At 43.2% G+C, this 144,179-nt stretch overlaps 2 protein-coding genes and 2 long non-coding RNA genes across 14 annotated transcripts; 2 read left to right on the top strand and 2 right to left on the bottom strand.

Annotated features, from left to right (window-relative positions):
* Positions 1-12,748: 12,748 nt before the first annotated feature.
* On the bottom strand, positions 12,749-16,132 carry LOC307213588. 2 transcript variants are annotated; one of them, XR_013837593.1, is made up of 3 exons: positions 16,058-16,132; positions 13,254-13,296; positions 12,749-12,871 (listed from the first exon to the last, which is right to left on the bottom strand). It is a non-coding gene; the product is annotated as an uncharacterized lncRNA (long non-coding RNA). The 2 variants fall into 2 exon arrangements; XR_013837594.1 differs by having other exon boundaries at positions 12,795-12,856.
* A 23,690-nt stretch (positions 16,133-39,822) lies between these two features.
* Positions 39,823-63,948, top strand: OPRM1 (opioid receptor mu 1). 3 transcript variants are annotated; one of them, XM_079971566.1, is made up of 5 exons: positions 39,824-40,674; positions 51,094-51,446; positions 55,542-55,651; positions 55,923-56,062; positions 62,322-63,948. In XM_079971566.1, the coding sequence occupies exons 1-5, from the start codon at positions 40,460-40,462 to the stop codon at positions 62,416-62,418; spliced, it is 915 nt and encodes a 304-aa protein (XP_079827692.1). In that variant the 5' UTR covers positions 39,824-40,459; the 3' UTR covers positions 62,419-63,948. The 3 variants fall into 3 exon arrangements, with proteins under 3 accessions (XP_079827693.1, XP_079827692.1, XP_079827691.1); XM_079971567.1 differs by lacking the exon at positions 55,542-55,651 and having other exon boundaries at positions 39,823-40,674; XM_079971565.1 differs by having other exon boundaries at positions 39,825-40,674; positions 55,542-56,062.
* Positions 63,949-65,291: 1,343 nt separating this feature from the next.
* On the top strand, positions 65,292-67,560 carry LOC307213578. Its single transcript, XR_013837579.1, has 2 exons — positions 65,292-66,610; positions 66,988-67,560. It is a non-coding gene; the product is annotated as an uncharacterized lncRNA (long non-coding RNA).
* A 7,355-nt stretch (positions 67,561-74,915) lies between these two features.
* On the bottom strand, positions 74,916-131,346 carry IPCEF1 (interaction protein for cytohesin exchange factors 1). 8 transcript variants are annotated; one of them, XM_079971547.1, is made up of 11 exons: positions 131,325-131,346; positions 99,042-99,091; positions 95,362-95,398; positions 94,643-94,812; positions 89,220-89,293; positions 87,315-87,386; positions 86,365-86,426; positions 85,136-85,227; positions 79,021-79,408; positions 76,327-76,514; positions 74,916-75,999 (listed from the first exon to the last, which is right to left on the bottom strand). In XM_079971547.1, the coding sequence occupies exons 2-11, from the start codon at positions 99,063-99,065 to the stop codon at positions 75,796-75,798; spliced, it is 1,311 nt and encodes a 436-aa protein (XP_079827673.1). In that variant the 5' UTR covers positions 99,066-99,091; positions 131,325-131,346; the 3' UTR covers positions 74,916-75,795. The 8 variants fall into 8 exon arrangements, with proteins under 8 accessions (XP_079827673.1, XP_079827671.1, XP_079827672.1 ...); XM_079971545.1 differs by lacking the exon at positions 131,325-131,346 and adding an exon at positions 112,054-112,159; XM_079971546.1 differs by lacking the exon at positions 131,325-131,346 and adding an exon at positions 111,788-111,808.
* Between the last annotated feature and the right edge of the window lie 12,833 nt (positions 131,347-144,179).

Here is a 144,179-nt window from a genome sequence, read left to right as displayed (position 1 = left end):
TTTAATCTGTATTGCATATTAAAGGGGGGAACTCGCGGAAGGGAATAGGTCGATTTTAGGGGATGGGAAAATATTTTTAAAATTGGGTCAATGATAATAAGCTTAAATTTGGGATAAGAATTTGTTGAATTTATTTGTTTATTTGTAAGAATTGGAATACAAGAGGGGGAGGGGAGGGGAAGTCCCGGAAAGATGTTACTGGGAAAAAGATTTTAAAATTGGATGTTTTTTTATTTTTTTATTTTGTTGTAATTGGAGAACCTTAATAAATATCATTTTAAAAAAAAAAGGAAGGGCACAACAGAAGTCAAATTAGGCATCTTGACCCTTGTCATGCACAATAGACTACCCAAATGGATTGCCAGCTGCTGCCACCTCCTGAATTTATTTTATTTTTATGCCATTTTATATCCTGCCTTTCTGGTGCCTATGCTGACAGCAATTAAAACCAGCCATAAACTATTGTGCAATTACAAAAAGGCAATATAATAAAAAAGCAAGGACAGTGCAGCCTAATAAAACAAAAGCATCAGATAAAAAACTATCTAACCCATAAAATACAGTGGTACCTTGGGTTACGAACTTAATTCATTCCAGAGGTCTGTTCTTAACCTGAAACCATTCTTAACCCGAGGCGCACTTTCGCTAATGGGGCCGTGCTGCCGTGCTGCCGTGCTGCCGGCGAGCAATTTTCGTTCTCATCCTAGTGCAAAGTTCTCAACCCGGGTACTACTTCTTGTTTAGCGAAGTTTGTTAACCTAAAGTGTTTGTAAGCTGAAGCGTTTGTAACCCGAGGTACCACTGTAAATGTCTGGGTACAGAGAACATTTTCACCTCACAGCAAAACACCATAAGAGAGAGGGGCACCTTAGCATAGCATGGTGTAAAGGTAAAGGGACCCCTGACCATTAGGTCCAGTCGCGGACAACTCTGGGGTTGCGGTGATCATCTCGCTTTATTGGCTGAGGGATCCGGCGTACAGCTTCCAGGTTGTGTGGCCAGCATGACTAAGCTGCTTCTGGCAAACCAGAGCAATGCATGGAAACGCCATTTACCTTCCCGCCAGCGCAGTACCTATTTATCTACTTGCACTTCATGCTTTCAAACTGCTAGGTTGGCAGGAGCAGGGACCGAGCAACGGGAGCTCACCCTGTTGCGGGGATTCGAACCGCTGACCTTCTGATTGGCAAGCCCTAGGCTCTGTGGTTTAACCCACAGCACCACCCATGTCCCCATCCCATGGTGTAGAGTCCTACAAATTAGGGACAGCCAGAGAAGGCCCTTTCTTCAGCGTTTATCAGTCAAACCATAGATGGAACATAAAGAAGGGTCCTTCAGTTCTTAGGGTATGCCTAAGAACTGTATGCTATAGCTAACATGGTATCCTGACCCTTGTTTTAATAGGAAAAACCCTTGAATTAGGTAATACCCATGGTATTGAGAAGAAAAAGACACTAAAGGGTTAGTAGGGCAGGGAGCGGGGCCTGGTGGCTTTCCTGGGTTGCAACTTTGTAACATGCAATGGTTGATAGTCTTGAGTCAAGAAGCCTGTTAAAACCTTACAGCTGTGTCTGACCCACTACCACCTTAGAATAAGGCAAGTACCCGCTCTGCAACAGGCTATGGTCCCAGGCACCCCAGGATTCTCCAGGAGATCCCAGAATAACCTTGTAAGGACTTGTAGCTGCCTGATAGGAGGAAAGATTATGACGAAATATCCAGAAAGCCCTGCTGACTGAGAGGAGATATGATGACAATCTTAAAATACCTCAAGAGTTGTCACATGGAAGAGGGAACAAGCTTGTTTTCTTCTGCTCCTGAGGGTAGGCCTTGAACCAATAGCTTCAAGTTACAAGAAAGGAGATACCGACTAAACATCAGGAGAAAACCTTCTGGCAATAAGAGCTGTTCAGCAGTAGAATGGTCTTCCTTGGGAGGCTGTGGACTCTCCTTCCTTGGAGGCTTGGAAGCAGAGGTTGGATGGCCATCTGTCATGGATGCTCTAGCTGAGATTCCTGCATTACAGGGGGTTGGACTAGATGGCCCTTGAGATCTCTTCCAACTCTACAATTCTATGGTTCTATGACTGCAATTAAGCTAAACCAGAATTCCCAAAGTCTTTCTCAAAAGAGAACAGAGTGAAGAAGGAGGAGAAGGAGAAAGCATGACCAGCAGCTCACAAATCAAGATTTTAGTGGGCAAGATGAATAATGTGAATTTTCAATTGTGGAAATTTAAAGTTGAAATACTGTTTTTTCCAAAGATCCCTACAAATGGGACAAGAAAGATAGACAAGCAAAGGCAACAGTAAGCTTACTATTGGAAGGTAGACAACTATTCCACATAAGAAATAAGGCCACATATCTGGGAAAGAGGCCTGAGGGCTTTCTTCATTTCCCCTTTGCCTTCCTTGCTTGCTTCTGTCTGTAACATCTAATGGCTGATCCTCTTGAGTAAAGCAACCTTGTTAAACCTTACAGCTGTGTCTGCCTTCCTTGGACTAAGGTGGAGAACCTGCTTTGCAACACACCTTAGCTTTAAAGTAAATAGGACTATACTATTCTCTTGGGTAATAGGTTCAAAGCAGTGATGTAGGGTGAAATAAATCAGGCTGCTCATACTGTTCTTGGATCACACCTGCTGTACTTTCGCCAAACAATTATTAATAAAATATACAGAACGTACCACCACGATAAACGAGAAAAGTTTGTTCTGACTTCTGAACTTGTTCTTGCTGCTAGATAGACAGGAGAAGTCTTCTGTGTGATCTACTTTTGGCAGCAATCGCTGAGTTTGGAATTGGCCTCTCTCTCTGGCCTCCTGGCAGATGAACAGCATGACCCCTGCACAGGACTTGGAGAAGTATTTATGGAATGTTACTTGTGAAATTGTTGCAGTGTGATCTGCTTCAGGGTGTTGGCAGGGGTGAAAGGAAGGTCAACCCTGATTGCCCACTCAAGTTGGCACAAAGGCAGGCAGGAACATGGGGTGGAGTGAGGGAGCTTGGGGTGAAACAAAAGGTCAAACTTGCACATTTTCTGTCAATTAACCCGTAACTTCCCAACTTCCCATATCAAGAATCTTGACTATTACCAGATGAAGATTTAGGGCAACGCTACCAGTTCATACCAGTATGGAAGTGAGAGCTGGACCATAAAGAAGGCTGATCACTGAAGAATTGATGCTTTTGAATTATGGTGCTGGAGGAGACTCTTGAGAGTCCCATGGACTGCAAGAAGATCAAACCTATAAACCTATCCATTCTGAAGGAAATCAGCCCTGAGTGCTCACTGGAAGGACAGATCGTGAAGCTGAGGCTCCAATACCTCATGAGAAAAGAAGACTCCCTGGAAAAGACCCTGATGTTGGGAAAGATTGAGGGCACAATCTTGAGGGCTCATTTCAGGAGGGGATGAGTCCGCCTATCGGGACGAGGTGGAGCGGCTTTGTGTTTGGTGTGGAGAGAACAATCTGGCTCTTAATACGGCTAAGACCAAGGAATTGGTGGTGGATTACAGGAAAAAAAAGGCGGACATTCAGCCCTTGTATATCAAAGGGGAACGGGTGGAGAGGGTGGCGGAATTCAGGTTTTTGGGAGTGACTATCGATCAGGGCATGACTTGGAGCGCAAATACCACTGCTTTGGTGAAGAAGGCCCAGCAGAGAATTTATTTCCTCAGACTTTTAAAGAAGAACAATCTGAGTGAGAGACTGCTGGTGTCCTTCTACCGAGGCTCCATAGAGAGCATTCTCACATACTGTATTTGTGCCTGGTTCTCCAGTTGTACAGCTAGGAAGAGGAAGGTGCTCCAGAAGGTCATAACCACAGCCCAAAGGATTACTGGTCATCCTCTCCCATCTTTGGAAGAACTGTACGGTTCCCGTTGTCTTAGGAAAGCAAACAACATCCTGCAGGATGTATCTCACCCGGGATACAGTCTGTTTGCACTACTGCCTTCTGGCAGGAGATATAGAAACATCAAGTCAAGGACAAATAGACTGAAAAATAGTTTCTATCCAAGAGCTGTGGCCTTTTTAAATGCTGTAACTCGATAGTGTGACCTGGGAGTTTGATGGGTGTGGGTGTGGGTGTGGCTGGAATGTGGTTTGTTTGGTTGTTGTTGTTGTTTTGCTTTTGTTGTTTTTAAGGGATGGCATCCAATTTTGTTGCACTTGTGCAATGTTGCACTTGTGTAATGACAATAAAGAATCTATCTATCTATCTATCTATCTATCTACAAGGAGAAGGGGACGACAGAGGACGAGATGGTTGGATAGTGTTCTTGAAGCTGCCAGCATGAATTTGACCAAACTGCGGGAGGCAGTGGAAGACAGAAGTGCCTGGCGTGCTCTGGTCCATGGGGTCATGAAGAGTCAGACACGACTAAATGACTAAACAATACAGTGGTGCCCCGCAAGACGAATGCCTCGCAAGACGAAAAACTCGCTAGACGAAAGAGTTTTCCGTCTTTTGAGGTGCTTCGCAAGACGAATTTCCCTATGGGCTTGCTTCACAAGACGGTTCGTCTTGCGAGTTCTTGCAAGTTTTTTCCCTTCCCCCCTTTTTCTAAGCCGCTAAGCCGCTAATAGCCGCTAAGCCACTAATAGCTGCTAAGCCGCTAAACCGCTAATAGCGCTAAGCCGCTAAGCTGCTAATAGCCGTGCTTCGCAAGACGAAAAAACCGCAAGACGAAGAGACTCGCGGAACAGATTTATTTCGTCTTGCGAGGCACCTCTGTAACCAGTTCATCACACTGGGCTATGGTTACCAGATGTCCCTGTTTCCCGGGGACAGTCCCCGGATTTACAAATCTGTCCCCAGACAAAATCTGTCCCCAGATTTCATTTAATGTCCCCGGATTTATATTTTAAGTGTTGTAGATTTATTAGTAGGGAATGAATGTTGTGTGATTGGTTCAATAGCACAAGACACATCATATGGGGACTTCTGGCGAGGCAAAAAGGCAGGCGCCATGGCAGCGTGCAGCTCTTGAAGCCAGCCAGAGCCAACTGCACTACCAGGCTGCTGAGACTGCCACTGCCACTGCCACTGCCACTGCCACTGCCACTGCCACTGCCACTGCCACTGCCACTGCCAAGGGGGAACCGGGGACGCCCGGCACATCAACTGGGGGAACTGCTGACCCCCAAACCCAAATCAAGCCAGAAACAAGAGTGCCTGGCCACCTGCCGACTGCCCAGTGGTGCTCCGGGGTCAGGAAAACCCCAGAGCTGATGCAGGGATAAGGAGGAGAGGAGAAGGAGAAGGAAGAGAAAGAAAGAGGAAAGATAAAAAAGACGGGAGCCCTGATCTTGCCGTGCTGCCACCACAGCCGCTGAGGAGGAGAGGTAGGAGAGCACTGAGAGGGTAAGGACACATGGCCAAGCCCAGGCCTGACCTGAGCCTACTCCACGGCAGCTAGCACTCCAAGAGAGCAGGCCAGGGCCCAGAGGAAGGCCACACGATAGAGGAGACCACAGAAGAGACGATATTACTTCTTTTTTTAAAAAAAACAACCCCGGATTCTTTGAAAAAAATATGGTAGCCTTACACTGGGCGCCAAGCCTAGGGGGTGCCACATGGTGTCACAACTATGATATAGTGCATGTGCAGAGCAGAAGGCTGAAATTAGAAAGACCCAAGTCCGCCCCTGACAGTTAGGCACAAAAAAATTGGCAAGGACCTTCAGACTATATATGCTACTCAATGGGGGGGGGGCAAAGCAGCTCAAATTTGGCTAGGATTATATAATGACATTGCCAGCTTTGAGTATCAATACATCAAAGCAACCAACTCTTAATTCATGTCTTGGGAAGGGAAACTTAAGTTTCTCAGGTGAAGGAACTAGCATGAAAAGAGCAAACATTTGTTTTCTCTCTACACCCACAGCCAATGTTTCTGTTGTTCATGTAGTATTACTAGTTTTCTGCATCGTGCTGTGTTGAAATCTGTCTTCCAATTTCCTGAAAGTTTTCTTAATCTGAAAAAGAGGCTTCTTTTTTCTATCTCATTCTTGGTGCAATGAATAATTTCTTTAGAAGTTCTGAAGGTGCAGAGCTTTGAGCTTACCTTGTCATTGCAAGGCGGCTGAGGGTGGTGTGTGTTTTTTTTCTAGCCACTGAACATTTATCTGGCACTCTGCAACCTCTTGGCTGGGCTGGCAGCTGGTCATGCTTCCTGGTGGGAAAGTGCCCCATGGGAGGTAAGGATGGGCTTTAAGTGAAGTGTGGGCACCCAGGAAGGCTGCAGAATACAGGCCAGTGGTGAGATGATTTGTAGAATGAAAGGAAGGGCACCCACAAATAGCCCATGACCACTTCAGAAGTAAGATAAATGTAACCCCATATCTCCTCTTTTTCCTGTCCGCCTTTCACCTGCAATTTCTTTTCTCATTAATTGTTGGAGAATGGCAGAAAAAATGCAGCAACCTTAGCCATAACACAACTAATCTCTGGCTAGTCATTTGTCACAAAGCTAGCATCAGTTCTACCAAAACAACAACAACAACAACAACAACAACAACAACAACAACAACAACAACCCTGACAGCATTAACCATAATTTACCCAGTTCGTCCGTCCACCTCCATCTATGTGCTCTGCAAATAATGTCTTCCTTTCTCACGTTTCATTGGATGACCCATATTCTAGTGGCTTGGTCTCCCAAAGCCTTTCTGCCATTGTACAAGTCTCTAAGATCTGACCATCTTAACCAATGGCAGTCAAGTATCCCTGGCTTACCATACTCCTCTGTGACTGTAATGCAGTTTATCTAGTCACTGCCAGATGTTTAATCACCACAAACTCTCCTAGTGCATTGCTATGTATCTATTTATAGATTTGTCATGGCTACAGACACACACATACATACACACCTACAGCTATACACAAATGCAGGTTTGCATTATTAACATGGCAGCTGAAGGCAGATTCATACGTGACATTTCTGAATTTGAAAACTCTCCCCGCTCCACACACTCCACACACTGTCAACATACCTCAGCATGCCACATTCCCAGATTACTATGTGGAGGTGATTTTACAAGAGCCTGGTTGCTTAATAAAAAATGGCAGTGTAGACTCCAATCAGCTTTACCATGATACAAATATTCCATTTATTTACATCTACAGTATACAATTCTCAATTGCCAGTAATAGTTAGTGCTTGAGGATTTCTCCAGATGGACTATTTCTTGGTAATCCATCCTTAGAGTACCCAAAATGAGGTGAGCATTTTAAATATAATCTGAGCTCCAGATGCATGTCGAGTATCTTCTTCCATAGAAGAGACATCTGAAAGAAATGATGATCCCTTTATTGTCCTAGGATTTGCTCACATAACATGACGGATTTTCACATGGAATAAAAAGGGAGGGGGGGATTCAGACTGAGGTATCTTATTTCAGTTCCCAAGAAAACAGCACAGCCAGCTATGGGCTGACTGACACAATGTAGCTCATTATAATCAGAGTTATATCTAAATCAGTATAACTAATTATGAAAATTATCTCCATGGATTTTTCCCCTGATTAAACCCACACAGTGTTTCTCCTTCTCTGAACATATTTTGCCACATGCCTTCACTTCAAATCTGCTGTGGTAATGTCACAGTCTGATTTTTTAAAATGCAAAACAGAACTCCCAAACAGGACCTCTGAGCATATGCACAGTGTGATTTTCCACCACCAACAAGAATAATCACAGTCAGTAGTCATCATTGTAAGAAGTCAGAAACTATGTGTGATATCCAGTGTTAATCAATCATAGAGTAGACCCACTGAAAGTAGACATTATTTCAGTGGGTCTTGTTTGGGTATGAATTAGTTGGATATCACTCTACTTTTGACATCAAGATACTCTTGAGCCACATCTTGATACCACATCCGAATCCTGAAAGGGTGTCTGGGTTTTTGAGGGGAGGTGGGGGGGTGGAGAATGATAGAAGAAAACACCAAAAAGAACATGATCATTCTAATGCAATCAGGTCTCTATCCCTCTGTTCAAGCTGCTGTCTTTGTTTTAATACCATTGAAGCTGTGAAACATGGTGTTGTGCATGTTTATTCAAAAGTCTTCACACATTCAGTGAGGCTTTTCCCCAAGTTAGGTGATGTCAGGTGTGAATAATTCTTTCCCTCCCCTGATGGCACCAAGAAGCAGGGAGAAAACAAGAAAGTTCTTACTTATGATTTATTTCAGTATCACGGTGAAAGACAAATAATCCTGTCATTCCTCATTGATGGTGTTGCTCTCACTGAGCTCCTCCCCCTTCACTCTTAGCAACAACACCTTCCTCTACGGCTTCTGTCCATGGTCAACTGCCTCTGTGCCCTTTGTTCTTGCACACATAATGAACACCACATTTTGGGAGAAGGAGGGTCAGTTATGCTGTCCAGTGATGTGTCAGCTAGCTGCTCTGCCTCCCCTCCTCCTCCTAACCAGTGGCGTAGCGTGGGTTGTCAGCACCCGGGGCAAGGCAAGTAATTTGCGCCCCCTAACCCGTGGATTTGCGTCCCTAACCCTAACCCCCAGATGTTGCACCCGGTGCGGCCGGGCCCCCCTGCACCCCCCACACTACGCCACTGCTCCTAACACCTCATAACTCTGCTGTTCACCTGCCTCTGAGCTATTACCTTCCTCAAAGCTCTGCTGTAATTCGGGACTGCCTCCCTTTTCTCTGAGAGTTACCAGAGGAGGGGGGGTGACCTCCACCATTCCTCCTCCTCTTCAGTCCAGTCCCTGACAGGTGAATAGTTAATAATATCCTACTTTTCTATTACCTGGATAACTTTAAAAGAGGTTTAGACAAATTCAAAAAAGTACATTAATTCTGAGGCTGAATAAAAATTAAGGGTCAAACTATATCTATCTATCTATCTATCATCTATCTATCTATCTATCTATCTATCTATCTATCTATCATCTATCTATCATCTATATCTATCTATATCTATCTATCCATCTATCTATCTATCTATCTATATCTATCAGGTTTAGACAAATTCATGGAAGATAAGGCAAGTAATGGGTACTAGTCATGTCAGCTGTACTGGAATCTCTACAAGGCAACATGATTCAAAGTGCAGAACCCTGAATCACTTAGTGGCACTTTAGTCATCCAGATATTTTGAAAAATGCTGCAGTCATTTTTGAAAGCAAAAGCAATGTCTCTAAGCTTTCCAAAACAACAGGGTGAGATAACGGAGAGAAGAGGAGAGCAAATACAGAGTGGGGTGAGGAGAAAGAGGAATAAGGCTGTCGTCTGCCTTGTAATCAGAGGGATCGGCCAGTGTTCTACAATCCCAGTAGTTATTGCAGGGAGTAGCACTGCAAGGTTAAGTTTTATGTCTCTAAGCGGAGGTCAGATGTTAGAATGGGGAAAGGTGAAGAAGCACTTGTGCACAACTGACTGATCTCACTTTTAAAGAGCAGGAATTATTACTCAGAAAGTGAAGGAGTCCTTCTCAAATTTGGCAGCATTTATGCCCTCAGAGGGATGGCCTTGCATGCAAATTTCACCCAGTTCTGGGGGGGGGAGGAGTTAGAGATGGTTCCCTTCTGCAGGGGAAGAGTGGTGATCACATTTTAGAGTTGTTCAGAACAAAAGTCCCTAGAATTATTTACTTGTAATTTGCACAAATCTGGAGGTGCTACCATGCTTGCAAATTTTATCCACTTCTGTCAAATAAAAAAAGTTATAAGCATTTTAAAACTTCCCAATAGTGAATGTGGATGGGGAAAACAAAGTGGATTTGAACCATCAAGTCCAACTGTGTTGTTTTTTGAAGCTCTGAGTTGAAACTGAATCTTGTGGTTGGTGCACATTCCTACTAGATAGGCCTTTGGTCTGATCAGGCAATATAATGTTCTTATATACAGTAATAATTTAAAGCAGATGCGGGGGATGCAGCAAGATAAAAGAAGAATTCAAACAATGCAATAAAAGGAAATACTAAGAAAATAAGAATTTAAAATAGCACTCCCCAGATGAGTGCACACAGAATATCAGCCTTTGTCTTAGAAACTCATCAGTGCTTATTAAACATACTGTACTGGTTTGCATTTCCATTTTTAAAAGTGTTTTCCCTCCTCTTCCTTACCCCTTGTAGGGTGCAATGATCACTAAAGAGAGACTGAAGATTCTTCTTCCTGTTCTTGACCATTTTAAACAATGTAGTACCTGAGCACTCAGCACCACCTCTGGACAATAGCAGAAAATGCAAGGGAGAACCAAGCTGAAAACATGCTTTAAATGCAAAGCACATAGGAGAGATTAATCTACCAAACAGATTCATAAGCAACAGAACAAAGGCACCACATCCTTTGTAGAATATGACAGAACTGATAGGTGACAAGGAGAAGAGCAGGCTTCTATCTAATGTGAAAATCTAATCAACAACCCAAAGTGCTTTCTCTCACAGTTAGAATAATTGCATGTTACGCATTGCAAAGTGGGCTTCTTCTTTGCTTCCAACATCAAAGAAATATTAAGAATCAGATCAATGTTTTTGTCCTTTTGCAAGGCATTAATTTTGGTCAGGACTTCTTCACACTACCAAGGCTCAGAAGTTGTGTTCTTTGAATGGTTACCCCTGATGACACCTACCTAGAATGGTTTAGAGGTTGCATTCACACACCATTTCTGAAATGTTTCCTAACTTAATACCTGCATTATATTTGAGCTTTCACACAACGTAAAAACCAATTCCAGAAAGCTAGTGGAATCTAGTGGAAATTTAGTACTCATTTCTGTGTTTATTGCTTCCAGCACAAAACATCAATTTGCAGCCCCATTAACCCAGGAAATCACTGGAGTAAAGTGACAAAATGTGGAGTGGTATATACCAGCCTACAGTTCTTTCCTGCCATTTTCATGGGTGAATCATGGAGGAACAGAGAAGCACACATGTCCGGCAAGGTGGCGGAGTAGCAACACTGTCCAATGGCATTTGTTGTGTCACACCATGTGTGAATGCAATGTAGTGCAACATGCTGGTTTATCTGTCAAAAAGCCACAGTTCCATAACACAGTAGTTACTGCATTGCGAAAGGAACGTTAGAAAATGTGACAGAAGCCCTACCATCATAATCAAGATTTTGAAACCTGGAGATAAAACAATTCGGGGGGGGGGGGGAACCTACAGTAAAATTAATGCAGTGAGCTCACCTTCAGCCCTCACAAAGTTTACAAAAGAGATACAAAAGTGGTCTCTACTTAATCATAGGCCTGTTTTAAAGGGAAGGTGGAGGCCAAGTGTGAAAATCTGAGTGTTCTTGAGTGTTCTATTGTCCGTTATAGAAACAGATACACATGAATGGACGATGGAAGTAACTTGGGAGAAAACAGCCTATTGACTTTAATGACGCCAAAGCTAGTGCCTCCTTTGTGCCTTGTATGCAAAAACTTGCATGCCTCCAGCAAAAGTAATGGAACATTAATTGGAAATGCGTCAGCAAAAAACTAAAACTAAAAATACCGTGTCTTGGACATTATTTGAATCTGGTTACATCCCCTTGGGTAATCTGCAACTGTTTATTGTAAAAATTCTAATGTAGTCACTAAGCATGCAGTCGGTATCTCATCTGGCAGATCCCATAAAACTTCCTTATAAAGATGAACTTGAATTAAAAGCTCATAATGCTTCTACACATCCAGATAAGTGACAAATAATGTAATCCTGCAGTCTGCTATGCCTGGTTAAGCCTACTGAGTTCATTGGGACTAAGTGAGTAACTGAGTCCGGGGCTGCAGCCAAATCCTTTATCAAAGGGGAAACTGACACAGCTTCTGTAAGCCAGTAAGGCCTTTTAAAGTAGAGTTTGCCAAATGCAAAATTCCAAGAAAACAGCTGTCCCAGAGCTGCAGTCTCTGGAAAAAGAAGAGAAGCTACTATGTCCAATCAGGAGCCATAATATTTTGAAATAAAGAACAGTCCTACAAAAATAGAGGCTGTGATGGGTCCGTAAATTCCTTTTGGAATGTGTGGGTATCATTCACACGTGCATGCAATAACATATTCTTGCACAACATAAGGTCAGCAGGCAGCTGATGATACTCTGGAGCGATGAGAGGCAGTTCTGCAGTAGGCCACAGCCAGCATTGTCAATGACAGGGAAGGATATTCTGTGTGGATAAGACTGAGAGGTTTCCAATTCATGCTTCTTTTCCCATTACATCCACTGCTGCAACAGGAATAATTAGAAAAGGGATAAGTAGAACACTGACCCTGCTCTAACCCAGAAGAGACAGACTTCTTGAGCCAGTCTCTCCAAACCTGTTGCCCTCCAGATGCTGTTGGACTACAACTCCCATAATTCCCTGACCATTGGCCAAGATGAAAGGAGGTGATGGGAGAGTCTAAAACATCTAAAGGACACCCAGCTGGTCTAAATGCACAGCTTGGTGTTGACCTCCACATGGAGTTATTTCTGGACCCTGCTACTTCAGACTTAACAGGTGGAGAAGCCCCATGCTCTCTACAAACATCCCTGCATGGAGAAAACAAGAATATTAGAAATAGGATTTTTGAAAGTAGCTCTCAACCCTGCTTCTGTTTCATACAAAGGGGGTCCAAGAAGACCTAAACCACACAGTAGAATTGTTCCTTAAAATGAGTGTGCCTTTTTTTTACCAGAATGAAGCAGCTCCAAGTGTTAAGCAACAGAAAGCTAAAATGTCTTCGGTATTGCTAAAGTATAACTCTTAAAAGTTATCTCCTTAAAAATAGAATTTTAATGACTTCATTCAACCTCTTTCATTTCCCAAGCTGTTTAATTAAAGTGACTCGGGTGGTAAGCCCTCCAGGTACAGAAATGAAGATTTTGAAACAATGATTGCCGCAGCCTGTTTTGAACCCCTGCAAAAGAGAAGCCTACAAATAGAAACAAACAAATAAATCACACAACAGCGTTACCGGGTATCCAGAGGAGGGAGGGCAGGCGAAAACTGCATTTATTCAATGAACATGTCACCCACAGCCTAAAAATAATTGTGTGGAACAGGCTCCAGGAAGCCTGCAGGTTGTGTGGCACTGGAGAGGAGATAAACTCTAAATAGAAAGACAGGGGTAACAGTCTAGGAGAGGTTTTCTTTTCTTCAGAAAGGAAAATTAAGGGTGATAAAAATCTTCCATTCCCCCCCCCCCGGCATATTGCTGCAAAAATGTGGAGAACTGAATTTAAGGCTGGACAAATGAGAAACTGGGAGAAAGGAAGTTGGCAAATCCTTTGATTCCTAGGTGGGTGAGAACTTACCAGACCAAAGTTCTTTCTTGGAGATCAATGGGTTTCCACAGCTCTGGAAAAATAATAATAATATAATAATAATAATAATATCTTTATTGTCATTGCCCCCTCTCAGGGACAACGAAATGAAATGTTTCGTTTTGCCCCTTGTTCCATAGGAACAAGCATAGGTGCATAGTCTTATACTAGGTCAGGCAATTGGTCCACATAGCTCAGAATTGTTTCCCCTGATGGACAGTGGCTCTCCAGGGTTTCAAAGAGGTTTCTTTCCCATATCTACCTGGAGATGCTGGGCATTGACCCTGGGACCTTCTGCATGCAAAGCAGATGTTGTGTCATGAGTTACTGCCGTTCCTCCAGTAGCAACACCAAGTGTTAAACAGCTCTCTTTTTGAGGCTCTGGAGTTCCTCCCTGGGCAAGAAGGTATCAAACTCCCTTCTGTTGCAGTATTCAACTTTTCCACTTTGACACTGAAGGGAGCCCTTTCCCCTCCCCCACTTCAATTTGCTATTCCAGTTTTGGCTCGCAACAAAAAGTTGAGTTCTAGCTGTCTGGCCACACTGAAAGAGACACAGCATGTTCCCTCAAGTGCTGCAGATCTGTCCACTGGGTAGAGAGTTAAGTCAAGAAATAGTGGTATAATTTTAGTGAATCTGGTTAAGTTTTAATTTTGTTCCACAGGGGGAGATGAGTTATCCGTTTAGTGATGAATGTTGCTCAATGAAATTACAAAGTGGGGTAGAGGGAGAAAGACTGTGGCAGCTGCAACCATTCCAGAAGGTAGCCATTACTATTGCCAACATCTATAAAGTGTGAATGCCTATCACCAGAGTTTCAAGGTAGAAGTCCATATTGGTTACCAGTGCAACATAATGAGGATGTCTCAGCTTGCGTTAAAAAGCACAGAAGAACTATTTGCTAGAGGTCTGCAGGGTTCTAAATCTCATAAGGAGCCTTCAGAAGTAGAGGAGTTTTCCTGCTTCAGACTTTTACACTCCAACTCTGGGGGAGAGAATGGCAATAATGGTGCAGGCAGGGGTATGGAGCTCAGCTTGTTAAACCATACTTGGGTATTGCTTTTACATGCAACATCATTTTGCGCTCTCTCGGCTCTCAGCTGGAAGAACATCACCTTCACCAAGCTTTGACAGGATCTCTTCCTTCAAACCTGAGAGAGAACCCCAGCTACCAAGAAATCATCTCCTGTCAATAGCTCCCATTACTGAATCATCAATCAATTACCCTTGGACTCTTAATGAGTCATCAGCCTGAAAGAAGAAACCAATTTAGGCACAATCCACTGTGAAATTTTCCTGCTCTTTGGAGTGAATGGGAATATCTTTTTTATATATATGTGGTATATTGTGCCCTTTCACACCAATTAAAAATTGTGTCATTTTTTTTGTCACTTTGATCTGGCTTATGTGGAAATATTGTGTTACTAAATGTGGGAACTGTCAAGAGGGAAAGTAATAAAGAAAGTTGGAAATTTTCTTATGTTCTTCTTAGTTTCTATATAGAGATTTCAGTCTACGCTTTACCCAGAAAAATAACACATGCAAGAAAATGTGACATATTATGATTTTCTTCCTCTGTTATGCAAGTCAGGCACAAACAAGACGAGGATCAGGCACTATTATGATTTGGTGTGGTGTTGACTGAAAGTTTCCATCTGGATCATGCACTCACATTATAGAGGATTTGTGTTCCGTGGTGAAGAAACCTGCAACCCTCCAAATGTTGGTGGACTATAGTTTGCACCATCTCTGATCATTGGCCACACTGGTTGAGGCTCCTTGGAGGTGAAGGGCAGCAACATCTGGAGGACCAGAGGTTAGCCACCCCGACATGCAAGTATGTCATCTCACTCTACATTTCAGGGATAATGCCAAGGTGGCCACCTACACATCACTCAAGAACAGCAAATGCATCCTCACATGAGAGGACAAAACAGTGCACAGATCTGCATGCAATTTGCATGTGCTTATTTTCAGCTATAGATGCACATTCAGAAATTGTTACAATAATTTAAACAGAAATCAAGACAACTCACCCTCTGGGAAAAGGCCCAAGGGTCCTGCTGGCCTACTTAGGGTTCTGTCCAACTGTTAACAGTTGGTGGGTGACTTCAGGGCCCCTGCTCTCCCTTCTTATAGTTATTTATGTTTAATTTGGAACTGGACTGGACCAGGAGGGGCTGGTAAGGATTGGTGGCACCACAGCCCTGACCTCCCAGCAGCGGAGTCACTACCATATACTAGAGGGTGTGAGGCAGCAGGCAGATTCAGCGGCATGGGTGCTTTGGCAGAGGCAATCCAATACTCCTGCTGATACGCCCACACAGCACCAGCTTCACTGCTGCCTCACCTTCTCCCTCCCAGTAAGTTGCAGTGACTCCACTGCCCGAAGGTCATGTGTACAGCTCCTCACTTACTACTCCTGGACTTGACTGGACTGCCCTTCAAATAAAAGAAAATTTGAAACAGAGGACTGGCTTTTGTCTGTAAAGGAGACACACCTTCCCTCAGGATATAAGAATAAACAAAAGAGAGGCAACATTAATTAAGGATGCTGTCTGTTGTGACAAGTATTTGCAGTGGACATAACAGAGGTAAGAATAAGTCTTATCTATTGTCCAGCATATGGACAAGAAGTTCTTTGTAATATATAACTAAAAGAAGGAGACGTGTTTGTTGCTGTCCATGCTGGCATTCACAGTAAGACAGCATCTGTAAATGGCTAAGCACTTCTTTTTATTCATCTAGCTCCTCAACCATCTCAGCCTATGGAAACAGATTCTTGGTTAGATTACCAGTAATACTGTCAGGACTGGTGGTCTCATCCTGAAGGAATTAGAACTAAAAAATGGATCTTGGCTTGTGCATGGCTTTATCTATTAGGGAAAGAAAAGCACTCTGTAAGTCAAAACCTCATTTAGTAAATATGATTGGCTATGTTTATCAATAATTACAGACAGGTTGATAAGGACTGGGACTTCAATGTATACGCTGGGCCTCACCTTGAGTGCTTTACTTTCTGAGTTTCTTATAAAGGACTGTGTGCTACTAAAAGATTCTATCTTCAGTCTTAAAATCACTCAGACATTTCTTATCCACTGAGAAAAACAACAATGGTTATGTCCTCTATGTGGCCTTGATAGAACATAGAAAGTATTCACATCTTGTTTTGAACTGCCACTTCTCCCCCCCCCTTAGTGTCACTTCCCATTCACTCTGCCATTGTTAAAAATTACCACTCCCCTCCCCCTCTTACTTTTCCTCCATCCCTGGTCTACTCAAACGTCTGCTGTTGTTAAAAACTGCCACTGTGGTGAAGCACTACAAATACTCCAATGGGGACTGTGTAATGATAGCCGTCTTCTGATCTGAAAAGTATATTAGGCTTTGATCCTATACACTCTTACTTTGAGAGTAATAACCATTCAGTTCAGATGAGCTGCTGCTTACTTCTGAGTAGACATGTATAGGATTGTGCTGTTATCAAATTCCCAAGCCTTTTAATATTTCTATTCACAGAATTTTTGCCCAGAAATTTCAAATCACTACAGAAAAACATCCCCTGCTCTCAGGTTTACAAACTAAAACTACATGACAGAAATGGAAAGTGGTTTAGAAGGAATGAGGAAATAAGCAAACTTGAGTTCAGGTTCTTCTTTACAATTTGTAGTTATTATGCACCTACTTTACTAGTGACTTGAGATGGTATCTTATTAGACTTCTTAGGCTTTTGTTCTGGCTCCCAAATTCTATATTCTGGCCACAAGGCTTCTCATTGCACCACAGATCTGTCTTCAAATATCTTCCCCGCACTGCCGAGACTTTATAAAGTCTTTATTGTTGTTTCAGAACATGCTTTTACTGAATTTAAATTAAACTATGGTGTTTTATTTCTCCAATATATATGATACAATTTGGATTTGAACCACCTGAAACATGTGGTGAGTCATAGAATAGTTTGAGCTGTTACCTTTGGTCAAGTTTTGACTACTTCAAATAATTTTTATTTATTTATTTAAAACAAACTTTATGAATTAGTATTTATTTGCTACACAAATTAAGCTAAGAATGGAATGGTAAAAGCAGTGGTTTAAAATATCTCGTTTGTTTTCCAGGAAATAGTAAAGATTTAAAGACAAGCACTGGCTGACTGTTGCCTACACCTCTATAATCCAGTTGTATATTTGAAAATAAAAAAGATATTTAAAAAAATGCAAAATGTGTGCAGCACTCTCTGCTTCAAAGGAAGTAACCACAAATGTGCTCTCTATGGAGCACCCTACTGCTCAAGGAAGTGGTAAGGCATTAAACACTGTACAAATATGATGTAACAGGTCCATTGGATAAAGCATATCCAAGTAAATATGGATGCACCTAAGAACAAGTGAAAGTCATAAAAACATGGAATATCAATGTTGGTATTGATATAAATGGTTGATGCAAAGTGCTGTAAGCAGGCTGCCATGCATCTTCACACCTAAAATTGCCCTATACTTTTGGTTGTCAATATCACTATTATTTCATTATTTGCTCATCTATTGATTATAATCCTCTGTGCAGCTGCACACTTTTAAAACCAAGTGTTTTTGGCTGATGGATACAGTGTACTGAACAGATACAAATACGTAGTTACTATGATCTGTCAGAAGGTACGAGTCAATTATTTGCAATAATATTGAAACTGCTTGCTGTTCTCAATTTCTGTGCCAATATTATATCATTGCATACCAAGCTTGCAACAGAGTGCATATTATAGCAATGACCACTTGCAAAGGTACACCTTTCCCCTTCTTCTTTTTTGCTACAGGATGCCTAAAGTATACAGTGTCAAGGCATTTTTTAAAAAATAGCCACTAGTGGTTTCAGTATCAACAGGATTAGTTCCATAAATGAGTGCAGCAGCTGGGGAAGGAAGGCTATCAGATTGAAAGGGTGTTTTTGTTCTGATCTAGAAAAATAGACTCCCAATATCTAAGCATTCTAAAATTAATTTAATTTTTAATATGCTCTTGAAACCTCTGCTAATGAATCATGATTGCTATGTGAGTGAATCAAATTATTATAAGTGATGATTCACTCCAGGTGTTCAAAAGTGACACAAACCCAGCTCCCATTTCTTCTCATTATTATGCCATTTGATTTGGAGAGGAGGGTGTTAAGGAGCCTTGGGCACATCTTTTAACAAACCATAACGTTTCTGAAAAAGATGGAGATACCCAAATCACTTGCCTCTTCCTTTTCTTTGGCAGCATCAGCTCATCATTCCATGTCAGCTTGGTACCAACAAGCTGTTGCTAGGATGTGGATGTTTCCATGGCAATAAGCAAACCACTTAGCAGAGCTAACAAATAGAACTCTCTCTTTTGCTCTCAACTCCCTCCTGCACCTCTCCACGCTTGCTCAAGGCATAGTATAGGTGTATTCACTATTATTAAGCCCAAACAAAGCTGAGAGCACAGCATGGCTGATTGCATCTTTTCTTGTGTAGAACGCATCTGCAAATTTCAGTGGAAGTTTTTGATTAGTGGGGAGGGTTTAATTTACCCCTTTGGAGTTATGTGTGGCTGTCTGATATGGAGCCTGACTTCCAATGGATAACCCAAAGTTATCTCAATAGTCAGAAGGAACATCCAGTTTCTCTTAAATGAATGTGGATTGCAGGATGACCCAGGTGCTCTCTTGTTCTTTCTAGATGACTTAAGGATGCCTGATAGCTTCCTGTAGCACACTCTGCAAGCATGAAGAGACTGTGTGTGATTGCCACCTGTTGGGTTTGAAACTGTAACTACAGTGTTGTGAGCTGCGATGGGCAAATAATATGACTTGATGGAGTGGTTGTCCATATCGTTATAATACATATTTCCAGCTTCAGAGGTTCTGTGCACACATTCAGATAATAATAATAATAATAATAATAATAATAATAATAATAATAATAATAATAATTTATTTATACCCCGCCCTTCCCAGTTCAAAAACCAGGCTCAGCAACAAATTTAAAACATTTAATCATAAAAGCAGCATAAAATACAGTATAAAAACATGAATAACAATAAAATTCAAAAATCAATTAGATAATCCCCAGGGCTAGCTGGCTGAATTGGTCCTACTTGGGCCAGTGAGGAGGCCAGGGGAGAATTAGCTGTGGGGTCTCAGAGTGGATGATCTTCATAAAAGGGGAGGGGGAGAGAAGGGAAGGGAAATAAAAGATCAGGCTGAATTCAAATTAAAGGCCAGATGGAATAGCTCTGTCTTACAGGCCCGACTGAAGGAGGTTAAATCCTGAAGGGCCCTAGTGTCATGGGAAAGAGCATTCCACCAGGTCGGAGCCATCACTGAAAAGGCCCTGGCCCTGGTGGAGGATAGTCTGACTTCCTTAGGGCCCGGGACCTCTAAACTATGGTTATTCATTGACCTTAGGTCCTCTGCGGGGCATACCAGGAGAGGCGGTCCTGTAGCTACAAGGGCCCTAAGCCCTAAAATTCTGCTGTTTTTATGGAAAATACTACCACTTTCAGCTTTTCCTACATTCTTCAAGATGTCTATGTTTTAGATGAGTCATCTGATGGCATGTCTTCAGTGTAAACAAGTGGCTTGGGAACCTTTGTTGCCATTCATTGCTACTCTGTTTCCGTAGAAGAGAGGTAGGTGCTAAGTGGTGTTATTGTCAGTTTGCATTTCTTAGTATTGACCTGATGTGTAGAGATCTTTCCTGTTCTGCTTAGTTCAAGAGGGTTCTGGATGCTTGTCTGTAAGAAAGAAGGTTACTGATGTTTGGGTTATTCCTTCAGGGAAGCTGAGTACAGCTGGTTTAAACTGGTTCTGTTATCCTTTCTGTCAAGGTCATTCTGACTATAATAGTCAGGCCAGGAGAAGCCTGGCTTTCACACTTGCTCTTTCTATCTCTTTGTTCTGGTGTGGTGTTCTATATGCAGTGTTCAGGTTTAGTCTTACTGTAAGTTCTTGTTAGTTTAAGTTAAGTCTGCTGCAACTGGATTTCTTATGGACTGTGCCAATCCTGAATGTATTGGATTTGTGACCATTATGCTTATTTGCCTTCAGTAGCAGTAAAAAGCAGAGACATCACCTTGCCAACAAAGGTCCGTATAGTTAAAGCTATGGTTTTCCCAGTAGTGATGTATGGAAGTGAGAGCTGGACCATAAAGAAGGCTGATTGCTGAAGAATTGATGCTTTGAATTGTGGTGCTGGAGGAGACTCTTGAGAGTCCCATGGACTGCAAGAAGATCAAACCTCTCCATTCTTAAGGAAATCAGCCCTGAGTGCTCACTGGAAGGACAGATTGTGAAGCTGAGGCTCCAATACTTTGGCCACCTCATGAGAAGAGAAGACTCCCTGGAAAAGACCCTGATGTTGGGGAAGATGGAGGGCACAAGGAGAAGGGGACGACAGAGGATGAGATGGTTGGACAGTGTTCTCGAAGCTACCAGCATGAGTTTGACCAAACTGCAGGAGGCAGTGGAGGACAGGAGTGCCTCTGGTCCATGGGGTCACGAAGAGTTGGACACAACTAAACGACTAAACAAAAACAACAGCAGTAAAGCTCTGCTGGATGAAGTACAATTGCCTGTGGTCTATTTTTTAGGAACTCTGCTGCAATATGTTTAAGTTTTGCTCCACACACGACAGTTATGCCAGGTCAGGCCATTTGTCCCTCTAGAGTAGTGTCCACTCTGACTGGCTGCAGATCTCAAACAGAGCTCTTTCCCCATCACTTGCTACCTCATCCATGCATCTCTAGAGACTTAAATCTGGAACCTTCTTGTCATGGACTGGCTAGAAGCAGAGGAGTGGTGAGAGGCACCAACTGGGCAACCCCCAAGGGAACCCCCAGGAGAAGATGGCTCAGAGCCAGGGGATTGGTGGTGGGACAAGGATGCGAGGTCAGGGGAGGGGAGAGGGGGCAGACTGAGAGGAGGTGGTGTCGGAAGCTGAAGCAGGAAGAGTCTGGGGCAGTCCAGACTCAGAGGCTGGAGAGGAGAGGTGCCAAGAGACAGCAATGAGGCAGGCTATTTAAGAATGCATGAAGTCTCCCCCTCCTGCTGCAACCAGCTCCCCTCTGCCCCCCCCCCCCCCCGTCTCCTAGAACATGCAGAACATTTCATAAATGAAAAGGGCAGAGGAGAGATTGGTTGCATGCAAAAGCAGTCTAAGACTGCTTGGAAAAAACCCTGGAGAGGAGGGGACATAGGCAGCTGTGGAAAGGGGGGGGGACATTCAGTCCTCACAACTGCTTCATTGAGGCAAGACCCATGGGGTAGAGTTGCTGTAATCACTAGACCTGCTTTGTTCTGAATAAAGATTTGATTTCACTGACACCGTGCTTTTCATTGCTGACCTACACCTGACTCCAGCTCCTGCATGGAAAGCATTTGCTCTCCTCCCAGTGGTGGCTGATGCCCATTGGCACTGGTGGGGCAGAAGGCAGAGAGCCCAGCAATAGGCAGATCCAGAGCAAATGATAGATGGAACCAACTAATTCTAGTTTGACCGTCCTCCTGCCTGCTGAGTTTTACCAGGCCAATACTGAGACTAAGGAGGAAGGACAGGCATGGCAACCCTGCCCTAGACTGGTTGTAGGTATGACAGCGGAGGAATGCAGACTGGGTTTAGTGGAGCAGTGCCCCAATGGACCAGCTTCCACTACTGAACTATACTTCTGCCACAGAACGGTGTGCAACTTTCCCCAATAATAAATTGTCCATCTTAAATTGGTTGTTTTCCCTCATGAAAGGCTGAGTCGTAGAATGGAAAGAGCAAAAAGCCAACCAAGTTTCTTTTGTTGCACAAAGTATTTTAAGAGTTAATGCTCTGAGTCTTCCACCTTAATTTCTGGCAAGTCCCTTAACAGCCAGGCAGAAATTCAACAGGAGCATGGATGGGTGCAGCAATGAAGAAATCTTCACCTGCAAAGTTTCTGCCTGACACACAAACAAAAGGGTGGCAATTTTTTTGGCCCCATCCAAATATAATGTAAATCATAGAATGCTTCCATATGTCACAAGATGCTGCCTCACTTAGCTAATAAACAGAAAATGCTATAGATAGGGTTGTCAACTGACCAGAAGAAAAGAGGGTGATCTGTTCCTGTGCCTTTCGCAGCAACACAACCTACCGAAAACAGCAGGTGAAACATTTTGCAGCATGGATATAAGCCCGCTGTTCTTTGAAGAACAAGATTTGTTAAAGGCATTGGAGTAGGAGGCAGTTTTAAAAAACAACAACTTGGCAATGGGAAATAGCTCATTAAACAAGTTACTACCTATTTAGATCTCTCATTGCTATTTTGGTGCAGAGGTAATTTGTCTCTGGTGCCAATCTTGCCAATTTTTCTGAACTAGCAGTAAAAAGAACTTGTACTGTCCTTTGGGCCTACGTGAATCATCTGCGGATGATGAACATCAGCATGATTAAGAGTATCAATTCTCCACAAACCCATTCACATGGAAACTATTTAGCGACAGACAGAGAGCATGGAGAGATCAAGTCCCAATGTTCATGAGATGCTTCAGTGGCTAAAGAAAAACAGGATGAGCAGAAATTCTAATATGTAGGTAGAGGGGAGAGGGAAATGGTTCATTTCACATTTAAAAGTAAACCTACGTAATTCACATTTTCCAAAACTATACACAAACTGAAAGACAGCAATCCTTCAGAAACTGCACTTCTCCAAATTTTGCAATGCAGTTCCCCAGCCAAGTGCATATATTAGTGAGTATAGAATACAAAAATGCATTGTATTAGGTGAAATTGTTTTTTAAAAATGTGTATATTACACAAAATTACATACAAACCTGTATATAATTATTGTTTTTATTTTGATTGTGTATTTTGTGGTTGTATATTTTGATTTTATTCTATGAACTGCCTGAGACCTCTGGGTATAGGGTGATCGAGATTATATATATATATATATATATATATATGGTAAAGGAACCCCTGACCATTAGGTCCAGTCGTGACCGACTCTGGGGTTGCGGCGCTCCTCTCGCTTTATTGGCCGAGGGTGCCAGCATACAGCTTCCAGGTCATGTGGCCAGCATGACTAAGCCGCTTCTGGCGAACCAGAGCAGTGCACGGAAACGCCGTTTACCTTCCCGCCGGAGCGCGATTTATCTACTTGCACTTTGACATGCTTTCAAACTGCTAGGTGGGCACGAGCTGGGACCAAGCAACGGGAGCTCACCCCATCATGGGGATTCAAACCACCAACCTTCTGATCGGCAAGTCCTAGGCTCTGTGGTTTAACCCACAGCGTCACCCACATCCCATATATATATATATATATATATATATATATATATATATGTTAAAATGCTAATTAGTTTTCTGTAGGACTTTTTTTTAAAAAAAATCATCATCATCATAAACTGATGTGGGATTCTAGAGGATTAAATAGCAGCTTAAGAAACAGAGAAACAAAAAATGACAGATCCAGCCATCCCTAGGAAAAGGGATTATTAATCCTTCATTGAATGGTAAGGAGAGGATGGTGATTCCCTTCTGGGTGTACCACAATTGTTTCTTCTGAAAGACAAAACCTGGTTTTTTTTGTGCCTTGCTTTCCTAAAACAAGACCATAAGAAAAGCCCTGCTGGTTCAGACCAGTGGGCCATCTCGTCTAGCATCCTGTTCTCACAGTGGCCAGTCAGGTGCCTGTGGGAAACCTGCAGGCAGGATTTGAGCACAAGAGCATTCTCCCCACCTGTGGTTTTCAGCAACTGGAATGATGATGCACGAAGGGCTGTGGGGTGGGTGTATTTCCCTGGGCTAATGATATGCACAACATATTTTTAGGAGCTGTGTCTAAATATTTCCAGCATGCTGTGCACAATATGGTTGTTTGTGCCTTCCTTCAATATGTGATAACATTTGTTTAATGATTTCTCAGGCACCGACCCAAGCTTGACGGTATCTGCTGTTAAGTTCTAATGAAACCGGGGGAGGAAGTTGCTTACTAAAACTGGAGCAATATATTCAGCAGAACCCCCTCCAACTTTCCTTTGAAACCCAACTGCAACATCTTGCCTTGGGAGAAAATAGCATTCATTGCAAGAGAACGTCATTCCTTCTTCATATGCATGCTTATTGTTTCATCCTTAAGTTTTCCTCTTTGATATTTTTTCTTCTAGTCTTAGGATCACTTGCACTCCTAAGATTTTAAACTGCAAACCAGTTCTGTGTTAGGAGAAAGCATAATACACATTGCCAATAATGAGGAAGAAATGCACTGGCACTCTAATAATGTAGGATAAGTTTAAATTTCCATTTTATTTAAGGAATGATTGACAGCTGCCCCACAAATGATTCAATGGCGTACAATAGAAATATAAAGAAACAATATAAAGGAACAATTAGAGGGAAATAGGTATCTACATAACAATTTTGCAAAAGATCTGAAAAGCATTTAATTACACAAGTTCTGTAAAGTATACAATATAAAATAGGCAAGTCACCTTTCAGGGAAAGCCCTCTCTGAAAGATAAACTTCCAACAGCAAAAAACTAAAAGCAAAAAGACTGAGTTTGATTGGAAGCTGATCCCACAGAGCTGGAGATGCCACACTAACAGCTGATGGCTGGGGCACCCCCCCCCATTACAGGAACATATGGGCAAGGTGGTACGTCAGATAAACTGGTCTCAAATTGTACAGAGCTTTAGATGCTAAAAGCAAAACCTTGAACTGAAATAAAGTGCTATCCCACTATATAAGCAGCCTTGTGTCTGATTGTTTATGCACATATGTATGTATGGAAGTTATGTATTTCAAGCAGGGCTGTATTATTTTAAAATCCCTAGATTGCAAATTTCAGGTGAAAGTTATTGCAACACACTCGTTTTTATCTTGTTAAGAAAATTTCTGCCTTTTCTTTCAGGCCCAAAAAGAGTCCACAAGAAACTATTCAGATTTATTTATTTTTTAAAGACATGGATCAAAAACCCATTGAAAAAATTGTGGCAGATCCACACTATACATTCAGAGCACTTCCAATACACATTTAAAGCAAATGTGCTTCATGAAAGAATCCTGGGAACCGTAGTTTGTTGAGGGTGCTGGGAACTGTAGCTCTGTGAAGGGGAAACTACAGTTCCCATGATTCTTTGGGGAAGTCATGTGCTTTAAATCTATGCTGGATGTACTTTAAATATGGTCTGGATCTAAAGGCTGGGTGCAATGGATTAATTTGGATTAGATGACGTTCTATGGATGAGGGTTGAATTATATTTAGGCATTTTCTTCCCCTCTAGTACTATCAGTCCATCACAGCTAGCATCATGGAAGGTTTTTAGATGTCATGGCTAGTTAAAGGGATGGAAGTATGGAATCTCAGAGGCAGCATAAAGAGTATTCTGAACTGCTCGCTATCTACTCAGACAGGTGTAGCTTATCTTAAGGGGCCACTCCAGAGCCCATTGAAGTTAATAAGATTCCCCCCCATTGACTTCAGTGAGCTGAAATGTGGAAGGCAAAATGAGTGAAGCGAGCAGTAGGCATCAACAAGGGAGAAGCACATTGGAATTCAATCATGGTAGCTGGAAGCTTTCTATTAAGAACTTGCCTTCACGATGAGTCAAACCCATTCTTCATGGTTTCAGCTGTCAGGGGGACAAATGTATTCAAGACAGATATGCAGAACAAAGGCCTGAAATAAGTTCTGAAAGCAATGTTGTCCACTGATGCTTGCTATGCTTGCCCAGAAAACCTCCTTGCCTTCCCTCCTTTGCTTACCAGCTGCACATCAAAGGTAAGGTTACCAGATTTTTTTCTATGCATCCGGGGACACTTTTCAACTTCAATAGGAATGATAGGATTTTGTTAGGGGACTAATTTGTAAATCCAGGGACTGTCCCCAGGAAATGGGGACGTCTGGTAACCTTAAAAGGGGCCTCAGGATGAAGCACTACTTGTCCCACTGGCCTAGACCTTCTGGCCTAGCTGGGGGCTTAAGCCAACCTTCCCCAACCTAGAGCTCTTTTGGACTACAATTCCCATCGGCCCCAGCCAGCATAGTTGGTATGAAAGCTGCTTTAGGCTTCTTACAGGATAAGTGTGACATGTCTTTTCTGTGCTTTGTTCCTCCCCAGGACAAAGAGAGAGCACTTATTGATGCAACTGGCTTCTCCTCCTTAGAGGATAGCACTGACATTGACCATGAAACCATTTCCCTCCATGAAACCATTTCTCCTCCTTCTTGCAGTAGACATACCTCTGGGAGCTAACTGATTAGGGAGGGGACCCATTGCCCCAAGAGTTGCTTCAAGTCTGCAGCTGGCTGGGAGTGATGGGAGTTGTAGTCCAAAACAGCTGGAGAGCAGCAGATTAGAGAAGGGTGACTTATGTCATCTTGAATCCCAAGAGCCATCTTGGACCCCAACTTGGGAGAGAGAAGGGATAGGAAAACATTAAATGGATGGATGGATGGATGGATGAATATTCTTCAGATTGGGATGTTAACGTCTCCTTGGATCACAACTTTCACAGCAGATTATTGTCTCATCCAGGTTTCTCTCCCAAATGTCCATATCCAAAGGCTACTGAATGGAATACTGAATGGTTTAGGTCAGCTACCCATCTGAATGCATCACGTGTTCTTTCAAAATTGCCTTTTTCCATAGCTAATTTTATACAGCATAGCAGCTTGACAATCACTAGCTCACCAGAGCGAAGTCCCAACTAAAGAAGAATGGCAATTTAAGCTGACAGAATATGCACAGATTGCAGACTTAACATGTAGAATAAGAGAACAAGAAGAACATACATTTAGAGAAGATTGGAAAACATTTGTTGAATATATGGGGGGAAATTGTGTACACTTGAAAACGTTGGCAGCATTAAGATGAATTCAACAGTGTAAATAAGTTTTGATGGATGTAATAATGGAATACTGAATGGTTTAGGTATTGTAAAATATGCAGGGATTTATGATATGCAAAATGAACCATGGAAAGAGAAGAACAGAAGTCATTGGTGTTTTAAGGATGTATTAATGAGTACAGTATTATAAAATGTAAAGCAGAAAAATTAATAAAAATTAACAAAAAAAACCCCACTCTCACCCAAACTGACTTGAAATGTAATGGTGGCAAAATGACATTTGTGCATTTTAAGATGTTAATATGCCCAAAGCTAAAGAGAGAAAAAGATGCCAATTTTAAAGCAGATTTTAAAAAGGCACATGGATACTATTATGATTTAAAAACAAAACAAAACTGTGAAGTTTCAATGTTTGCTCTCTTTTGTGTCTCCTCCTGAAAAAAGGGGAGGTGGAGTTCCTAAAATGATTTACAGATTCAGCAGCAGGCAGCAGCAATGAAGACAATTCCTGGTTTTACTTTTTTTTTTCTTAAAGCATTTTAATAGGGGGAACTTCAGGCCTCTTCTCCTCATTGCCCCTCCTTCCACACCCTCCTGCATCTGCTCTGGCACTGCAATTAGCACAGTGGGAGCCAAAAGTTCTTGTTTCATTGTTTTGCTTCCCCTTTAGGCTGTGATGAGATTGCAGGAAGCAAGAAAGATTCTGTCCTAGATGTATGCGAGTGCAATTTAATAGTGGATATATTCAAGGAAAGGCCTTTACACGTTGCAAAGTATCACCTTGTGAAATCTCCAGCAAATATTTCGGTTTACTATTCAGAAGAATAAACATCTTTCTATTGCAGTGGTCCAGATCCAGCGTGGGTACCCACAATTCTCAAATTCCCTGCCTCAGCGATGGAACTGCTGACACTGAACATTCAAATTTCCAGAGAGCCAGGCATGTTTCTCCTCCTTCTTGCAGTAGACATACCTCTGGGAGCTAATAGTTAAGACCTGTAGAAATGTGCAGTGACTAGCTCACTGATATAAAGTGGCTGATGGAACGCAAATTGTTATAAATGTTTTGTGGCATGCACATGAATTTCCTGTTTGCAAAGTGTATGGTTGGAAAGGGCCTAATAGGATAGGATTCCAAAGGATATGATTCCTAGGTAAGTGTTACAGGCTTAAGAATTAGATTGAGCTAGTTTAGAACCTGCATAGGTGCCAACTCCTGAGGCCCTGGGTGCCCAAGCACCCACAAAATTCCCCATGAAAGGGCCGGGCATCCACAAATTTTGGTGCCAGGGCCATGTACTCTGCATGGCACCCATGGCCCCGGACACCCATGGTCGCTGAGCCAAGTTGGCACTACTCCTGAGAACCTGGTTTCCAGTAGACATCAAAATTGTCCTTGCAATATTACTGGTCATTTCTGTTTAAATCATTTGCAAATGAGAATGCTAACTTCATCTTTTCCACTCCGCAATTGATTATGAAACTAGTGGATACTTGAGCAAATATTTCTTTAGTAATTAAAGAAATATGCCACATACTCTAGATTATGGATTCCTTTAATGCTTTTTTAATAGTTTGTAAATGGTGTGCCTGTGGTATTAGCTTGAGAAAGGGGATCTAAGAAAAATAGCCCTGCAAAATGTAGAAAATAGATTGTAAGCTTTCCAGCATTTTTATATCATAGAATCATAGAATCATAGAGTAGGAAGAGACCACAAGGGCCATCGAGTCCAACCCCTGCCAAGCAGAGATGTCTGTTTAAAAAATCCATCTCATCTAACTATCTGGATTTATGAATAAGATTCCCAGGAATTGTGAACTCATATATACCAAGTGTCATTTCACGACTGAAGAGGTGATAAAGTGCCACAGTAGAGTGAAATGAGGCACATCTCTGGGGAACTTTCATATTTCAAAATCATATGAATAGCATTTTTCTTTTTTATGCAAAGGTTTTTCCAGGAATCCTTATGTACTGTAGAAGCTAGTCATACTACTGGGAACAGTAAGGCACTACTTGACCTATTGATTTCAGTTGCCGTAACCCAGTCCTAAACAGCGGCCAAAACATTTTCCAATGCAATAAAGTTATTCAGAATGGTAATGCACAACAAATGTGGGTGTGGGTGGGTGTAAGGCTGTGCACACACCCACCCCAATCTGATTCAGGGTCTGATATGGTTATTTAGATTGACCCTGACCTGGGATGATCCGGATTGCAATGCCCCCCCCCCCCCCCCGCAAAAAAGATCAGAAATCCAATTGATTTGCATTGGGAATCCAAAATGGCCATAATTTTCTTATTTTTCCATATAGGTACATAATATTTGAAGGCATGGTAGCCTCCAGAAGGGTGGTTCCCGAACACCTCCATTGTTGTACATTTTGGTTCTCGAATGCTGAAAACCTGGAAATAAATGTTTCAATTTCTGAATGTTTTTCAGAACCCAAATGTGTAACACCGCTTCCACTGAGTGCCTCGGTTTTTGAACATTTCAGGAGCCAAACGGGTTTCCAGAACGGATTTCGAGAACCAATGTAAAATTATACTGTATGAGTACTGATTGTGCACTGACTGTATATAATATATTGGACAATATAAAATGTACTTACAAGGCTTACACGTCGCAAAATACTGAAAACACTGAAAACAGAACACAGCTGTAAATAAAACGCGAAGCTAATCTAAAAACTAGGGCCCAGATGGGGGCCAGGGGATGGGAAGAAGGCCCTGCCTAAGTAATGAAGACTAAAACATAGACAACAAACTTTTTGGCATGAGATTCTAGCAAGAGCTCTCAGTGAGCAAAGTCCATCTACCATCCCTTTGTCTGTTCTCCCCTTCACCCCATCCTGGCATTCTCCGTATCTGGTGCTGTAATTAATAATTGCAGAACTTGGAAGACTGTCTGTCTGTATTTAAAGAGACTGATTTTTAGTTCCAGATTAGCACAAATCACTATAAATCCCAATCCCTCCCTGTAGCAATTCATAGCTGCCTCGACCTGATCCAACACCTAACTATGTTTTATTCCAGTGGAGGGAAATTTACATCTCCTCAGACCTCCACTTACTATGATGCTAATATAGGAGTTGCAAGAGTTTGGGGTGGGGGGACTCCTAGGCAGGAGAACCATCAATTAACATTGGATATTGAAACCTTCCAAGCATTGAAGTAGCCTCACCTCCAAGCCTTGCTGCCCTCCTAGTCAGGGCCTTTGTTCTGGCACTCCTTTTCTTCTGTTGGAACAACCAGTGCTTGCCTCTGCCGGTATCTATGTGTAGGACTTTCCCCCCTCCCCACCCCATAAACCACCTGATTTCAAGAAACTGAATTGTGCTTAGTTAATGAAAAAATATAAAATACCTACAGTTAGAAAGTGTTGCTGCTGAACAAATCAAGGGCTCTTGGAGAAATCTTCCCTATCCAGTGGCAATTTCCAGCTGCCTAAGTCTGAGAGCTGCTTTCCCACATTTTGGACTTCCTCAGCCATCCTGGTCTGGGCTTCTGTATTGGAAGCTGTCAATCAAACAATTTTCACTTCTCTGTATATGCAGTGTTCTCCTGGACTCACTTTAAAAGTCCTAAAAACTTCCCTTTCCACATTAAATGAATGCTCCTTTTTCTGATTGGCTTGCTGTTGGGCTGCTTTGGTTGCTTTCAACATTTGCTCCATCTGGGCTTACGCATTTATCTCATAGAAAAAAATCCCAACACTGACACCAGTCTGTCAGGGGCTCCTCGTTTCCCTGAGCAATGAAAAGTCAAGGGGCTGCACCTGTTTGGATGCATAAGCACTGGATATTTTTGTTTTTGTTGTTGTTGTTGTTGTTGTTGTTGTTGTTGTTGTATTTGCTTTATGTCCAAATAAACAGGTAGATCATAGTGGGGGCCAATGAATTCCCTCAACAGAAAGCATAGATGTGAATCCTGCATCATATTCTTCAAAGAAAGGCCCTTGGACTCCAAGGTGCTTCCCTTTCAGCTAACTCACAGCTCTGACAATCTCTGACAATCGCCGGGACCACATAACACCGGTTCTGAGAGATCTGCACTGGCTCCCAGTACGTTTCCGAGCACGATTCAAAGTGTTGGTGCTGACCTTTAAAGCCCTAAACGGCCTCGGTCCTGTATACCTGAAGGAGCATCTCCACCCCCATCGTTCAGCCCGGACACTGAGATCCAGCGCCGAGGGCCTTCTGGCGGTTCCCTCATTGTGAGAAGTGAGGCTACAGGGAACCAGACAGAGGGCCTTCTCGGTAGTGGAGCCCGCCCTGTGGAACGCCCTCCCATCAGATGTCAAAGAGATAAAGAATTACCTGACATTCAGAAGACATCTTAAGGCAGCCCTGTTCAGGGAAGTTTTTAATATGTAATGCTGTACTGTTTTTAACACTGATTGGGAGCCGCCCAGTGTGGCTGGGGAAACTCAGCCAGATGGGCGGGGTATAAATAATAAATTATTATTATTATTATTATTATTATTATTATTATTATTATTATTATTCCTCTGTCCTTCAATACAATAAAATTTGTTTTTAACTGTCTCTCAGCCCCTTCTCCAAATGGGTGTCTGATGGACGTCATATGCTAGGGCTTTTAAGGTACATTTACTGTTCACTTCAGCACCCTGAGCAAAACCTTCCTGATAAACCCATTTAGAGTAAGCCAAACTTATAACAGCCACAATCATATTGAGGAAAACACATCTGCTTTCCCAAACCAAAATGGTGACTGTGCATTTGACACCGTGCCCTCCAGGCCTAATTAAACAACTTCCTTGCAAAAATGTCGCACTGAAAGAGAACTAGATGCCGACATTTGAAAATGTATGAAAGACAAGAAGAATCGGTGTCCGTTGAACAACTGCCATAACACTAATTCTGTACAATTTCTGTTTGATATTTTTGATTATGAGTTGCATTAACAAATAATGGAAGGCAGTGGTAACTGTTCATTTCACAGAATCACAGAAGCATAGAGTTGGGAGGGACCCCAAGGATCATTCAGTCCAACCCCCTGCAATGAAGGAATCTCAAGTAGATCATACACAACAGGTGGCCATGCAACCTCTGATTATAAACCTCCAAGGAAGGAAAGTCCACCACCTTCGGAGCGAGTCCATTCCACTGCCAAACAGCTCTTACTGTCAGAGAGTTCTTCCTGATATTTAGTTGGAATCCCTTTTCCTGTAACTTGAATCCATTGGTTTGGGTCCTAGCCCCCCCCCCCCCCGCCCCGGCCGTTCCCCTCTGTTGGAGGACAGAACTGTACCTACAACATGTCATGTCCAGGTCCCCCTAAACTGTCCCACTGCCAGTCTAGTTGATCTCTCAGTGTGAAAATGTTGTCTAGTCCTTCACCTCAGGCACGTAAATATATCGGATTGCCTCTGGCTTTTTTCTTATGAAAAAAATTATAGACCAGGTACCAATTGTTGATTTCCTTGATGGCCTAGTCATTTATTGCTGCCAGATCAGATTTGGGTTTTTTGTTTTGCTTTATTTTGCATTTTAAAGCAATGGCACTTGCTCACATTTTCAGTTTTATTCTCAGTGCAACATTTTAACCCACATCACAGATTGCCCAAAGTTCACAAAATGGATGTCTGGCTTTGGCATCTGCACATAAAAGGATTATAAAAATAAACCATGGCATGTTTTGCATACCAAAATACAGCATTTTGTCACCCAAATGATACTACTTTGCAGCAGTGCCTGGTATTTAGACAACTATGCAGTCTTTTTATGAAAGCATGAAGTTACAAGGGGTCTGTGTTTGTCTTTTGCTCTGAAGTGAATCGATGCTACTTCACATGCCATTGATTTTGATGCAAGAGGTACGTTATATGCTGAAAATTACAATCCTGAATCCACTTACCTTGGAATAAGCATAACTGAACTCAATGAATTTACTTTTGAGTAGACATACATAGGATTGCACTATAAATCTCTCCCAATAAAGCCACTTAGTTGGACATTATCATGCTGAACTTTGGGCAAAATCATGCCCAGTGTGTGAAAATAGAGGCATAGCATTAAGCACAGAGAATGAAAGATGATAGCAAGATAATCTTGACAGATCAGTATTGGTATTATGCTCTTAGCTAAGGCACATAAATTTAGTTGCCTTCAGAGACCAGCAGCAGATCCAAATGAGCTCAGAATTCCAGCTTAGACTTCAGTTCCACAAATGCAGCAGGATGCATCTTGTTAGTTATAAAAGGTAAAAGGTAAAGGACCCCTGGATGGTTAAGTCCAGTCAAAGGTGACTATGGGGTTGTGGCGCTCACCTCACTTTCAGGGAGCAGACATTTGTCCACAGACAGCTTTTCAGATCATGTGGCCAGCATGACTAAACAACTTCTGGCACAAAGAGACACTGTGATGGAAACCAGAGCGCACGGAAACACTGTTTACATTCCCACAGCAGTGGTAGCTATTTATCTACTTGCATTGGCATGCTTTTGAGCTGCTAGTTATATTCCAGCATGGCTGTTGTTAGTGGGTGGCTCAGAGGGCCAGAGCCCAAGGTCTCCTGACCCTATGACTCCCCTTTAAGAAAAGTAGTTCCTCCTCAAAAAAACCGCCTTTGCTTACAGGGCAGCTGCGCACCCAGAGGCATCTAGCTATCTGCTAATGGTATGCAAATTTGTATCATGGACTTCTGCTTAGCAATGCTCCTGTATTCCAGGATGTGTTTAAGAACTATGTCAATTTTGCTTTTCCAACTTTTCATTTTTTTCAAATCATAAATTCCTCTCCACATTTCTGCAATGATTTGCAATTGTTATAAATGCTGATGGAAAATTGTCAGCATTTTAGTGCAGATTTCTCCTCATAAACATATTGCTGTATGCAGTTTTGACTGAGATTCACATTTCACAAGCAGTGCTTCATAACATAATACATCTTTGTATGTTGTTGTTGCTTTTGTAATATACACATTTTTATAATAGTTGCCATTTTTTGTAACTTGACTGGAGAACTGCATTGCCAAAATTTGGAGAACTGCAAATTCTCCAGTTCACATACCATTTCAAAAATTGTGAATGTGGTATGTTTGAATTTATATGTAAATGAAACTGATTTTTTTCCCCATCCCTAATTTCAGGCCACTCAGGGCCTAATGCTTGCTTTAAAAGCCAAAATAAGGCTAGATCCTATGGTATCCACTCATGGAAAAAGCCCTCCTAATGGCAGGAGGGGCTATTGTCACAGATCTAGTGTACCAGAGTCTGTTAGTGAATGGTAGAAATTAATAAATGGTACTATTTAGATAATATTTGGGATATGAAGGGAGAATGCATACTGCAGAACTGTGTGGGACAATAAATTCCTGGGTTAGCTTATACAAACCAGCCTGGCCTGGCTAGCTAACTGCAGAGCCATTGAGAAACAATGGGGAGCCAGGTACTTGGCCATGAAGGGAAATTGGCAGTGCAAAAAAGCTATCCTTCCCCTCTGCCCCGAGGCGTGGACAGAGGCAGGAGATTTCTGAGGTTGCCAAGGTGATGGGAGGAAGTACGCAGAACTCCATGTGCTGACTGGAGGAGGCTGCACTGAGAGACTGGGGGCCATGACTGACTGCTGCTTTAGACCCAGGTTTCCTGAAGCTATGAGAGGAGAATGAGAGAGTTTTGGATAAGGTTACCAGATTTTTTCTCAATGAATCCAGGGACACTTTTCAACTTCAATGGATTTTGTATGGGGACTGATTTGTAAATCCAGGGACTGTCCCCAGGAAATGGGGATGTCTGGTAGCCTTACTCTTGGAGTATAATGTTCTGCACCCTCTACATTGAAGACTTTAGATGTAAATATGTGTAAAATACATCACCAGCCTCCACTGTGCCTCGATTCAGAGGCTGAACCGGAGCAATCCCAGCCTGCGCAGGGCCTTGATTCTGAAGCACCTGCACCTGTGCCAGATCCTCAGGAGCAGGCACCAGGTGAATCCACTCTGGCTCCGGAGGTGGTTGAGGACTCAGTGCCTACAGGTGAGTCTCCCCCTGGGCCCAGTAACCCTTCAGCCTCTCCTGAACTGCAGAGGCTCAGGGCAGAGAGGCGAAGAGAACTGGTTTCTCCCAGGAGGAGTGCTTGCCTTAAGGCCAGGAGAGGCGGGTCTCCTGGAGGCCGGGACCGCCCCTGGCCTCAGAGAAGATAAAGGCCAGTCAGTCCGGTCCCAGGTTGTGGGAGCAACGTCGTTGAAGAGCTGTTTCGGCCAGCATCCAGTCCTGTTCCCCCAGAGTTCCTGTCCTTGCCCAGCTTCTCGCTGTGGACCCCGCTTCGCCCATGGAGGACTGTCTGCCAACCCTCAACTCAGGTCCTGGACCTCGCCCCACGGTAGCCTCCCCCCTGGACCAGCACACTGGGTGAGCACCTGAAACCCCTTGGAATCTTGCTACCCATTGGCAGAGATTGAAGGTGGCACACAACCTTCATAACACCATGTTAGCTGACTTGGTCTTCCCCTATGCGCCTTGAAAATCAGCTGTAGATGAGGCATCCTCCACAGCAGCAGGAGAGAGTGGTTGGCAAAAATGGCCTCACCCACTGAGTCCTTCCATTCACATTCACAGGAGGATACCTGTGATCCAACCCATGAAGTCAAAACCTCTTAAGGAGAGTCAGAGTCCTCCTGGTTCAGGCATTTACTCAGCTGGCCAAGCCTTTTATGGGATGTAAAAAATGAATGCTAAGCCCTTGCTTCCAACAGCCTCCTGAAGTACTTTGTGATGTGGACTGTCCACATTTGACGGCCCAACTCACACTGTTGGTACCACTCAGAAGTGCAGAGATTGCCCAAACATGGTTCTCAAGGAATCAAGTTTCTATGATATGTTCCTTTGGAGAAAGGGGCATGCAGCCTTTCTTCAACCCCACAGAAGAACAGATGACTAGGAAAGTATCTAAACCAGGGTTTACTTTTAAAAAGAAAGGAAGGAAGGAAGGAAGGAAGGAAGGAAGGAAGGAAGGAAGGAAGGGCAGCCACTGATTTAGAACTGATACACTTTCCTGAAAATTAGATGATATTTTGTGTTTGAGATCAGCTTCTATTTTTTCCTCGGGGTGAGGATGCCAAGATAGCAGTTTGTAGCCCTACATAGTTATCTCATGAAGTGGCAGTTTGTCTGTTGTTGTCATTGTTCTCTCTCTCTCTCTCTCTCTCTCTCTCTCCCAGAATAGCTTCCCAAAATTTTCACCCAAGGAAATCTGTCTTCACACTGAACATTGATATCTGTCTACATAACTTCAGCTTTCTCCGAAAACAAATTAGTCATCGCTTGGGCAGAAATGACATTTCAGGTTTCCCTGAGGGTGACTGTAAAAGATTTGATTACAGGTAAATCTGTCACCAGCTCTGAGACCTAAAGTGCCTTAGAAAAAGACAAGATTCTGAACAAGGGCACACACAGTGATAGGTGCCATCAGCCTGCCTTCCCTTGCCTGCCTCCTGGTTTCCCTCCTAGAAGTGTTGCCTTGTGATCCTAAGCTCATTTACATGGAATTCAACTCCTTTCATAGAATCACAGAATTGTAGAGTTGGAAGGGACCATGGGGATCATCTAGTCTAGCCCCCTGCAAGACAGGATCCCACATCCCTGAAATTAAGAGTCTCCAGAGTGATTCAGTCAGAGCATGAGACTCTTAATCTCAGGGTCGTGTTGAGGGGGGGCGGGGAAATCCTGCGTTGCAGAGAGTGGGACTGGATGACCCTCATGGTCCCTTCCAACTCTGCAATTCTGTGAAAAAGGCTTCTATGCTCTACCAACTGAGCTATCCCTCCAGTAATGCTTGGGACAATGATGTTAATATTCAGTACTCATGCATTCTTCTGGACTCTGCCTGCTTAACTTTTTTTTAAGTACCCAAACTGGGATGCAGTCCAAAATCTTCTTGAAGTGAGCTATAGTTGCCTGCAAAAGTACAGCAACCTTTCTTTCTTCTACCTGTCTCCAGCACATACAATTTCTGCAGAGGAGCTCTGAAAAGAACTCTTTCCTCTTGGGAGTATTCATTGTTGTGAAAGGAAAATCAGCTGAAAGCAAGTATTTCTGTCAAGGAGAAGTCCAATAAGAACTTTGTTCTTGTGCCCAAAAACCTTATGCAGGGGATATCTGTCTCTGCTATTGGAAAGGCCATACCTTCTCTCAGTTCCCAATCCCTCCTTGTAGATACCACTGCAATCTTTTGCAAAGAGCTGCTGTTTTCTTTTGGCTTTGTTCTTGCAGCCTTTGTGATAGCAAATAATTGCATAAGGTCAGGCACAAGCCCTGCCACTCTCTGTGTTTCTTTTGCAGTCCATATATTTTGCCTTGCAGTCAAGCAGAACAGTGAAATTAGCACAGCGAAAATGAAAATGATGGCAAAAGGTAGCACCTATGCTTTGACTAGAACAAACTGCAAGTTAAAATCAACACACCAGTTTTCTTTCTCTGCACAGTTCTTTTGTTGTTGCTGTTAATTTGGGGGAGCGCATTCATACAGACCACCGACTCCTCACACCTGAACCATTATCATTCTTTTTTCTAACACAGATACACACAGGCAGATTTTATTTCACCAGGGATAGCTCCACAAAATGTTTTTGAACTTCACTTTGCAATCCTAAGGACTAGAAACTTTGTGTGTGTTGAATTTTTAAAAAGTGAAATCCTGAGGATGCTGGATTCAATATATCATATGAATTTCTGCACTTGTGAGGTCCATTTGAAGATGTGCAATACAACAAATTCTGACAGAGCCCTTAGATGACCAGAACTTAGTTTCTAAGGTGTAGTAGAAGGGGAAGCACAAGATGGACCGAGCAAACAGGATGAACCAAAGAGACTAACTACTGAAAAAATAGAGCAAGTTGCCACTTCTCCGCCTAGTCTACCACACACAAAACCCAAACCTACATTTAACAAAGTCAAACCACAGCTGAAGTTAAGAAACTTGTGAATTACCCCATTGGGAGTGTCAGTTTTTAAAATTACTATATTTTATTTGACATTTTTGCATGACTGATCTGCACCTCGTGGAGTTTCATTTCCGCAGTTTGCCAGATCAGCCCCAAATGGATAGCTCCATTAAATAATCAAGCCATAGCCCCAGGTCTTGCTGGAACATAATTGTAATTCTATGTTTAGAGAGGAGAAACGCAGGAGCTGCTTCAAAGAACACTTTCTACTACTCAGCATGTATAATCAAACAAGGTAATATATACAGCTGAAAGCATGCTGTTGACTATTTTTTGACCTCAGACATACACACAGAGTGTGCAGCCATGAAAATCCAAGGTAACAATAATGTTGTTTCCAAACAATGTGTACTACTGAAAGCATCCTTTCATTTGACCCATGTTTTCTTGATGACAACAGGGAACATAAGGAATGTTTACACAAAGTGCCTATAGCTTCTTTACTTATTAATTTGTTTATTAACTAATTGGATAAATTTTCAGGCACAGAAGAGCCCCTTCTGAGGGGATGAAGCTTGTTCAAATATATGCTCTCAGTGGCTGCTAGCTACAATCACTATTATGCCTCTGCTGCCAGAACCAATACGCCTTTGAGTACCAGGTGATGGGAATCACGTGGGGAGAGTGTAGTTGCACTCAGGTCCTGCTGATGGACTTCCCATAAGAGATTGGGCAGCAGCAGCTTTCTCAAAACCTCTGGATCCAAGGAGTGCCTCTTTAAGAGGGGCCTCACCACACCTCTTTCAATGTGGTGGGCATAACTCCCTCCCATTCTGAGGTATTGGCCACTCACTGGACTGTCCAGCCCAGCCTCTCCTACTGGATTTTACGGGCCATGAACTATGATGGGCAAGGGCAAGCATTCTGTCCAGGAACTCAGGCTGCAACAAGGAAATGGATCTAATGGACAGTTCTTATTTGTTCTCTTCAAAGAAGTTGGTGCATTGGAGACCTTCACCTGCTTACTTTTCTTAATTGTTGTTGTATTCCAAAAACTAGAATAATTTGATCCTGCTGTCAGCACTTTACTACTAAACCTCTGGCAGCTTTTAGCATAAAAAATAATAATCTAATGATGGGACATTTTAAACAATAAAAAATGTGGTGAAGCAACAGAAAGGCAACAGCCTCCCAACCACTTCTACTCCAACACTGTGCGCACCTCTCCCTTTCTAAAAAAATATGCTTGATATCATTTATGGAAGGCCATGTGTTCCCCTGTCTCTGGTACGGGAAGCTCACACCTGACCAGATTTTTAATGTTCTTTTTCGTTGCAGTGAGCAGCAGTAGAACTGTGCCCGTTGCAGAAAGGCTGTCCTGTGATTACTATGCGAGGGAGACTTCTGGCAAGGGTATAAATGCGGTTGAGTCACGCGGTCATTGGTCTTCCGGATAAGAGCCCTCTTCGCTTTCCTTTATTTAAAACAAACAAAGCACCAATCTGCTGGCAACCATTGGGCACTGCAGCCTAATGTCATCTCATTGTTCTAGGAAAGCTGCGTGAACGGAAAGAACAAACTTTCCAAGTTCGTTACATAATCCAAGGTAGTAGCAGCCCATAACTCGAACCGCAGACCGATAGTAGCTAAACCCCCTTCCCCTCAACCTAGAAAGCACCGTGAACTCAGCCCTCCGGCCACTCCCTGTGCTGGAACCCAACTCTCACGAACAATTAACCCTCTTCCTGCGAATATTAAACCACCTTTGTCCTGGAGGCTGCTCTGGTTAGCTAAAGAAGGGAGAGACCGGCGGAGGTGGGGGTGAGGAGAGCGCCACAGCTCGCTCGCGAAGCGGGACCGCCTGATCTCAAGCGCTCCTGCCTCCGTGCAGGTTGGGTTAAAAAGAGTCCCTCCCCGCCTCCTCGTCCCATCAGCTGGAGGCTCCTCCTCCCCATGCTTAGCCATCCCCCTGGCACAGGTGAGCGCGCGTGTGCCAGAGCCAGCTGTGGGAGCGCACGTGTGTGAGTGTGCGGGAGCGCGCGCACATCTGGAAGGAGGGAGCGCAAGCTTTTGGATTGCTTCCTGCCGGCTCCTTCGTCCCGGGCTCCTTGGTGACTCCTCTGAGCTCTCCGGCCCTTTTGCTCCGTGCGCTCCTGTCGAAGGAAGCGGCTGCAGCTCAGAGCAGAAGGCAGCGCTTCTTTCGTCTCCCGCCTCGCCACTGGCTTAGCTGGGAGGTGTAACCCACTGGTCCGTCTCCCTCCCTCCTTCTCTCTCCTCCGTCTGGGGCAGCTTTCGACGGCGGCAGGGGTCCCGCCCTCCTGCACTGCAAAGGGGAATTTGCCCTGAGGCTGTCCAGTCAGCACCAAGGACAGCTCCCTGGCCGCCAGCGCCCGCAGCCCCTTGGAGCCTCGCTGTGGTCGGGCGGCCGCGGGCCGGGAGAAGCCCTCTCCGGGACCATGGGGGGCGAACCCTGGAACCTGAGCGAGCCCAACAGCACCCAGCTGTTGTGCGGCGGCCCCAACAGCAGCCTGGAGGCAAGTGGAGGCAGCCTGTGCTCTGCCCACGGGGTCAGCCCTTCCATGGTCACGGCCATCGTCATCATGGTTCTCTACTCCGTTGTGTGCGTGGTGGGACTCTTCGGCAACTTCTTGGTCATGTATGTCATCATCCGGTAAGAGGAAGCGGGTCTTGCGGGGAGGCGGTGGCGGGGTGCGTTCCAACGAAAGGGCCATTCATGCAAACAGGCGGGGGGGGGGGCTGGAGGCAACTTTCGGGGCGATGGCTCTCCCCACCACCCCATCACGGAGACTGGAAAGGGAGGTGGTTCCCTGGTCGTTTTTAGGGTGCTCCTTCAAGAAAGTGCAGCCAGGAGAAATGCAGTTCTTTTTCATTGGTGAGGAAAGACCTGGAGAACATAAGTGTGCCCTTGAGAACCCAAAAGCTGCCTTCCCCAACCCTGCTGGCTGGGGTTGATGGGAATTGTAGTCTCAGAGGGGGCACCAGGTTGGGGAAGGCAGACCTAAAGGTTTGGCTGGGAGGTGCTCTTTGGAAGATCTTCTAAAACCAGTGATTCTTTTTCTTGTGGGACCCATCTTCTGCAGAAACCCCTTTGCACAGTTCATGAAAGGAGATATTTGTTGGACACCTTTAAGGTGGACCAAACTGCAGTAAACCAATTGGTGCCCAAGGTGCCGTGGCACTTCTCGTCCTCACCAACCCCTGGCTATGCTTACCACTGCCACCATGTTGATGCCTCTTCCCTCAGGAGGAACTGTATTCGTGGGACTTTGGTGGTGGGGAATCCTGTTGAGAAGAGATGTAGTCATTGTCTCTTGTTTTGATGCCTAAGGACTGATATGCATGGCAGTTCCGAAGACTCTGTGCTGGCAGCAAGAAGAAGTGTGTAACTGGAAAAAGAAAGTTGTAACAGGGAGCATGTCTGATTGTGCAAGTAAATTGGTTTGGAGTTGGAGTGGTGGTCAGGTGATAAGAAGACTTTATTTTTAAAAAGAGAAGAAATTCTTCTTGAGTGAGAATATGAATTTTTACTGGTGAAGAGTTTAATATATGTATTAGATAGGGAAAAAACTTTGGATCATAGCTCTTCCTATATCCAGGGAGAGAGAAAAGAACAAAACAATAACCCCTTTCTCAAGTGGCTCAAAAGCAGTGCCTTCTCTGGTCAGTTTGCTGTCGTAGAAATACATGTCTGTACTCTTTTGCCAGCCTCCCAGCTAATAAATCACTTATATATAAAGAGATGAATACCAACAATCCTTTCGGGGGAAAATAACAGAATTTGATGGTCATATCCCCCCTCCTACTGACTTTCATACCAAAATGTTCCCTCTTTATTTCAGTTATGAAAATATCTGAACGCCCCCCCCCCCTTTAAAGGTTTGCATTTTCTGGGCAAGTAAGCTCCTCTTCCAAAGAAACGTTGTGCAATATTCTTCCACAGAAATACTTCTGTCAGATGCAAGTTTACTGCAAAGAGATTTGTTGCCCATCTTAAGGGGGGGGGGGCACAACACTTCTGTATGTGGAATGGGTTTTCTTGTTGCCTTTGTGAAATTAGATTTCTTTAATGAATGCCAGGTAGGACAGCAATCAAATTTGCTCCTAGCACCCGGCTAACATTTAGGAGAAACGAGATTACAATCAATATCTAAAAGAACACAGCACCATCTATTGAAACGATTGATAACAACAGGTGGAAACGGCTGCTTCTGAGACAACATTGGAAGGGGGGCGGAAACCAGTTTATTTATCTGAAAAATTCCACCTGGGATGGACAAAAGCCTAAAGAAGCAAAATCTTAATTTGCAAGTAATAAAGGTATTCAGTCATATTTTAAGATTTAGTAGTACCTGTAACAAAATCTTGCAGTGTACCCCTCTCAAAAGTTCCCTTAACTTACTTCCCTGGGAAACTATATAAGCAATAAGCAGCTGAAGTCAGCCTCTTTTTTCCAGCTGACACTCAAAATCTATTGGCAACTGAATTTCATTTCTTTTTATCGGGGTGTGTGTCCCCCCAACCCTTGGGTCCGTGTGTTGACATGCTATTTCAACAAACCTCAGAGTTTTCCAAAGCTTACTTATACCACCCTTTTTCTCTCAATGGCCTAGTTTTAACTACATAACACCAGCATCACCCTTCGGGTTCTAGAGGGCCCTTAGGCAAGACATGCCCTGTGCTCTCCCCCAGTACTCAGGGGGCCTACCTCCTCACCACCATAATCACCAGCTTCTCCTACTGCTCTCCCCATCCTCTTCATCATTGTGATGACCCACTTGCTTGCCAGGCAGAGAGCCAATGTGCAAGCAGGCAGTGGCATCGACTGCTCCTCCCCACCACCACCATTGGTTGAACCAGAGAGGTGAGTGATCAAACAGGAAGAGGAACAGGTCCAGGGAAGCTCTTGTTAGGGAACTCTTTGCTGGGTCACCCTCAGCAGCTGTCCAGCCATGCCAACACTGGACACCAGCCCTGCATTCACCACCTATGTCTTCTCTTAGCGGGAAGGAGTGGTGCATGTTGTTTATACAGCGCTATGAACTCCTTGCAGGCTGACTTGTATTGCCTTTATTATTATTATTATTTCATCATTTGGTTAAGAACTGAGCTAACTCAGGTTGCACAAGTAGGGATTGTGACTGAGAAGCAACACCACCTTTGACAATGATTATCTACTGTTTATTTCAGCAACATCTTCTGTTTATTTCAGCAGCAGCAATAAGAAATCTGCTCTCTCTGTCTCTTTGCAATGCTATTTCCATCTGCCTGGGAGTAAGCCCTACTTGACTCAGTTGGCTTACTTCTTCGTAGCTGCATTTAGAATGTCATTGCTTTTTTGTTTATCTCCTGTTCTTCCTTTATGGGACTCAGGACAGCATGTATGGGGCTCCCACTGAACCTCCAGGAGTTGAATCCACAGTCCCACACTGCTATAAGACTAATTATTCAAATGCATTTCCTTCCTTCTCATCATTGCATAATGACTTAATTGCTTTTTCAACAGTGGTTAGAGTGCCTGATTAGTGCCAGGGAGATCCAATTCAAATCTCCACTCAGCCATTGAGGTAACTAGTTGGCCTTGTTATGACAATAAAATAGAAAAAACATTGTGAGCTACCGAAAGGTCTTTGGAGGAAGGGTAGAATAGAAATTATATATATATAGGTGTGGGTGTGTATTTGAGCTGATGAATGGTTTCCCACTCCGTACCCCACAATGACCAAGAGCAACATTTTCATTGAAGGCAGTGGATTTGAATTCTAGGAGGCTCCTTGAGAAGCACATCAGCAGCAACCTCACATACTGAACATACAAAAAACCATTCTTTTTAGGTCTATAGGAAAGAGTAGATGAATTTTGGTGTGAGGAACTTGCATTTCAATCTATACTTGGCTATGATGTTCTCTAAGGCTCAAATTACATGTGATACTCATTCACAAGTAACATCCCCCCCCTATTTTTTGTAAATCTAATTTTTTATTGTTTTTACAGAACATTTAAAAAGTACAGCAGGGATAGTGTGACAATGCATAATCCAGACATTGTTCCTTTTTTAAAAAAAGAAATACTGGGAGAGACAATCTTGAGTAGGTGACTGTATAACTCCTACTTTTTAAGCATTTCATCATTGATTCCCACCCCAGTAGCACCTGTGGGAACAAATATACTGGGACCTGCAGGTCTCCCATTCTGGAGAGAAAATCAACATGAGGTTGGGGAAAGTAGCATAAGGAGAGGTAAAAGTGAAGCAGAATGGATAATCCCCTTTTTGTTGGTGCTCTGATAAAAATACCAGTCTCCCACAACTGCTTTTTACTTTTTAAGAAAAGAAAATGCAGATCAAGTGGAGGAACATGAGACATACAAGTATCATGTGTACTTTGAGTATGAATGACCATGGGGAACTCACTTTCTCTTGGTACTGTGAGCAGTTCTATAGAATAATAATGGCATGTTAGACGTAAAGACTGTCAATCAGAAGAAACACTTTTTACTGCCATTGACTGGATTTGAGTAAGCCTTGTCTCTGCATAAACGTGGATAGAGTTACAGTCCCCAAAGTGTTTTTCACTTCCTGAAATTTTGATTATGAGTCATGTTTGATTACATTCCCTGCCGTCGCAATGCAAAGAATTAAGTCATTATTGCAACAGGTAGAAATTGGGTATCCCAATTTATGTCTGCAGCTATACAAAGACCACCCTGCCTGAAAATTGCAGAGTGTGAGGACCCTGCATGAAAGGAAGTATATGCAGAATGCTTCCATTCTGGTAGATTATTTTAGATCCATACAGGCAATTATTTTAGGTTAATACAATGACTGAAAGGATTTGTTTAATCCAAGACTGCTCAGAACATCTGAGAAAGAAGAGCATACAAGTCCAGCCAGCCTCCCTAAATCATGGGCTGGAATTTACTCAGGGCATTGTTAAATGGTGGTATTTACTGATGTGCTAATGGCCACCAATTGAGATAACTTTAAAGGGGGATTAGACAAATTCATGAAGGACAAGGCTATACCGTCACAATGGCTAAACCACCTCCAGGTTCATATTCAGCATACCACTCCGTGCTACTTACAGTGAAACAACAGTGGAGAAAGACTATTGATCTCATCTTCTACTCATGAGCTTCATATGTGATGAGCTACTGTGAACAGATACAATAAGCCTTTGGTTGGATCCTGAGAGACACTTCTTCTGTTCTTGATCAGGAGTGGGGAACCTTCTTCAGATAAAGGGCCACATTGCCCCCTGCTTGCTCCAGTTCTGCTCCCCTAGCCATGCCCCCTTGGCTGCCACAGACTGGCCTGTTTGAATAGCGGGCCTGGTGGGAACCCATGAGCCTCTGCGGCGACTGAGGAGACATGATAACAGCCAGGAAAATGTCACGGTGCAGTGGGGCAAAGTGGAGGTGCTGCGGTGGGCCACAACCACCACTCACAGTGAGGTCCGGTCAGCGGCCATTTTGGCCAGGCACCTGAAACTCAGTAGGGGCGGTGCTTATCTAACTTATTGTGAGAGGGAGTTCCATAGATCAACGCCCACAATGTTGATTTCCCCTTCAATGATATTGAATTGGGGTATACAGGGTAAAGAGGTCATTAAGGTTTTCTAGGCCTAAGTTATTCAAGGCTTAGTACATTAACCTTGAACCTGGCCTGGTTGATCCACACACACCCTTCCAGGAGAGCAGGTAGCTTTCTTTGTATAAGCTTTGCAAAAGTATTTGCATACTTTGATTATATGACCCAATAACAGAGTTTGAGGGCCAGCACTTCTTTTACCCTAACAGATGGAGGGATAAGGAGAAGCATTGTTTGATCTTTCCATTTATCTTCTTGGCATTTAACTACTAGGTGAACTTGGGCCTGTTCCCTAGAGACATTCTTTGTTTGAGACTGCACAGTTATTGTGATCTGTAAACAAAGACCTGAAAAAGAAACCAGAATGTCAGACTCGTACGATATCAAGAGGCCTGGAAATAGTTCTGCCAGGAACATTCATCTGGATGCAATATGTTGCCTTTGCAAATCCATTAAAATGATCTCAAGCACAAAGCAAATGATTTGCATGCTCTCTTGTCATGTCTAGTGTTGGTGCCAAAAAATTGTCCTTCGGTTTCTCAGAAGCTTTCTTCCTCTGAAAAGGAGGCTTCGATTTTAATGCCCCATCTTCAAGGCACATTAGAAATGCTTTAGAAATTGGATGGGGGTGCATTTTTGAGCTTACTTTAGCACTGTGAGGTGGCCAGGGATTGCGTTTTTTTTTCATTGTAATAAACATTTATCTAGGCTTTGGAGGGAAGCTGTCATTAATGCCAAGTGTACCCCACCCACCCCATAAGCCTGTTTGCTGTATGGGAGGGTCAAGTAAGAGAGGCCATGAGCTAGATCTAAACAGAAGTAGAATCAAAATGTTTGAACAGCTGCATTGGGGGCTATGCAGTCCGTTTCCAATGAGTATTTTTAGGATGGAGCTTTCAGTCAAAATGATAGCAGCCTTTTACACATATGAAGTGGACCAGGCAGTATTGCGTACTGAGAATCACTGGAGTGTTGCATTAGTTGCTATGGATGTAATCAGTCATATTGTCTTCAGTAAAGTTTGCTAAAAGCACCATTTAAAACATGTATAGTTAAAAATAACATCTCTGAGCGATTTTCTTTCAGATGAAATATTTGGTTTTCTTAGTCTGCTGCTAAGGTAGAAAATGAATTGTCAGTTTATTTAAAATATTTGTATAGCACTTTCACACAGCTCAAAGAAAATGTAAGAAAGCATTTTTAAAACAATAATTAAACACAAAACACGCAAAGTAAAATACAAATCAAAACTCAATGATTGTGAGCTGAAATCTGGGCAATCTACCAATTGCTGCAGCAGCCAAAAAACCTCTCTGATTTTGCAGTCTCTCCAAGATGGCTGTGAGGGAAGAGTGGATTCTGACCTCCTTGGGGAGGTAATTCTAAGCTATTGTGGCAAAGGCTCTAGTCTATGCAGGGATGTTTTAACTCATACAGTGAGGATCTATAGGGAAGGCTTGAAATGCAGTCCATAATCAGTCAATGCAGGGGCTCATTCAGGAAATTAAAGACTCTCTGGTTTGTCACTTCCAGCCCAGGCCAAGAAGTGCTTTCAAGGTAGCCAATTCAGCTTGGCGCAGAATTGGCTAAATATGTTGTCACCACTTAATATTTTTCAGGAGGCAAGCCAAAACTACTTCCAATGTGTCTTCAAGGACAGCACATGTAAAGCATATTTTGAAGCAGTCAATCTCACGGCTCATTGACAATTCCATTTGCCATGCCTAGAAAGCATGGGTCCGAGTGGTTTTCCCCTTCCCCCCACTCCTTCCCAAGGGAAAGCCCACTCTTCAGCAATAGATCAGAACTAAAGATCAGAACAGGGTGGCTGGGGAAACCAGGGAAGAAATAAATTATTATTATTATTATTATTATTATTATTATTATTATTATAGCAATCAGCTCTGATTGAGCACTATGTCTGCAAAGGATGATTACCATCCTTCCTATTACAAATGTAACCCTCACTCATGAGCCTAGGATCTTGCTCTTGATAGCATTGTGTCTTTCTTGTCAGGATTCAACTTTTTTAACCTTATCCCACAGCTTGTAGGCCAATGTTTCCCAAACTTGAGTCTCCAGCTGGTTTTGGACTACAACTCCCATCATCCCTAGCTAGCAAGACCAGTGGTCAGGGATGTTGGGAACTGTAGTCCAAAAACAGCTGGAGACCCGAGTTTGGGAAGCACTATTCTAGGCACTAGTTTTGCAAAACTGGGACAGGTGCTCCTTGATGTCTTGTTATAATTGATACCCAAACCAAAAGGCACTCTTTGTCTCATATGATCAGCTGCCCAATGACCAAGGTCAGAGCTACAGCAACGAGATGGAAAGAAGTGGAGTAGGGTAGCGTTTTGCACACCTTTCACAGGTAAACATGCAGAGATTCCACAGCAGTAGAACCAGGGGTGTCTATTATATTGCAACATTTTCAAATGCAAAAAAGTGACAATATTAAAAATTCAAGAAGTTGGGGTTCAATGCCAAATAATGTCCAAGATCTGGCATCCTTGAGAAATTCCCTTCTAGAGTTAGAAGAGTGGCTAAGGAAACCCAGGCAGATAACAACAACAACAATTTACTACTACTATTACTACTACTACTCCCTCCCTCCCTTTTAAAATGTAATGTTTAAGCCTTCTGAGCTGCACAGTGAGAAACCGAGTGGGCAATTCCATTCTATACTCACACCTGTGAGGCACCCCATTTAATTCAGTGGGGCTTCCTTCTAAATAGCATGAAGAGAATTGTGCTGTCAGTCTTGGAAGTTGGAAGGGGTGAAGCAACACTTTTAGTAGCTAAGGGTGAGCCTTCAATGCCTGTCTAGATCTTTGCCCCTCAAAATTGGTAGAAGAAGCAAAAAAGATGATACAAAATAAAAATATATAAACTAGTGTGCATCATTTATACAGATCTTGTTGCAGATTGATTTTTTGCATGGAATACAAACACAGACCATACTGTAGCCAGTAAATCAAGCCATCTCCTGCCTCATCCTGACTGTCTACATTGACTAGTGACATCTCTTAAAGGTTTCAGTTGCAGCAGGACTTCTCAATCCATCCTGGCTTCCAAGCCCTACTAAGTGTAATTCTGCCCTTAATGGTCAAAAGCCTTAGCACAGCCATTTGCTGGCGTTGCTTATGTACCTGAATGTTAACATTGCTTAAGAGAAATTTCATTTGGAAAAGATATTAGCAGCCATCTGGGGAAGGCAAATAAAAGAGAATTGGGAGCATCTTATGAGTTTATATTGGAAGGAAAATAATAGATCTTCTGCCAAGTACTGTATCTTGAGTTGTACTGCTAGGATTGCAATAAAGAAATACAAATAAAATGCTTGGTATCACCTCTTTTTTCATTTAGCTTTGGCTCCTGTCATAAATATGTAATAAAAACCATGAAACAAAATTATGAGAAAGTGTCAAAGCGAAAATAATTTTAATCATAGAAAAACTCTGGAGGTAGGTATTACATATTCCATCTTGAATACGGCTCCTTATCTGTCCTATTCTCACTTGGTAACAATAAAGGAGCAATGTAAACACTGCCCTCGCAAACAGGAAATCATCTTTCTTAAATGGAAATATATGCTATTCTTTATAGGTGTGGAAAAATGAGACAACTTCATCATAAAGATAGGACAAAATGCAACATGGCCTAACCTAAGAATATAAAATGTAATAGGGAGAAAATGAAGAAGGAGGTTAATAAAAATGTAAATGATACTCTTTGAGTAGCTGGACAGCACATATTTCTTAACCAGATTTCCCAATAGCTACATAGATGGTTGCCCAGGGCAGCAATTTATAATGGGTACCAGTACTGCAGCATCAGATAGAAGAGACCTTTCCAGAGAATCATTGGTACGCCTTCTTCTTTTCCTCAGGAATATCATTAGCACAGTTTATGAATTCAGGTTGGTTTATGAATCGTGTGTACATACAGTATAAGTCAGGAGTAACAGGGTCTGGCCTGTTTGGCTTAGCAAATAACTAGTCACAGGGATAGGATTGCAGCCTTTGAATATCAGGCAGGTAGCATAGTCAAGTGGAGCAACCTATAATTTAATTCTAGTGACTTAAAGGAATAAGCTCCAGGATATTCTGCCACAGCAGGAGCACATATGCAAAAAGGCACCATAAATTTAGGGAGATAGAGAAAGGGGTTTCTTTCAAAAATGGGATTTAGATGGGATTGAGTCAGCATCAGAGCCCTAGCTTGAAAAAGAGTTGTCCTTATGCTCACACAGCCCTACTATCTTCATGCTGATCTCAGGTTTGAGAAGGGGAATGTCCTCAGTGAGACCCCCCCCCCCCCTCCTTTAAGGCTATTGATAAAGGCTCTGGACAAGGGTTGTGCTAACCATGTTATGAGTTAGTGCATTTTCTTTAATACTCATTTTACTTTTCAGTCTCTTTACATATAAAGAGCCCTGTGTGGACGCTAAAGCTGTGCAAAATCCATGTGACTATTGCCAGGTGCAGGACAGGAAGCACATAAAGTGAATTTATGCAACCAGCCAGAGTACATCTCTGCTTAAGCCATGCCTTCCTGCTCTTGATCTCTCTTAGATATCTCAAAACGCAGGCATCACATGCCTTTCTTGCAGACCCCTTTGCCCTTTGAGTTGGGTTCAACGACACTTTGTGGTAGACATTTATTTGTTGCTCTTTGGCAGCATACAGGGCAGTTAAACCCAAGTACCTCAGTTGAATTCTGTTCAGTGGAACGGGCAGCCTTGTTCTATGGGACTGCTTAGCTGTTGTGGCACAAACAGGAGTTTATGCCATTGATACTTAAGAGGATCCCAGCTACAATGAGTGAAGCAGAGCTTTGGGGCTGTGTCCATAGAAGAAATCTAAAATCACTTTGGTTCTCATTGCGTAAGATGCTGTGAAATAGCCACCTTGCTCACCACCTCAATTAAGTGGCCCACAAGAAGAACAGGACAGAGCAAAACTCCAATACAGGAGGGGCATTCTCACCCTGCCTAGAATAGCTTTCCAATGGCATGATGGAGAGTTCCGCTCTCCTCTCTGTAAGAACATTGTTTTATAAGTATTAATAAATAAGTATTTATATACAGTTATATAGAATTATTGCATGTATCTGTTTATCTGCTTGTTCCTGTACGAAACCCAGAATGTATAGGTACAAAATATGTGCATAAAATTATTTATCTAATTATGTGTATAATATGTGAGAAATGTTTATATTTCTACTACTAGAACAGGTGGAGGGAAATAGCACGCTTCTCATCAAGATCAAGGAGAAAAATAGGAATTAGAGATAAAATATCTACAGATAAACTTGATACTGAGTCCCCCCCCCCCGAAAATTCTTTCTGTACCATATTGCTGGACCAAGGCACAAAAAAACGTTATTCTTAATCCCTAGTCCTCAAATCAGACATTAGTCTGGTTATAATTGTGTTTGATCTTGTTATAACTTTTCATTCCTCTGCTTTGTTGACTTTCTTAGATATACCAAAATGAAGACTGCTACCAACATCTATATTTTCAACCTTGCCCTGGCGGATGCCTTGGCAACAAGTACGCTGCCATTCCAAAGTGTGAATTACCTCCTGGGAACATGGCCGTTTGGTACCGCCATTTGTAAGATTGTTATCTCCATAGATTACTACAACATGTTCACAAGTATTTTCACTCTCTGCACGATGAGTGTGGATCGCTACATAGCAGTTTGCCACCCAGTCAAGGCTCTGGATTTCCGCACCCCCAGAAATGCCAAAATTGTCAACGTCTGTAATTGGATTGTTTCTTCAGCCATCGGCATCCCAGTTATGGTGATGGCAACCACCAAAGAGAGCAATGGTGAGTAAGGATTTCACACACCATTTCCAGATGCTCAGTTATTTCAGCAGTGGCAGGAAGGCAGGGAATGAAGGAGAGAGAAAAACTCATGCAGAAATCAAATTTCTAGGTTAAATTCCAGTTCCAGTAAAAGTCAGAAAATTCAGTAGTACATGTAATTTACAATGAAAAAGGGACTTTTCTATACCTCACACTCACTCAAATGGGGGACTCAAAAGGCATCCACCCCAAATGGTGATACTTCCACCCTAGTGAGAACTCTGACATTTGGTTCACACATTGAGACACACTGATTATGGAAATGGGAAGTGGATCTTAAAGGGAGGACATTTGCAAATTAATATCAAGAAAGAGAGGAATGATACCCTCCTAAACATTAAGGTACTTCCAGAACACCCAGAAGTACGAAATTTGGTATACACATACATAAAACATGAGTCACAGTGATTACTGGGAATGCATCAAAATGGGATATTTTAATACCTAATGAGAAATAATGTTTACCTAATGTAATGGTTCTGGGGGTTGCTCATGCGTAAACCGGCGCCACACCTGGCAGGGTTGCCTGAGTGAACCTTTTCTGTCCGGACAGCCACTCACCCGTGGCTGTCTCAATCGCTGGCAGAATCCGTCAGTGGGCGTTTCTTGAACTTCTTCCAGCAAAGAAGCTCTTTGACGCCTAGTCTCCGCCTACTCTCCCTGCATGGAAGCCTTCTGCGCAAGGAGGGTGTGGGCAGCGGAGGACCCGTGCTCTCCCCGCTGGTCCCTGGCGAGGAGTCATGGGACCGCCTCGCCGATTCCCCCATCTGCCCCCTTCTCCACTGGTGCTACGCTGATTCCCTTCCCCAGAAGATGGGCTGCCTCTCCCCATCCCGGGACGCTCTCTGGAATGCCTCTGGAGCCCGCTCTCTCCCTCTGGCCCTGATGGCAGTTCCCTGACATCCACCTCCTCCCCAGGACCCCCTCCACCCCCGGCGCAATTTTCCAATACAACCTCCTCTCTCTCCTCGGCCGACGATGCGGGGAATCCCCTGAAGGAGCTGTCATCATCCTCTGAGGATTCAAAACCAGCCTCCCATCCGCTCAGATCTCTTCCCGCAGGTTGAACCTCCCAGTCTGATTCTTCTCCCTCTGACACCTCCCCTCCCTCCTCTTCGGAGGCAGGAAAACCCACAAAGTCCCCTTCGTCGTCTGTGGGTCCAAATTCTTCCTCCCATAATCTAGCTAGTGGTTTTGGCTTATCTGGGAACAAACTGTGGAATTCTTCCACCAGATACCCGTCATTGATTGATTCAGCGGGGACCCACGTGTTTTCCAACCTGGCTTCTCCCTCCCAAGCTACCAAGTACTCCACCTGGCGACCTCGCCACCTTGAATCAAGTATTTCTGTGGCTTGGTTACAGTGTTCCCTCTCCTCTACCCGTGGGTGGGTGGTGACTCCTCCCTCCCGCCCCGGAAATTCCCGCCCCTCCCTGTACGGTGAAAGTAGGGACCTATGGAACACCGGATGTATCTTCATGCTGTCAGGCAACTTGAATTTGAATGCCACTGGGTTCACCTGCTGTATTACCTCAAAAGGCCCCAGCCGCCTCGGCTGCAACTTCTTGCACCCTCCCTTTAGGGGTAACCCTTGGGTTGACAACCACACCCAGTCTCCCACCCGTATGGCCTCCCCCTCCCGACGGTGCCTGTCCGCCTGCCTCTTGTAAACTTCCTTGGCCTGCTCCAAGTTCATCCTGAGTTGCTAGTGCAAGGCCTCCATTTCCTCCACAAATTGCTCAGCCGCAGGTACACTCCATCCTTCCTCCCCCCTCCCCGGGAAGGCCCTGGGGTGACACCCATAATTGGCCATGAAAGGGCTCGTTCCCGTGGACACATGTTCAGTTTTATTGTATGCAAATTCAGCCAAAGCTAATTTTTCTACCCAGTCGTTCTGTCTCTCGCTGACGTAGCAGCGTAGGTATTGCTGGAGTATACCATTCACTCTTTCTGCTTGTCCGTTGGTCTCTGGGTGCCTCGCCGTCGAGAAACTCACCTCGACCTGTAGCAAGCTCATGAGCTTCCTCCAGAACCGGGAAGTAAATTGTTTCCCGTGATCCGAGCTTACCCTCAAGGGAAACCCATGCAGTCTAAAAATGTGATCCACAAACAGCCCGGCTGTGTCCTCTGCCATTGCCGCATGTGAGCAAGCTATGAAATGGCACATTTTGTCAGTAGATCAACTACTACCATGACTGCTGTCTTCCCCCTTGACTTGGGCAGATCTGTCATAAAATCAATGGACACCACCTCCCAGGGCCTTCCCGGTGTAGATAAGGGTTCCAGTAACCCTGCGGGGGCAGCCCTCTCCCCCTTTGCACCCTCGTACATATTCTCGTACATCTTCCCTCACCTTTGGCCACCAGAACTGCCTGGTGACAAGCAGCATGGTCTTGTACTGTCCAAAGTGCCCAGCTGTTGGGTTGTCGTGGAGTTGTTTAAGTACCTTCCCCCTCAAGGTCTCCCCCGGTACATACAGTGCCCCCTTATAGTGCAGTAGCCCTTCCTTTTCCTCAAACCCTCCATTGTCTTCCCTTCCGTCTTGGAATTCCCTGATTTTTGTCTGAGCGAATGCATCATCTCTAGTGGGAATTACATCTACATAAGTACATATAAGGTTTTGCTGTTAATCAATAAACTAATCAGCTAAGAATGGGATTATATCTTGTCTGTTATAAAGTAAGCCGGACCATTCCAGTGGGACTTGCTCCCAAGTTAATGTATATAAGTATAATGTATATAAGTTGTGGTTCATTTAGTGATGGAGACCCGGTAAGTGGTGGCACTGTGATTTAAAGGCACACTTTTATATTTAATTTTAGAATTAGATAGCTACTTATAACAGGGAATGAAAAAGCAAGATATTTAACATGATTTTTTCTAATAGCAGTGAACAACACAGTGAATGGCCCGTTTTCAAACCATTCCTACGGCCTATCTGTCAGGCAGATATGCAAAAATCCCAGTAGAGCAGCGTATATGTCCTTGTCATATGAGAACCAAAGAGGATCTCACACACTACATGTTGTATTGTCCCATCTATTCGGCCTTCAGGGATGCGATGTTACAAACTATTCCCAAATCAATAGTCAACTCTGAGGACCAAGTAAAGTTTTTACTGGTGGACGCTGATCCACGGATTTCGCACGTGGTAGCGGTTTTTGTGGTGAAGGCTATGAAAACTAGGGTATGGTTCCTGGATGAAATGGTGAGGTCCCTCCCTTTGCTCTCCTAACCTGTTGCTGTATCTTCTTTCCTGAATGGTGGGGTTTTTTGGGTAGTTTCCTTTGCTGGGACAGCATGGCATGAATTTTAGCTTATTTTTATAATTTTATTGTTTATCTTTTTAATAATGTTTTATGGTATTTTGTGTAAAGGCATGGACTTCACAAATTTAATAAACTTGTACTATTGTTATTAAATAGTAAATTATCTCCGACTTTCTTTTGCTCCTAACAGGAAGGAAGGAAGGAAGGAAGGAAGGAGATAGCTATGAATTCCACTAAGCTATCTAACAGTCAAAACTATGCTTTTTGCCCAAAACTATTGCTGGTCAGCTTAAGGAAGCCTAGTTATGTGAATCTTACCTATTTTCTCTTTTTGGAGAAATGCTTTTATATGGAAAATAGGCTAATTTAAGCCAACAAGACTCTATTCAGGGATATTTTCCTTGCACAGAAGCACTTTATCAAGGTCCCTGATTATGCAGAGGGTTCTGCTCATTTTCAAGCAAATATGAATAAAACTTCTGCAGACAACTCCCAGTCAACATGAGAAGTTCAGGGACTGAACAGGCAGACATACCTAGGGACATTTGGAGTGGGACTTGTATGTGTGGCCCTGCCCTTATTGACCTTTTGAACACTGAATCTCCCCCCTCCCTAAAAATTCTATGTTGTAAACATCACACTAAAAGTCAGTGAGTTTTCTTACAGGCTCGCACCACAGTAGAATATAGTCATGGCCTTGGATGGAGGGGGCAAGAGGAAGAACAGGATTAAATGTAAATAAATAATTCTCTCAAACCTCATTTCTTTCTTTTTCTTTTCCTCCTAGGATCTGTTGACTGCACACTTATATTCTCTCACCCAGCATGGTATTGGGAGAACTTGCTGAAAATCTGTGTTTTCATCTTTGCCTTCATCATGCCTGTCCTAATTATCACGGTATGCTATGGGCTCATGATTTTACGCCTGAAGAGTGTCCGAATGCTCTCTGGCTCCAAGGAGAAGGACAGGAATCTTAGAAGGATCACCAGGATGGTCCTCGTGGTCGTGGCTGTCTTCATCGTCTGCTGGACCCCCATCCATATTTACGTTATCATTAAAGCCTTGATCCATATCCCAGAAACTACTTTCCAGACCGTCTCCTGGCACTTCTGTATTGCTTTAGGGTACACAAACAGCTGCCTTAATCCCGTCCTTTATGCCTTTCTAGATGAGAACTTCAAAAGGTGTTTCAGAGAGTTCTGCATCCCAACAGCTTCAACCATGGAGCAACAAAACTCCACCCACGTCCGACAAAACACTCGCGAGCATGCCTCCACCGCCAACACGGTGGATAGGACTAACCAACAGGTATGACTAGCAGTGGAGATGTCATCTCTGGATTCGGGAATCCCTCCTGGAGATGACATGAATTCTGAAATTACAGTCTTTACTGATGTGTAGCTTCTGGAAGATGTGCCACTCTTTTTGATTTATCTTCCCTAGCTGGGGAGTCATGGAATGATGAATCCAGACATCATCAGACCCAATTGGGTTTTGGGAAACTAGAGAGCTCCCAGATGTACCTTGCATGGCCAGGTCATTGTCTGTGTATCATTGTGATATTTATTCCATAGCTGAGAAAGGAGGAGATGCTTTCATAGTTTTTGAAGCAACAGAATGTTTGCTATTGCTTAACATTCTAGAACTGTATATATTTTAAGAACTGCCTTGTACCCAGTCAGAATCAATATAACTAAGGTCTATCAGCCCTTCTAGCACCTGGCCTTACTGCCAGCCCACAGGGCCCTTGGTAGTCCTCCTTCTTTAGACTTCTGACTGGCAAGCAATAGACTTTCAGTCAATGCTTTTAGACATGTCTGCATCACCAAGATTCATACTACATGAGCAGACCCTGATGATCCATTTTCCTACCATGGCTTTTGTGAACAAGTAACCCATAGAATTATTTGGTTGTGATCTCACCTTGAAATAGCTATCTATTTTGCAATGGGTCATATGGAAATTCACAATGGGGAGGTGCTTTTGTGAGCAAGCTCAGTTGGGTTGAACTCACAACAAGCCCCCGATCTTTTGTTGAGTATTCACAATTTATTCAGTAGAGGTATTCCCGGTGTTCATTTCAGGGGCATGTGTGTGTGTGTGTGTGTGTGTGTTGGGGAAGGGTGTTCTTGGGAAAGATGCCCTCTGTTGTGCTCCTTGGGCACAATCCACACAAATGTTCAGAGGGAAAGAAAAGGCACTTGAAGGATGTTCTTTCTTCTCTTTGCTCCTGCCACTGCTCATAAGCTTAGAGGGGACAAGTGAAGAGGGAGCAACACCATGGAGAGGGGGCAGCAGGTCCAGGATAGAGGACTAGTGTCCAGCATCTGTCGGTGCGCAACAGTATTTGCCCCAATATCCCAGCCCTGTGAACTACCCAAAGTATAGGTTTGTTTCACCTTCATTTTGTAAAGAGTAACTGCCAGGGTTGATGACCACCACAGCTATCAACCACTCATGTGATACACAGATCCCCCTACTTTCAGAATTGTTCAAACAGCCCTTTCTCCAAGTCTGGCCCATATGTCTTCTTTATCCTCCATGGTGACTCTCTTCCTCTTCTTAGTAATTCCTCCCCTTTGTCCTCCACCACAGACCACATTTCTGGGGCTCCATGACAGATTTTCATTGTGCATGCATGGTGGACATTTGCAATGGTGGTGGAGAAATCATTGCAGAAATAAGGGACAGCTGATCAGACAGTTAACAAGGTTGCTGTTGGTGAAGAGCAGCAGGAGAAGGGAATAGATGCTCCTTTTGCAAGCTGGTTTGGGTCCCCAGATCTAAAGGTGTCAAGTCTCTCCGACCAAGGCCTGCTCAGAATTTACCTGAAGTGTAGTTACCAACTCTAAGTAGCAAGCAAAGAGATCAAGATCATTTACAAGTGTTACTTCATTATCTTGAGAGGAGCATTGTGGCTGATCTGAAATTTGATGACTCGGAGGGTGGGAAAAGGCCTCACACTACTAATATTGGTATGGAGATATGGTAAACTTACGGAGGCCTCCTAAATGCCTTAATGTTTCAACAGGAACTTTGAGTGCCCTTGTCTAACAGAAGTACAGTGGTGCCTCGCAAGACGAAAAGAATCCGTTCCGCGAGTCTCTTCGTCTAGCGGTTTTTTCATCTTGCGAAGCAAGCCCATTGACGGCTTAGCGGATTAGCGCTATTAGCAGTTTAGCGGCTTTTAGCGGCTTATCGGTTTAGCGGCTTAGCGCCTTGGCGGCTTAGAAAAAGGGGGGGAGGAGAAAAAACCCGCAGGAACTCGCAAGACATTTTCGTCTTGCGAAGCAAGCCCATAGGAAATTCGTTTTGCGAAGCACCTCCAAAACGGAAAACTCTTTCGTCTAGCGAGTTTTCCGTCTTGCAAGGCATTCGTCTTGCAGGGCACCACTGTACTCTAAAATTGGCACATTAAAGGAATTTATGTGCCTGTTTCTAAGAAAAGACCCACTTAGGTGAAAAATCTAGGAATATTTATGAAGTCCTCCCACTTTGCCTGTGTGGTTTGTTGAACCTTGCCTTGAAATGGCGACCTGTGGGCACTTGTCTATATTGTAAAATTACCTTCTTATCTATAGCATTCATAACCACAGAGTTCAGGTGAGTATGTGTGGTTCTCCCCTCCCCTGCTGCAATTTAATCCTCACCACAACAAGTGAGGTAGGTTTGGCTGGATGGCATGATAGGGGACCATTCCAAGGTGACTCCATGAGTTTCATGGCTGAACAAAGAATTAAACTGAGTCCTCCCACTACTCTAATTCAGCTCTCCAGCTTTCCATTTCTCATTACATTCTTCATTTGAAGTAGTTCTGAGATTCAGGTTCAAGGCCCGTGTCCTACTGCGGCAGTCCAAAAATGCCACATATGCATCCTTTCCTTTTTTTTTTTTTAACAGATATTTATTGGGGGTTTTCATAATAAAACAAATATCACAATCAGAAAAAAGAAAAGAAAAAACAGAAAAAAGACAATCAAAAATAGCACAGCAAAAACAACAAAAAACAAAGAAAAAATTATTCCTTACTATCTTTGTAACCCTCTTTCCTGACTTCCTCACATCTCCCTTTTCTGTGTTCCCCTTTACACAATCAAATTCAGCAATTTCCAACCCTCTTTCCAATCTTATACCCTATTTATACATTTCAACCTATTATGCCTTTGGTTTCTTTTCCTTTCCAATTAAACCATTTATCACATATTCTTTATAACTTAGTCCCTTATGTCATTTGTTTAATCCCGACATAATAGTACTCTGGTCTTACCCTTTTTTCCCCAATCATTTTTACATATTTCTTTTTACCAAATCACTAATGCCATATTATCTTTATATCCAACATCATTTTAACATTCAAACATTTTACAATGTTTTTGGAGGTATTCTTTAAACTTCTTCCAGTCCTCTTCCACCGACTCTTCTCCCCGATCACGGATTCTGCCAGTCATTTCTGCCGATTCCATATAGTCGATCACTTGCATCTGCCATTCTTCCAAGGTGAGCAAATCTTGTGTCTTCCACATATGCATCCTTTCCAGTATTTATTTTAGCCGGGAGATTTTGCCCAAGGTCTTTTAGTATCTGAGGCAAGTGGTGGGATGGTAACAGCCCCCAATTCCATGTACAGAAACTGACTGGTCTGACAGCCAGTTCTGATTTCAATACTGGCAATGGGATAGTATCCTTCACTGCACCTGAGCGCAGCAGCCTAGTTTCAGGTGTTTGGGAGAACACTGCAACTATAATTCTGAAATGTGTAGGCTGCACCCCATCAGAGGAGGTGATAATACCTGCAAATTCTATCCAATTCTGGAACAAAATGAAAAAGATTTTCTTTTTCTTTTTTAATGTCAAATTTCAAAGCTACCCTGCATGCAACCCCCCTGGATATATCTGCCTACAATTTGGCAGGTGTGATCCAATGGGGGGACAGGGCTGCTATTCCTGCAAATTTCATCTAGTTCTGTGAAAAGAAAAGAATCACTATTTTCAGATTCCCCATAATAGTGAAAGTGGGACCAGGGAAGCTTTATTGTTAGCAGATGGAATTTGGTCCCAATTAATGAGTTGAATTGGAAAGATACAGAACAGCTCTGAAACAGACCGTACTGCTTCCCAAAGCTACAGATGCATGCTAAATCTTGTGAATGGCACACACGCTCATAGGACTGCAGCTCTTCAGAATGCTCCAAGATTTAAAAGGAACCCACTGTGTAGGGACATTCTGGGATCATTTCCTTTCAGCTTGCTATACCTCTTATTTATATGACTCATTTTCAAAACTGTTCCATGGCCCTCTAGCAGGTGAAGGAGGAAATGAGAACTACCTCATATTTTTGTTGAATTTGTTTGTTTTCCCAGCATTTCAACTTTAAAAATAAAACCTTAAAAGTGATGGGGGTGTTTTTACTTAGTAGTAGCAATGTGAGTCTGCAGTCATAAACAAAAAATGCTTAAATACTGCTGAAATCAACTGGATTTTAGTAGCCTGAGGATAGGATTGTTGTTTAAGACATTACTGTAAATAACATTACATTCAAAAACAGGGTCAGGTTTCAAACAATAGTTTTTCATCAATGACTACAGAAAAGAGAACATCTATTAATGCAAAGGACCCATTGAAGCAAAGGAACAATTGTACTCTGTGTTTGATATGTTATGTAACGTAGTGTGTGTTGTATTTTTATATTCTATATAGTCTGGGTTGTGTAGCTCCAAATCTTCAGTTACAGATAGGTAGCCGTGTTGGTCTGCCATAGTCAAAACAAAAAAATTCCTTCCAGTAGCACCTTAAAGACCAACTAAGTCAGTTCTTGGTATGAGCTTTCGTGTGCATGCACACTTGGTATCTGAAGAAGTGTGCATGCACACGAAAGCTCATACCAAGAACTAACTTAGTTGGTCTTTAAGGTGCTACTGGAAGGAATTTTTTTGTTTTGTCCAAATCTTCAGTTGGTGTAGGTCAATGAAACTTTGTTCAACTCGGTGAAGATATCAAGATGAAGCTCTGCCCAGCATGCCCCAATCCTCTGGGTAGAATATTTCATTATTAAGAATTTCTGAATTTCTCAACTACAAGTTTGGTAACATGAACCCACAAGGCAGACACTGGACAGTTGACCAAAAGCTTGTCACAAAGGGAACTGCCATCTCAGTTTCAAAGTCCAAATGGATCTACAAATGAACTTTTCCCACAAATCACTCTCATGTTGCTAGAGAAAGCGAAGATAATGTTAGAAACAACTTATGGAATGTGAAATGTTGGCAACTGGGGAGAGGGGAGGTTTGCATGGGTGAGAAGGAGGAATGGTGGCGGAATTTGATTCAGTTCACACTGAAAAACAAATCCACACTTTATGAAACAATATGAGAACTGAAACTTTAAAAAAACAAAACTCACAAATTGCTGCAGAAATGTGGAGAACTGAATTTAGGATTGGAAATTAAGAACAAAAACTGACAGCTCCTTCCATCCCTAGTGAGAAGTTGTGGGGGATGCACAGTGTGTGCTGGAGTGGGGTGGGAATCCCAACATTTAAAAGGGATCCACATTTTGAATTTAAGAAGCAGATCCATATTGACAACTTCGTAAACATTGTGGTTTTGTTGGTGGTTATTAACTTGAAACCTGAAAAGCAAATATGTTTCTTTGTGTGCACCTTCAGATATTTTCTCCTTTAATCTTGCAACTGACCACCTCCTTTCTGGGATAATAGGTCACTTCCAACCAGATGGGCTTTTAGAAAGGTTTTGAGGTAAGAGAGAGAAATGGCATCACCCAGCTGATTTGAGAGACAGTTCCAAGCCTATGGGGCAGTAGAGTCTTTTGAGGGAAGTGCAACATGGGATGGTGCTTTAGAATGAGTCAGGCCACTTGTGTCCATCCAACTGAATATTGTCCATGCTGACTGTCACCACTTTCCAAGATATCAGAAAAGGCTCTCCCAGCCCTACCTAGAGATGTTAGGGCTTAAACCTGTGACCTTCTGCATGCAAAGCTGATGCCTCACCACTGAGAAGCAGCCCCACCCCAGTCAGGAGAAGTGTCCATGTCCACTGCTTCTATTTTCCATCCTGCAGTTCTGTATTTTACACTCATATACTGTTGTGCAATTTTTAGCTCACCCAGTATCAAAAGGAGTCCAGAGAGGCAGGCCGATTACCATTTACACAGGAGTAACTGAGGCTGCAAGATGATGGCTTCTCCATGACTACCAGGGGAGTGAATGGAATTTGAAGCTTGGGTCTCCTACCAAGCTATCTATTGCCTCAGATTGGGTTACTTATTCTAAGAAAATACATTAGTGATGTATCGGATGCATTGCATGTATTGCAGAGATGAAGCATCAAGGTTTACACTGGAACCAGCCTGGGTTCCTCAGACTTTGTTGTTCCATGTTGTCATGTGAAAGGGTATTCCTGCCACCTCAAAATGACTCCACTCTGATTTGTCCCCTGAGAAAGGAATGACTCATGCTGAGCAAATTTGCCCAGCATCATTTGCAAGCAGGAGGGTGGAGAAATTAGCTCATTTCTTTTCTCTCTCACTGTATTTCTTTCCTTTCAGTTGGAACTTCTGGAAGCTGAAACTGCACCACTGCCGTGACAGGGCCCCCTGCCGTGTAGCAACCCCAAACCAGTGCCACTGGGTGGCTGTGCTATAAGTGTGGTGGGGATATGGAGGAGACTGGTGCTCTCTCTTGCCCGCCTGCCCCAAGGCAAGTGCCTGCATATAGTATCCATCAGAACGATTTGCTCCCGTGGCAAAATCCCATTGCACAAATAACTTCAAAAGAGAGTCTGACCAAATGGGAACTTTGCACTCATCATCTACGGTACTGAGAAACATGATTCTGAGATTAGACAGCCTTACCTTAATTCAGACTCGAACTGCAGTGGCTCAAAGCCATAGTAACCCCATCTGCCCCCTACTCCACTCCCTAAAAGGATCAGAGGTATGGGAAAAGGGAATTCAGTGGAGATTATCATTCAGAAGTACCATACTTTTCCGTGTATAAGACGAGGTTTTTTTACTCTAAAAGAATGTTAAAAATCGGGGGGGGGGGGGGCGTCTTATACACGGATAGTGCATATGCAGGACGGGCAATTGGTTGCAGCTGTGAGCAGGAACTTGTCAGCAGCAATTGGGTGGGTGATTAGTGGCTGTTGCAAAGGCTGCTTAGGATTTGCTGTGGCAATTGGGTGGCTGATTGGTGGCTGCGACAAGGGATGCTGTGGATTGGCTGCTGCTGTGGCAACTGGGCGTGCAATTGGTGTCTGCTGGCGGCGAGTGGGCTGACGCTTGTTTTCTTCTGTGACGCATGAGATTTCAGCATCGGCTGAGTGATTTTCGTGGCTCAACAACTTTGGCAATCCTCCCCAAAAAAACTCTGGGCCATCTCACCCCATTTTCTTAAATTGGAGTCCCCAAAAGTAGGGGGCATCTTATACACAGAAAAATAAGGTATATATCCAGTGCATTTGCATAGGACTTGAAATAGTTCATTTTTATCTATATGTGTTTAGTTGTGCTGATTCTCTCCCTCCCCCCATACAATTATTTCCAACATATCATTCTCAGTGATAAAAAAATGATTTTCAAGCTAGCTGCAGTAACAAGACTGATCAAAGCTACCTCTGAGTGTTAGTGGAGGTTGTAACCCTCATCTGTTGAAGTCCTCCATTTCACTAAGATTTCATCCAAAGAAGATTCTTCATCTATATTCTGTGCTGACTTGGAAAAACAATCTCCTTCTTTACACATTTACAAATATTTGAAGTGCAAAATTATGGAGTGAGGCAGCAAATGGAATGTGGAAAAGCTTTTGTGTTGTTGCTGAATGTATGTATAAAAACAGAAGACAACTGTAAATATTGTAAACTACCATAGTCAATACTTGTATATTCAGTCATAGATTAGGAAATAAATTATATCCATATATTATTACATGTGCATAAAATAATTGTTTGTGTGTGTGAATAACTACACCTGTAAAGTAGTTGAGCATTTCTAATATACTTAAAATTGATTTACTAATTATGTAGCAGGAAATTATAGATTTTGTTTAAAATTAAAAGATGGGCAGTCATATTATATAAGGTTTTCTGTTCTGTTACCAATGCCATCATCTGCTCCTCTTATATGATAGCAGCAAAAATAATTCACAGCTTACAAAAGCATACTCTGTAAAAAGGGGAAAAAATCTAATCTCCAGAATAAGCAACAGTAATAATTGTTTAGATAATTTGTAGTTCTATATCATTTTCTACTTGCTGTTTAATGTGTGCTGTAATTAAATGGTCAAAAATTACCCAGGAAGCAAAAAGCACTTTGATGAATTTGTGTGCATTAAAAAAGAAAAATCATAACCATGGTTTCTTTTTAAAAATTTCTGCCATTGCATTTTCATTGCTGCTCTGCTCAGTTGTGGAAGTGGTATCTGCTTAGTGCATAAAAAAGGAAGTCTACTCTTCATCTTGACTGAGATGATGAAGTTCAGTTACTTTTAAAAGTGAGATCAAGTTACCTTAGCTTTTTGTATCCATGTGTACATGATTATGTAAAAACATGTATGAAAAAGTGCCTTATTTTTCTCTTGCATCTCAATTCTCTTTTAAAATCATGCTTTTTTGCTAGCTTCAGCCTTTGGTGAACCAGTTTTTTTGAAATGTATCGTGCAGGTTGATGTTATTAACTGTTTCCCGATTTTGACACAAAATAATGCATTCCACCAAATCATTCCCCCAACCACTGGCTCTTACTGGTGTTGAATTGAGTTTTACTCAGAGTAAACTTACTGAAATTTCAGTGGGTCCACTCAAACTTAGCTGAACACCATCCCAACCTTTCATTTTTAGAAGTTACCCATCTAACCAACCATCAAAGCTACTAGGCTCAAATCAACCTTCAAAGGAAGAAAGAGAGAAAAGAGTGGTAAAATCTAAGGAAGGGTGGAGGGAGAAAGAAATGAGGTGTGTGTGTCTTCAACAGGAAGTAGGTCAATAACTTAGAGATTCCCAATTTTATTTTATTTTTTTACTCTGAGATAATGCATTCTTTAGATATACTGGCCTAAAACCCACCCATCAAGGCAACAGTTACCGGTAATTCTATAGTGTTTTCTGTCACCTATGCCCATGGGCATAGCTGGGGGGGGCAGGGAGGGGCAGGGAGGGGCAGGGAGGGGCAGCTACCCCCCCTAAATTAATAAAAATCAATAAAAATACACAGCAAACTGAGGTTCTCCCTCCCTCCCCCCCAATAAAATGCCTGCCTATGCATACAAGTGTGTTAGTATGTACAACACAAGGCTTCATCCTTTACCACTCAGTATTGATTCATCTAGATTGTAGATCAAGAAGAAAAGGCTCTCAACTGCCTGCAAATCTCTGCATGTTCTCTGTGTGGGGTGTCCTCACTGGGGCATATTGCTGTTGCAAGCAGCAGCATCAAAGAAAGCTGGGAAAGATTTTGCGAAACAGCATGCTACCTAGTAATAAAGTAGATTGTTGAGGAGCATGCTAAGTGAGGAAAGTGTGATTTGTGCCTAACACCAAAGATCAATTCACAGGAATGGACCTGTTTTGGGACAGGCGTGCAAGCTCTGGACTAAGAGTCCATTGGATCCTAGGTATTGGACCGAGCACCAATCCAAGGTCAGAAAAGAGCATTCTCAATCAGAAAGAAAATAATTTTGCTCAGGTTAAGATCTGGATTAGCCCCAAGACTGATGGTTAGGCCAGGTCAGAGCAAGCAAAAAAATAAATTTTAAAAAATGGCAGTCCTCTTAGCAGAAGAGCTTCAGAAGAACTTTTCCCATTTATGCCAAGAAGAAGTCCAAGGTCACATGTTCAGCGATGCATTGGACAAAGTGTGATCTTCCATAAAATATCAAACAACATGAAGGTTTGTAGCTTAGTGGGAAAGTACTGTATGCAGAAGCTCCCAGATATTTCCAGGTAGACCTGTCCCTGCCTGAAACCACGGAGAGCTGTTACCAGGCAGTGTAGGCAATATTGTACTTGATGGACCAATTGCCTGACTAAATATGTTCCTATGTTCCTATATTCCTAACAGCAAAGTATGTGAGCAAAGGGCAGCCATGAGCAACAAGGAGACTGCCTGGGCACCATCTGGTGGAAAGGCAGGATAATAACAAACAAATACTGTACAGCAAACCAATTGTGTATACAGCTGATGAGAACTAGGCTGCTGCTGATCTCTCTGTAAATTGTTTTACACATCACTCTTGGCCTCCTAATTAGAGCTACTGAAACACTGCAATCCCTTGCAGATAGAATCCAGGCAAGTCAGTCCGTGGATTAAAACTAATTTAAGTATGTTTGTAAAGCACCCAGCACAGTATGCATCTACATCCTCAAATCTGGCTTTTAAGAATCAACATGTAAAAGTTTTCCTTGCACAGATGTGAGCTGGTTCACCCTAGTTAAGCCAATTCCTGATATATGGGAAGGAAGAGTCCTACCATCTACAATGCAAACCAGGCCCAGTTTCTTACAGTTAGGGGATAGGTGGAAAAAGACAAGTTTCAATACTAATAGTAAAAGCGACAAAGCACTTTCTTTACTCCAGAAAGTCAGGAAACAAACATGCAAAGCAGCACCAGTCTTTGACCTGGAGACTGAACTAGCAAACCATAGATATAACTCTGACCAGGTTGTTTGCAAGCCCAACTATTTTCTAGGCAGCAGTTGGCCATTGTCTTAAACAGCTTCCCCATATCTGGTGTCCCCCAGATGTTTTGGAGTACAACTCCCATCATCACTGACTCATTCTGGCTGAGGCTACTGGGAGTTGTAGTCCAACAACGTTTGGAGGTCACCATGTTGGGTAAGGCTGATCTTAAAGGTAAAGGTAAAGGTACCCCTGCCCGTACGGGCCAGTCTTGACAGACTCTGGGGTTGTGCGCCCATCTCACTTAAGAGGCCAGGGGCCAGCGCTGTCCGGAGACACTTCCGGGTCACGTGGCCAGCGTGACATCGCTGCTCTGGCGAGCCAGAGCCGCACACGGAAACGCCGTTTACCTTCCCGCTAGTAAGCGGTCCCTATTTATCTACTTGCACCCGGGGGTGCTTTCGAACTGCTAGGTTGGCAGGCGCTGGGACCGAACGATGGGAGCGCACCCCGCCGCAGGGATTCGAACCGCCGACCTTTCGATCGGCAAGCCCTAGGCGCTGAGGCTTTTACCCACAGCGCCACCTGCGTCCCCAAGGCTGATCTTAAGGCTCCTCAATTCTAAAGAAAAGCCCAATGACTCTTGCAAGGATGTTACATTATTATTGGAAGCATCTTACTTGTTATCAGGTGAAAAACTGAACACAAGAGTAGCCCCAGCAGCCAACTTGTCTAAACAACACAATTAACGTTACTGATCTACCCTCAGTGCTCCAATACTCCATGTCCATTATGAACCTCTTGAAGAAAACATAATTAAAGCAGAGCTCAGAGGTTACTGCATTCAATAGCTCTCCCACATCCTCTCAGTTATTTCTTTTATGCCAGGAGTAGAACGGTGTCTCTGAGCATCACAACCTCTCTCCATGGGTTAGTCAAGCACAAGAATTTGAAATATTCATTTGTGTGCAATATCGGAACTGTTTTCAGTACATTATTCAACGTATCTTGCTGAAAGTGATGATGGGGAACCTCGTATCAAAGCATAAACCAACACTGCTGAACTGTGCTTTTCTGAGAAGGCATGAATATTCATTGTAAATGTGTTACAACAATTTGTGACCTGACTTCTTTGCCCCTGATGCATTAATAAAGAAAAATCTGAATCAAACTTTTTTTCATTTATGTGTGGTGTACAGCAGGTGAAGCTGGTGGAAACAAGCAGCAGAAGGGGAGGGCGGGTAGTCAGGAAATCAGCCATCACTGCGTGGCTCTCCATGGAGACACAGCACTGCTTGTGTGGGCCCATCTCTCCACGGCCCCCACCCCAGGTCCAGCTGCCAAACAAGGTCAGAGATCCTCCCTTCCACTCTCTCTTGGGTCAGTCCATTGGAGTTGTATAGTCAGTAGCACAAATATATTTACAGAAGACTCCTATGCATGTCTATTCAGAAGTAAATCCAACCAAGTTCAGTATGGCTTACTCTCAGGTAAGAGGATATTGGATTATAGCCCTAGTCACCTGAAGCAACCCAACCATGAAGCAGGTTATGTAACCATCTTCAAGCAGTAAATTTGGGGTATTATTTCCTGTGACACTGAGAGATTGACTTAAAGGGCCAAATCCATTGAAAAATTCTTCTCAGCGAGACTCACTGAAATGAATTGCACAACCATTCGTTGTAGTGGGGCTTCTGACTGGAACTTTCTAGGAGATAATAGACGGAAGGTCCCATACCATTTTCTGCCTCCCGTGTCAAAATATTTTATTGACAATACAACTCACTACAATACTTTTTAGATTCAGCATTTCAAGATGCAAACATTATTGAGGAATATCTAAAGGTACTCATGTACCTATCAGTTTTGAATTGTCCTTTTTTAAAAAACAAAAACAAAAAACCCCTGAAACAGCAATAATATGAAAACATCTTTGTCAGAAATCAGCTTTCGTAGTCAGTCACCGTTACAAAAACCACACACACATAATCTCCTATAATTAGGTTAGATTGCTCAATAAATTCTGCATTAAATTAGCAATCAAGGCTAGTTTGCAGTTGCAACAAGAACAGGAATAGGTCTTATTAAACAAAATTAGCTTTCATGCTGAGCTCAGCAATAGAAAAGAAACTCAGTAAGTCTGAAACCTCTTTTTTAAAAAAATAGTGTTGATGTTATGGGAGTGATGGGGTCAGAGCCTAGGGCTTGCCAGTCAGAAGATCAGCAGTTCGAATCCCTGCTCCCATTGCTCGGTCCCAGCTCCTGCCCACCTAGCAGTTTGAAAGCACTTCAAGTGCAAGTAGATAAATAGGTACAGCTCCAGTGGGAAGGTAAATGACATTTCCATGCGCTGCTCAGGTTCGCCAGAAGTGGCTTAGTCATGCTGGCCACATGACCCAGCTCCCTTGGCCTATAGAGCGAGATGAGCGTGCAACCCCAGAGTCGTCCGCGACTGGACCTAACGGTCAGGGGTCCCTTTACCGTTACCTGATGGAGTGAGAAGTACCTGGTTGCCTGAGACACTCAGCAGAGGAAAGGAAGAGAATGTCATAGGACAGTGAACAAAAGGAGAGGCTTTCAGGCAAGGGCAGAGTTTGAACAGAAAGAGGGGTGGGGGAAGAAAGGGGTCACTACAACTTCCATGAGGATAAAGATTCACTGTATGAATTACTGTCCTCTTCAAATTTAGTCTGCCCTGCTACGCACCAAAAAATGACGCAGGAAACCAGAGTTGGCTTAGAACTCTGTGTGAGTGATTGGTCTTCAACTGGTGAGCTGGGATCACTACTGCAAGGGTAAAAGGACATGTGCCCCTCCAGATGTTGCTGGGCAGGGATAGCCTAACTACTATTGTCTGTGCTCTGGTAACCTCAAGGTTAGATAACTGCAACACATTATACGTAGGGCTGGCTCTGAAGTTGGTTCAGAAACTTCAGCTGGTGCAGAATTCAGCAGCCAGGCTGCTCACCGGAACAAGGCGGTTTGAACATATTACACCGATCCTGGTCCGACTGCACTGGCTACCAATTAGTTTCCGAGCCCAGTTCAAAGTGCTGGTTTTGACCTATAAAGCCTTAATTGGCTCAGGACTGCCTCTTTCCATATGAACATACCCAGACCTTGAGATCATCTTCCAAGGCCCTTCTTCATGTGCCTCCTCCTCCTCCTCACAGTGGCGGAGCTTCATGCTCCGGCACCAGAGGGTGGAGAGCAGGCAGGGGCAGGTCTGGTATGCGTCCTGGGGGTGTGGCATGCTGCCTGCAGGGGCGTGGTGCCCAGCGCAGGCAGGGGGGCAGCCGCGATGGCACTCCACCGGGATCATGCTGCCAGGGGCGGTGCACTCCCCTCGCACTCCTCTTCTTTCTTCAGCACCTCCTCGAGAGGTCCTGAGGGTGGCAACATGAGAACGGGGCCTTCTCTGCTGTGGCTCACTGTCTGTGGAATGCCCTCCCCAGGGAAGTTTGCCTGGCACCTTCATTATACACCTTTAGGCACCGGGCAAAAACATTCCTTTTTAACCAGGCCTTCGGTTGATCCAATTGACATTCTATGCCCTTTTAAAATGTGTTTTTTGGGGGAGAGGGTATTGGGTTGCTATTTTTTTTAGGTATTTTGTGGTTTTATATCTTGATTTTATTCTGTGAACCGACCTGAGACCTCCGGGTATAGGGCAGGATATAAACTCAAATAACTATGACGACAACAACTACTACTAATACTACTCCCCAAATCCCAGGCCATTAACCATGCTGGCCGAGATTACAGATTCCCCATCCCTGCTGAACTAAGGTGTTGCAGGAGCAGCATCAGTACCACATCCAGATATGTGGCTTAAAAAGAGAGAGATCTTAGTTCTCAAGTACATGTTTGGGCTAAAGGTGGGTGGCAGGACAGAAAAAGCTGGAGACTAATAGTGTCAAAGTTTTGACTTGTTTTGGCCTGTTCTTGCACTTGCTCCTCAAAGGTGGGGAACCCCTTTCACCCTTGTGGGCAACCTTCCAGGGGCCACCTGCCATCCCACCAGCTCCAGCCAACTCACCCAACTTCTAGTTCGTGGGTGTGAATGGGCAGGCTCCCTTAATAAGTGCTATCACTTAGCAGAAGGTGTTTAATCAGTGTGCAGCTTCCCTGTGTGGTGAAACACTGAACTGAACTGGACAACTTTCTCTATAAAGCTCCCTCAGCCCTGGACTGACTCCACCCACCCTGGTTGGCAGTGGAACAGACTCCCACATGAGATGGTGGGCTCTCCTTCATTGGAGGTTTTAAAGCAGAGGTTGGGTGGTGGCCATCTGTTGTGGATGCTTTGGTTGACATTCCTGAAATACAGGGGGTTGGACCCGGTGACCTTCAGGATCCCATCCAACTGTGATTCTTGGTAAACCCTGTTGAGTTCAATGGGATTCACTCCCACAGGATTGGCCATGTGGAAACCCCAGGGCAGAAAGGAGTAGAAAGGATTTCCCAATTCAGCTGAGTCTTCCTTGAGCCACGATCTTCTTGAGCTGTGGTGTATTCCTGTATCCTTCATTACTGACTTGTCCTCCGATTCAGATTTGCTCTTTAAGCCCGGCTATTGGCTCATCCCACAGCTTCTGGTTCTGGGTTCACCTCAGATTTCTGTGTCCAGCTGACATTGCCAGGGCCATAGCACTGTGGTGGTACACCTGCCTTGCATGCAGAAGGCCCCAGGTTCAATCCTTAACATCTCCATGTAGGGCTAAGAGAGTCCCCTGCCTTAAACCCTGGAGAGGCCCTGCTAGTCAGTGTGTAGACAATACTGAGCTAGATGGATCAAAGGCCTGAGGCAGTTTCCTATGTTCCTGGTGAAGTTACCTTCTATTGGAGAAATTGGGTTCTAAATTGGGGAGGGGCAGGGGGGTAGAGAGAATGAGCACATTCATATCATACATTGAAAGCACTATAAAACCACTTTAAACGGTCATGGCTCCCCCCCCCAAAAAAAAATAATTCTGTTAAAGGTGCTGAGAGTTGTTAGAAGATCCCAGATTCCCCTTCCAGGGCTACAATTCTCAGGGTGCTTTAGCAATCTTTCCTCCCAGGGAACTCTGGGAAATGTAACTCTGGGAGTGGAATAGGGGGGTCTCCTAACAACTCCCAGCACCCTTAACAAATGGCAGGTCCCAGAATTCTTTGGGAAAAGCCATGACTTGTTTAAAGTGATATCCTAGCGCTTTAAATATGTGGTGTGAATAAAGGAGGAAGAGAGAGGTCTCTTCCTCCAGGCAATCTGTCAGAGAACCAGCCCATCATTCTCATGGGTGCTTTGCTAGTTTATGAATTAGCGCAAATCAAAAACAAACACCAGCCAGCTAGCCATAGCACTCAACTAGAAAAGAAATCCAACACCTTTATGTGAAATTTATTTTTAACAAGGGCTGTTTGTATGTGAGAAATTATGCCTAGGGCATGGCAAGTCATGGCTAGAACTGAACCATGACTCCAAGGGCTCTGCATTGTGGTTGGTCTCTGCCTCTAAGCACAGTTCAATAAAGCTTTTAGTCCAAGTGCTTACAAAGAGCTAGGAAACAGCTGCATCTCTTTGCTTCAGTGTGACATGGATAGGCGAAACCCATTACTTATGCAAATATAAGTTAATTATATTCTGCCCTCTGGTCAAGGCATCTTCAGTTGATCAAATAAATGTATCCATCATACAAAACAGGAACGAAAAGGAAAATATACTCTAACAAGTCCTTGTAGTACCATGAAAACCCAGCAGGATGCGCTTGTGTGCCATTTTCAAAAACCCAGCATAGAGAAACACACAGAGAGAGAGAGAGAGAGAGAGAGAGAGAGAGAGAGAAACACACTGCTTTTTCTAGTGATACAAGCTGTTTTCAGGCACCATATTCATTCTTGCTGTCATAGATATTAGAAGTAACTGGCTGTACTTTTGAATAAATAAGGTCTACTATTCAATGTATCAAATTGTAAATTTCAACAGAAGTCTCATAAAGTTCAACGAAAAAAGCAGAAGTCCCAGTGGATCAGTTCATTCTCTAGTCAGTTCATGCATAAGGTCCATACATGTAAAAGTATCTATTCCACCTGTCTGTTCAAAGAGTCAAATAATCCACATGAAGGGTTGTTACAGTTCCACAGAATTCTTTCACAGAGTCGAAGACAAGGATTTCCGGAATATTAGCCTTGTTTCGCCATCCTAGGCTTCATCAGTAACAGGCTCATTACAGGATAGTGGATCTTATAGCATAGTAGTGGTTGCAGTAAGCAGTGACTGTTACAAAGCAGGATTATTGGGACAAGCACAATATTGGTTTGATACAATTTGATACAATGAATAGTATACCTTATTTATTCAAAAGTGCAGCTGGTTACGTCTTGTGTGTTTATTGAGTACAGTGGTACCTCTGGTTGCGAACGGGATCCATTCCGGAGCCCTGTTCACAACCTGAGCAGGATGCAACTCACATCTGTGCGTGCGAGGGCCACGATTCGTCACTTCTGCACATGTGCGTGACGTCATTTTGAGCGTCTGTGCATGCGTGAGCGGCGAAACCCGAAAGTAACCCTTTCTGGTACCTCTGGGTCGCTGCGGGACGCAACTTGAAAACGCTCAACCTGAAGCAAACACAACACGAGGTATGACTGTATGTTTCACGTAACTATAGGTTTGTTGTTGTTTTGTCATAAATATTAGAACACTTTGTTTTGCATCTTCAAAAGCATTTAGAATAAGTCATGTCACGGACAATAAATTAAACCCATTTCTTTACCATGTTCAGTCAATTCTTAAGTTTGCAATCACAATGGGAGTCATCTTTTACTAAAGGTGCAATCTCTAGGCTGCAGTCCTAATACACACTTATCTGGGAGCAAGCCAGGATTGCTCTGGGAGGAGTGCGTTTCAGGAAGTACTTAATTCAGCTCAGGTAGACTGACATCTCCTTTATTGGAGGTTTTTAAAGAGAGGTTGGTGGACCATCTGCCAGAAATTCTTTAGCTGTGGTTCCTGCATTGCACAGGATTGGACTAGAGAACCCTCGGGGTCCCTTCCAACAGCACTACTGGCATTAAACAGAGTGGTGAAGTGGTTAGAGGAGGGGTTGTAAAATGTGGTACTCTCCAGATCTGGTTGAACTACAACCCCATCACACCTGACCACTGACCTGGGTTTGCCCAGACCTGCTGCAATCATAGGAGCCGGTGCCTACGGGCTGATGGCCCTTTGCCCCCCCAAAAAAAATATTTGAGGGCCCCCAAAATTTGACTGACATTGCCATTCAAATGGTGTGCGTCTGCACATCTTGTGATCAATTATGTGTAGCAGGGCTTAAATGCCTCCCCCAACACTTCATTCAAGTTGGCACCACTGGTTGCAATGTATACCAGACTGACACTCATACTTGGAATTGTCTTGTCTTTACCAAAAGAAAAAGAAAAGAAAAGGTTGTTCATTCTCTGCTTATATGAAATCTCAAGGGCAAAAGCAGTTTCAGCCTGCCTTCTCCCACTTGCAATAGAGTGGGGGACTTTGGGACAATGTCAGGAAGGAGTTATTATTAAAAAGCAGAACTTGCCACAATCCAAAAAACAGCTCAGTCAGGATGAACAAATTTAATTGGAGATGTATATTCCGTTCCGAGTGCTTCACACAAGCCAGGAAATACTATTCTAACTTAACGTTGCAAGAAAGCCGAAGAATTTCCTTCCTTCCTGCTAGAAAATTCACCTCACATAAATTAAAGAATGCTTTCTATAATTACAATGGGTTTATTTGTTTATTTGTAAACTAAGAGATTCCTCAGGTCGACTGCTTTTCTGGGACTCAGCTAGAACTGAGCCAAAAAACCCGACCCTTTTTTGTGGGGGAGGGTAATGCCAAAATGTGCTTCCCCTTTTCATCTTTGGCAGTCCTTGTAAAAATATTCATTTATCTTGAATTCTTCTTTGCCTTCAATGGTATCATCATGTTGCAAGATATGATTGGCTGCGTTGACCTGTATCATTTTATTCACTGATGCGATATCACCTATAGCATCATGGCATGATCCGTTTCGCTACAAGGTCACTGACTACAACCACATTTGACAACCCCTCCTCCATGGTGGGCAGGAGATGGATGGACAAAAATTCCTATCATGCAGAAAAGGTTTGCAGGTGAACATATGATGCAGGCCAGTATTCAGAGTGGTTCCCAACATTCCACCACACTCTGGCATATTATTGAAACTAAACCCAGGGGAGAGATGCTATGCAAAGTTGAAGAAGCATTATCTTTAATGACTGGAGTCAACACCAGGGACAAAACTGATTCTTTAGCAATACTGTACAGTGAATATGGGTAGTAAGCAACAACATGCATTTGTAGGGTAAGTCAGCCAGATGCATTCTGCTGCAAATTAACAAAAAAAAAATTATATCCTGTTGAAGCTCCCTGCAAAGTATATATTTTCATATTGAGAAGAGTTTTCTTTTTCTTTTGTAAGAATCTTTAGCACACTGTTCCATAAAACAGAAAAAACAACAACCCAGAAACCTAACAGAGTTTGCACAACGCTGCAGAATTTATTTTGGCATGAAAAACAATTCAAATGCAACTTTCCCCAGATGATGTAAGGAAACAACTTTTTTTCTGGCCATTCATAAATACAGTGATGCTATGATTGCAAAAGGTGTTCACTCAACAGATGACAAGGCTTTTTAACAGAAGACAGGCACCATCCAGTCATCAGCAGAGGTTACAATCTTAATGGAAGTTTAGACAAGCTACAACAAAAGGGTGGTTTGTTTGTTTGTTTGAACCCTGGCAGCATTTCTACAACTTTTTTTTTTTTTACTTCTCTTAGCAAACTTTAAAATAACCATGAACTTCTTATTTACACTATGTACATACTCTTTAAAACCCTTAATGTCCAGCTGTTGTGCTTGCTAAAACATTTGTGTTATGAAGGTCAGCCATTTTTAAAAAATGGAATTCCAACTCCTGTCCACCAGATAATTGCTCTCCTTAGAAGTTCACAAAGACTGTGACATCACCACTGTGATGACACCACTTGGGTAGTGGCATTCTATCTTGAAGGAAGATAAGGTAAATCACTCACTTAAAGGAAGATAGAATGGTGAAGAGCCAGGGCTCAGGATAGAGCTCTGTTTCGCATGCAGGAGGTCTGAGTTTTAATCCCAGGCGTGCCCTAGAAGGGCTGGGGAAAACCCCTTCCTGCCGGCCAGTGTAGACAACACTGAGCTAGATGGACTGCCTTGGCTTAAGGCAGCTTCCTATGTTCCTAATACTGAGATAAGAAATAATGCTCTGGCTAACGGGTTGAGTTCTCCACTAGAAAATCAAAACCGGAAACGGTAGCAGCTTATACTATTTGTAAATGAAGACAGTGTGGGGAAAGTACCACACAGTCCACTCCTCTCAGATAGTGCTTTCAATGAAAGATGGTTGCAGCATCGTCTCTGCTTCTGTGCTATTTTCTTCAGGCGTATTCAGAACATCCTGCTGCTGATAGATATCTTGGACCAACATGGTGTTTGAATCCTTCCACTCCCTGTACTTCCTTGCTGTTAGCTCAGGATCCTCCAACAACTGGTTAATCGTGGCCAAGTCATGTTCCTTGCACTAGAAGAAAGAAAGAAAGAAAGAAAGAAAGAAAGAAAGAAAGAAAGAAAGAAAGAAAGAAAGAAAAGTTTGTGAAACTAGAAATGTGAGTTGACCACTAGAGGTCTCTCATATCTGGATTGTTGTCCAATCCTAATGTTCTCCTCTCCAAGCTATTGGCTCTGGAGACCAAAGAAGATAACATTGACCTTCAAAAAAATTTAAAAGAATACCCAGATTGTAAACACAATCATGATTTCAGGGATTTTCTGAGGCTGCTAAAAATTACACACAATGAGTTAAATGCCTCAACAACAGCTGAAGCACAACAACTCCATAAATGCTCACCTTTAACGTACTATTCAGTGCTCGGATTTTGTGGAGTTTCTCATTAACAGTCGGGTTTTTGCACCTCTTGATGAAGGATTTTCTCAGCTCCTTTTTTGTAGAAGGTCGCCTGTCCCCAATGGGAGACAAACTCGCTTGCTCTAAGGACTTGTAAAGTTTCTCCATTTCATCTACGGAACATTTTGCATCTGTAGGGAAGACAGAAGACAGGCTGTGTCTAGCAACAAGTCCTAGGGCTACTGAGTGCTCCATATTTGTCTACTGGCTCTCAAGTGACCATACAAAGGATTTTTTTTTTATTTTTTTTTTTTTGGAGAGGCTTTGTTTTGATCTCTTCCAAGTTTTCCTAAAGTTATTTCCCCCACATTTTAAACAGCTCTATGGTATATCTGCAAATATTTGTATTTGAATACTTCCTAACATGTGCATTTAGTCATTTTGCAACGCTGCGCAAAGATAACACCCTGTCAATTGTACTTGGACAAGAGCTAAATATAGACAATACTGAAGAAAAGAGCTGGTTGTGTCGCAAGACCATGACAGGAAAGAGCAATACTGGGGCCAATTTGCTGCAGCAGCATTTCCTGTGCATATCACTGCCTCATTAAACATGCCCTAATTATGGCAAAAAAAAAATCTTTCCTACTCATTGTAAAAAGCAGTTGCATAAAATTAACAGAAAGTCGCATCAGAATTTATAAATGTACACCTGCATAAAGTGTTTCTGTGACAACTTTATGAAAACTCACATACACTGACCACAGAGCAAGAATTAGCTGTGAATAGGTGTGTTTTGTTTAGTCTATACTCAGTAAAATAATAAAAAATAAAAATTCATTGATGGGTGATATTGTTGTTATATTTATTTATACCCCACCTTTTTCTCTGACAGGGACTCAAGGCGGCTTACAGATAAAATAAGAATAGCTAAAAACATCGAAAAATAGTTTTAAATAATTAAACATTCACAGTGTGTGTGAGTGTGAGTGTAACATACAGACAATCACAACAAAAACAGTCTATAGATCCCTACTCATAACAACTCTGATGATGTCAAACTAGGGTGTCCATTGTGGTGCTGGATATCAGAGCCTTTATCACCGTTGAACATTTGCTTGAGAACATCAGTTAAAGTTTAGAGGAAGGAAGTGGTCACCCCTGGAACCAGCACAATGCCACTTAGCAGTTGTCAAAGTACACCAAAGATCTTGCTCTCTTGTGTAACCAGCCACCCTGCCTCCCCTCAAGGCAAGGAACTCTGCCCCCCCCCCCAGGAATGAAGCAACAAGCTCTGTCTCATATGATAGAAACATTTAATGGTTCTCATAGACCAAGGTTGTCATGAAGATTTCATGCTACTTCAGGCCCTCCCCCCAGTGCATCCCTTCCCCAAATTTATGGAAGTTGTAGGAGCATTCAATGAGAGCTTGCAGGAAACACAGGGTTGTTGTGGCAAATGGGAATTGTAGGGTGTACAGTGATACCTCGGTTTAAGAACAGTCCGGTTTAAGAACGATTTGGTTTACAAACTCCGCAAAACTGGAAATATTGTCTTGGTTTGGGAACTTTACTCGGTCTAAGAACAGAATCCGAACGGTGGAAGGGCACCGGTGGCGGGAGGCCTCATTAGGGAAAGTGTGCCTAGGTTTAAGAACGGTTTTGGTTTAAGAACAGACTTCCAGAACGGATTAAGTTCATAAACTGAGGTACCACTGTATATGCATCAGACGTTTAAACTCATTCCCCACTCAACAAATTCTAGGAACTATGGCTTACTCCTCAAAGAGCCTGAGTTTCCAGGACTCAGACTACAGTTACTAGGATTCTTTGTAGAAGGGGGTGCTGTAAAAGTATGGCATTTGCACAGCCTACATCTAAACCATTGGGAGAGCACCAGTTGGAGGGGCTATTATACTATTATAAATAATGCCTCATTATGTTGCAGCGATGTTTCATTTTCTAAAGCATCCTTTTTTTGTTCTCTATTATAACCAGTCTTGCTGCATCAACAACTGCCAAAGGAAATAGAAATGGCAGTGGTTGGACACTGCTCCCACCCCCCCAAAAAAGGCCTGTAAATTGGAAGAGAAGCCTATGGACAGAGGGGCACGTACTCAAAATGCTTGTTTATAGCCTCACAGTCTCACACACAAACAAGAAGCTACAGAGATTTCTGTTTATTTAAAATTAAAGCCAGGAAGTAGTCTTGGCAGGCTTCAAGTCAGGATGGACAGAAACATAATGTTTAACCCTTTTGTTTGTTGTTTGTGGGGCGGGGTGGGGGTGGGATCAGTTTCCCTGTGTTGCTGCTTCCATAGAGGAAAAGATAATGGGACCCCACAATTTTCACACACACACCTCCTTGGGTAAAAGAAGGAGTTTGTGAAGTGAGATTTAAGTTGAACAATGGTCGTTCAATTTGATCTATTTATACAGGCAAAATTCATTCATTTCAAGCCCGAGACTGGTTTCAACAAATCACGTTGCTTCCTTCACCCATACTTTCATTAAATGAAAGAAGAGGGGGCATCAGTCGCTACAACTTAAGAGTAGATATGGCACCAAATGCTGGGGACTGAACCTGGGACTGTCTGCAGGTAAAGCAAAGAGGCTACAAGTGAGCTCTACCTCTTTATAGGTCAGGCAGGAAGAGCAATATTGTAGGGCCAACAGATCACCTACTGCTTGACTCACCTTTAGGCAGAGTTTTCGATGCTGCTATTCTAGGCACAGGTAGGCTAGCCTTTTCACTGCGTAATGTAGATGTAGCCTCATTCAAAGAGACCTGAAAGCTGCAGTCGGGTTTGACAGTCCCACTTTCCAGTGTTTTGTTACAGCCTGTTACCAAGTGATCAGTATCCTGAGAGCCGCCAGAGACAGCTGGAGATTGATTGTCCATTTCTTCCCCAGGGGAAGAGTTGTTCACAATGTCGAGCCACGACTGTCTGTCTGGATACAATACTTTGGACAACGAGGAAGACGAGGATCCTTCAGACTTCATCAGGCTTTCCGGCGAGGACAAAGAACATGATACTTCACTTGATGCGTGCAATGTCAAGGAAGGCTCTTCCTGGTCCTGTTTCTGAGAATAAAATAAGAAGGTGGGGGTGGAATAAAGTCAAGTCAAAAGCTGGTCATGGGTGGCAATATAAAGGGACAAGGATCAGCGAATTCGAAATCATACTTTTCACTTGGGACACTGCCTGTGAATTTGGGGCTACCATATAGTATATGAGTGAGTGGTATGGCTCCTTTGCTTAATTTTGCCTCAGTTTCACTCAGCCAGATATTGTTTCCTCCAAAGAGTACTGGTTTTAAACAGAAGGCATCAGGTGGACATGGAGATAACCTCATAAATGTGTGAAAGACTGTCTCTTTCCCTACAGACTTTCTCAGAGGTTTAGATCAGCAGAGGGGACCTTGTTGGTAGTTCTACTGCTCTCAGAAGGTCACATGTAGTGGCCTGAGAGAGGGCATTCTTATGGCAGCTCCTAAGCCACAGAATCCCCTCCCCACAGAGGTGCAATGAGCACCTTCGTTCTATAGTTTTTGCCATATGCTGAAAACTCACCCCTTTATCCTGGCTTTTGACTTATGATATATATATATATTTGCCCAGTCCTTCTCCTTTACCTCAGAGAACAATCAAGGAAGATCAAGCAGGGAATGCCACCTGAATAATCCATGTCACCATAGGGGCATTTCTTTGATATTAATTTCTTTGTGAGAATTTTTTGTAAGCTGCTTAGAGAAACACTTGGGAGTTATAAAGTAGGATATAACCAACCAACACACACACACACAAACACTATTATTTTGATCCTATGGCTAATTAAACAATTTACAGCGTTTTAACCTGGTGGGGGGGGGAGGTGTTGTTTTTGCCTGTTACAACGTTACATATTTTTGTGTTTTCGTATTGTAAACCACCTTGTGATCCTAGGATGGAGGGTGATTTAGGAATTAATTATTTAACTAACTAATTAATGAATGAATGAAGTGTTTTAACTGATTTTAATATTGTATTTTTATGTTGTTTTAGGCCACGCCTGGGACCATACAGTGAAGGTTGAGTAAGAAATCAAAGGAGGAGTACATCTCATATAAATTCTGCCAGAAAGAAAGAAAGAATGAAGTTGAGATGAACTTGAGGCAATGAGAAAGGCCTCCGCTGCTGCCAAGTTAATAAATATTATCCAGGCAGATTCCAGGAACTATCTCCCCATGACAGCTACAGTTGAAGTCTCCCTGCTCTGGCTTCACCATATTGGCCCAGGAGTCTGCTTTCTAGGCTTGAATATTCTGGACTTCATAAATCTTTAGAATAATTTAGGTGGTCCAGCGTTTTGATACAAGTAGGACTAAGAGGTAAATGTGCCTCACTACCAGGGGAGTTCATTTATTCCAGGCTGAATACAAAGTAGAAGGATGCATGAAACACACCAAGGAGAGACGTGCTCCTTCCTAGGCAATGCTATAAATACCTGGGATGCTTAAGAATGTATATCTATAGTTTTAACTTGGGGGGGAAATGCCACATGAAATGTTGCTGTGATGAAGTGGAACAGATCTTGATACACTATATGCCAATAAGACTTAACAGACTCAGTAGAATCAGCAATGAAATGTTGATCATCTGCTTTGGCCATAAATCTCCCTCCTATTTATATACATAGAAATAAAGTGTTTTGTTGAAGCAGATCACAAAACGGAATGCAAGGCAGGAGGAGTCTGTAGCCAAGCATACCAACTCAATTTAAGAGCATTAAATACCATAGGGCAGGGGTCAGCAGGGGGCTGGTCCACTGTCCCTCAGAGCTTGTGGGGGGACAGACAATATTGGGGGGGGGGATGAACAAATTCCTATGCTCCACAAATAACCCAGAGATTCATTTTAAATAAAAGGACACATTCTACTCATGTAAAGACACACTGATTCCTGGACCATCCGCAGGCCAGATTGAGAAGGCAATTGGGCCGCATCTGGCCCCCATGCCTCAGGTTGCCTAACCCTGCCATAGGATGTTAATAGTCTCATGGAGCTTCAGATAACTGTTGAAGATGGTGCATGTTACTTGCGTAGCTGCAAGAATAAACCACCCTTTCCCCATTCATAAGCATTTGTTTTTTAAACCCTCTGAACTTTTGAGTGAGCAATTTTCTATATCACAAACTGATTTTATTCAACAGTAAAATAAAAAGTGGAAATTATTATCCCCATGATTTTCTTACTTAAAATGATCTACACTTAACTTTTCAACTGCTTCATGACTCCCATCTATCAATAAACACCCAAGGAAGAATACTATAAAATGCAGGTGTTGGTGTTAGTAAATGGAAAAAGTATTCACTGAAAGATTAATGAGCCCTGAGGGGTCTATTTCAGACTAATGAGATATGCTGCACCCTAACAGCCCACCTGGAAATCTTTGTAGTCTATTGTCTCGAAATGACTGTTCCATTCAAGTAGATATGGGGGAGTTTGCAAATAAACATTTTCTTGCCTGTTTAAGGAAACTTGTAAACCCCCACCCCCACCTCAAAATACTAATTTGCATTTGTTTCCATCTGGTTGGTGGCTAAACACAGAGAAGCGCATCTACTCTTGGAATTAATTACCCAGTAAATGATCACATAATCACTGAGCAATACAGGCTATCCCTGCTTTAGATACTTACATTCTGCCTGTACAGGGATTCCCACATTTGAAAAGCACACGCAGTGAAAGCAAAACACAAAATTATGAATCTGTATGATGTGTTCTAAAAATGGAGGCAACAGCAAAGTTTTGGTCCTACTCATTCCAGGGCCGGCTCAAGACATCCTGGCATCTGAAGCGAACCTCAAAATAGCACGCCCTGCGAGTACCATGATGCCTTGATTACTAGGAAGTTATGAGTTGGGTTTTACTGTTTTGTTTTTAATAGTGTGAACTGCTTTGGTGTTTTCTTTGTAGAGGAAAAGTGATACAGAAACATTTTAAATAAATAAATGTCATGAGGACAATGTACTCCCTCCAGCAACAGAGGCAAAATGTCATTGGATACCAGTTGCTGGGAATCACAAGCAGGGGCGGTGCTGTTATTCTCATGTCCTACTTGTCGATTTCCCGTAGACGCCTGGTAGTCCACTGCGAAAACAGGATGTTGGACTGGATAGGGCTTTGGTTTGATAAAGGAGGGCTCATCTTATGCTCTTATGATTAGCGACTAGAGGCCTCAGGCCCAAACTGCACCCCAGGTGTATCAGCTGAGCTGTAGCCCAGGACACCAACACAGAGAAAGAATGGTGACTGCATCAAGGGAACTTGCCTACAACTCACTACCTCTTTCTTTCAGTAGCTTTCTCAAAAAGGAGTATGATAAAAAGTCTCAATAATATTTACGGGGGGGGGCAATCAAAAAGGAGGAAAACATTTGTCAGATCTTATATCCTAGTCCTTCCTACCATTTCTCTCTCATATGATGGGGGGGGGGGAACTGATGGGAAGGAATGATCTTGCAGACATGTTGGAAGCAGGCAGACTGACTGCTGTTAGTGGCCTTGAAGTCAGAATGAAATTAACAAGCACTTCACTTTGTCAAAAGATGTGGAAGAGTTTAATGCCTGTTACATAGCACTGCGGGAGAGGGAAATAATTTCTGCCCTTGGAATGGGACAGTGGTTGAGGTTCAATAATATGAGGCTGCTTTATTCAATGCTGTTATGCAAAAAAAAAAAAATCAATACATTTTAATATGGCTTTATATTGCTGTTTATAAGCCATGTGATAATGGGTGGCACTGTGGGTAAAACCTCAGTGTCTAGGACTTGCCGATCACATGGTCAGTGGTTCGAATCCCCAAGGCGGGGTGAGCTCCCGTCTTTCGGTCCCAGCTCCTGCCCACCTAGCAGTTCGAAAGCACCCCCAAGTGCAAGTAGATAAATAGGTACCGCTTTATAGTGGGAAGGTAAACGGCGTTTCCGTGTGCTGCACTGGTGCCGGCTCGCCAGAGCAGCTTCGTCACGCTGGCCATGTGACCCGGAAGTGTCTCCGGACAGCGCTGGCCCCTAGCCTCTTAAGTGAGATGGGCGCACAACCCTAGAGTCGGACACGACTGGCCCGTACGGGCAGGGGTACCATTACCTTTACCTTAAGCCATGTGACGAGATATGAAACTGAGAACAAACAGCAGCCTGCTTTGGCTTATGCTGGCATACCTGAGCTGCAAGCAACTCACTAGATTATGGAGTCACTTCTGTGAACAGGAGACTTTCTCTATGTAGAAAGGTACCTCTGGATACAACCCTGTATCTTTAATTTGATATTACTGTAAATTTATCCACTGCCAGCTTATTCTTGAATTTAATGAGGATGGAGGCGCCAGTGGTTTCCTTATCTTCCTTAAACACAAGGGGGTTGAATTAGGAGAGGGTGTTGGCAGCAGAATGACCCAATATCCGAACACTATAAAACCAAATTTAGCACCAGCAAAGTCTGGCATAACTGACAATTGCACAAGCCAAGCACCTGCCTTCCTGAGCTCTACCTGGATGCGAAGTTATTTAAGGACAGAAATCCATGATTTAAAGGAAACTGCTATCAACTGGGCTCAGTGAATAGGGGGGTGGAATAGGTTATAGAAGAAGATTGGTTCAAAATTGTTGCAGTATTGTGAGAATAAATAATGTGCTAGTGTTGAAAGTGCTAGACCCATCCTGGGATGCATTTGATTCAACAAAAGCAAAGTGGGTTTTTGTATACCTGCCTCAAATTTATTTATTTTAAAAAACAAACTTCTGGCAGAATTGTAGCAATCCTAAGCCATGTGCTACATGCTGTGAGAGGCTTGTTCTTTTCTCTAAACCACAAGGAAATAAGGCTGCCTGGGAAGGCTTTAGTAACTATTTGGCTGCGATAACTGTTATTTGCTTTCAGCATATAACAGTGTATTTAGCCAAGAGACGTCCGCACTGTGGCATGATGGTGAGAATGTCAGACTAAAACTCGTCCATACTTCCGCTTGCCCCATGCCTTGAAATAATAGGTCTGAGAGGTTTTCTGGCTTTATTGTGCTTTCTATACACAGTTTGCCCCGCTGCTTTCCCTGGGAAAACCTACTCTCTTCCCTCCCTGCAGGGAAGAAGGGGTGAGTGAAGACCTACGTCAGGAGGGAAGAAAGACTGACATTGGGATCCGCAGTCCCTGCAGATCTTGCCGCCTGAGGCAGTCACCTCACCTGGCCTCATGGGTGAGCCGTCTCTGCAAGAGAGCCACATGTAGGATACTAGTGGGTGACAGTCAGTGGAATGCCCCAAAACAGGGCATTCTGAGGGCAGGGAGGGGCTGAGCTGGGTCTGGGTCATTGGTTCCCAAGCTGACCCCAATGCCATCAGGTGACGGCATCAGGCCCAGTGTGGGCCTGACTTCCATTTTGGCCACCATGCACAGTGGATGCAGTACTAGTGACCCTTCTGGTGGCCAGGGTTAGAATGGAACTCTAAGCTCCCTGAGTGACCCTCAGCTATTTAACAGGGCTGTTGTGAGGGGGGAAATGGGGGTGGGGGCAGAACCCGTCTAGCACCTTGAGCTCTTTGGAGGAAACATGGGACAACAATTTAATTAATAAATGGCGAAGGAGTGTTTTGCATTTATTGTCTCGTACGACTGATCTCACAACAGGCCCCCTGCAAGAATACCGAGTGGAGAAGAAGTGTTCAGTGCTTTACTGCAGATTACTTATCAGAGTGGCATCTTGCGAACTGGATAGGGTGACACTTGTACAAGCCATTTAGCAAACAGAAGCTAGCTAATTACTATAATACATACCAAATGAGGCGGTGGCAACTGATCGGAATACGGAGGGGGTGGCGTCTCCACGTTTATTTCTAGATCTTCATGCTCGCTCTCGCTGTAGCACTCTGAAGCAAGAACACAACAGTTGAAGTGCATTAGATGTGCCAATTATAGCACTGGAAACAAAAGTAAACTTATTTCAGGTAACCTGAACTGAAAGCAAAACATACCGGCTCTGACTCAGTCAGGGTCATCTGTATGCAAAACAAAGGGTATTTTCTGACATTTCTAATTAGCAGAATCTCTCTTTCTCTTTTCATCTTTCCACAGTGTTGCATGAAAAGAAGAAAGAGGAGGTGGAGGAGGAGGAAGACAAAGGCTTTAAAAAAAGCTCCAGGTTTACAAAGTTTCTCGCAGTCAGAGATAAGGGACAAGCAGAGGGTGAGCTACTGTTTAGAAAGGCAGCAAAAAGCTGCAGTACCCCAAAATACCCTCTGATGAAACAGGCCTCTCAGAACAAGGTTGCTCTGCAGGAAATAAACTATAACTTTATATCTAATTCTATGAAAAATGAATTGATGCTCACACATTCTGAATGGACAGTCATGGCAAAAAAGTGGTATCATAGTGCTTTAAATGTATGGTAGAAATGTCGCTATATATAAATACATAAACGTCTGCTTCAGATCAGACTTAAGAGGGAAGTGAAACTCTTAGTTGCTACTGGTGGGAGGTTGGGACATTCCTTGTCTTGTTTCATGCACTGAAATAGGATGTCTGGCCCTTCCAGGGAGACCCAGCTTCAGTGCTGTGGAGCTCTAGGAAATTTTGCCTCTGCCAAGGAGAGCTGGGAGTGCTCCATCTGAAAATCTGGAGAGCCTCTGTCAGTCACTGTAGACAATACTAAGCTTAATGACCCAATGGCAAGACTCAGGATAAGGCCTCTGTTCCTAAGATGTTCCCCTCTCTTTTCTGCATCTATGTGCCTAGACAGAATAAGGGCTTTAGACTAGAACAGCCTTGGCCTTTTGTCCTCCTTCCCAGTACAAAATGCATCTTTTGGATATTGTTGCAAAGCTCATAACTGCTAATCTAATCTAATCTAATCATTTTTTTTTAAAAAAAGTTGGCATCTAGCTCTAGCTGAACATTCATCTCTGAGTATTTTGAATATATTGAATGCCATATGTGTTATCCCTGGAAAACTCCTCAGGTAGAAAGGTGTAGAACAATCCTATTCAAAATGGTCCATTTGAGCATACCTTCTTCACTCTTTTTATTGGCTTGTTTGTCAAGGACAGCTGTACCTAATTTCTTCAGCCATCTGAAAAAATAAAAGCAAGCACAGACATTTGTATGGAATAGAAATAGCCAAGCTGAGAGAAAACAGGTTTGGTAGTTACCAAGTCACTTCTCATCTTCAACTGAGGGTGAAATCCAATGTGTGCCTTTGCAATCATGAAAGGGTTCTGGGAGATGAGAGGAAGCAATTTTTGCCCACTCCTCCTTCCCCCAAAGTCTCCGAAAATAGGCTCCAGAGAATTTGGTAGCCTTCCAGAACAGGGAAGGAGGCAAGGATTGCCTTGCTTCCTCTTCCATTAGCAGCTCAAAAACTTTTCAGTCAGTATAAGGGACACCAACTAGATTCCAACCTGAGAACTTTTATAACAGTACAATAAACCATGGGTGGCTAACCTGTAGTTCTCCAATGACATTGGACTACAACTGTCATCACCCCTGGCCATTGGCCATGCTGTCTGGGGCTGATGTGAATTAAGAGTTCAATAACACCTGGAAGGCACTACACTGCTACCTCTGCAATAAACTAAACCCAAGCAAACCCATGAATCAAGTACAGCACCTATTACAATTATTGAGTGAGAATGATTGAAGATATCTCCACCTGTTACCTGCTGAGTATCACAACACAAGCCATCAAGCATCAGCCATTATGGTACATCACATTCAACCTGCTCTCTGCCATTCATGTGCATGCTGCATGCTGGCCCACCTTGCTTTCAGCTGATGGCACACTGTAAGGTGAACAGTCACAGAAATCCTTCCATCAGCTGCATACTTTATGGTTGGGCAATCTTTTATGAACACTCAAGAGACAGAGGCTACCATCTCCAGTAACAACCAAGGAAACAAGAAAGAGATGGTTCTTTTTTGTCATAAGAAAAAAGGAAGCAAGACTTTTGATTTTACTTACATGTTCATTTCCTCCGCATTTTCTGCTGCAAAATAAAATGTCTTGATCTGTGGATGGATGATCTTCATAGCGCTTCCAAAACAAAAACAAAAACATATATTCATATATATGGGAAACATCAGATTTAAAAAGTGAGTATGTGGGTCAGTTTACCAAAGACTTTATGATCCCAAAATATTTTTAAAAACCACTTAGCCTGAAATCCTAACTCGACTTACCTAGGAGTAGGTCTCACTGATCAGGCATACTTGGAACTGTTCAGAACCTCAAACTACAGAGTGAGTGTTCACATAGAAACAATAGAATTGGTACATTCATCTCTCTTTGACAGCCCTCACAAGGAGATGAATGATTATATATTTACCACAGATATGCATGTTCTTTCTCAAGTGCTTTAAAAAGGACTGTGTCATGGGAGAAGGGGGTTTGGAAATGTGTTTCTTTTTCAAACAAGACAGGGCATAATTAAAATAGTGTGAGCTGTGATTAGATTTATTTGATTGATTGATTGATTGATTGATTGATTGGATTTCTTATTGACCCTTGACCCTAAGGTTCCAGGGAGGAATACAACAATAGAATACATAGTTATTATTTTAATTTTAAACAGGTAGAAAAAGGGTAAAATTATAAAAACTGGTGAAACCATTTGGATGAGAACAGACCAATACAGATTCATATATACTTTAGTGGTCAAAGGCCGAGGTAAAGAGGTGTATTTTCAGCATATGGCAAAAGCTTTACAATGAAGATGCTAGACAAGGCTCTATGAGGAAAGAGCTCCATAGTTTAGGGGCTAGATTCAGGTAGGTAGACGTGTTGGTCTGACGCAGTCAAAATAAATAATAAAAAATTGTCCTGTAGCGCCTTAGAGACCAACTAAGTATGGTCTGGGTATAAGCTTTTGTGTGCATGCACGAACAGCTGAAGCAGTGTGCATGCACATGAAAACTTATACCCAGAACATACTTAGTTGGTCTCTAAGGTGCTACTGTAATTTTTTTATTTATTTATTCAGTCTAGGGGCTGCCATTGGGAAAGCCTTGTCCTAAGCCAACACTCCTTGCACTTTTGAGGATGATGCAACTACCAAAACAGTCCTCTCTGCTGACCTTAATGCATTATTAGAGAATCGGTGGGGATGGAGACAATCTTTCCGATATGTAGAATGAATGGTCTCAGCTCTGCAGTAGAGGTTGCAATAAGCCTTAAAGTACTGTACGAGAGTATTTACATAACTACATCAAAACAATGAGTTTATATTTAACTAAGGAAAGTCGGCTGCCCTTCACATAAGATTTCAGACCAATGAGACAATAGCGATATCCTTTTAAGGCTGTGATATCTCAGTACTAAGTGCTACCCTCCCTTGGAAGGAAAACCAGCTTCCGGGTCATGTGGCCAGCATGACTAAGCCGCTTCTGGCGAACCAGAGCAGTGCACGGAAACACCGTTTACCTTCCCACCGGAGCGGTACCTATTTATCTACTTGCACTTTGACGTGCTTTCGAACTGCTAGGTTGGCAGGAGCAGGGACCGAGCAATGGGAGCTCACCCCATCACGGGGATTTAAACTGCCGACCTTCTGATTGGCAAGTCCTAGGCTCTGTGGTTTAACCCACAGCTCCACCAGCGTCCCTAGTAACATATTAAGCTCCCATAAATTCCACCCGCATTAATCTCAATGGAGTCTATCCTTTTGAAATATTGGCAATGCTGTAAGGACAACAATGATTGGAGGCCTGTTGAGTTTATGTCCTGATGGACAGTTCTATTTACATAAATATCCATAATAAGCAGAACTAGTTGAGCCCTAGGTATGATCCAGCAGTGATCTTCTTGTAGTCACATTTCAGCTTGTAAAATTTCACTTTCTCAAGGCTCCAAGTCGAATGAAAGACTTACTACTTTTTCTTGCATTCTGTCGCTTGATTCACTGTGAATTCTGGAAGGCTGAGGAACCCTTCAGCTTTCTCTGCCTGTGACAAAATAAGCCGGCAATATTAAAGTATGCTACATAATTTATTGAAATTAGACATTGGAAATTAACTGGATTTCAGAAAGCTTTTCAGATTACAGAAATAATTTCTAATAACTTGAGATCTAAACTATAAAGCACAGTAGATAAGAAGAGCAATTTCTAGCTTTCTTGGGCATACATGTGGAGAAGCAGGTGGCAGTAGTGCATGGTGGAACAAAAATTCAGGGCTTTTGCTGCAGTCCCATGCTCAGATGTTTACCAACCAAGTCATCCATTTGCATTGGACTGCAGTAAATTTTATCTCATTAGCAACCACACTCTGGATTCTGAACAGCTGCAAAAAACCCAATGGACTCATCTCGGGTAGGGTGGTTTCTTCACACTCTCTCCTCCATCCAAACAAGCAAGAGGCATTATGAGATTTCAAGAGAACATTCCAGCCAGGTGTGCTCAGAAGTATAAATTTCAAAATGGGAAACTTCATTTAATTAGGTCTCTCCAGGCTGCATCCAATATGATACTGCATTAGTGGAAAGTGCTTTTGATCATGCAACTCCAGGCATCCAACATTTCACTGATTTCCCCCCTTCCCCGTGAAAAGATGCTCCTGAGGTCTGGTGGGTCTTCCAGAACATTATGGGATGTGGCATGGAGGGCTGCAGTGGGTGGGGAAATGGGTTGCTCTGACTTGTGCAGGCAGAAGCACCTCCTACCAAGACAAATCGGAGTGGGGAACCTTTTATGGCCTAATGAGCACATTTCATCATGTGCACCTTCCAGGGGCAAGGCACTAGCTGAAAGCAAAGGGAAGGTGGGGCAACAGGTTAGTGGTTTTAGGCAAACAAACCAGGTAAGCAAGAAGCAGGATCTCAGTTCAAGGACACATTCCAGTCAGGCAAGGGCACTGTGCACAGATAAGGGATAGGGGCTTCTGAAGGGGCATATTCTGAAGAGAGTCCCAAAAGCTAAGGAGACAACTCTGTAGTGCTGCATCTGGCCCCCAGGTCTATAGTTTCCCACCCTTGCATTAGCACCCCTCCTTCATGTTTTATTTAAACAGATTTGGGTTAAAAAATAAATAAACCAGTCCTCCCTTGTTTTCTTCCTGCCTGTCCCACACCCTTCGTTTTTGATCAACATGCCAATGAAGAAGTAGCCCCCATGTGTTTGGGTAATTGTTTGAGGGGTCCAAATATAGGCAGAATTCATTTCAAATGCTAACATCCTTATATTCTCTCAAAGCTCACTGATGGACTACGAGACACACTGCACCAGCCTATGTTATGGTTCCTTGCATCAGGGCAGCTCAAGTTTTTTTGGCTGAAACAGAATTCGCACTTCATAAATATACAACCCATTGCAAAGAAGTACGAGTATTCCAGGCAAGCAAGATGACCACCGTTTATTTGAGCAGAGTTTCTGCCCACGCACAGATGCGTGAATGCTTTGCCTCCGAAAACTAAAATGTCTGCTTAGAATCTGAGCTGCACCATCTGTAGGTGAAGGGGAAAGGGGTTTTCCCCAGGACCCTCACAAAACGGTAACCTTGACTTCCCTAAAAGCACAGAAAACAGCAGATGTTGAGTGATGCTAAGGAACCTCTGTCTGCAGAGGAAGCTTTTGAACTTTTAAACCAAGGATGAAAACAGTCGTTTCAAATGGGCTGAAGACAAGTGGCCTGCTGGAGTGAGAGTTTACTGAAAAGCAAGGCTTAAAAAGTGATAACCTTCCACTGCCCACCCCCAGCTTCTGATACTTGGCTGCACACCATAACTCAGCAGTGTGGAACCAGGTGCCTTCCAGATGTTGTTAGACTCCAGTTCCATGAGTCCCAGCCAGCATGGCCAATAGGCGGGGATGATGGGAGTTGCAGTTAAAAACATCTGGAAAGCCACATGTTCTGTATCCATGCTATTTATGAACACAGAGGTCGTTATATTTGGCTAATATGAAAGCACTATCAATGTCCATGTTGTATCTTCTCATTTCCTTAGTCCACTAGTGAAAGAGGTTTTGGAGGTTTGCCAGCCATTAACCACCCTGAAAAACTTGTTTGATCAGAAAGTGATAGTGGCTCAAAAGAAATAAGCACACACACACACACACACACCATGCACAACAATGGCTCCCATCCCCTTCCAGCTCTCTGCAGGACCAAACTCCAGCCTGCAGGGCTCCACACAAAAGAAACTTTTTTTGTCAGCAAAATGACAGTCCCAACATCTATTCTGGAAGGGAAGCCCAAATCAGAGCTCCAAAGTGGGCTATGGGAAATCTCTTCCTTGATGCAAGGATGCTCTGGGCTGAGTCAAATTCTGGGGTCCTCGGGCAGTGTGCAGCAAAACATTTGCCTAGTCACACTTTGTAAATGTATGCCTCTTGTACACAAGGGATATTCATAAGCTCAGAATGTTATTTATGTTCCAAGTCTTTGCTTTGTACTAGCTTTAGAGGGCTTGAGGTCAGCCAGCTGAAGGAAGAAATTCACTCTTTTCCACAGTGTAATTATAAGGTGGGAGACAAGGGGATTCTCTGTACGTGGCTTATTCCTTAAGTGTCACATGTCTCAGTTTACAGGGTTTTCTTTTTCTCAGATACACACTTTTTTACTTATCATTTTATAAGCAGCATATCTTGTGGACAGGTGATATGTGGGGAGGTGTTCATCCCCCGGTGTTAATGCAGCAGTAGGCCCTCAGTAATGGTACCCACTCATTGGAATGCCTTCCCTTGGGAAATTCAGGAGGCAGAGACAGCAGCCTCTTAAAAACTTATATGCTTTCCTGGACAAAATAGAGATTGAAAAATTAACAGTCAATTCTGTATTTTGTACACTGCACAGTTTTGTTCTGTTTTTAGCTTTTTAAAGGAAATGTATGGTTTTTACATAAATCACTTAGAGATTTTTATTATGTTAAACTTCTATCATATTTTATGATATTATACATTTTTATAAATAAGTAAATAGCATGGCTCCATTTGTTGATCTGAGGAAATCTGGAGCCCACAGATGTGGCTGCCAGGATCCTCTTCACTGCAAAACCTAAGCTTTTCACTTGGAAGAAAGTTCCACTGTGTACAAAGGGACTTACTCCTAGAAAGGTTTGAAGCCTTAAACCCCAACCTAATTCTTGCTGAACCTCTGTGGGAGATCAAGGGCAAACATTTGAAGATGGGAGAGGAGACTGGAGCTTTAGGAGTGTGCATCTGAGGCATTCATGGTGCCTTGCACATCTGTTGTCAATACAGTAAGTCCCAATTGTTTCCTCCAGAACTTGAGGGAACAACAGGCTCGTCTGGAGGGTGGGCAGCCATTGTATGAGTATCTCAGTTGCCCACTGCCAAAAACATCAGTCCAAACTTTTCTTTCTAATTTGGAACTGGAGGGGATGCTGAGCCTGTTGGATACTCTTAGATGCAGAAGCTGCCAAGAGCAATGTTGGGGTGACGAGCTCATTCAAACTGTGCACTCTGTCCTTAAGGGAGGGTGTGACGTGACCCCCAACCATTACAAGCAACTCACATTCTCCAATGCCAACTGGACCTTCCATTGATTTCCCCAGTCTTATCTAGATTGAACTTGAGTTTGTGATTTGATTTGTTTAGTTAATTTATTTAACCCACTTCTGTCCTGCCTATCAGTAGGACTTCCAGGACAGTTTATAACAAAAACTTAAACAACTGGAAACAGCAATTAAAAACAACTAAGACCACAGTAAAATGAAAGACCATCAGCCACCAGGAGGTTAAATCACATTTTGTTGTATCCTACCAAGAAACAGGCAATTCCTTTTGGGTAGGGCAGCATTGCCCTAGGTCCATCTTTTGGTACCTTATTATGAGACAGGAGTAGAGCCATTCCCAACTCCTAACTGAAGTCCAAAAATATACTTTAAAAAAAAATCAGAAGCTGCTGGTTGGTCCAGAGGAATCAAAATGATCACAGTCCCCCTCTGTCCCATCAAAGTCCACTAAACCTATTACAGACCCCCAATGAGATTAAAATCCACAGACTGAAACTGATCTCCATACCCTGTTTCATCCAAGAGCAACTGGAGCTGTTCCACTATACTACAAGTTCAGCCACACTTCCCACCCAAAATGGAGGCCACTCTAATAAAACCTTCTTATAGCTTCTTTTGAGGGACAGGAATAATGCCCTCTTTCAATAAAATAGCACATCGTGGACTAATCTGACCCGTCTCCTTTGGCTACATGTTATTAAGTACAAATAGTAAGGCTCAAACACACATATGTAGTAGGTAGAGCGCTCCCACGACTCCACATACTAACAACAACTGAAGCCTATCCAAGCAACCTTGAAGAACGGAAGCCAAGAACACTCCTGATATGGATTTAATACCCAATGAAGTGTTCAAGTCAGAGCGATTTTATCTACAAAGTGCTTTGCAAACAGGTCACAATGGTTGTGACCTGGTGGTCCGTCCTGCTGATCTAGGGCCCTTTGGGCTGCAATACTACACCCATGAAGCTAGAAGTAAACTCAGTAGGACTTAGTGAGTGAGCATGCATAGGATGGTGCCCTATGCCAGTCAGTAATGTTCTGCTAGACAGTACAGCACAGATGCAATAGGAACAGAGCAGCAAGGCTGAAATTATAACCATGTCCACTCCAAAGCAAATCCACAAGAAATCAACAGGGCTTACTCACAGGTAAGTGGAGTTCTTTCACACTGCCAATCAACATGTGGAACCTTGTTGTTCATTTGAACTCATTCTGCATTACCCATGTGTGCTCCAACTGGGTTGCCCTTGTTGCTTTATCACCCACAACTCTCTCTCCCACTCACCACACTGCACCCCCCCAGAACACTAGAGAGAAGCTTGGACTCTAACCTTTGACAGAGGCCATCTTGGAGCAACTGCCTAAAATCTACACCTGTTCCAGAAGTCCAGAATAGCTAGCAACATTAGCTAGAAATTGCAAGGGCAGTTACACAATGGCTCCTACAAAGCTGCACTAGAATCCTTCTTGCTCAAAGGTTCCTCCTGTTGAATCAGAAACATGGAGGAAGCTTGGAGTATGGGGAAATTAACTGGCATCTAGGTAAAAAGCAAAGGAAAGTGCCCACTTATCTTACTATGGGCCCCAAACTTCTCTCAAGCAACCTGTTTATCCACAAACACTCTGTCCAGCTAACATGTTTCAAAACAGGAGGGCTTTGTACCAAACAATGAAGTGAAAATTAAAATAACTTATTCCCTTCCTGTGATTGTCTAAACACACTAAACTTACAGATTCTTGAATTACACATGATAAAATGGCTTAGGAACGCTGAATCTTCCCATAATTTACCTGAAGAAACTAAGAGGTTAGCATGCTTACCACTTGATTGCTGTACCAGTATAATGACGAACACTTCAGGACACACCAGAACTTTTTCCATTTGTTGCCAATAAAGCCCCCTTTCTCTTTCTTCTTGTATAGCCATCCCTGGCAATCAGCAAGCCCCAAGTCCTTGCATGATATCCTTCGACGGCTCATTGTACAAATTCCTGTGCGAAAAAACAAAGTGCCACCTTTAAACATGCATGCAGGGGATGCCAGCATTTTCTTTTGAAATACAACCCAGAATTCTTTCTGTATGGACAGTTAGCAAAGATAAATTAGTCAAAATGAAGCTTTTGGAATCCATAATTATAGAGAACATTGTGCCAGTGAAACAGAATGCAAATTTAAATCCTTTACTGGATGTTTTCCATGTGTGCGTGTGTGATCATAAATATATACAACTGTTAAAATACCCTTCCAAACTGATACGTTAGAAAATTGTATTTTCATGACAGTCAGTACAGACTAGCAATGAATTAAGCAGAACAGTTCTCTCTCTCTCTCACACACACACACACAGAGCTTTGACATACCGAAAAAGCTTAGTCCAAATGAAGAATGTGTCATTATCTTCCCCACTGAATCAATGTAAAAACTAAGCAGAATAACAGCGTGCTCAACACCAAACAAACAATACAACAAAAACCGTCCTCCTCGCGTGAGCAAAATTTTAACACTAAACAAAAGCAGGAACAAAAGGAAGACCTCGTTACCTTGATTTTTCTTCCTTGTCTTCTGACGCAAAGGAACCTGCAAGAAATGCAGGAAGGAAAGAAAAGAGGAAATTTCAGATGGTGTTGCAATATTTTTCAAAAAGGGAGGGGGACTCTGGAGGAGGAGGAAGAAGAAGAGGAGGAGGAGGAGGTGGTAGCAGACAGTCCCAGCACAGAATGGAATCTTTCAAACAAACACACACAGAGAGCTAATGGGGAAGCAAGTAGTTGAAGCATAAAATACTGTAATTAAAATTGATTAATTGTGAAGCTCCATGAGAGCAAGTATAGCACTTTTGTGCCTCTGCAAGTAAAGCTTCCTGTTTCACACCCGCAGACAGCTATGCTGTGTAGGGGTAGCTCAAACCAGAAACAAAAATCTTCAGCCGAAGCTTCAGTGCCCTGTATCAGCTGCTAGACAAGCTCTCCAGCACTCAAAGGGCACACTGAACATCGGTACAACAATCGCTATCTTCACCGCACACTGCGGTCACCACAATAGAACAAGTTTGCAAAGGGCCAGAGGATCAAAGGAGGGTAGGCTAATTCAGTTCACAACTTAGCCAATTTAATCCTGCTGAATTCAAGGAGATTTAAGGCTCGAGTCACATATACACACATACCAGCCAGTGACTTAGTGCCTGATGACTCACAGCTGAACGTTAAGAATTGCCTCTCATGGAAACAGCGGCTATGAAAGGAGAACTTGACCAGTGACGGCTGTTTCACACAGGAAACCTGGCATCTGATGTGTGACACATGTTCACCTGTATTCCTGCCTTCATATTTCAGAAGGCCATGTCTGCAAAGCGTTGGGTCCCCTATAAAGCCCTTGTGAAAAGAAGGGGCAAAATAAAACATCCAAGGCAAAAATGAGGAAGGTATTGGTCAGGCAAAATAGGGGCTGAAGCTTGTTAATTTCTTCTGCCCCTCAGAACCAATAGTTCTCTGCTTCTCTTCAGGTTCCACTGTAGTGATGCCTCACCTCACAATAAACATGTTCACCCTAATGTCCAGTTCACATAAGTAACTTTGGCACATGTTGCCTTGTGACGAGCTCAGGACCTATCCAAACTGCACCCAGCCACATCCTGAGGATTGTTCAGGGGTAGGATACAGAGGTTCCAGTAAGGTCTGGCCTAGCTACTTATTTTAAAAGGTCGGACCAGCTGACCTGGTTATCATCATCTCAGGGTCTTGGTACTCAACCTCTTACTTATGTTAGGTTAACAGAAAACAATAGAAATGGAACCTTCTGCACGTAATGCAGTTACCCTATCACTGAACTACTTCCCTTCCCAAGTGAATCAACCAATGAACTGACAACCAAGTTAAAAATCCAACAAGAGGAAACATAACAAAAAACAAGAAAATTTAGACCCATAGAAGAGCCCTATAAGTTATCTGAACTTGTACCAAACAGCCAGAATGAAAGAGATCGAATGAACTTTCCCAGAAGGGAATTCAAGAATTTTGGTGCCACTATGGAAAAGGCCCTGCCCAAAGCAGACCCCCTCCTCACACACCTGTATTTCAAACATCGATAGAAGCAGAATCAAGGTCTCTAATCAAGATGGGAAAATATGGGTAGTTAGAACCAGCTCTATAATCAACTTAAATCAGAATCCTTCAGGCTTGACCGAGTTGTGGACCTAGATGTACAATCTTATTCATCACTATTGAGTTCAGTGAATAAGTGAGTTTAGGACTGCAGGTTTGTGTGACAGGGGGAAATGTGATGTCACAAAATCTATGCTGAAATGACAATGCTACATCATTATCATGCTGGTGGTGAGTAAACATCCTACAGTTTCATCATAGGTTTAACTCATCCACAGGGCTTAATTTTGCAACATCATGGCAGGAAATGGTTCTTTTTTCCAATTTCAAAACAAACTAGTCGCCGCCCTGTACAAATGCACTAGTGGTTAGCACTGGGATAAGCTAGCATAGCACATTTTTTTTCTATTTCCAATGTTCTGGCTGTGCATGCAGTCCAAATGGCTTCACCCATGCACAAGGCTTGGAAGGAATCCCAGGGTTTGTAGAAGCATCAAAAAAACCTTAGAAAAATACTGAGGGTTGAAACCTCCTACAAACAGCTTAGTGAAGACTGAGCACACTCAGTAAAGGAATGATTAGTGCTTGTTACGTGACAAAAAAGAGAATAGTGAATAGTGTAACTCCACACTGCAACATTGTGCTGCATGTTCCATTTGTTTCATTAAATAAACTTTGGGGAAAAAGGGGAGACATACAAACAAACAAACAAACAAAAAACATACAAACACTCATTCAATTCCATTATAGAATTGAGAAAGTACAAACCAGGAATTAAGCTCCAAACATGTATTGTTCCTACTGGAACATTTGATTTAAACGTTGTTTAAGTTGCAGCATGACATTTGTTCATAACCATAACAGAACCAGTCCCCTTAAAAGTATGACCAACATTGTGTTGTGCCTGTAAATTTCAGATCTCCAATCCTCACCTATGTGAAGAAGTCTCAATAAGTTCTTCACCAACAAAAATTGACCCAAGAAACTGTTGCAGAGAAATCAGCAAGCTACTTTTTGTTAAAGGTAAAGGTAAAGGTACCCCTGCCCGTACGGGCCAGTCTTGACAGACTCTGGGGTTGTGCGCCCATCTCACTTAAGAGGCCAGGGGCCAGCGCTGTCCGGAGACACTTCCGGGTCACGTGGCCAGCGTGACATCGCTGCTCTGGCCAGAGCCAGAGCCGCACACGGAAACGCCGTTTACCTTCCCGCTGGTAAGCGGTCCCTATTTATCTACTTGCACCCGGAGGTGCTTTCGAACTGCTAGGTTGGCAGGCGCTGGGACCGAGCAGCGGGAGCGCACCCCGCCGCAGGGATTCGAACCGCCGACCTTTCGATCGGCAAGCCCTAGGCGCTGAGGCTTTAACCCACAGCGCCACCTGCGTCCCTACTTTTTGTTACAAGATTACAAATAAAGAACTGATCTATATAGTAGATAGAAGTGAAATATCACATGTTTTGATTTTTACACAGGTTCCTTGTACACAGAAAAGTAGCATCTTGAGGAGAAAGGTTCCAGCCCAGGATTCTTCCTGAGGTGCTGGATTTCTGAGATGCAGGCAGGGCTTTTACAAGAGGAAACACGAGGCATCACATATGAAACATTCCTTCTTCTGGATATATGTTTTATGTACCTGACACAACACCTTGTTGTGGGGGCAGATTTCATATTGTTAGGATGTTCATGTGTCTTACTTTACAGAGGACAGTCTTCTATCTGAAGAACTGTCCTTGGAGAACCCTCTATTTGAAGGTCCAAGTAGAGTTTGAGATAGAGAACCTTACAATATGAGGGCAAGAGCCTTAACATTGCCCATTAATAGCAGGCTGCTCATGAGAACAAGTCATTTGGTCAGTCTTTCATGTGATGATGAGATGCATTATATTTCTATTTCAATTAGTTATAAATCTGCACATATACATAAAACTTTGGGTGTGCAACTTTTATGCAAATCTGTGTTGCCCTTTCCCCTCTTTCTGATGAGACATATTTTTTTGAATGTGTTCCAGGTGAATCAACGGGCCATAAGGCCTTATACCCCTCGACGTATTCTGCAAGTAATTGTTTTCCCAAAATGGATAGTATCACTTGTTCTCCATTAACAGTGACATTATGTACTTACAGGGGCTTTTCCATCAGCGGCCATACACAAAACCGAAATTGATGGGGAAGCTGGAAAAGAAAATGATACATAATAATTACATTTTAAATAACATTAACTGTAGAAAAAAAAATATTTTTCACCAAACAATCCTACAACACTGACTGTGTAGTGGAGATAAATCACTACCTGATGTAGAGGAGAGGAGAGGGAAACACACAGCACAGTAAATTGCATGCAAATGGCAGACATTTCTCCAGCACACTGGGAAGCACCACCAAGGCCCCAGATTGGTGGACTGTGTTGGCAATGATACCAACAGGCTGCCCACAAGCAGAGGGAACCAATGAACTCACAACAATCAAGATACACCTCAGCATACATCCCTGCATCACAACGCCCTTACAACCGTGTCCGCAATTTGTCAGCCCCAGTGGCACAGCCAGCAATGACTCCACTGCTATAGGTATCTCTGTAGCCAGGGGTTTGAAGTCCACTACACTCCTCAAAACCACTATTTTGGTGACAAGAATGGAGAGCCCATTTGGGAGTGAGGTTTTCTGAAAAGCTCTACATCAAGCTAATCTGCACTGGTTTTTTCTAATTCCTGTCTCATTCGTGAGGCTCAGTGAGAAGCGAGATCCCTGTGCACTTCTGCTAAAAATACAAATAATTCTCACATATTACATGCATCATTGTAGACATTAAATCGTACTATTATACACATAGTATTATATATCTATTCTGTGCATAAACAAGTTTCCTAAAGTAACCAGCATATAAACAGAGCCATACAAGAATACATATAACTACAGTATATAAAAATATGGAGACAAGTAGACAGCTTGGAACAGTAATTTAAAGAGAAAAACAAGAAGCTAAAAACTGGGAATGGCAGGTGAGAACACAACAACCGCTGTTTCACTCCAGGGTTCTTTCACCAGTTCATGCCATAAAAAAACGCTCTCCTTAGCTTTACAGCTTTAAAATGCTCACAAACTGTTCTGAGTTGACACGCAGTTAGACAGCTTATGTCCAAAAATGTTCAGAAGCGGGGGATTAAAATTAAGCTCTCCGATCCATATTTAGGTAATTATAGAAACAATTTGATTTTTTTCAGAATTTCTGATCCTCCACAAGATATTCTCCAAGCATATATTGGGAACTCTGAAAATAAATTCTTCCCATAAGATGATTTGGAAAAACTCCTGGCCCACTTTATGGTAGTGACTAATCAGGCTGAAGACTTGAGAAACATGCATGAGATGCAAAATGTAACAATTTTCTAGAGTAGCTATCTATCTTGCCTACATGTGTGTGTGTATATTTTATAGCTGATCAGCACTGAAGTTCCAATTAATGGATTCGCTTGTCTGAAATTATGGAAAATCCTGATCTTCCTATGGGATGTTCTGCTGACATCCCGGCAAGTTTATGTACGTTTATTTACAAAAAGACACATCCAGAGCTTGGATCTTGCCTGCTCACTTTTACGTTTGTTGGTCAGTCTGAATTTCGCTCCTCCCACAGCAGGAAGGACACCAGACTCCCACCTTTCCCCCCTTGCCCTTCCATTGCCTTCTGATTTTATCCAGACGCCTGAATCAAGGATTGAGAGGTTGACCTTTCCCCTCCTCCTTGCTCCCACTCAACCCAGACTCAGACCTCTGCTTATCTGCTGATTGCCTAGCAATGCTCTGGCTGCCTTCCAACTCTTCCTCTCCTTGGGAGCTAATAGAGTCTTCTCCAGAAATGGGGGCTGAACTGCCCTTTCTTGATTCTGACAGCCAGTTCTCATCTGCAGAGTTGGACCCTCGTTCATTTAGTTCAGTCTCTGAGTCTAACTCATCCCCTGCGCTCGGGGGGGGGGGCACGTTCCTGACACCTCCTCTCCCCATCTGCTTAGGAGGATCAAGAGCAGGGCTTTTTTCAGCCAGAACTCACTGGAATTCAGTTCCAGCATCTCTCAGGTGGGTGCCATTGCCATTATAAGAGAACAAGGGAGATGTTTATGGTGAGTTCCGGCACCTCTTTTTCTGGAAAAATGGCACTGATCAAGAAAATCCCTCAACCAGTGAGTGAGGGGAGGGGCAAATGGTCCACCTGGCAAGCAGAAATGCTTGCACTGATGAAACCATCTCCTTAGTGCCAATTACACCCCCATTCCTTAATTCTAATTAGTACATGTCTATGCCTCTGAGTCAATGTTTGAGCATCTGACTCTGGTTGGTGTACCTCTTGGGGTTTAAGTAAAAGACAAGCCTAAAATCTACCCACACCTCCTCTAAAACACTGTACATTTTCCAAGTATTGTTAAGTAATTAAGACATATTCATTCTGTTCTGGATGAGTTAGGCTTCACTAGCCATTCAGTTCAGAGTCCCTCTTTTTTGTTATTCCCAAAAAGCAAAAATAGTTCAAGCTGTTATAAAAGAAACAACAGTTTCTCTGCTTTGCTAACATACATTAATGCAATTTGCCCTATCTTGTCTCGAGAAACAGCAATGCGGTGATCTGATGGGCCAGATGACCCTCATGGTCCCTTCCAACTCTAAAATTCTATGATTCCTCTAGGAGTTTGTTCTGCAAAGCAGTTTCCCCAAATTAGAAGTTGCTGTCTGGAACACATTTACCAGATACATGTCCCACTTAACTTCCCAGTAAAAGTAAGTGTGTGTGTGTGTGTGTGTGTGTGTGAGAGAGAGAGAGAGAGAGAGAGAGAGAGAGAGAGAGAGAGAGAGAGAATAAATATCATCCATTGATGCACTATAGTTTTGGGTTGTTCCTATTATTCATTAAACATTTGTTTTTGTTCTTATTTGTCATTGGGATTTGTGTTCTGACATGGAGGCTGCTTCTCTAAGTTTCCTTTTTTTCTTAAAGGTGAAATGATCTCGCAATGACACAGTGATATCCAACTATGCCATACTCAGAGCAGACCCATTTAATCTATTGACTGAAGTTAGGGAAGTTTGTTGCTTTCAGTGGGTGGACTGTTGGATATCACCCAACATGTTTAGTATTGATCTCCTGCTGATCTTTAATAAATGATGTGAGGACTTAAGAGCAGCCTTGTTTCAATATTTATATCTCCCAGTAGGGAGATCAATTGGGTATTCAATTAACTTTTTATTATGGGACAGGTTCCCATCCCACTCTGAAAAAGTGCCTGTTTTGCCTTCAGAGCAGCAATTTTAAGGACAAAAAAGTGTGGGGATGATAAACTACATTCTTCAAGGGAGCAAACTCTTATCTGACAATATGTCTGGTTTTAATAATTTTTTAACTGTGTAATATATTTTATTTTGTGTAGTTTATCTTTTGTAATGGCTTTGGCACGAAGAAGAAGAAGAAGAAGAAGAAGAAGAAGAAGAAGAAGAAGAAGGAGGAGGAGGAGGAGGAGGAGGAGGAGGAGGAGGAGGAGGAGGAGGTTTTAAAATTTTTAGAAACTGTTGTAATAATTGAATTTATCCCTTCCATTGATCTGTTAGAGCTTGCCACCTCTCAGGATGGTGTTGTCTCTCTTAAGGAAGTGGCCCCTCTAGCTATAACTAAGGCATTTTCCACCATGAATATGGCTATATTAGCATAGAACTTATTTCTGGCCAGTTTGAACACTTTGAGCAAGGCTGGATTTCAGAAGCTCGAAGTTAACATATAGGGAATGATAAACAGTGAGTTAGAGGCAGACTTAGTCATGATTACAGGAGACCCTCTGGGGCTTCAAGTTAGTCATGACTAAGAAGTTCTATTGGTTTCAGTGGGTCTTCTCTGTGACTTAAGACTGGCTCCAACCCATGTACTTTGAATACACCCATCACATTTTCATGCATGCCAACTAGAAGTCTGGAAATACTTGCATTGAAGGGTGGAATTAAAATATGTTGAGTACATTTTAAAATAATTTATTCTTGAGGGGTTCCTTTCTATACACAAATACCTCAAAAATAAAAAGAACTGTGGCACACCAGACAGAAGTGCCTATAAGTCTGTTAGAATTTGTGAACTGAGATGTGCTATTCTTAATATGCATTTTGCTTTTAATAAGCTAAAGAACAACAAACACTCTAAAACAATAGACCAAAATGCTCACATTGTTGCCTTCAGCTATTGGAAACTAAAAATAAGGCAGATGTTTCTAAAAGTAGCTGCAAGGGAGGAAATGAAATTGAGGAGGGATCCTATAAAAGAAAAGAAAAACCAATGCTGTTCAGAAATTATATTCCAAATGTAAACAAGCAGATAGGAAACACCTTTTTTCATCATGCAAATTATAAAGGAACATCAAACATTAAGCAGAAAACAATGAAACAGTATAACAAAAACAAAAATAGCATAACTAAATGGGCTACAACATATGAAGAAAAAAATGAGAGTCTGGGGAACTGTGGTGAACAAACAAACAAAAAACCCTTACTATTGGTAAAATAGTTGGTTATCAAATTTTAAAGGATGAAGCTGGATATAGATTCTTGAGAAGGGTAAGTCAATGCTATGCTAAGAAAACTGGGCGTTTAAATATAGCCACAACAATTATGTAAAGAATGTATGGTGTGTTGAGGGGGGGCAGAACCTCAGATTTGTATTGATTTGGGGAGGCACCTGCCCCCAGGCTACAGCCATGTTCATAGAGGACACATTGTGCTCCTTCTGAGGTCCCCATCCTGCACTTGGCTCTCACCTGTTGTTCCTAGAAGCTGTCAGCATGTGAGAGCGGCCACACCCCAGGAAATGACTTTGACTGGCAGGCTAAACCAGGTGAGGGTAGCCAATGGGGCTCAAACTCTTCATCAGTTAGGGGCTTCCCCCGCATGCAAAGATAGGCTCTGGCAGATTAAGCAGTCGAGACCAAGAATGGGTCCAATGGTCAAGAAGAGAGTTTCTGTAAATGCTATAGAGGGAAGTGAGGGGCAGATGGGGCACGTCAACCTGGCAAGGTAGCTCATCTAGGAAAAAGAAAACACTGGTCCTAAACCTCCGCTGCCTTGCAGGATATCTCCAGGAGAAGAAAAGACTAGGGAGTAAACCCTTCAAAAATCCAGCGTGGTGTCCCTAAGATGGTTGGATGGCTCCTTGTACAACTCCTTCCAGCAACTCCTGCAGCCAAGCTGGTGCCAAATGCTCTGCTTTCCTTTGAACCATTCAGCGAGGCTGAGGGAGGTCTTGTCATCTGCGCAACTCAGTGTCAGTTTGCGTTTCTTAGTACAGTGGTACCTTGGGTTAAGAACTTAATTCGTTCTGGAGGTCCGTTCTTAACCTGAAACTGTTCTTAACCTGAAGCACCACTTTCGCTAATGCGGCCTCCTGCTGCTGCCGCACCGCTGGAGCATGATTTCTGTTCTTATCCTGAAGCAAAGTTCTTAACCTGAGGTAATATTTCTGGGTTAAGGGAGTCTGTAACCTGAAGCTTATGTAACCTGAAGCATTTGTAACCTGAGGTACCACTCTACAGAAAGTATTGATCTGATGTGTAGAGATCTTTCCCATTCTAATTAATTCAAGAGGGTTCTGGACGCTTCTGGAAGCTTCTTTGTGTGAAAGAAAGCTGAGTACAGCTGGTTTGAACTGGTTCTGTTATCTCTTTCTGTCAAGGTCATGCTGACTATAAATTAGCAGGGCCAGAAGGAGCCTGGGTTTCGCACATTCTCTATCTCTTTTCCTTCTGGTGTGGTGTTCTGTACCTAGATAGTGTTAAGGTTTAGACTTATTATAAGCTATTGTAAGTTTAAGTTAAGTCTGCGGCAACTGGATTTCTTATGGACAGTGCCAATCCTGAATGCATTGGATTTGTGGCCATTATGCTCATTTGCCTTCAGTAGCAGTAAAGCTCTGCTGGATGAAATACAATTGCCTCTGGTCTATTTTTGGGGAATCCTGCAATGTGTTTTAGGTTTGTGCTCTAACTATGCATTGGAATCTACTCTGGATCATTTTGAGTAGAATTTCAATGACACCCAGGACCTCTATACACACTGCCCAGGCTTCAGCCCCAGGGAGGTCACTTCAGTGCTACTAACACACTCCATTGTCTTTTGAGTCGGATGTCAACAAGAAGACGATTGTATAAATTGTTGATGTAACTGCTAATTTTGCATAACTTTACAGCTGTTATTGATGGGGCTGTGATATGAGTTGCCTCTCTACACAGCCAGATTTAAGGTAAGTCACAGCAACATCCAAATATCTGACACCGGAAATGCTCCTCACTTTCCCTCACCCCCTACCACTTGCTCTCATGGAAAATTCAGAAGCTGCTGCCAAACTTTCAGCTCTACAGGGTTTTTAAGATAACATTTGGATGAAGAATTAATGTGTGTGGAGCAGCACTTGGGTTGGGAGGAGTGGGATCACTCCTGCAATCGGGAACCCAATTAAAGCAGGGTTTCCAATCAAGCAAAGAGAATCTGGCATGCACAGATTCTCTGACCTTCCAAATGAATGTGTGTAGGTCAGTGCAGGCAGAACCTGCAATTCTGCTCCCTCATCACTCTGGCAGATTCTTTATAAACCTGAGAGTCATGCAGAAAGGGCTAATGACTGCAGCTCTAAGGACTGAAAGCTGGGGCTGTCACAGAACACATCATCACAGTCTAGCTATATATAGAGCTGCATTTCTGGAAATGTACAGCTTGGAATAAATAAATGACAGTATGAATTGCAATTAAATTGTCACAGCCTTCTCTGAATTGCATGGACAGCTGCAGAGACCCTTATGGTGGGAATGACTTGTCAGCAAGGTTTGAAGATTAATGAATGGGGTGTGTGTGTGTGTGTGTGTGTGTGTGTGTGTGTGTGTAAATAGTCAGAAAAGCAGCTCTCCCACCCCCAAATACATATTTTTAGGATTTAATTGAAAATGCCAGGCTGTGAAATCCAAGTGCAACCTTTAAACACACACACAGAAAGAGAGATTTTCATAGAGACCCTGAAAAACCTAAGTATGCCTAGTCTTTGCCTCTAAATTATTTTCAATGTGTGTGCTGATCAGTGGCGTAGCGTGGGGGGTGCAGGGGGGGCCGTCCGCACTGGGCGCAACATCTGGGGGGGCGCTCGCACTCGCAGCTCTCTGCCCCTACCTCGCTCGAGTGCTAAAATCCACGGGTTAGGGGGCACAAATTACTTGTTTTGCCCAGGGTGCTGACAACCCATGCTACGCCGCTGGTGCTGATCCTACAATTCACCCAGATCAAGTAATTTTTTTTAAAAAAATATTTTATTAATTTTAGTAATTTTTTATCTACATTTCTTTGTTTCCTTGCAGTCCTAAGTGCTCTATTTTTGTAATTTATCAACATTTCACACACCAAGAGGCGCATTTATCAAGATACAATTCTCATGTTGATTTCTAATATGGGAAAAATCACTGAGAAATTAGTTTGGTGCATAATTCTGTTGTGGTGGATGTTTCAGTTGAGCGCGCCCTCATGTGGCAAGAGCCAGCATTTTCCCACTTCATAATGAACTATTGCTTTCAGCGGGGTGAGAGAGCCCTGGGGCATGTCATAAGAAGATTCTCTCATTGATTGCAGTGCAATACATTACACAATGCATTAAATACACGAAACAGTATGCTATGGCACGAACCATCCCAGCTCCTACCGTACGAGGGCACATCAGATTGGAAGAAATACCACAGAGACTTGGTGCAAAGTTAACTTTCAGTTTAGCTTAAACACAAAAATAAATAAATCTAACATAACAAATTGGGCCTATATTTTCTGGAACTCTTTGGGATTGTAGGCAAAATGCAACATTTCTGCCTTTCACACTGATCATCTTCAATATTAAAGTAACACCAGTAATACATTTGGGAGGTTTCTTCAACAATGGCTGTGTCCCAGATGGCAGCTTGTGAGAGACTGCACTGTGACAATGCCCACATTCTACACATGCAGTTGTAAAAACTGCTATATCTTGGTCTTCTACACCTTTTTCTAGCACATCAAGCTGCAAAAGCCAGCATTGTCAGTATAGGTGCAATCAGTGCTTCTTTTCTAAAAAAAAAATATGTTTAGGGGTACTCTCATTTTGACTCAAGTTTAAATCGGGGCGGAGGGGGAAATACAGTAAATGGACAAAAGTACAAAGATTCACAAAATGTTTAGGGGTATGCATACCCCTAGAAAAAAAAGCACTGGGTGCAATAGATGTTCCTTGTTGTTGTTGTTTAGTCGTGTCCGACTCTTCATGACCCCATGGACCAGAGAACGCCAGGCACTCCTGTCTTCCACTGCCTCCCGCAGCCTCGTCAAACTCATGCTGGTAGCTTTGAGAACACTATCCAACCATCTCGCCCTCTGTTGTCCCCTTCTCCCTGTGCCCTCCATCTTTCCCAACATCAGGGTCTTTTCCAGGGAGTCTTCTCTTCTCATGAGGTGGCCAAAGTATTGGAGCCTCAGCTTCAGGATCTGTCCTTCCAGTGAGCACTCAGGGCTGATTTCCTTAAGAATGGAGAGGTTTGATCTTCTTGCAGTCCATGGGACTCTCAAGAGTCTCTCCAGCACCATAATTTAAGTCATTCCATATGTATATACACACACAAACACACACACACACACACACACACACACACACACACACACACATATACATATAAAGAATCTAAAGTCAGATTTTGAACTGACTCCTATGACTACTTTTTCAATGGAAAGAAAACATAGTTTCACAGAATAAATTCAACATACACTTTACTCTCAAAGGAAGTGCCGGTCAACCTGTTTGTGGTTTCAATACCTACTGAAGACATTACTGAGACCGGTCTTTCCACAGGGACCATCCTAAACTGTGTCTATTGCCAATTTTATGAAGCAGCAGAACTGTATTGGATATTGTTTTTAGAAGTCGGTACCCTTGTTTTATATGCTGTGATTTGGTATAATATTGTCTTGTGTGTTGTTAAAAAAAATTGAATAGGAAGTCATGAATAAATTCTTCAAATTAATAACAGAATTTGCTATTGGGGGTGAAACTGACAAAGGGATTCATCAAACTTAGGCTGAAGACCAGTTGGCCCTGTGCATTTCCTAATATTTACACAAAAAAAACCACTAGTGTTATGGTGGCAACATGACATTAGCATGGGAGAGGGGACAAATGTAATTTAACAGTGACATCCCAGGTACTATCCAATAAGTTCTAGAAATGTTATGCATCTACATTCTAGACGGCACTCTGAAACACAAGGTAAGGTTGGGAGAAAATGGCATGCTGTGATCTGAGTGTTAGCGAAATACAGTGTTCTTGGGACAGAAAGGCCCCTTGAATAGATGGCTCTCACGAACAAAATGAGAGGTTCTAGTTGCACACAGTGCAACTTTGCACACAAAGTGATTATCTGGCAAGATCCCCCTGGAATAAGAAGAGCGAGAGCTCTGCACAGAAACTATCCCCAAGTCACCAAGGAACAAAACAGAAGTGATAACACTGTACAGGAAGTAGCCAAAGAAGTCCTACTACTTTAAGAAATGTCCACAAGAAGCTTCCTGTTCATTGCACAAGTGCAGTATCACAATGAAAAGCCGTTACGTGCTGCCCTGTGCACAAGGCAATATGGCATTTGCTTAAACCATCACAAGTGAATCCATTTCACCACCCTGCATGATCATCTGTTGCAAGCAGACAAATATTTAGCCTACATTATTCGCTCACGGAAAACATCTGCTCTGAAAATCATCCTGGAATTTGTTTAGCATGCATTTAACTGGAGCCATGGGGGCCCAGGCACCCACAAATTTTCAATGAAGGGGCGGGGGGGCAAGTTCGAATTGGTGGTGCACATATGTCGCATGGTGTGCTTGTGTCACCTGCACATGCTGCGAGGCATCTGCACAACACATAGCACAGACATGCCACTGTGATGTTGCGCAGTCCCAGGCCCCCTCTGTCATGGGGGCAAGACAGTGTGCCTGCCAGCCTGGGGATATCTCACTACTTTGAAGCAGTTGTTTCCAGGGGAGGGGGTGAAAGAGCACAAAAGTGTTATAGAACAGACATCAAACTTAACATGACGATAGTCCTGGGTTGGTGATCCTGGTCTGCAGTTTGTGCTCCCTTTTTCTCCAGGCTCCTCTGTGCCTTATAGCCAGTAGAAAATATTAGCAGCATGCAGCTGACTTACTAAACAAGGAGCCTTCTGTGCACTAACGCCCATTTACTCTGGGTGATTGGTCTCTGCACAGTGCCCAGTTTATGAATGCCCTTTTTAAAACCTCTGTAGAGGTGACAAGCAGGTGTTCCTGCTGCTGCTGGATTGTTCTTTTTATCGGGCTGATTGCTGATTACTAGTTCAGGATGGTTAGTTAATGTTTCCTCAGTGGGAGTTAATGGTTGGGATTTGGTCACCTGGACTCTCCCCTTGCTTGGCAGGGGGTTGGACTCGATGGCCCTTGTGGTCTCTTCCAACTCTATGATTCTATGATTCTAAGCATTTTGAATGGTCAAGATAAGTGCCCTGGAGCCAGGAGAAAGTGACAGGTCTCCAGATAATGGCAGAATGGCATCAGGAAAAGCAGTAGGTGGCTGTTTGTTGTTGGTTTTTTTGTTTTGTTTTTTAAGTAAGAGACTACAGAATTGAAAGTTCCACCCAGAGTTAGATAGAAGGAACTGACAGTACAGACTGGTGTTTTCCGAAGATCTGCTATAAGAATAGGTAAAGGGTAACGGGATCCCTTGGGGACGCAGGTGGCGCTGTAATGATCCCTGACCATTAGGTCCAGTCGTGACCAACTCTGGGGTTGTGGTGCTCATCTCGCTTTATTGGCCGAGGGAGCCAGCGTACAGCTTGTAGGTCATGTGGCCAGCATGACTAAGCTGCTTCTGGCAAACCAGAGCAGCGTACGGAAACACCGTTTATCTTCCAGCTGGAGTGGTACCTATTTATCTACTTGCACTTTGACGTGCTTTCAAACTGCTAGGTTGGCAGGAGCAGGGACCGAGCAACGGGAGCTCACCCTGTCGCAGGGATTTGAACCGCCAACTTTCTGATCAGCAAGTCCTAGGCTCTGTGGTTTAACTCACAGTGCCACCCGCGTCCCAAGAATACTTGTTTGCTTTTTAGGTGGTCTCATTTAGTTTACAAATAATACTAAACCATGTTTTGCTTTGGCAAAGCTTAGTTTGTCAAAATATCAGAAGCCAGACCAGCAGACTAACTATGGGGTGGGCGGTTCTGCAGTGGTGGAGGAACCCTCTCCAGCATCCAGGGCGGCACAGCCTGTACGGACTGCGCATGTGCGGCATCCCACACGTGCACACTCCGTACAGAATGCCACACATGGGCAGTCCGTAGGGGCTACCACTCGCGCATGGCAGCTGCATGGGCTGCTGCTTGCATGGCGTCCATAAGGGCTGCCAAGCATGAGCGGCATCCCCTATAGACTGCGCATGTGTGGCAACTGTATGGGATGCTGCACATGAGCAGTCCGTATGGGATGCCACTTGCATGGCAACCGTACAGGCTGCTATGGACTGTGCACGCCCTCAGCCGCTCTACAGCTAGGAGGAGGCAGGGGCCATCTTGTCACAGTGGCACCCGGGGCAGCCCGCCCCCTCTGCCCCCCACCTTCCTATGCCCCTGGGTTTCTGGCAAAAAACACTAAGTGAAACCATGATCTGTTGCTGGCTTATGAACTGTGGCTTGCTTTAACTATAGTTTGGCATCATGTCTAAACTCATTAGCCTTGCTTAACTATGCTTCTTTTGGAGGCTTTGGAGATACCTGCCAAGGCACAAGGAAAGAGGAGATGAAAACCTAAACAAGCTTTGGTGGGGGTTGTTTGTTTGTCTGTAAGACAAGCCATGGCTTGTTGAATCAATTGTGGTTAAATAAACCATGGCTTAGTGTTATGGGCAAACACAGCCCTTGTCTGTATATTTGCAAATAAAACAAATATTACAAAGGTACTATAGATTCCCTGTCTTTCATCCAAAGAAAATAAAATTCAGTGCCCCTGGGATTTCTCATTCCTCAACTGCAACAGTGGCAAAGTTAAGTGGTCAGCCATTTGGAAATGTAATAAACCCACTTCTGCAAACACAGGGTATAGTTATCATTCAGCACTACTTCTAAAAGGAGACACTCAGATACACTTGTGCATTGAATGAACACACACAATTTTTTTTGCAACATGTGTTAACTTGCTCACCAGTGCTAGGGTTCCTGTTTTATCAACACAGCTGGGTTATATCCCCCAAACAGTCATTGTTACATGTGTAATTATCATAATCTGTTCTTTTCTGCATTTCCTTTCCTTCTGACTGCATTGTTCACAATCCCCTGCCCCAAACCACGTATATATAGCCTGCAAGTCAGGATAACACTGGATGAATCTGATGAAGTGGACTACAGCCTACAAAAGCTTGTGCCAAATTTGCTACCCTTTAAGGTGCCATAAGTCCTTTCATTGCTTTTATTTTATTTTAGTGCTGCAAGAGGCTAATACAGCTATTTCTCTGGTGGGGAAATGGATTAAGCTCTGCAAGGAGAGGCTGTGTACACATTGACAACTTAAAACACAGCTGGGTCATTCTTTTTCTCAAAAGCTAACTTGGGGAGAAATGCAGTATCAAAATGCAGCGTTTGCTAAGAAGTGACATATTAGATACAGGATATATAGGGATTATGCCTAACGTGTACACTGTTTCCCAATTTATAGATAACTGAACACAACAGGGACAATTTAATCAAACACCGGCACTTTCTACCTTAATTTCAATATATGTGCTGTGATCCAGAATTATTCTTATTAGTTATTACATTTATACCCCACCTTTCCTCCAAGGAGCTCAAGGTCGGGTACAGAGTTCTCCCCGTCCCCATTTCATCTTCACAACATCCCTGTGAGGAAGGTTAGGCAGAGAGTGAGTGACTGGCCCAAGGTCACCCAATGAGCTTCACGGCTAAGTGCGGGTTGTAACCCTGCTGTCCCAGATCCTAGTCAAACCTTCTAACCATGCCACACTTGCCTAGGAATAAGTCACACTGAAAATAATGGGACTTAATTCTGATCATATATGATTGCGCTGTAAATCTCACCTCTTTTTTTGTAAAACCTCGTTGATTTAAACTGCTTAATTTTGTCTGGGCTTTGCACTCCTTCAATCAGTCGCATGCATTGTCTAACCAAAGGAAAAGAGGAAGTAGTACTGATCTTTGAAAAATAAAAGCAACATTATTGTGAACGCATTGTAACTCCTAGCCTACTATATCACACAGGAGGTAAATATCAGAATAGCATTTCATTAAAAATTTAGAGGAGCAAGTTGCACATACCCAGGAATTCAAGAGACCCCCCTCCAGCGCTGCCACTTTCTCTACCTTCTCAGAGGAGACAGGAAACTCTTCTTACTCAAATTGGTTGCAATGAAAGATTACCCAAGAGGAAACTGGTGGAAAAGTCATGAGCAGGCAAACCAAAGAGAATAAGCTGGGTGGCATAACAATTTCCAGTCGAGACCAAACTGGAAGAGAGGGGGCATATTAATTTTGCTCAATCAAGATTAAGCAGAAGCAGTCAGGTTCCCTAATTCTTAACCTACATAGACAAGAAACATATTGAGCATGTCAATTGTGTTGTCATGTTCACTGTACAGGCTAACATAACTGTGGACACACAGGAAATGCAGTTGTATTTAATGATGCAACCCAGAGCTATCTCTTTTAACTCCTCCTTTATCCCCTATGTCAGTGTACTTCAACCTGACCATTGGCGGAACCGGCTGGGGATGATGGGAGTTGGAGTCGAGCAACATCTGGGGGGTTCAAGGTTGAAGAACACTGCTATTCTGCACCACTAAACTTAGGGCTGCTTTTTCAAGTTCACGTGAATTTGGATTGGGACCTCTGCCCCACTCGCCATCAATTGGCAAGAACTTCTGTCTTGTCCAACATCTTACATTGCATCTCTTGCACTCTTCTCCTTCTCCACACCATCCAGCTATTGCATGTACTTACAGGCTTCCTGTCACCTGTCAATATCATCCACACATGACATCTAATTATCATGATAGGTGTCACAACCGGAAAGCAAACTAAGCTGGTGTATGGTTCGCACGGCACTTTGCAGGACACCCTGCCACCCTGTAAGCAAACTTTTTTAAAAAAAAAAGTTAAAGAAGCAGGAAATTGAGGGAATGGCACAAAAGACACAGAGACCCGGAGCCACACTCCTCATTTAAAGAGAGCCAGTCTCGCATACAATTCGGACAAAAAAGTTGGCTTCCAGGTGGAAAAATCAAAATTGGAAACAGAATTGTTTGATCCAAAAACTAAGCATTTGTCAAGAATGTATAACTTGTTGCTGAGATGGAACACTCAGGATGAAATGGTGAAATCAGTTATGATTAAATGGGCACAAGATGTTGGACATAACATAATGATGGCTGACTGGGAACAGTTATGGACCACAGGTATGAAATTTATGGCATGTAATGCCCTAAGAGAAAACTTAATGAAAATGATTTACAGGTGGTACATGACACCAGTCAAGCTTGCAAAAATTTACCATTTGCCCGATAATAAATGTTGGAAATGTAATGAGACTGAAGGTACATTCTTTCACCTTTGGTGGACATGCCCAAGGATTAAGACATTCTGGGAGATGATTTATAACGAAATGAAAAAGGTATTCAAATATACCTTCCTGAAGAAACCAGAGGCCTTTCTCCTGGGCATGGTCGGCCAATTGGTGCCAAAGAAGGATAGAACATTTTTTATGTATGCAACAATAGCAGCAAGAATACTCATCACAAAATATTGGAAGACACAAGATTTACCCACCCAGGAAGAATGACAGATGAAGTTGATGGACTACATGGAATTGGCGGAAATGACTGGCAGAATCCGAGACCAGGGAGAAGAGTCGGTGGAAGAAGACTGGAAAAAGTTTAAAGACTATCTACGGAAATACTGTAAAATTAATGAATGCTAGGAAAATGTTGGAATGAAGTTATATGGCTTTAGTAGAAATGTTATAAGGAATTAAGGATAAATAGATTAATAGAGTATTAAAGGGAAAATAAGGTTAGAATGTGTTAAGATAATTATAGGATTAAAAATAGAGGAAGATGGAAAGGAATTGCTGAAAAAATTAATAGAAGTGGAATACAAAAAGGGAGGTGTGAGGAGGTCGTGGAAATAAGTGAATGAAAGATAAGATATTGAAATTATTTGATGTGTTTTAAATTGTGTTTGTTTTGTTTTGTTAGTTTAATGTTAGTGTTTTGTTAGTATAATGTAGTGTGTTTTTTTTGTATTGTATTGTATTGTATTGTATTGTATGGTTTTTCTTTTTTGTAGTGTTTAAATTGTTGGAAAAGGTAATAAATATTATTTTTTTAAAAAAAATAAAGAGAGCCAGTCTCTCTCACACAAAAGTCAGTGGAGAGCTGACTGGTTGCTTTTCTTAAGTCTCTGACTCCTCTGCAATATATTTAGAAGCGAAACCATAAAACAGCCAAGGTCAGCCTCCTCAATTTCCCACTGCTTTTCAGTGATAATTATTTCCATAGAGACAAGTTTTATGTTTCTTCTTTTTAAAAAAAACAACAACAACAACCAGCAACACTTAAATCCTCTGCTTTATTCCACTCTTTCGGCACCCGCTAAAAACATTTTTGTTCAGACAAGCCTACCCAGATGCTTAGAAAGCTGAGGTAATTTTAACCTGTTTTAGTATTTTGAGTTCTGTATGTTTGTGATTTCCCCCCTTGGTTTTCTTGTTTTTGTAATGTTATCTTTTTGCAAGTCGCTTTGTGTGTGGGGAGTTATACGATCAGACGCTGTATAAATTTTACGAAAATAAATAAATAAAAGCATCCCGTTTGGTTACCATAAGGAAAGATTGCATCATTTGGTACTATTTGATTTATAAAAAAGGGAGGGAGTAAGAGGCGACATGATAGAAGTTTATAAAATTATGCATGAAGTGAAGAGAGAAGTTTTTGTACTTCTCTCATAACACTGGTGCCAAAATGTCTTAGGCCAGCCCTTAGGGCAGCACAGTCAGTCAGGTTTGTGATCCCAATTATCCTGAAAGTGCAATAAGAAAAGGATGTTGATATTGAGATTTCATTCCTCGATTGCTGGATGTGTGATTGTTTTCATCACATGTCTGTCTTGACATTCCATACTATTGGAGTCATGAGAACGGAAGTTCAGTTACATTGTTCCGTTATGTTGTACTATTGCTTTTAGTCTGTTCTCTCTCAGAGAAGAAGAGAGAAGAGCCATGTTTCCTTTGTTCTGTAACACTTGTATATAATGAAGTAGCTTAGATTCCACACCTCAAATACCTAGCGCGGTTGGCGCTGTGGGTAAAACCTCAGTGCCTAGGACTTGTCGATCGCATGGTCAGCGGTTCAAATCCCCGCGGCGGGGTGAGCTCCCGTCTTTCGGTCCCAGCTCCTGCCCACCTAGCAGTTCAAAAGCACACTTAAGTGCAAGTAGATAAATAGGTACCGCTTTATAGCGGGAAGGTAAACGGCGTTTCTGTGTGCTGCGCTGGTGCCGGCTCGCCAGAGCAGCTTCGTCACGCTGGCCACGTGACCCAGAAGTGTCTCCGGACAGCACTGGCCCTCGGCCTCTTAAGTGAGATGGGCGCACAACCCTAGAGTCGGACACGACTGGCCCGTATGGGCAGTGGTACCTTTACCTTTAAATACCTAGCTTCTGCTTGGACTCTGCTACAGTATTGTATGCATACAGTGGTACCTCAGGTTACAGACACTTCAGGTTACAGACGCTTCTGGTTACAGACTCCACTAACCCAGAAATAGTACCTCAGGTTAAGAACTTTGCTTCAGGATGAGAACAGAAATCGTGCTCCAGTGGCGGGCAGCAGCAGGAGGCCCCATTAGCTAAAGTGGTGCTTCAGGTTAAGAAAAGTTTCAGGTTAAGAACGGACCTCTGGAACGAATTAAGCACTTAACCCGAGGTACCACTATATATCTTCGGATATGTGTTGCAGAAGCGCATCGGGGAAAAGAAGAGTGTTGAATCATCCTGAGGGTCGCTTGTGGGGGAGAACGCATCTGCCTGGTGTTCTCTAGTTGGTGCAAGATGCCCAGTGTGGTTTAACATACCAACAGTTGGGAGGGGGCATCAGAGTACAAACAGGGCATTTGTTCAGCTGTTTCCTAAGGTCAAATGGCACAACTCTATCTTATCCATGAGAAGGGAGAAAGAGCTTCACTTCTACGCACCAATACTTCGTCACTGGCAATTGCTCATAGCCCTAAGCAACTACAATATAAGTCTACCCAGTTCAACTCTAGTGTGATACCCACACAAAGTGAACTTGGCGGATGACTCACCAAGGCCCATTGCTCCAGTAGATCCTCTGTGTGTAATGATTCAGCTCACCCACTCCCCCTGGCCTGGGTCCCCTGTCAAAACCCTCAACACCAGTCACCCCCACCTACAGCTGTGCTGCAAATAGAAGCCATCCACCCACCAGCCTAAAAAGTTGTTTCCTCTATGCAAGGCAGGATTAGCACTCCTCCTCAACCCTCAGGCAGTTTATCTGCAGATTCATTTTCCCCCAGCATGTGATAAAGTCTGAAACAGATGCGACATGGGCTCCTGAATTTTTTTACTTAATTTAAAGCATCCACAGATATGGGAGAGTTTTGTTCTAAATTAATTGGAGGAAGAGCACTGCTGTGTTGTTTAACCCAATCTCCTGTGCCATTTTCCTGATCTAAATTACATCCCAAGCTGCTATTAGCCCTCTTTGGGGGGAAACAGGAGTACCTGTATCATAGAGGTGGGCAACCGTCAAGGTTATGGGAAATGATCTAGTGAGTTTGGCAGGGAAACGGGTGGCACTGTGGTCTAAACCACTGAGCCTCTTGGGCTTGCCGATCGGAAGGTTGGTGGTTCAAATCCCTGCAATGGGGTGAGCTTCCGTTGCTGTCCCAGCTCCTGCCAACCTAGCAACTTGAAAGCATGCCAGTGCAAGTAGATAAATAGGTACCACTGCGGCGGGAAGGTAAATTGTGTTTCCGGGTGCTCTGGTTTCCGTCACAGTGTTCCATTGCACCAGAAGTGGTTTAGTCATGCTGGCGACATGACCCGGAAAGCTGTCTGTGGACAAACACCGGCTCCCTCGGCCTGAAAGCGAGATGAGTGCCGCAAACCCATAGTCACCTTTGACTGGATGTAACCGTCCAGGGGTCCTTTACCTTTTTTACCTTTCTAGAATCACCGAAGGGACGTGGGTGGCACTGTGGTCTAAACCAGTGTTTCCCAACCTTGTGCCTCCAGCTGTTTTTGGACTACAATTCCCATCATCCCTTGCCACTGGTCTTGCTAGTCAGGGATGGTGGGAGTTGTAGTTCAAAAACAGCTGGAGGCACAAGGTTGGGAAACACTGGTCTAAACCACTGAGCCTCTTGGGCTTGCCGATCAGAAGGTCAGCGGATTGAATCCCCACGATGGGGTGAGCTCCCATTGCTTGGTCCCAGCTCCTGCCAACCTAGCAGTTCAAAAGCACGCCAAAAAGTGCAAGTTGATAAATAGGTACCGCTCCGCGGGAAGGTAAATGGCGTTTCCGTGTGCTGCTCTGGTTTCAGTGTTCCATTGCACCAGAAGCGGCTTAGTCATGCAGGCCACATGACTTGGAAAAACTGTCTGCGGACGAACACCAGCTCCCTTGGCCTGTAAAGCAAGATGAGCGCCGCAGTCCCAGAGTCGTCTGCAACTGGACTTACCTTTACCTTTAGAACCACCCAACAAGGTCAAGTGGAAAAACTCAACACCAGGGGTACGCAACCTAAGGCCCAGGGGCCGGATGCGGCCCAATAGCCTTCTCAATCCGGCCCACAGACGGTCTGGGAATCAGTGTATTTTTACATGAGTAGAATGTGTGCTTTTATTTAAAATGCATCTCTGGGTTATTTATGGGGCCTGCCTGGTGTTTTTACATGAGTAGAATGTGTGCTTTTATTTAAAATGCATCTCTGGGTTATTTGTGGGGCATAGGAATTTGTTCATTCCCCCCCCAAAAAAAAAAAGTCTGACCCACCGCATGGTCTGAGGGACGGTGGACCGGCCCATGGCTAAAAAAGGTTGCTGACCCCTGCTCAAGACAGACATTTAGAATTAAAGGCCAGGAATCCTATCAACCCATGAATTTGTTTTCACTATAAGTAAAGCGTTTACTGCCATTTCAAAAAAGTTTCCTACTTTTCACCCAAGACTCCTCCTTTAGAGTAGCCAATTTAAAAAGAACTTACAAATCAACCAAATAGATTTTTATCTACCTTCTTCCCACCTGCCACTGCATAATGCAGGCATAAACTTTTTTCCTCACATCAGCTATTTTATTGTCAGTTTTTCTTATCCAGCTAATTCTAGCTGTACACACGTGATGTGTTCGTTTTCCAAAAAACTTTGCCAGCGAGCAACATGGCAACATGCTTCAAAGAATCTTCGTCCTAACTCTTAACCACACCTTAATCAGTGTTAGCACACCTTATCTGAAATTCTTTGAGCACTCTAAAGCAATGGGTCCCAAACTCCCCCCACATCCCACCACTTGAAAATTGCTGAGGCTCTTGGCAGAACACTTAAATTATTTTTCTACCTGTTGTAACAATTGTTCTAGGCTGTGCTAGGAGTTATATGGTTTTTAATCATATTTTTACAGACACACCACAAACCACCTAAATTAAGCACATGGACGAAAGTTTGGGAACCCATGCTCAAAAGCAAAGAATGCAAGGTTTGCCTAATTAGAAATATTCATTCCAATTCAAGGACTTGCAATATTGCAGCTATCTCTGTAGCTATATATAAAATTATATAAGTCAGAAATAAAAAGCCAGCTCTGTCCTTTATTTTGTAATTTTTAGTCTGGAAGATCTTGCACAACACTAATGCTCATTTAAGCAAGCAATTTTTTAAAAGTCATTAATTAGATTTTATTATAGACAGATTAGTTTTCAATAACTGCACTGGTACATCTGTTCAGGAGCTACTCTTAGTGCTATTTTTGCTTGCTAGTTTCCACATGGTGGCAGTATCTATTTCTTTACTTTTGCTATTTCATTAGATTTCATGGTTGGTTAGGATAATTAACAATAGATGTACCACTGAAGTTGAAAAAGCAGTCACATATCTACAGTGTAATGCCAAACATTTGAATCACTCGTTTCCTGAAATGTTTGTTTAACATCATAGCATTAGTATATGTGGTTGAAATTTTTTTACACAGAGAAAACAGTGAACACAGTCCTACTGATTTGAAGGGGAAATATTTAGACCTCAATTCTGTATGTACCATTGAGCTCAATGGGGCTTACTGCTGAGTAAGTCTATCTGCTCAGAATTAAACCTCATTAGGTTCGATGGAACTTATTCCCAGGCAAGGGTGTAAAGGATTGCAATTTAGGGCATTTGTGTTTCTACCCCTATATCTCAAGGGAAGGGTTTGCAAGAGGCCTACAATTTTGTTGTCAAAGACTTCTCTATGATAAGTTTTATAGAGATTATTAATGGTTGGAAGGAAAATGTAGGTGGTTTATAGACCTTAAAAGCCCCCCCCCCAGCAAGCCACAAATTCATCATTCCTTTTGACTGAATGTGGAGGTGGACTTAAATGAAAATATTTTCCATTTTCATAAAGAAATACAAGTCATAGTACTTGTATTATAAAGACCCAACATCAAAGCTCCGATTACACACAATACATGTAAGCTATAGTACAAACTTTATTCATTTTCAGTCCATGAGGTGTTTAACCATTAACTACCATCTAGGCTGCAAAGTCCTTAACTGCAAAGGCACATGTCTTTTTTTATATATACCTAATAATATTATGACTGAAGGAGAGCATGGTTTGCAATTAGGGTGTGGTTTGTTTTTGTTTTTAATTATATGGGAGCCCCAGGATCCGTTCACCTGCACCCACAAAGAGTGAGGTTCTGGGAGCCTGTTATAAAGCTAAAGGCATGAAGTTATTTTTCTTTTAAGCATTATCACACCACCAGCAGCAGTAACACACCACCTTCCCCTTTTTGCTGTGCTCCTTGCTTTGGAGGAACAGCCTGATACACAGAAAGCAAGCAAGTAAAGTCATATGTTCAGGGTAACTCCTGCTCTGTAATCCCAGGTGTAGGCATACCCCTGCAAGTGTCCTGGAAAAACTGGGGCATCCCGTTTTTTATCATAAGAGAACAGTGACCATTAGGGCTGTCGTGATCTTGTGCAATTTCGTGGCATGATTTTCCCCCAAAAAAGTGTTTTTGGGGGCCCGTGATCTCTTGTGGTGCCTGAAAACTCTCATTTTCGGATACCATTCCCCCAAAAAGCACTTTGAGGGGTTTGAGGTGCAAAAATGCATGAGATCACAGCAACCATTCTCTTGCAATAACAAAAAAGATGGAATCCTGAATTTTGACTTTAAAGTGTTAAGAGGGTACATGTATAGAGATACATACATATGGAAATACATGTGTGAAGGAAATGTGTTTTGAAAGTGCTCAAAGAATCTCTGAAGGCTCTTGTCCTTACTTTGTTCCTGGAAAGCTGTTTCTGAGACACTTAATCTTAGGGTTGTGGGTTCGAACCCCAGGTGGGACATAAATTTCTGCATTGCAGGAGCTTAATAATGATTAATAAAGGAGCTTAATAAAGAGGAGACTCTTGAGAGTCCCATGGACTGCAAGAAGATCAAACCTCTCCATTCTTAAGGAAATCAGCCCTGAGTGCTCACTGGAAGGACAAATCCTGAAGCTGAGACTCCAATACTCTGGCCACCTCATGAGAAGAGAAGACTCCCTAGAAAAGACCCTGATGTTGGGAAAGATTGAGGGCACAAGGAGAAGGGGATGACAGAGGACGAGATGGTTGGACAGTGTTCTCGAAGCTACCAGCATGAGTTTGACCAAACTGCGGGAGGCAGTGGAAGACAGAAGTGCCTGGCGTGGTCTGGTCCATGGGGTCACGAAGAGTCGGACACGTCTAAACGACTAAACAACAACAATAATGATAATGATAATAATTTATTATTTATACCCCGCCCATCTGGCTGGGTTTCCCCAGCCGCTCTGGGTGGCTTCCAACAAAACATTAAAAATACAATAAAACATCAGAAATGAAAAACTTCCCTAAACAGGGCTGCCTTCAGATGTCTTCTAAAAGTCAGATAGTTGTTTATTTCCTTGACATCTGATGGGAGGGTGCTCCACAGGGTGAGCGCCACAATCGAGATGGTGCTCTGCCTGGTTCCCTGTAACTTCACTTCTCACAGTTACTAGCTTGGACTAGATGATCCTCATGCTCCCTTCCAACATTGCAGTTCTATGATTCTGTGATTCTATGGGTGACCTGGCAAGCCCAGACTCAAAACAATTTCCTGCTTACACCAAGGTAACTGCTATCTACATCAGGTATGGGGAACATGACCTTCCAGATATCACTTAACTACAGCTCCCATCTTCCCTGCCCACTGGCCATGTCTGCCAGGGCTGGTAGAAGTTGTAGTTTAGCAAAATCTGAAGGGCTAATGGTTCCCACTCCCAAACTACAAGAATAAACTCAGAGTTGTTTTGCTTTACAGTGAGTCTATTTAGCTGAGGTAATCATGTTATCAGTGTAATGTCCATGAGGCAAACATCAAAGTACTGCAAGATTTTTCAAGATCCCACTAGTTTTAACTGGCTCTTAAATGCTACACAGTTTAATTTAAGTTTCACATATAATAGCCCTGCCCTATACTGTGCAAAGAAAATAGGTTACTAAATCTCTGGAGAATAATCACACATACACTGCTAATAACACTTAGCAAGTTACATGTTAATAGTAAAATATATACTGTGTTTAAAAATAATTTTTAAAATCAGCATCTATACCACAAACATGTCATTCCCAAAGTACTGCGGAAGGAATTATTCCATAAGAATGCTAGGGGTTGCTAACATAAAACCGGAAGTTAGACCCTTTTATTAGCCGTGAGGGCACAACAACTAACAGATATGGCAGAATTCTAAGCATGTTTAATCAGAAGTCAGTGCCACTCTGTTCAATAGGATTTATTTTCAGATAAGTGTGCATAGGATTTCAGCCTAAGAGCATTAATTCCTTAGGCTGTCATGGTTCCACGCAGGTAACTATTTCAATGCCAGGTTCATTATTGCCATCTCTGATGACAGAACAATAAAGTTATTTATTTATAGATCCAGCAAGGAAAGCATACCACTGATTCTGTTTCTTTGGCCCTCGTGGCATTTGTTTGCCACTCAGTTCTATGCAATATGCATGCAGATGACACTCAGTTTTAAGTGTTGTTTAAGTCACAGGCTGTTGAAGTTCTGGATCAATGTCTGGAGGTGGTAATGGATAAGATGTGAGCTGAATTCAGGCAAGGTCAGTCAAACTACTGATCCAGCAATACAGTTCAGCTTGGATGTTGGATAGCGTAGCACCTCCCTTTAAAATGCAGATTTTTAATCCTGGGGTGCTTCTGGACCCAATACTACCGGGGTGATAGTGAAAGACAGATGTGCCTTTGCCCATCTTAGGCTGGTGCCTTCAGTTTGTCATTCCTAGACACTAGAGATCAGGTCACTGTAACACATGCCTAACATACATCATGTCTGGACTACTGCAGTGTGATCTATGTGGGACTGCCTTTCAAAAGTATCCAGAAACTTCACTTGGTAAGATTGTTAACTAGAGCTGCTAACTGGGAATATTTAACTCCTGTATTGAAAACTGCCTGGCTGCAGCATCTAAACCAGCTGAGGTTTCAGGACTTTGAATTGAGTTGAGAAACATACTGTATATCAATCTGGAGGAATGTGATTTGTTTAGGAGCCCAAATCAAAGTGCTGGTGCTAACCTTTCAAGCCTTTTTGTCTGGGGCCAGGATATCTGAAGGGCCTTCTTCTGTACAAACATGCCTGCTTGCCTCTCATTTGTCCCATTGACCCTGATGGTATTCTTTCTTTGGAACTCACAAGGGCACATATTTTGAAGCCTATATTTCCACGCTTTACTGTGCAGCATACTTTGTGATTTTAAATTTCTGCCGGGTTTCTCTCGCCAAAGAGTACTTGCTCCAAATCTGTATCTTGGCATCCAGGGAATTCTCTTTTTATACCTATATGTTTTCCTTACCACCAGCAGTTATTGCAAGGAATGGGGAAGAAAGTCTATTCAGTTGGCATTTAAAGGTGAATTTATCTAACCGATAGTTTCTGAACCAATGCCCAAACCATAATAATAACAATAATAATAATAATAATAATTTATTTGTATCCCGCCCATCTGGAGCTGGGACCAAGCAACGGGAGCTCACCCTGTCACGGGGATTTGAACCGTGACCTTCTGATCAGCAAGCCCTAGGCTCAGTGGTTTAGACCACAGTGCCACCCGCGTCCTAATTGTTGCAGAACTTGGTGCTAAAAACCAAGTGGCATTAATCACCATAGAGAAGATTAATGCTTTGACCCAACTTTGATTCACACAGCACTTTCTCCATACATCCAAACAAACTGAAACATTGTCAGGACAATGGTGTTGTGGACAAATATAAAATGTACAAATTGGTTGATAACAGATATCACCAGAAGCAATTACTATTGTTGCAACTGCCGGTCGATAGGCCACCACAAGTCCCTTCCAACTCTAAAATTCTTTGATTCTATGAATAATTGAGTCAAAATAAGCATGTAGATTATTGCTGCTGCAAACATCCATATTAAGACAATAAAGAGATTATGTTTGTCCATATTCTCAAGGATGGCTAGGACTGATCACATGGAAAATGAGTATTTTTTTGTGAACTAGTCCTAAGCTTATACAGAATTTAGACTAAAGCTGGGAAGATTGTTTATTCCCAGGCTGTTCTTCCATGTTTTAATAAGCTTAAATCCTCTGATCTGAGCCAAGGAAATTGTTTTTACATCATTTTTCTCTCTGATCTGCCCTCCCTACTTGTGTTCTTTTTCTTTCAGACTTTCCAGTTGGTTTTATTTATGTAGAAATACAAGCATGGTAAATTTCAGAGCTATAATTTGTGGCTTCCTGTCTCCAGGATCATTCTGAAGCAGTTCTCATGCGGCCAATTCTTCCAGCTAAATATTTACACATACATACACTGCACATAACTTTTACTTATGGGCAAGCTCTCGACATAGTTTCACATAATTTTTCAGGCTCTACATGTGGTTCTTATCATGACAACATATTGAAAATATGTGCCTACAAAACACATTTTAAATATATTTATACAAGCCATTATGTGCTTATCTTTAAGGCATTTACTATATATAGAAAAAAGGGAAGATTGGATTTCCTGTTCTCATTGCCTGCCCTTAAATATATTAATCATATCCAGGCCCTTGTTTTGGAGTCAAGGCTACAAAGTGTCTTTAAAAATCCCTGCTATGCTTGAAATCCCTAGCCCAATATTGCAATAGGAGCATATAGTGCAAGGCTGGACCTGTGCAGGATAACACAATAGGGCCTCAAACAGTCCTTCATATACATTAGAACCACCACAGGACATATTTTCCTCTTATCTACATTTTGAAAAAATCAATGCAGTAGTCAATGTAAGATGTTTCTCCCAAGCAGCTGTGCCTTTAACATCTGCAGAGCAAATGACAAAACCACTACTACATTCTGTGTTAGCTTTACATCACCCTTGTGACATCAAAAAATGGCAGGTCTGGACTGAAGCTACATTCTCTTGAATAATCTTTCTGAAGCGACTGAAACTATATAGGCATTCTAAGCTTTGGGGTGCATACCCCACAGTTTTCCATAAATGCAATTGGTGCTGCATAGAATCAATAGGACAAGGCTTTCTACTGACTTTAAAAAACTTATTTACCATTAATTTGGTAGAATTGCCCAATGGTGAATTTTTGAAATGCAGGAGGTCATTGCCACACCCCCAAGATAATCTACAGTCATGTGCCCAAGGAGAACCTAAAAATTCAGGCAGCTATGTTGATCTTATATCGTACAAAGACTGGAGAAAGCTGAATGGAGTTTGTAGATTCTCCCCACAGCCCTAACACTCTGGCTGTGAAAAGAGACTGCTAAAGAGGTCGAACTGGGTGGATAAGTGTATGTGTTCACTGCAGATGTGTCCACTGGCCCCCAAAGGTTTATGATCGCTGCCTTATGTCCATCACAATTGGACTGCTGCAATTATTGTGTTCAATACTCGCTACTTCAGAATACAGTGGTACCTCAGGTTACATACACTTCAGGTTGCATGCGCTTCAGGTTACAGACTCCGCTAACCCAGAAATAGTGCTTCAGGTTAAGAACTTTGCTTCAGGATGAGAACAGAAATTGTGCTCTGGCGGCATGGCGGCAGCGGGAGGCCCCATTAGCTAAAGTGGTGCTTCAGGTTAAGAACAGTTTCAGGTTAAGAACGGACCCTCAGAATGAATTAAGTACTTAACCCGAGGTACCACTGTAAATTTTGGAAGCTGCAGTCGTTGCAGAATGCAGCCTCAAGGACATTAGTAGGTGCCACAATATGCCTAGCCTGCACCAACTACCAATTTACCCCTGGGCACAGTTCAAAATGTTGCTGATTACTTTTAAAGGTCTAAATGGTTGGAGCTGGATACCAGAGGGATCACTTCCTACCATGCTATCCTGCTTACTCTTCTCTAGGTTCACTCTTTTGGAGTGTTGATGCTCTGAACCTTCTATCTTATGCTCAGCATGTAATACGGTGGCATAGTGTGGGTTGCCAGAGCCCGGGGCCACACGGATGGGAGGGAGGGAAAAGGACAGAGCATGCATGCATGTTCAACTGCTTAACAGCATCGGAGTCACCCAGGAGATTGTAGCTGCAGAGATAAGAAAAGTAGAGAAACTCCGTTGTCTGGAGAGGTCACTTCCTGGTTCGCATGGAGAAGCCGTTTTCAACGGAGCCCAGCAATGGAAGTGTGCAGCTGTATTGAGGCAGCATAAGGTTTTGAAAGTTTGCACCCCCAACAACTTTCGGCCAGGGGAAACTGCCCCTGCGCCCCCCCACTATGCCACTGCATGTATATACAGTGGTACCTTGGGTTACAAACACCTTGTGTTACAAACACTTCAGGTTACAGACTCTGCTAACGTGGAAGTAGTACCTTGGGTTAAGAACTTTACCTCAGGATGAGAACAGAAATCATGTGCTGGCAGCAGTGAGAGGCCCCATTAGCTAAAGTGGTACCTCAGGTTAAGAATGGTTTCAGGTTAAGAACGGACCTCCGGAACAAATTAAGTTTGTAACCAGAGGTACCACTGTATAGGTAAATAAAACCTTATAATCACAGAAGTGCCATCAGTTCCTAGTGATCTTAATTCCGAGAAAACCCAACCAGCCTCTCACTACCTCTCTGATGGTGTAATAGAGGGGGAAGAATTCTTCAGGGCATAAAGAATGATGTTGTCTGCCAGAGCATTGGGGAATTGGCTGACCTCCCTTGCTCTGGCAAGTGAATGAGGAGATAATGAAACATTTCAAGTTTGTGTGTGACAGATTAGCATAGAGGAAATCAGAGAATATGGAGAGTTATCAAACAGAGGCTCATTATGGCTTTGATTTTCTCTTATTTGGTTCCTGCTTCATGCTAATAGATTAAATGTTAACACATTTCTGCAAGTTTGTATGCATTTGTAATTAAAAGAAAGTGAACGCATTTCAGTTGGCTGAAAATCTTTTGTTCAAGCGCAGAGTTATGCTGTCTAAAGTAAGCACAGCTGAGTTCAGTGGAGCTTACTCCCAGGAAACTGCATAAAATTGCAGTTCTTCTTATCCTAATAACCTGCGTGCATGAACGTGTGTGAATATCTATAAATATATTGTTACGCACACCCAAATAAGACCCACAGGATCAAAGGGGAGTTGCTTCTAAGTAGGTGTGCTACAGCTACAGCTGTGGAGAGCAATCCTGTGCACATTTACTCAGAAGTAAATTACACAGGAGTTCAATTGGATTTACTCCCATGTAAATAGGTGTAGGAAATTGCAGATTTGGTCACACAGTTCTGTGAATAATAATAATAATAATAATAATAATAATAATAATAATAATAATTTATTATTTATTTTATACCCCGCCCATCTGGCTGGGCCTCCCCAGCCACTCTGGGCGACTTCCAAAAGAATATTAAAATACTATGATACATCAAACATTAAAAGCATCCCTAAACAGGGCTGCCTTCAGATGTCTTCTAAAAGTCTGGTAGTTGTTGTTCTCTTTGACATCTGGTGGGAGGGCATTCCACAGGGAGGGCGCCACTACCGAGAAGGCCCTCTGCCTGGTTCCCTGTAACTTGGCTTCTCGCAGTGAGGGAACCGCCAGAAGGCCCTCGGTGCTGGACCTCAGTGTCCGGGTAGAACGATGGGGGTAGAGACGCTCCTTCAGGTATACTGGACCGAGGCCGTTTAGGGCTTTAAAGGTCAGCACCAACACTTTGAATTGTGCTCGGAAACGTACTGGGAGCCAATGTAGGTCTTTCAAGACTGGTGTTATATGGTCTCGGCGGCCGCTCCCTGTCACCAGTTTGGCTGCTGCGTTCTGGATTAGTTGTAGTTTCCGGGTCACCTTCAAAGGTAGCCCCACGTAGAGTGCATTGCAGTAGTCCAAGGGGGAGATAACCAGAGCATGCATCACTCTGGCGAGGCAGTCCACAGGCAGATAGGGTCTCAGCCTGCGTACCAGATGGAGCTGGTACACAGCTGCCCTGGACACGGATTTAACCTGTGCCTCCATGGACAGCTGTGAGTCCAAAATGACTCCCAGGCTGCGCACCTGGTCCTTCAGGGGCACAGATACCCCATTCAGGACCAGGGAGTCCTCCACACCTGCCCGTCTCCTGTCCCCCAGAAACAGTACTTCTGTCTTGTCAGGATTCAATCTCAATCTGTTAGCCGCCATCCATCCTCCAACCGCCTCCAGACACTCACACAGGACCGTCACCGCCTTCACTGGTTCTGATTTGAAAGAGAGGTAGAGCTGGGTATCATCTGCATGCTGATGAACACCCAGCCCAAACCCCCTGATGATCTCTCCCAGCGGCTGCATGTAGATGTTGAAAAGCATGGGGGAGAGGACAGAACCCTGAGGCACCCCACAAGTGAGAGCCCAGGGGTCTGAACACTCATCCCCCCCCCACTTTCTGAACACAGCCCAGGAGGAAGGAGCGGAACCACTGTAGGACAGTGCCCCCAGCTCCCAGCCCCTCAAGACGGTCCAGAAGGATGTTATGGTCGATGGTATCAAACGCCGCTGAGAGATCCAGCAGAACTAGGAAACAGCTCTCACCTTTGTCCCTAGCCCGCCAGAGATCATCAACCAGTGCGACCAAGGCAGTTTCAGTCCCATGATGAGGCCTGAATCCCGACTGGAAGGGATCCAAATGGTCCGCTTCTTCCAGGCGTGCCTGGAGTTGTTCAGCAACCACTTGCTCAATCACCTTGCCCAAGAATGGAAGATTTGAGACTGGGCGATAGTTGGCCATCGTGGCCGCATCTAAAGATGGTTTTTTAAGAAGTGGTTTGATAACCGCCTCTTTCAGCGGGTCTGGGAAGGCTCCCTCACGGAGGGAAGCATTCACCACCCCACGAAGCACATCGCCCAGTCCTTCCCGGCTAGCTTTTATAAGCCAGGATGGGCAAGGATCAAGGAGACAGGTGGTTGGTTTCACTCGTCCAAGCAGCCTGTCCACATCCTTGGAGGTAACAGATTGGAATTGATCCCATGCAATTTGACTAGACAGGACTCTAGCACTCTCCCGCCCTGGCCCTGCTCCCACGGTGGCGTCTACCTCTTCCTGAATATGAGCGACTTTATCTGCAAAAAACTTTGCAAAATCACTGCAGGAGATCATGTGGCCCGTACTGGGCCCCGATGTAGCAGGTGGTTCCGCTAAATTGCGGACCACCTGAAAAAGTCTCCTGCTGCTGTTTTCTGCAGATGCTATAGAGGCGGTGAAGAAAGTCTTCTTCGCCGTCGCTACCGCCACTTGGTAGGCTCGACATTGAGCTCTAACCTGTGTCCGGTCAGCTTCAGAATGAGTTATCCACCACCGGCGCTCTAGCCGTCTCAACGATTGTTTCATTGCCCTCAGATCCGTGGAAAACCACGGGGCTCTCCGGGCTCCATGCAATCGGAGAGGGCGCTTCGGAGCCAAACAGTCAATAGCCCTGGTTAACTCCACATTCCAGCGGGCCACCAGGGAATCAGCTGAAAGGCCATCAACATGGGATAAAGCACCCCCTACCACTCTCTGGAAACCATTTGGATCCATTAAGTGGCGGGGGCGGACCATCCGAATCGGTCCCACCTCCCTGCAGAGGGGAAGGGTCGCGGAGAAGTCCAGTTGCACCAGGAAGTGATCTGACCATGGCACTTCTTTTGTTTCACTTTTAGTTAGTGTCAGGTCACCAACATCCGTAGAGGTAAACAACAGGTCCAAGGCATGTCCGCGGCTATGGGTTGGGCCAAACTTATTCAGGGACAGCCCCATGGAGGCCATGCTTTCCACGAAGTCCCGAGCGGCCCCTTGTAAGGTCATGTCGGCATGGATATTAAAATCCCCTAGGACAACCAAACTAGGCGTCTCCAGGAGAACATCTGCCACGACCTGAAGCAGCTTGGGCAGGGAATCCTTGGTGCAGCGGGGAGGTCGGTACACCAAAAGGAATCCTGTACTGCCCCTATTGCCCAACTTCCAGAACATGCACTCAGAGAACTGGGTCTTCCCAATAGGACGCCTGGTGCAAACTAATGACTTCCTAAAAATCACTGCAACCCCCCCTCCCCGCCCACAAGGCCTGGGTTGCTGTGCGTAAGAGAAACCTGGTGGACAAGCAGCGGCAAGAACAGGCCCATCTGCTTCATTCAACCAAGTCTCTGTTACACATGCCAGGTCAAATCCTCCATCCATGATCAGGTCATGGATGGCAGTGGTCTTATGAATCATTGACCTGGCATTGCACAGCAGCACCTTCAGGTCATGTGGGTATCCCTTGCTGATTCTAGTATCCATCCGGTCAGGACCAGACCTGGAGGCAGGGATAGTCCTCAGACAACGACTAAACCTGCCTCCTCTGTAATGACATGGTCTGGTCTTAGCGTAACTCCTCCTCCTACCCGAGATCACTGAGATTGGTTGTCCCAACGCATCCCCCCCTGTGGAACATGCCGCAGCCATTTTGTTGGCTGGGACCCACTCCCCGGCAGCCCTGACCCCTCCCCTTAAGAACAAAATAAAGCCTTAAAACAATGAAAACAAAACAAAAAAGAAACCCCAAAAAACAAAAAACAATACAAATAAAAAACTGTAACAATTACAAATCCATCAAAATCAAACAAATTCCCAACTAAACATCGATCCCACCCCCACCCCATCCCTGCATATACAACAATAATAATGACAATAATAATAATAAAGAAATAAAAAGGAATGACATCTTTAGTTTGCATTCTGAAACTCTCTTTTAAGCCTTCTCTTCTGGATGAATGGGAGAAAACCTAATGCTAAAAGCCATGTGTTAGAAAACAAATAACCCAGAAAAATAAGTCCTATTTTATTCAAGCTACTTGTTTTAAGCATTTTCCCCTGCATGAACTTTACCAAAACACACATACAAATACTGCTTTGTGCTTCTCTGAATGCAGTCCACAGTGACTGGCCCAGATAAATATCAACACTATGTCTATTTGAGGAAACAGAGAAAGAGCCTGTTGAATATACAGACAGTAGCTGATTCTGGTCATAGTAGAGATCTGCAGTCCTCATTGCGCCAAAGGCCTATTAATCTCACTCCACTATCTTATCAAGGCAGAGCAGATCTCTGGTTACTGGTATGCTCCACAACTGTGCACAGACTGCAGTTTTGCATACATGGAAGTCAATGGAATTTTAAGAGACCTAACAATAGGCAAGATTGCACCCTTTACAGTGGTACCTCGGGTTAAGAACTTAATTCGTTCTGGAGGTCCGTTCTTAACTTGAATCTGTTCTTAACCTGAGGTACCACTTTAGCTAATGGGGCCTCCCGCTGCTGCTGCTGCTGCTGCTGCTGCACAATTTCTGTTCTCATCCTGAAGCAAAGTTCTTAACCCGAAGTACTATTTCTGGGTTAGCGGAGTCTGTAACATGCAGCATCTGTAACCTGAAGCATCTGTAACCCAAGGTACCACTGTATTTTTAATAAGAAAGCATGAAAATATTATATTTGTCCAAGGTTCATTAATTTTGCAGCTAGGTAACACTGTATCTGAATAGTTTACGCAGGGGAAAGTACCATTACTTCAACCACAACAAAGCCCGGATCTTACCTATGCTTTGTGTGCCTTTCTCTGTGGCTGACTTTTTAAGCTTCAGAAAATAATTGAGGCAAAATGTTCGCTTCTCTTTAAGGTGCAGTCCTGAGACATCTTGACATTTTTTGGTAGCTGGGGAAATCTCTATAATCCCACGGCACCTAGTAAAACTCTTTTACACACTCTTCAAATTTGGGAAAGTTCCTCTCTTGCTTCTCTAATATCCAGTTTTGTTATTGTTGTAAAGCCTCCATTGTTACGCACATGTGCTATGTATATGCTACAGGGCTACCTGGAAGGAAGTGGTTTCAACATTTAGAGAGTTTGCACTCTCACATTGGTCAGTTTGTAGAGCATATTCTACGACCCTAGACAATATGCAGCAGCAATGAATGTTACCTATATTATAAATGCAAAAAGAGCAGCAGTTCTTCCTAAAACTATTTAATTATTATTATTTATAAAATTTATTTATAAAGTGTATATATTGCTCTATACCCACAGGTCTCAGGGTGGTGCACAGGATAAAATCACAACATAAAAACACAAAAGACACAATCAAAACAAAAACAACCCAATAACCCCCCTTGCTAGGGAAAACCAAGGGCAGAAAAACCTAGACTGACGTGGGTGCGGGATGGGAAGAGAAGTGCAGTTTAACAGAGAATTGTCTGTGGTTATCAGTCCACCTAGTAAAACACAGCAAAACAGGGAAGCATTCAAGAACAGTTTGCACAAAAGAGAAATATATTTCACAGATGTCAGAAAAAGGACGGGTTCTTTATTTCCGCAATATGTCCGATGCATTTCAGTCACAAATGCCTTTGTCAAGGGCTTATCTAAAAAGATAATAATGTGATATTTATTATACAGTTATTAACCCACACATAAACATTCTTTAAAAACTTAGGATATATTAACATCCCAAGTGTAATAAAATTACTGTACAAATAAGTATTGAATGGAATACCTGGAAACAGCCACAACACATTAAAACACATGACCGTACTTGTTTCTTAATAAACCAGTCTCAAAGCTCACTGTTGATTTAGGGCAAAATCTCATGGAAGGGCACCTCCAGTGCACATTGAAATACATCCTGTAGGAAAGGGAGAAAGCATCTTCTCTAAACTCCCAACGAGCTATTACCTTCAGCAAATCTATATGAACAAATACATTTCTATATAGTAGACTTTGATGCTGTATGATGTAATTGACCTTTCACCCTTTGGTATATCATTTAGAGCAGTGGTTCAGATGGTACTGCCCCCTACGTGGAATTACCTAGGGGTGTTGCTAAGAGGAAGGGGGTGGCAGGGGCACTAAGAGGCAAGGGAGGTGCCAGAGATGGATTTACCGGAGCTTGAGTGGTTTGGTCATACTGGACGTGGAGCCATTCTACAACTGTGCTGTAGAATGGAAGGTGAGAGGCGGAGGGGCACCAAATTTTGGCATCGCAAAGAGCACCACTGAATTTTGAGACCCCAAGGTCCTCCACTGGGGGCGCTGGAGGGGGCTCCTCTGAGCGTGTTGCTCACTTATTATTCAATGAAATAAATTTGCAGTTACAAGGAAATGAGGTAAATTTTATTAAGGCCAAAACTGTCTTTCCTACATTTATTTCAAAGTTAACTCTATCCAAGCGTAATATCAGCAGCAGCTATACCAATTTCTGAGCCTGTCTGAGCTAGAAAAGAAAGGCGGGATACAAGACAGTGTTCTGCAAGCCTTTTTTGTGACCATTTGGATGAGCTGCATAAAAATATGTCCGATCTATTTGAGGACTTTCTTTTGATGGAAATTCCATATTGGGTAATAAATCCATTTTCAGATACCAAAAAAGATGGGGTAGTGGAGGAAGAACTAATCAAGGTACAAAATGACATTGAGCTGAAGTCAGAGTTTAAGAAATTTGGTCACAACATGACATTTCTGCTCGCTCTCCTTGTTGCATTTCCAACATCCTATTAGGTGGTTTTAGTGTGGTCAGCCAACTTCTTTCCAAGCAAAGAAATTGACTTCAGATTACTAAACGTGGTGATTTAAGACTCCTGGTACGTGACTTTAAACCAGATACTAGGAAACTGGTATCACTTCATCAAGTCCATCCATTGTATTAAGAATTTATTGAACAGTGAAGTAGCTACTAAATGTGGTATCTTAGACTCTTGCTAAATGACTCTTCTTCTTTGGTGATCACTCATAGCCCAGTAAGATTGTCTTCCATGAACACAGTCTTAATGGTGAGGCCGTAAGTGACTGTGGAGGCCAATTCTGGATCTTCTGCTGCTGTAGATCCTCCTGCCTGAGGCAGCCATCTCACCTTGCCTCATGGGTGGGCTACTTCAGACATAGTATTGAGTAGAACACATGGCCTGCAACTGCTTTGTTAATAATACTGACTGAATTGTTTTGCATCCCTGTTCCTTCTATATCTGTATGCATATATTTTTTTCCCTTTACAAATATGTCCTAACTACATATGCTCCAGCTGTCCCTATTCTCTCCCCAATCCCAAATATTTTCTGGTCTTTCTCTTTGGTAAATAAAATTGTCCATCTTATCCCTTTCAGGAAGGAAGGAGGACTGCCTTTTCATACTGTTGCTCATAATATTCTTATTCCCTATAGTGTATACAAATTAAGGCTGTGCACCTGATCACACTACTAGAAAAAGAGGCACTATATCATTGTAGTCCCTTCCCAGATTGTTTTTCAAAGGTTTATCCCTAAAGAAAACTTTGCGGGGGGGGGGGGAGGAAGAAGAAATCATAGGCAACAAAAGGGGAATAAAGAAGCAGGTTGTTTTTTAGAAACATGCTTAAATTTTTGGGTGGTGATGGTTGAGGTGTGATCCTAACACTTGTGAATATTAGACCCCAAGTTTTCCCCACTCCACAATAATTATACAGGTAGCAAATGTTTCTGGATATGTTTGAGTTGCAGTTGTTCTGTAATGCATACAATCAGTTACATACAATATGCACGACAGTGGCAGATTGTTAGTAGCAACAGGCTGCAGACTAGCCTCATACGCTGGTGGATCAGTAGAATAGAAAAAACAGCCCCTTCAGGTATAGGTGAACTTTGATTGAGATTTTATTGGCTTTTAAGTTGAAAACCTCTCAGGGAAGATTTACAATAGGATGATAGACAATGAACTTAGCAGTCAGCCATTTGCGATAGGCAGGGAAACCTGTGGCTTTCTTTTTACATCTATTTATATCATAGGTTAGGGGACGCAGGTGGCGCTGTGGGTTAAAGCCTCAGCGCCTAGGGCTTGCCGATCGAAAGGTCGGCGGTTCGAATCCCTGCGGCGGGGTGCGCTCCCGCTGCTCGGTCCCAGCGCCTGCCAACCTAGCAGTTCGAAAGCACCTCCGGGTGCAAGTAGATAAATAGGGACCGCTTACCAGCGGGAAGGTAAACGGCGTTTCCGTGTGCGGCTCTGGCTCTGGCTCTGGCTCTGGCCAGAGCAGCGATGTCACGCTGGCCACGTGACCCGGAAGTGTCTCCGGACAACGCTGGCCCCTGGCCTCTTAAGTGAGATGGGCGCACAACCCCAGAGTCTGTCAAGACTGGCCCGTACGGGCAGGGGTACCTTTACCTTTTTTATATCATAGGTTAGAATTCACTGTGATGGCTTTGACTGAGCTATGGGTTTTTATCAGAGCTGCCTCCAGGTGTGAGAGGGCCCAAGTCTAAATGGGGGAACCCACCAAGTGGGCCCTGCCCCTGTTGGGCTTACGAAGCATGGCAGCAGTGCAGATAGGGGCACTGCTAGAAGCCCTTGGTGAACACAGTTAATAGTCAGGTGCCATTTTAAATAGCTGTCAACCTTCCCTTTTTTTGCGGGAAATTTCCTTATTCCAGCGCCGTTTCCCACTGCTTCCCGCTGCTATCCCGGATTGTTAGATATCCCTTGGCTGTCCCCGCGACAGGTGATGCTGCTGATCCCTTATTTTCAAATCTGAAAGTTGACAGCTATGCATTTTAATCCCTTCCCTCAATGTCACACCACAGCATTGTCCTGGAGCAACTCTCTACTTGGGACAATGGAGCAGGACTAAAATGATTGCTCACTGCATGTGGCTTATCCAGTAGGCATTTGACTATTGATGTTGATGCCAACCCAGATTGTAATCTTATTCAAATCAGAGGGAAAATGTTGCCTTAAAATGAAAGGAGTCAGCCTTCATGAGAAGGCTATCGAGCAATGCAGTTTCTCTTCTCCTCTTTCTTTGCTTCCTCTGCCAAATTTCTACGGCTCATGTGCAGGGACTGCACTGCAGATGGTAGGGCTGCCAACATTTTCTGAACAAAAAGTCCAGCTCACTGACGCATGGCCTATTTGAGAATTATGCCAAACACCTGTGGTTTTGAAATCATGGAGTATCAGAATCCATGCTACCTCATAAGATGCAAATCTTCACACCTTCATGGTTTGTTGCTACATATCCTCTTTTAAAGAAGGTCTCATGGTTGGTTTTCCAGCACTAAAGTGTTCCTGTCCATTTTTGGTGGGATCGTTGTAGGCCAGAGATTTTCAACCTTTTTGAGTCCACGGCTCCCTTGGCCAACTACATTCTTTCCGCGGCACTCAGAAGCTCCAGTGGAGCTCAGAAGCCCAGTTATGTCACCCCTTGGCTGCAGAGCTGGCAGCATCTCACCCTTTTCCAACCCAATCCTTTGTGAAGTGATCCCTCAGCCTTCTCTCCTCTCCCCTCTCCTTAGGAGTCCTCTGGGCAGCCGCTGCTGCTGCCACCCCTGATCTTTGAGTTGTGCCCAGGGGCGAACAAAGGGGGGGGAGGCAGTGGGCCACCCCGGGCACCACCCTGGGGGGTGACAAGATGGCCCGCTGCCTCCCAGCTGTAGAGCAGCAGAGGGTGCGCACACAGTGTGGGCGCTGCTCGCGCCACGTCCACACGGCATCCGTATGGGCTGCTGCTCACATGGCAACTGTATGGGCTGCCACTTGCATGGCAACCGTACAGGCTGCCACGCGTGCGCAGTCCGAACGGACATCGCACATGACTTACCAGGTGTTTCGCCCCACCCCTCGGTGTCCCACCCCAGGTGACGGAGAGGGTTCCACCACCACTGGTTGCGTCCCCCTTGCCCTAAAGAGAGGTGCCTTCTCACACTGCCCCACCTGGGACCAGTCTGCCCATTCCCAACAGCAATGGCTGGCAGACTGGCTGGCTGGGTTCCCTCCTGCTTGCTTGCTTGCTTGCTTGCTTACCCAGAGGCTGCCTCATCTCCTGGCAACCAGCACCCCCAGAGGCACCATTCGTCTGCAGAGTTGATAGCCAGGGCTGCTGCAATAAACAGCCGAACAAGCCTTTGGGAAGCAGAGATGTGAGAGGGCATCAGAGGAGGGAGGGAGGGAGGGAAGGAAAGAGGGACAGAGGCTAGTGTTGTCCGCAGTACCCCTGACCATCATTCAAGACACACTGCTTGAAAACCCCCATATTCAGCTATGGGGAATTATCCACACATTTAAAAGTGGAAGTTTCATGAAAGCCAGAAGCTGTACAGAAGTGTGTATTCTTGGGCTCCCAACCTTTAATCTACTTTCCTGCAAGTGGCTTAACATTTCCAGCCAAAAATGTTTTCTTATCAGTCGCCCAAACTCCAGCAGTTCAACGCAGTGCTGATGAGCAGAGGAATAGCCTTTGCTAACTCATTATAATCTCTTGCCAAGTTAAACAAATACTGGCATGTGTAACACACAGGGCAACCTTGAGAGGACCTCTCACGTGGATGACCCATGGACTTGTTACTCGTTTCCAGGCGGCGCTGGGAAGCATCAGCACATCTCCAGCACAGACTGTAATAATCACATCATGCGCACTTCCCATGAACGTGGCTTCTCCCCAAAATATTCCTCTAACCGCTTTAGAAAATTTGTTATTTTCATAGGACTGAATGTATAAGGGCATTTTATAACGCGGCTGTTGTTGGAATACTTTCCTTAGGGAAATTAGTGGTTTTCATTTTTTGCTGCTGATAATAACTGTGGGTAACCATACAAAGCTGTAAATACGTACTTAACTCTGATTTCTGTCATACTATATATACAACATAAAACCTGTGGAAACAGAGATGTCGAATGTCTAGTTCTGCCACCATAATATGTGAGCCACGTATATGAAACAAGCCCTGCTCTGTGTTTGCCTCATGCCATTACTATTTTCCTTAAATGTGTATTATTATTATTATTATTTCATTTCTGTTCTGTCCTTCCTCCCATAAGAGCCCAGGATCATGAATAGCAAAACAATACAGGGTTGTAGCCAGTGCTTTTTTTCCCTCCACAGGGTACTCAGTGGTACGAAGTACTGGCACCTCAGTTTTTGTTGTTAAAAAACGTGGCACTTACTGTAACAACTTCACTTGAATACTGGCACCTATTTTTCTAGAAAAAAGCATTTGTTGATGCTGAAAAGCAGTGCAATCCTTACCATGTCTACTCAGGTAAGCCCTACTGAATTTTGTGGGGAATGACTCCTAGGCAAGCGGGTGTGCAGCAAAAGTCATAATCATAGAACAGCCACTGAAATCAGAACAGCCACTGAAATCATTGAACTAAAATTACAATTCAATAAAAGCATCAACACATTTCTAAAATGCAAAATAATACCAGATGCTGAATTTTAATTCAAAGACCAAGTTGAACAGATAAGTCTTCAATTGGTGTCCAAGCATAAACAGCTAAGTGTGTGTAGCTGCTGGCTATGCAGAAAGGAAACAATCGCTATGACTTTCATTTCCCCAGCTGTTTCAGGAGTGTATAATAGTTACAGAGGACTAGTTTCCCATGCAGCTACTGTAGGGTTGCTAGGAGCACATTTTCAAGCAAGCAACGTGCTTCAAATATAGAGTTGAGTCCGCCCTAGAAAAGGAGTGGCTGGGACTGGGACAAAGGAAGAGAGCAGAAATTGGGAAAGTCAGGTGTGAGGATCCTTTTGCCCTCTAGATATTGCTGAACTACAAGTCCCATCAACCCCCACAAGCAGCGTCAATGGCTAGGGATGACAGTTGTAGTTCAGCAAGAACTGGAGGGACAAAGGTTATCCCCCCTCCCCCGAGTTAAGTAGGAAGGAAGATGTCTAGAGGGCCCTTTTCTGCTTTAAGAACCTAGTGGGATCAAGATAATGTCTCCAAAAGTAAAAGGTTCAGTGGACAGGTGTTAGAAGTAGATGGGGGGGGTGTAAATGGACTCCCTTAGTTAGATATTCATATCTGGGAAAGTCATCCGTGCTCTAAGTCACAGATGTCTATTAAATGAGACTTGCAAACTACTTCCAATGCTTTTGTGCTGGCAAACCAATATTCAGCGTTGTGCAAATTAAGTTTTCCATCCATTTTTCTTGTTATGAAACTTAGCCTTAGAATTAGATGTGCATGAATATGATTGCATTATACATGTGAATTTATGCCTCTGTCCCAAAAGTAAAGACTGTGACTTGTGAAGCCCTAATCGCAGACAGAGTAGATTGTTAAAAACTGCTCAAAGAGTGATAAAAATATTACTGTGCAAAATATTGCCATTCCTGTTTGATGCCCCTGTTACTGATGAGTCTATTTCACTGAAGAAGTAACCAGAAGAGGCTGAGTCATTGCAAAAAGGCAAGTTTCTCCACTAAATTCACTGAAGTGACATTGTACGGATGCAGTTCTCATCTTCTGTGTGGGCACTCTGTCAGAGCTGACTAACGTTTCTTTTCCTCCAACTCTCCTACCTCAAGACAAAGTCAAGTGCTGAATTCTCCCTGCAGTCGGCAGCTTTCTATTTTTAAAACCAATGTCACAGCAATGTAGGTGGTTGTAGAGTTGCATTCGATTAAATATTAAGACGTGGCTTCAGCTGCCTGTGTCACAGCCGTCACGCCGCTGAAATAAAAAACTAGATGGTAGACGCAAACAGGATGGGTATCTCTAGAGAACTGGCTGGTGATTTCTACAGAAGTCTTCACCAGTCACTGCTCTTAAGATGAGTCTGGAAGTGAAACACCTTAGCACTGAGCTTCAGGGTGATGGCTACAATGGGGAAGGAGAAAATATGTACCTTACGCTTGACCACATGGATCTTCTGTCATTGGTGCTCTTCTGACCAAGTTTGTTGGTCTGATCTTACGTTTTGCCTGTGCTGCTTGCTAATTTGCCATTAGAAACTGCATAACATGGAAAGACTTGGCACTAATGTAAGTCTGGATGCTATGGAAATGCAATGCCAGTCATGATCTGACAGAAAACTGACCTGTGGCACCTCTTATTGGTCTGTAGTACTTCTAGTGTGAAGCAGTTACAGGATTTCTCCTCAACAGGCTTCCTTTCCTGTAACTACAGTGGATGTTATAGATCAAGAGACAGAACAAAAGGTAACCCCAAGGTCATAATTGTATCTCATATGGCAGTGGCTTCTAAATGATATACCATAAGTGAACCTTTTTCATATCAGTTTGTCTTTTGAGAAACCGATACACAGTTGAGATAGCACCCCTATGGATTCTGGTGTGTGCGCTGGGATGCCATACCATGCTTCGCCATCATCCCACATGATCTGATACTGCACACTGGAATCCTCCAGAGCTTGTGATCCACAGGGCAAGATTTGTGGGCAAACTGTTTTCCAGGGAAACTTGCTCAACATTAGCTGTTCTGATGAACCTCAGTAAACTTCAAAAGAATGCCATGGTTTCCTGGAACGCACTTTGAAATCCACCGTTTCCCAGTCATGTTTAAACTTATCTCCGTATATCAACAGCTCAGTTCAGTAGCACTGCACAGTGCATCAGATATCACATCCAGAAACCTCTGAATTGCAGTTAATGGAAAAGTACATACAACCCTGTTCACAGGAGCTAAAAGCAGCTTTTCCTATAATGGTTTGTCAATTTAGATCTAATACCATTTATATCACTTAGCCATGCAAAATGGAGTTCCTTTCCTCATAGAAAAAAAATACAGAACGAGTAGGTTGCTTCCTTAAACCCAGGAAGTCGGGGGTGGGGGAGAACTTAGACTGAGTTATATGTGTGGCCTCGTGCTATACCCCAAGACAAGGGGAGCCTTGAAAAAGGGCTGTTCCCTCTTCCAGAAGCCCACATCTGACTCAGGGTCAAATCAGGCACTGGCTGATGCAATATGACTTTCTTTCAGGCCTGCTGCTCCACAGGCCAGCATCCACTGCATCCTAGGTTACCCCCACAAAATGTACAGTCTTTCTGCAGATCTCCTCTCCTGGTGTGGCTTCTGTATGTTGGCTTTAACAGTCTTAATTCCAGGACTCCAGTGCATCTTGGAAGATGACTAAACCTAGAATACTGCTATTCCCTCCTTCACCTCATTCAGTAGGGCTTTAGGGAGAGCCCTAAGATGACCTCTGGCAGGGGAGTAAGGGCCAAGCCACCGTTCTTAGAGGCCTGACTATTCTCTGGACTTCCACTGGCCCTCCTCCTCCTCCTCCTCTCCCAGGTATTTTATACCCCTCAAGTTTCTCCACCCTTCATTCTGGCTGCAGGTCTGCAGCTGTGCTCCTTCTCTCCAACAGGCAGATGAATGAGAAGGCCCTGCTCTGCTCCTTCTTGTATAGGTGGAGCCTCCAGGCAGTGTCTAGGTACAGTCTTCTCAGGAGCCATTGCCTGGTTGGTGCTCAGTGGTGAGAACTGGGACCTATTTAAAGCATAAAGACCACCACTATTGGTTTTTCAGAGGTTTTGTTTCATTTAAACACCTTCATTTCACAAGTTGGCTTTCAGAGAAGGAAAAACACACACGTATTGGAAGAAAGTATTCGGTTTCCCTCTCGTCGAGTAAAGCTTTCCACTTCTGCCATCTGTTTCCTGATTTGGAAGAACTTTGGCTTCTTTTTTCCTACCTGAACCTGAACAGAATACTGCTGCTAAATCATGGTTATGAAAGAGGAAACAGAATGCTAATTCATTTCCTAGATTCTGAAGAATCTAGGATAAATTGCTTGCATAAATTGCTGTTGGTGGCTAGGGTTGACACAAAAACCCATCATTCCAAAACAAACTTCTTTTCTAGATCCACTGACGTTTCATGCATCTTCTACTTTACAAGGTGCAAGGATTAGCATAAAGTTTCTGGTTCCTTTTAGGCAAGAGAGAGCCCACTATTGCCAGTATCCCCATTTACTTTTCCAGCTAATCAGAACAGCCTTTGTGCAAGTATCTATAAGGCACATTTTGCAACTTGAAGGCTGCAATTATATGCACACTTAACTTCCATAAGAATCCCAGTGAACTCAGTGAAATATACTTTCAATGTATAGATATAACTGAGCTGAGCCCAACATAATATCATATGTCTTCTTGCCAAGTTAGCTTCACGCCTTTGAGCAGAATGAACTCAGTGAAAGCAGGTTAGAGAAAAATGCTCTTTTACTTATTTCTTTTCAGGTGAGTCTTGATCCACAAGAGACTTCCAGTAAAATATGCAATACTGCATGTGATATGCCAAAAAGATGAGGTTTTTTAAAGAGGGGTGAAAGAACTTTCTCTCTTTAAGCAGAGGGAAAATGGAGCTTAAGGCAAATTCAAGACACTCATTTGAGATCATTTACTCCTCAAAAGGTTTGGCATAAAAACAAATCTCCCTAGGAACATAAATGAGAAATGATTGTGCAATGAAGCTAATTATCTCTTAATATCTTTATTTTGGAAAGAGATTTTCCACTAGAACTAACTCACCCAGTTTCCAATTTAAGCTTGGGGGGGTTGTGGGGGGCAGGGAATATTTTGCTTTGGGAACTGTAAGAATTGCTGCCAACTTGAGCTTTGTGGGGCATTTCAGTGCAAGTTTCCAGATTCAGTTTCTGTTTAACCAAATCCTCTTTTCTGTAGCTTTTCACGTGGTACATCAAATGCCAAGTTTCCTTGTATTTATGTGTTAACCACTGAGGATGTAGGGCTGTGTTACAGATGTTCTACTATACCCATACTATGAACATTCTGTTCTAAGAGCCACAGAATTAAAAAAAAGTTATATCAATTCTGTATTATTATTTTTTACAGTAAAGGGTAACCAACGTTTGGGGGCAAATTTTGAATTCTGAGTGCCATTCGCACCATGTTGCTTCTTTCCAGGTCCTCGGGATCACACTTCCCACCACATCCCCAACACAGAGAAAATGGGCCAAAAGTGGGTAGGGGCACAGAGGCATTTGGCAGCACCCTGGAAATTCCATAGTTATTTGTATCCTATCATCAAATCAATGGAATGAGCAATAACACTGAAACTGTCCCTCTGGCCACTGGAAATAGAATGGAAAAGCAGCACTTGTTCTGGTTTCTGAGATTTCAGCCGCCATGGACGACACTTTAAAACATATTTTTGAAGGCATAAAAGGTAGAAGGTGATGAGACTGAGGGGAATAGTTTTGAAATCCTGCTTTCAGAGTCTGAGGCATTAGGAGTCACAAGATATTAAACTTGGAACTTTGCACCATGCTTAGCCAACCTGATTCCCTCCATACGTTGTTGGTGGGATGATGGGAATTGTAGAGCAACATCTGGAGGTCACCTTGGCTACCCCCTGCTCTACACAGAAATTGTGCTACCAATGAGGTGTGGTATCACCACTTTTAATAATACTTCAAAATGCAAACAGCCCTCACCTAAATCCTTTTTTTGCGGCCTTCAGTGATTTCTAGGAGAGGGTTTTGCGGAAACTCACACTTTTAGCTATACTTCACTACAGCTTCCATGCAGATTGATTTTGGTATGAATAGCTGGGTATGTGGAATAGCATGGGGGAATGTGGATATTGGTGAACACAAAACTGTTTCTAAGCTCAAAAGCTGTTAAAATATTTTTGTTCTGCTTGTCATTTGACTGATAGTTTCATGCTGGTTTTCATGTTTTAATTGCTGCTGTTTTACTTACTAGTAGTCATTTTAAATGCCTTGTTTGATGTATTTTACTGCCTTTTGCTAGCCACCTTAGAAGAATTTTACCCTAAAAGGACAGAATACAAATATGTTATTTATTTTTTAAAAGTATTTTTGTTAATACAGAATTAGTTAACTTTCTGTGCAAGCAGGCTTCATGATAGGAAACTTTTATTTTATATACTGATATATAAGGGAATGAGGGACGCAGGTGGCGCTGTGGGTTAAAGCCTCAGCGCCTAGGACTTGCCGATCGAAAGGTCGGCGGTTCGAATCCCTGCGGCGGGGTGCGCTCCCGCTGCTCGGTCCCAGCGCCTGCCAACCTAGCAGTTCGAAAGCACCTCCGGGTGCAAGTAGATAAATAGGGACCGCTTACCAGCGGGAAGGTAAACGGCGTTTCCGTGTGCGGCTCTGGCTCACCAGAGCAGCGATGTCACGCTGGCCACGTGACCCGGAAGTGTCTCCGGACAGCGCTGGCCCCTGGCCTCTTGAGTGAGATGGGCGCACAACCCCAGAGTCTGTCAAGACTGGCCCGTACGGGCAGGGGTACCTTTACCTTTACCTTTATATAAGGGAATGACTCTGAAGTCAATGGGAAATCGGGATGAAGTAGGGGCAGCTACTCCCGCTTCACATATGAGCATGTGATTTGTTAAACAGTGGGTGAGAGGGTGTTAATTTCTGCAGGTATGGGGTAGAATCATAGAACTATAGAGCTGGAAGGGAACACGAGGATCATCTAGTCCAACCCCCTGCAATGCAGAAATCTTCTGCCCAATGTGGAGCTCAAACTCACAACGCTGAGATTAAGGGTCTTAACCCACTTGGTAGTAAAGCTGTGTGCTCCCTTCCGTGCAGTGCAAGAGCCACTTCCAATATAGTTGGTGGATATGTGCAAATTAAAGTCACCATGTGTACAGTGTTTATCTGTCAGTTGACTGGATCCCTACCAGCCAC

The sequence above is a fragment of the Podarcis cretensis genome, assembly GCF_951804945.1.
Source record: "Podarcis cretensis genome assembly, chromosome: 3".
In the NCBI taxonomy this organism is placed as follows: Eukaryota; Metazoa; Chordata; class Lepidosauria; order Squamata; family Lacertidae; genus Podarcis; species Podarcis cretensis.
This window is presented reverse-complemented; position numbering and strand designations above follow the sequence as displayed.

Coding starts and splice junctions, on each gene's coding strand:
- IPCEF1 (XM_079971545.1), bottom strand. CDS start 112,129: ATGCGACTGATTGAAGGAGTGCAAAGCCCAGACAAAATTAAGCAGTTT. Junction 76,515..79,020: donor ATCGAAAACTCTGCCTAAAG/GTGAGTCAAGCA, acceptor TCTTCCCTACAG/ATGCAAAATGTTCCGTAGAT. Junction 76,000..76,326: donor CACTGAATAGTACGTTAAAG/GTGAGCATTTAT, acceptor TCTTTCTTCTAG/TGCAAGGAACATGACTTGGC.
- OPRM1 (XM_079971565.1), top strand. CDS start 40,460: ATGGGGGGCGAACCCTGGAACCTGAGCGAGCCCAACAGCACCCAGCTG. Junction 51,447..55,541: donor AACCACCAAAGAGAGCAATG/GTGAGTAAGGAT, acceptor TTTTCCTCCTAG/GATCTGTTGACTGCACACTT. Junction 56,063..62,321: donor TGGATAGGACTAACCAACAG/GTATGACTAGCA, acceptor CTTTCCTTTCAG/TTGGAACTTCTGGAAGCTGA.